The 144,179-nt window shown below is 41.5% G+C and overlaps 1 protein-coding gene and 1 pseudogene across 2 annotated transcripts; one reads left to right on the top strand and one right to left on the bottom strand.

The window, feature by feature from the left end:
* Positions 1–1,017: 1,017 nt before the first annotated feature.
* LOC148033024 (Pre-mRNA-splicing factor 3) lies at positions 1,018–90,696 on the bottom strand. Of its 2 annotated transcripts, none has more exons than XM_087683728.1 (7): positions 89,813–90,696; positions 32,518–32,599; positions 3,527–3,682; positions 2,860–3,327; positions 2,560–2,754; positions 2,241–2,401; positions 1,018–2,103 (listed from the first exon to the last, which is right to left on the bottom strand). In XM_087683728.1, the coding sequence occupies exons 1-7, from the start codon at positions 90,610–90,612 to the stop codon at positions 1,245–1,247; spliced, it is 2,721 nt and encodes a 906-aa protein (XP_087539854.1). In that variant the 5' UTR covers positions 90,613–90,696; the 3' UTR covers positions 1,018–1,244. The 2 variants fall into 2 exon arrangements, with proteins under 2 accessions (XP_087539854.1, XP_087539855.1); XM_087683729.1 differs by having other exon boundaries at positions 32,518–32,596; positions 89,813–90,695.
* Positions 90,697–118,354: 27,658 nt separating this feature from the next.
* On the top strand, positions 118,355–119,172 carry LOC148033025 (E3 ubiquitin-protein ligase At1g12760-like; annotated as a pseudogene).
* The last annotated feature ends 25,007 nt before the right edge of the window (positions 119,173–144,179 follow it).

Consider the following 144,179-nt stretch of genomic DNA (forward strand, 5'->3'; position numbering starts at 1 on the left):
CCTTACTGGTTAAGATAAGGGGCCATGTCCTACATTTATGATGATAGAAGAACAAGCTGCAAATTCTTATTTTACTCAAAATGGGATGGTATGTCTAAGAATCTTAAACTCTCAATAATGGCATATAACAGTGCCCAAGTTATCTTAATAAACAAGGCAATTGATTGTGTGATGCTCCTTCCTTCTCCAATACCACATCAATTGCAACCTCTATCCTTCAGTTTCATTCAAAAATGTGATGAAATGCTTTGCTATAAGAGTAATTCTCATACCAAGAGACATACATATGCCAATAACAAGGCCCCGTGTGCCCCATCTGAGGTTGTATGGAGGCCTTGATGTATTACTGGAATTCATAGAAAGTGCTACATAACATCAAGCAAAGCTACACAGGTGCAAAACTTCTAATATACTTAACGATGCTGCCATGTAGAATTTCCACATGCCTATTTGTAACCTTATAAATGTCAAAACTTGATTGGTATACTAGTTGATTTAACCATCATTAAGTTATACAATATGTTCACACCATGCTGGATTGCATTCGCATTTCGAGTTGTCAAAAGTTAAATTCAACTTCACGCTTCTCGCTGTAACTAGTTGGCTTTGGAGGCAATTCATTAACTTCCAAAAGTCATTATAATGGGTACCACAAGACACAGCAGAGCTTTGTTTTACAAATTTCTCATATGGCAGAGTGAAGGCAGACTAAGCAAGTATTACCCCTCAACGTTTAATATGCTTTTGCTTTAGGGTAAGGTTACTGACATGATTTTGTCACACCGCTGTGTGCACTCTCTCCACAAACTGACCAGACAAGTATCAACTTAAGGCACATACTTGCATGTCAACTGTCAAGTATATTTGTGCGTTTCCTCAATTGGCATGTTAGTCATCCTGCATGCTCACGAGAAGGTTTCATTGAGACTGCAGATAAAAACACGGGGACCATTATTAAAAGATAAACGTGTCTGCCACTATAAACAAAAGGTCTACCTGCATGGTGTGTTCTAAGTGCAGAAGAAACTTTAAGCTGACGTGTTTACTTGCAAACCAGCACAATCGTAAGCTTGCATTAACTAGTCCTTGTCAAATCAGGACATCAATGTTCGTTCCTTTCTTAACCACCACTGGGTTGATCACAATTTGCAATGGTACAGAAACACCTGTAACTGAGAGTTAAGTTTTGCATGCATCTCTTGGTCTCAACCTTTTCGGCATAGAAAAGGAAGGAATTAGAATCACTACTCCTCGATAAAATTAGCTGCTAAATCCCAGTAGTGCCCAACATTAGAGTCTGCCAGATATTTGCGAGCAGCAGCCTCAGATCTAAACTGTTGAACAAAAAACCTTTCAAAGCTTGGTTTTGCAACACTTCCTTGCCAAACTAAGACACAGCGATTCACTTGTTGACTGCCATCTTCATCCCCTTCCTCCTCCTTTTTATCTTCTGCCCACTTGATGCGTTGCAGCATCAGTTTGGAAAACCTTTTAATAGACTTTGGTCCTCCTTCCACAACCACAACATTCATAGTATCACACAGTACAGCACACCCTGTCAACTTGTTTTCTTGAGCATTCACATCAACCTTGAACCTAAGTTTTGGGTTGGTCAAATCGTTTACTCTGTATACAGAGACAATAGTTTCTAGGGTGTTTGGATCACTAAAAAGCTTTCTTTCCTTCTTCTTTCGTTGCTCAGCTGGAGTCAGTTTTCGTGCAAGATTTCTGTCAGTATGTGCCTGTTCACGCTCAGCAGCAGCAGTACGAATCTCCATCTCCAGCTTTGTTGGGTCCTGAGTGGCTTCTGCACCAAGAACTTTCATGAGATTGTTCATTTTTATTTTAGGTTTGGGTGGCTCCAAGATCCCTTGCCGAATCATTTCCTGCCTTTCCTGCTCTTTGGCCAGGCGCCGTTGGGTGCGCAATTTCTTTCGCTCTTTCTTTGTGAGCTTCAAAGGCTGTGGCTGAGGAGGAGCTGGTTCTGCAGGGGGCTCAATTGGTACAGGATGTTCCACATAAACTGTCACTTTATCTACTCTTACCTTCATTTCCCCTTCAGTTACATCTGTATAACTGCCTGAGACTAGAAGCCCAGCATCCCTAAAGAATAGTATGGAAGCCAGTCAGCTTTATATAAAAGTCAGTTCAAAAACCAAGGGGAAGATCCAACATGCCCAAAACATAACAATACTGCTGCAAGCATAGAAAGTGACAGCCTACAAAGTTTCCATACTCACCACCACTCTACATCCGGTATTGGATCCTTTGGCTTCTCCTTGACAGAAAGCCGCTCAGATAGCTCAATAAGATTAGGATTAATGTCAAGTTCAGCTTTTGCTTTGGCAAGAGCTGCTTGTTTCAACTTTATCTCCTTTGCTTGTGCATCCCCAAATTGACTCTGCAGATGAAGTGAAGGACTTAATTGACCCCAATGTTGACATCTAATCCCTGCACACAAATAGAGTAGGAGAATGCAGACTCTACAACTCAATCTCATCACACACTTTTCTAGTAGAAAGGTAGACATTCAATTTGCTTTCTCTGAAAAGAACTTACTTTCAATCTCATCATTTCAGCCTGTTTTGTCCATCTTCCTTCTTCTACAAACTGGAAGGATGGACGTCTTGGCCTCAGCAGCTTTTTCTTGTCAACCCCCATGTCTGGATCAAAGAAAGGGTTATTGACTGGATCATCTTCCAGTTCTGGATGCAGTATTTGGAATGACTCCTTTTTTTGCATATTGATGTTCACCTGTAAAGTAAAGAAGGATTAATCAGTGTCTTTCAAAAATTTCAGCTGCAATAAAAATAATTTCACATACAAGTAATAGAATGCAGTTTGTTCCTTGCAAAATACCTTTAGAGTACTAAGGTTACTAATTTTAGTTCTCTCTATCACATTCCCATGCTCATCAATCTCCCTGCCCTGAGCATCCAGGCGCAGAACTGGTCCTTTCACACCTTTCTGATGCCCAGCTGTTCGAGGATCATCTGGTACCTGCCCTTGAAGAACATTCAAAAAAGGTAGAGACTCGGGAGCTTGTGGAATCCCAAAGCGAGCTGTAATTTCTTGAACCTTCCTTAAAGCCTCATAATTTGGCACTTGTGCCATAGTTGGCATTGCTCCACTGTAAGTAGGAAGTATATTGGGAAGAAAATTGACTCCTGTGCTCACTTGATTTATCATGTTTGTGGGTTTATTTGCAGGTGAAGGAGCCCCAACACCAGTTGCTGAAGGTATTGATGCTGCTTTTGGTGTAGTCGTCGGTGATGGTGCTGTGACAGTCGAAGATGTAGTAGACTGCTGAGACACAGCTTTGTTAACCTGTGCATGAAGAATTCCAAACACAAACTCAGATATATTCTCGATCCAAACAAAAACAAGAATCTCATGTCTATGCATTCAGTCTCACTATCAAAACCCACCCCCATTCTCAGTCAGAACTAGTCACAATATAGCCAACCTTTACATACTGCCACTGTAATATGCTAATCAAATTTATTTTCTACAAAACAGTGCTAACCTGAGGAAGCTTTTTCATTTTCTCACTAAGCAACTTTTGAATTTCCAATGCTCTCTTGGCTTTGGCTACTGCATCTGGCATGGGAAGGCTTGATTCCTTAGGTGTCTGCCCAGGAGTTCCATCTCTATTAGGAGCATTGGCATTATCATCTTGCCCCTGAAACATGTTCCATATAACATTGAATCAACCTTGATTGGAATGATCACAAAGGACTATAATAATACCAAACCTCACCCTTCTGAACATTGTCGAGCTACTGTTTGCTATCTTTCTAAAACCTTCACTAGAACTTCAACATTGGCAAACAGACTGCTTGTCTAAATCTTCACACAACATGTTTAAGAAAGGCTTTCAAATTCAGTAAGAGTGTGTGTAACTTAGGGCTTTGAATTTGCAGTTTTGATTACAATGCAAGTGCCTTATTAATTGGCCTAGAGTCAATGGTAAACATGATGACAATGCATAAAACCCTAAACAAACTGACTAATTTTGATTTTTGCTTGATAGTTGGAGGAAGACAAAAGAGTAGACTGGCAATGCAAGCAATAAAACACCGCACTCACAGGTAAAACTAGAGCAGAAATCTTATGATACCCAACAGCCGATGAAAGTGGAGCAAAAATATAACAAAACGTTATGTATAGACAATCACAATGAGCAGTCTTCCCAAAACCAAAGCACTTTTAAAACAAGCATATTATCTATAGACGATCACGATGAGCAGTCTCCCAAAAACCAAAGTACTTTAAAAACAAGCATAATAGCTTTAAAATATTAGCAATGTGTAATTTAACTGGCAATTTCTTGTCAAGGTCTATAGAATATGTTCAATAATTCCTATCCTTGTGAATATCTCAGCAACAACTGAGGTAAAACTGCTGACACCAGTAAGTATTTGCCTTCATTTCCTTGTCCATCAGAAAGGACATACTTAAAAGGAACACACAAGCCCAGCCCCATGGTCTGCTAGTTTTCTGTACATCCTGCAGGTATCCCATTTGCAATTAGCAGTGTGTGATGTTGAGTTGATATGGGCAGAGTGAAAGAAGGAACTAGTGTAAGCACATGAAAAGGTCACAATGGAGAAATGAAGCAGTACAATTCACTCATTCTGAAGTCTCTCTCTCAATTATGGATCGTTCACCTGGACAACAAAGCATCAAATCCCTCTCAACTCTTTAGTCTCTCTCCCAATTATTATGTGCCACTCACCTGGATAGCAAAGGCTCTCCATTAGGAATTTCCTTAGAGGGACAGACACAAAATCACTGACTTCTCAAGATTGTCTATAAAATGTGCTGCTGAGAACCTCAAACGCACACATGATGAGCAAGCACACACAAAGAACACACAGAATGGAAGAGGACCATGGTCAAACTGCTGTACACTGAGCTGAGTGATACACACACATAAAAATGAGCAGATTTTTTTATTGTGTAAATTGCCTATAAATACAGCTGGGGGACATAGGTCAGCCAATCTGCTGAGAATGCACAGAAAATACAAAATACTAGAGAATGTTAGAAAATAAGAGCCACATAGCAAGCTACATCCACTAAAAGTGCAAGAATCCTCGACTACAATATTAACTGAGAGCTGCTATGGAACTAGTTTGCTACTCTAGTTTATCTACCAATCTGCTAAGGATGCTCAGAAAATACAAAAAGCACCACACGGCACAGCAAGCTACTCCCACTAACAGTGTGAGCATCCTCAATAGAACTAGTTTGCTAGTCTAGTTTGTGCTACATCCTTGGACATCTGGATGGGTGTCCAACTAGGGATTCATTTTCAGTGTAAACCAAGGCGAACAGTAATGATACTCCTACCAACAATTGGTTACAAACCAACAATGGTTACGTATTGATTCTTGGAATAATGTGTTAAGGAAACATCCTAGGCTGCCCCATTATATGCTGTCAAAAGACGACGTACCAGCGAGATAGTAGGGTCGGCGGGGAGGAACATGGAGTGAACTCAGCAAACATGGAGAGGAGAAGAGAAGAGAGGAGAAACTCTAATGAATGGAATGATGAAAACCTGAATCATGGAGTAAATGTGATACAAGGGAACAAGGGTGCTGTAGCACAAGAAAGATGATGAAGATAGCCACGAACCACGAACCGCAATGTTCTCCTAAAGGGGTGTGAGGGTAGTGGAGAGGCTAGAGAGAAGAGGTGACGAACTGAATGAATCAGCCGTAAGGAATGAATGAGAGAGTGGCCTATAAATAGGCACAGCCATTCTAGGATGGCGCCCCTTTTTTGGGCCGCAAACCCTAAACGCAAAAACGCAAACTGCGGGTGAAGGGTGAAGGGTTTCTCAACACCCCCTCTCAAGCCCTAAAAGGGAAACAAGAGAAGAGTGAGGTGGAGATGCAATGCTACATGCTGAAGAATGCCCATGCAGCAGGTGCCACTTGGACAGTGTGCCTCGTGGGCAAATTGTTCACTTGCCCAAGTGCCCTAGTACAAAGATGATGAAAACATGCAATGCATAGGAGGAATGTCAGACTTTGTGTGGTGCCGAGAACCATAAGAATATGCATGTACTCAATCTCAGGAGGTGGCTCCAGGCTGACCAAGTGACCAAGGCAAGAAGATGTAGAGGACCCCTAAGATCCAAGATTTCCACCGCAAAGGGAACCTGTAGTAAAGAACAGTAGATAGAGTGAACTGGAGACCCCAAACTCAACCTTGGGAGAGAAGGCACTAGCTCCATGCATCCATGCTGAAAGGAATACGAAGGCCTTGTCACAAGGTCGCGGTTGAACCTCCGAGGTCCCGATCTAGGTAGATCCTGGATATCAGTAGAAGAGATGACTAGTCGAAGACAACCACCCCAAGAAAGTAGAGGATGGATGAAGAACTTCATGTAGAGTAGGGTCCCCCCCTGAGGTGGGAGGTGGAGGGGACCTGTTGAAGTCGAAGAACTAGATGTCCCCTCTGAGGGCAAAGAAATAACATCCCCCTTTGAATCCCCCTCTGAAGTAGATAGGGAATCCAAAAACTCATGGATCACGGACTCCAAAATGTTTGATGACGAAGGAAGTATCGCCGGTCGGACCGAAGAAGGTATCTGGGGTGCCAAAGAGCTCCCAGAGGTAGCCTCTCGAACCTGAGTAGTGGAGGGTGGGGAAGGCTAGGGCTCAGAATGAGCAAAAGGTGGGCAACAGTCGCTGTCTCTCAGTGGAGAAGATTGGGTAGCCAAAGAAGAGGAAAGAGTCGAGCAGCCACTCTCTCTCGAAGGAGCAGACTGACAAGGAAACAATATCAAACAATCATTGTCTCTTGATGGAGCGGATTGCAGAACCGCGGGCCGTGGTAGCCGCTGTACCCATAAATAAGTGGGAGAAGACTGCCGCTGGCATTGCGATGATCTCCAGGAGGTCGTAGCGCCAATTAATCCTCCATGTGCTCAAAAGGACTTAGTGCACATCGGACGCGTCTTATTGCCTTGAGCATAGTACTCTGATAGCCAATACAGAACGATCTTTGTGGCCCACAAAGGAGAGGTGGCACAAGTGCCTGGTGGAAAATGCATATACTCCCCGGGGAGGATGCAAAGGCCGAAGTCGGCAAAGCATCGGTGGTGTGGCCGGTGATGTCACAGTAGGAGCACCCAGTAGTATAGTCATCTCTTAATAAAAAAGCCATGGATACCAGTGTGCCTTGTTAAAGAAGGAAGAGATCAACCACCATGAACCACGAACTGCAATGTCCGCCTCAAGGGGTGTGAGGGTAGTGTGAAGTTCGAACCGCAATGTCCGCCTCAAGGGTTGTGAGGGCAGTGTGAAGCACGAACCGCAATGTTCGCCTCAAGGAGTAGGAGGGTAGTGGAAGGACTAGAAGTGAGCTGCCAATGGGAGGAAGATGTGACCAGCAATAAGAGGTTGCAACCAATAGAAAAACGTAGGTGAGGAGAGAGAAAGACTAAAAACGCAAGCAAGACAGCCTGCAGGAGAGAGAAAGACTAACAACATAGACAGCAAGTGAGAGAAAGACTAAAAACGCAAGCAGGACAGCCTATAGGAGAGAGAAAGACTAAAAACGCAGGCAACAGAACCTGCAAGAAAGAGAGACTAAAAACGCAAGCAACTGGAGAGAGAAAGACTAAAAACGCAGGCAAGACAGCCTGCAGGAGAGAGAAAGACTAAAAACGTAGACAGTAGGTGAGAGAGACTAAAAACGCAGGAAAAAAACAACAGCAGCAGTCAATATGCTGAAATCAGCTTCGAACAGTGTGTGATAGGCTGAAAACAGGTGCCAAACTGTCCTAGACAACAATGGCCAGCTTGGACCGCGATGTCCTCGGCATCCGAGGTGTGGGCAGCCAGCTGAAATACCTGAAATCTGCAAAAACGAGATTGTTTTCTGAATGAAGAGTGATCAGCAATAGTCACTCTGCTGTAAACAGCTGCAAACTGCGAGTGGAAGGCTGGAAAAAGGTGCTAGACTGTAGATGACAGCAAGGGACAAATAAGACTACGATGTCCTCCGCAAAAGGGGTGTGGGCAGCAAGCTAAAAACACCTAAAATCTGCAAAAACGAGATTTTGATGCAACGGAAGAATAAGAGAAGTGGAAGCCGGAAGCTGAACCTGCCACTAGTCTTTGCCTTCACTGGAGTAGAGGATATTTGCCGCTGTTTGAGCAGATCCAGCTCTGATACTATGTCAAAAGATGACGTACCAACAAACAGTCAGCCGAGTCCTAAGCCCGAAGTGCCCTTAGTGCGTTATCTAGATGTCCAAGGACGTAACATTTGGCCTTGCAGCCATTGTAGACATGACACCATTTTGTTGAGGGTTCTGGGGGATAGAATATTGCATCAACTTGCCTTTGTCTCTCTACAAATCTCATCAAATTTTTTGTTTCAAAACTCACCACCATCCTCACTTCTCACTTGCTAGGCTCACTCTCAGCCAAAGCATAGCAGTCAACATACTTTGCCAAACATGTAACTTTTTAAAAAAAATTTAAAGCCATATATTGTGTCAATAATTATCCACCAATAATATGAGAAAAATAGAACCTTGAAATGAAGATGATTTTGTGGCCCATGGCATATTACAATCAACAAAATTAAGTATAAGTAATGACTGTGGGTAGGCTCCTTGGAAAACGAAACTTAGCCTTAAAGAAAGCCATACAAAGTCTTAGACTCCTCTCAAGTTTTGGGGGAAATATGAGATGTTAGAGAGTATAGTAACCTTTGGCAGGGTAGAAAATTCTTAGTGTCCATACCTTTGTTGGAACTTGGCACATGTTAGTCGACTCTATAGCCAGTTGATTGATGGCTTTGCAGATGCTGGTAAGTTTAAAGCTAAGAGCTAAGTTGGTACAGATCATCTCTTTGTACACATCTAGCTGACATTTCCCCTGTTGTGGGTTCAGTATAGTCCACACATTGCTTATTGAAACAAAAAGCTTGGCCTATCTTGGCAAATCGACAAATTGAGATGAGATTCATGGCCACTTTGGGTACATACAAAGCATCTGGACTATACCTCGATGACCTATTTGAATCCTCTAATTCACTAGCTGGTTCTTCTAATAACCAATTTTGTCAATAACTACAATGTTGCCATGGGTAGATGTGAACTTCAGAGACCATGAACGATGATCTTATATACATGGGAAAGTGCATATGGAAGCTGAACACAGAGAGGCAAGGCAGAGAAAAGAACACCACAACATGGATAGAATGCTGAAAATGATGGTTGTATACAACGGATGGAACCCTTGCATGAGTGTTGCAATAATAAAATAGCGAGGGTGTAGGACGAAAATGGCAAGTAATAAAATTTCCCACCACTATTTTTTAGGAAATGCTTGAAACACACACACACACACACACACACACACACACACAAACCTGAAACTGCAGGTTGGACCCATGCATTGAAACTGGTGGATTGCATAAGAATTACTATGAGGGGCTGGAAAAAATGATCAGACACCTAGAAAAATCAGGGATGCAAGGGGTTGGGCCTGGATGAACAGAGTGGATAGAAATGGCTCAGACAGACAGTGACAGAGCTCCAAATGTTCCCATTTGATTCAGAGTGCTCACAACCAGGAGATTAATCACATAAAAGAATGAATAAAATCATGACTACTAACAACAAAATCATAGGTGCTAACAATATGATGGGGAGGAAAAAAGTCGGTGACCAAAATGGAGCCGGACACCATCTCAACACAAAAGGTTGATAGATGATAGCTCTCTCTTCCTCTTGCATTCCATCTGTGTATTTAAGTCTTGATGTGTCCTTTTACAAAATGCAAGCCTTTGATGAAAATAACTTGCTTGCTCAATTAGGTTTATGAATCTACAACTCTAGGCTCAAAATTATACAAGCTAAACCAAGTTCTTGCTTGGCACGCTACTTTCTCATCCATCATTGCCACCCTTTTCCAATCACAATGTGAGCATATGTTGATAAACCCTTCACCTTTCACCCGCAGTTTGCATTTTTGCGTTTCTACGTTTTGCATTTAGGGTTTGCGTTTAGGGTTTGCAGCCCCAAAAAGGGGCGCTATCCTAGACTAGCTGTGCCTATTTATAGGACATACTATCCTAGACTAGCTGTGCCTATTTATAGGACATTCTCTCATTCATTCAGTCCACCTCTTCTCTCTAGCCTCTCCACTACCCTCACACCCCTTCAGGAGGGCATTGCGGTTCTTGGTTCATGGCTATCTTCATCATCTTCCTTGTACTACGACACCCTTGTTCCCTTGTATCACATTCACTCCATGATTCAGGTCTTCGTCATTCTATTCATCAGAGTTTTTTCTCTCTTCTCTTCTCCTCTCCATGTGCCCTAAGCATGTTCCCACTAAGTCACTTCATGACCACTCTAACCAATGCTAGTAGTACCCAATTGGATGTCCAAGGATATAACACAAGGGGATGAAAATGCAGTTCATGGTCGACTTTCCGCACAATATGCAAGAGATGTTGACGATAGCTAGGAAAAGTATTAAAACGGCCCAAGATTGTGCCACATTTAATGCTAACCAACATCTTACCCCCAAGCGCTCCAAGAAGCATGTGGGTTTACCTATAAGTTCCAAAGGACTCAGGCAATAGCTATGAATCATCTTTGAGGTATTGTGGTCCTTTGGAGATTACCAAGAAGATAAGTAATGTATCTTACAAGATGCATTTACCTTCGGAAATCTGAGTTCACCTTGGGTTAGCCGTTTAAAAGAACAATTGAGACAAGGTAAACTAATTGTTCCAATTGAGGAAGTCCCGTGGCTCGAGAACACCCGTCAATATATTCCACTGGAACTCATATTGGTTCTTGACCTTAGAACTAAATGATCTCGTCGGACTATTTATCTTGAGTATTTGGCCAAAACCCACTCGGAGGCAAAGGCTACTTGGAAGTTGGTGTGTTTGTTGAAGAGTCGTTTTTCCCACTTCATTCCTGAGGAAATTGCTGAGGACAACAATCATTCATAAGGGAAGAAGTATTACATCCTTGGACATCCGGATGTGCACTAGTACCATTGGTAGGAGAGGTCATGAAGTGACTTAGTGTGAATGCACTCAAGGCGCTTCAGATTAGGGCGACCAAGTCCTATTTACAAGACTTGTGGACCTATTGTGCACATTCATTATGTGATCACCACACTTGGACTCTTGTCCCATCATCAAGCAACGCATTCAGACACCAAGATGGTGTGGGTGGGTGGTATGATATGCCAACCCTTAGGATGTGGTTGTGTCCCAGAGTGTTGCTAGCTACCAAGCGCCAAGGTAACCTCATTTGGCTCTATGGCTAGGAGGTGAGTCTCCTGTCCAGTCCCTTTTATTTGTGGATATGCCTTATGTATGTCTCATGTGTAGGTTGGATCCTAGGGGAACATTTCACCAAGATACAACCCATGGACAAACTATTTTTAGCTCAAACAATGGCTATTGCAATTTACATCATTAACCAAAATCGACATTATCTTTGAATGGCATAATAAACAAGGTATATTCATATATCACACATTCATTGCTGATTTTTGCATCATTGATTGTGATACTTATATTCATGTGTAGGCACAAAAGAGGGGAAATTAGGATCCCAAATTCACAAAGTATTCTATTTGTTGGATACAACACTACTAGTAAACACCAACCTTCTTTGAAATCTAAAGTCATGCTTCATTTTTCCCAATGGAAATATGATCTTTGATAAGTTGACATTTGCCTTCTCTCAAGCACGTAAAATGAAAGGACTCAATTAACACAAACTACCATGCATTTTGACCTAACTTAACACCACCAAAACTATCCCAAAATGAAAAGCTTTTATTTTGGATAGTAGGACAAATCCCCAAATCTCCTATAAAAGGACATATTATGGACATCCATCAACAATCCCTCATTTTACTTCCTTCTCTCCAATCCTTCCTTTATCAAATAAGTGTGAAGCAAAGGAAGTAAAAATACATTACTGAAATGAACTGCAAGAACACAAATAGGACATTGCAAGAACACGAACTCAAGGAGAATAGATTTGGAAAATTAAATCCATATATCAAGGCTCAAGGATAGTAGAAAGGTACTAATAGTGAGTTACTGGCACTGTGCAATAGTCTCCCTCTCTCCAACTACAAGCAATTGTGTTGTAGAATGTGTATCTAATGAATAAAGGAGGGGGGAGATTTCTTATAAATAGGCAAAAACTAACACCAAGATATGATCAGTCAGCCAACTACAAACTAGCACCAAAAAACAGGTTGGCCAACATAAAATATCTTTGCTATAAAAAATTAAAATGAACAAAAAAACAAACTCTAACAACCTTGTGAGATGTACTCTACAACACCCATCCTCTCTTGGATCATAGGGATTAGTACAATAAAATAGACAATGATAAATGACTCGTCATAGTACATACAACAATGACCATCAAATAGAACCGTGGCTATTGAAGCAATGGGTGATCAAGCCACCACCGAGGTGCCTCAAAAAGACGCCGAGGTTGATGTCAATCATACCAATCCCTAACCATGGAAAGTAGAAATACTTGAACTCTATACCTAGAAATACTTGACCTTGATACCTACCATGAACCAACTCTATGGAACGCACATCACAACCAAGGGATTCCCTGCCTTCAATCAAACCGCTAAAGTGTCTCCTCGTCTAAAGCTCAAACTAGAACCAAAGACCACTCTCTATCAAACAAAATAGCCCATTGCGAACCTAAAAATCAATCCTACTCCAAGCTTTCAAAACCCTCCAAACTTTGTCGATGCATGTAGAAAGTGATCCAGTGCACATGCATATCGATGAGGCTAAAATGTCCCAGTACCACCATCCCCTTACATTTCCTCATTGTTAGTGGAGAATTGTGAGGGATGGCAACAGACTAGGATTAAAAGGCAAAAGAGGATGCCTTAACGGCTTTCACCTTCACCATAGAAGAGAAGCCCTTCGTAGCCTTGGCCTTTGCCTTTGCCAAAGGGCCAAAGCCAAAATTTGGATCTAAAGATGATGACAATGATGATGACTCATTGAAGGAATCCTTACCCTTCTTCTCCTCCTCCTCTTTCCACTACGCCAATAGTTCCTTGCACTCCTTTCAAAGATGCCTCTTCTTACCACAATGATGTGATAGATTGATGATGAAAGGACAAAGCTTAGGGCCTCATTACATAGGCCTAGGGCTTCTCTCAAACCTTTAGCCCTTATTTAATGTTGGGAGATGTAAAAGGTGTTCACAATGTTAACACACACACTAACAAACCTAAGGCATGTTCACACACATAGATGAATAAGACCGACACTTCGCATGGAAATTACTCAACGTGGACTTATATCCCTTACCTCGCTTCAACCTTCCTTCCCTACTCCCTAGCTAATTGCTACCTGAGCCACCTCTTTTTTACACAAGGTCTACTCTTGGTTTGTGAGACCCCTCCATCAACAAGTTAGGGCAACCTTGGCCACCTTGGAGCCTAACACCATCTTTGTCCATCATTTATTGTGTTAAGCAAAAGAGAGGGGCAGGGCAAAAGCTTTTTTAGTTACTTAAGCCAAGTCATCTAGGATTAAACAATGATCAATTCAATCAAAACTTTAGTTAAGCAAAGTACACGTTATTTCTTTTGTGCTTCTTTTCGTTTACCCAATAAAATAAGTTTTTTTTTTTCTATTTTCAATTTCAATTGGATTAGTTAGATTAGACAAACAATTTTCTCTTTAATTTTATTCAATAGCTCGAAATGTACCATTTTCGTATATTACATGTGATGACATATTTGGTTCAACTTAGCTTTCATCTTTGTATCATGAGAATGAGTTTATTATGGCGAGTGAGGTGAGATCTAGGAAATCAATTGTGTGTGTCATGAAAACAATTTCCAAGGATCACTAGCTAAAACGGACATCTTCGCAATAAGCGTAAGGTCACTAAAGCTCTCAAGTGAAAATTATGAAATATGAGAACTAAATAGAAGTACTTAAACAACATGAGTAGTGCTTGAATAGACATAAGGACTGAACTTCCAACCTAATGGTAGACAGCTAGTTAACCAAAAATGCCATAACATGATTGAACTTACGACATGGCCAAACGCACAAGTGTGCCCATAGGCAATGCCTAAAACAAGGGCCTAGACATGGGCCAACTATACTAGCTCTAGACATGCATAATCTTCACAAACTGTTAGCAAATGTGCGTCTTGTATGGTCAGCTCCTACCTATGAGCCTCAATCCAAGTCACACAAGTATGTTAGGAGCTCTAACATGGTCTTTGTCCATTGGTTTATTACTCGAAGACATTTTAGGTGGATAGTCATCTTCTACCTGTGAGCCTCAATCTCAGTTAGACGAGGACGTAAGGAGCTCTAACACAATTTTTATCTATCAATTTCTTTCTCCAAGACATGGAGATCCTTCTTATTAGTGGCATTTCCTCGGCCCATGTCCATGACATTGATACCTAGCAACATTGGGCAGCCTGATTTCCCTTGTCTTGATAGGCACTTCAGCCACATAGCAAGGAGGATAATTATTCCTGAGCGGACGTTCAGCAGCCATTTTGTCAGTCCAACCTGCATATCGACCAATTTGCTGGTCAATCTGATTCACAGGCAAGTCTTATTCATTGCTGTCCACATCTCCGGCATCTCGTTCATCATTCGCCAGCCCTCCTAATCTATCTTGTCATCATTCCCTACATCCATCCAGTGCCCTCACTAAGGGGCTGACATATTGCAGCCTTGTACCTTTTGTTTCAATCAATTAGGCAAGCCTTATTTATTGCTGTCCACCTTTCCGGCATCTCATTCATCATTCGCCAGCCCTCCTAATCTAACTTGTCATCATTCCCTGCATCCATTTAGTGCCATCACTGAGGGGCTAACATATTGCAGCCTTGTACTTTTTGTTTCAATCGATTTTTTCATTTTGATTCCACTATGTTTCTCTTGTCTCTGTCTTCTCTTCTCTTCTCTTTCTAAGTTCTTGTTTTTTAACGTTGTGCAATCTCACATGATATCATTTGCCAAGGTGGGAACTAGACGTTATTGAAGTGGAGCGTTTGCTTTTGCTATAGCTAGCTAGGCAACATCCTTTCAATGGCGGACTCCCCTGATGCTAAGGTTTTTTACTTTTCCGCTATGAAATCTCACATGGCATCATTCACCAAGGCGGGAGCCAAACATTACTGAAATGGAGCGTTTGCTTCTGCTATAGCTTGCTAGGCGACAACTTTTTAGTGGTGCAATGCCACATTTCCAGCAAACAAAAAGGGTCTCCCCTTGCTGCATTTTCATCAGCTCCACTCCCCAAGGGCCACATTGTCTGTCCCAGCACGCTTTCCCTCCTGCATTTTGCAGCCAGCAACCATCAATCTGCTACATTATGACCATCTGCCCCCCTCCCTGCCTGTGTTGATCACTGACATCATCACTTTGCAGGTCACTTACAGCAGCAGCCTCTTTTCATGTGTGTTTTCTGCAGATATTTTTGAAGAACATAGATGACAAACAAATACATCATGGGTCTAGTAAGAAAACTCAAAAATTACCAAAGTTTCTGTGTCCCATAAGCAAACTTTGTGAGGATCCACATCTATTAAAAGGAGGCACTCAGCCACTTGCTCCATCCCTTGTTTTGCAAGTTACCCCAGTTCATTCCCTCCCATAATGTGGCTGCCAGCTCCTCCTACTGATGCCCACCCATTCCTCATCATCTCCAGCTACTGCCACAATCATCCGAAACCAGCTTACACATGCATTTGGTTCCAGCTGCAATGGCATATCCATGAAGCCTCCAAAGTCTAGGCCTAGTTGTATTCTCTTTAGCACGTCAAGACATTCACCCATGGGATAATCCTTGAGATGAAGCTAAAACAATTGTTTGTCATCACAGATTCTTCGACTATGAAGGATCAAATAACAAAGACCAAGAAGATTCGAAATAATGCCTTAGAAAAACTGGCTGAGACTTTCTTGAGACATCTCACATTATTGAAATATGATGTATTTTATACCATTACTCATGCCTCTAGAGTTCAAGTCACCATATAGTCCCCATGGTCTTGTCCAAGGCACATGTCATCACAAGAGATCAAGTGGAGCAAGATCTATTAGTTATAGCCTATGCCTTTGCGGTAGGCACATCATCAAGAAAACATTAGACTAAGAAAACGAAGAAAAGAAGCAAAGAAGGCTAAATAAGAGTCGCCCTCAATTCTGATTTTGACAAAGAGGACAAGTGCAAAGGGTTTCACAAGTGTCCACATTCTAAGAAGATCTCACATCCAAAAAAGAAATGTATTCTCACCTTTGTCCTAGCACAAAGGACGGAGTAGGAGCCTCCTTATACATCTATATCTATTTGTTTCACGAGGACGTGAAAATTTGATGCTTTGCTTATGTTTAATTAACATTTGATTAAAGGATTAATCAAATGTGCAATTAAAAGATGCACATGTGTTGCACATGTGAGATGCAAGCTACTTATTCACAGTTGAAGGCCGAAGGACCCTGTGAAAAAGATGGGTGTCAAAGGCAAAAGTTGTAACAAGTTACACTTGTTAGATTTTAGGTGAATTTTGGTGTCAATTTGACCCTAGGACTATTAATTGGCCATTAAGTGTCAGTGGTGACACTAGGGACTAGGCATTAATTAATGGATTAATGCTTGTCCAAGGGTCAATTAATGCATGGGATCACTTTGGGTTGCAAATGGTCTAGCCAATTAATTTTTGGATGGGCAATGTCAATTTTATGGGCATGGATTAAGGGCTGAATTAATTTTCAGAATTAATTGGCAAAAGTTGTAACAAGTTACATTTGTTAGATTTTAGGTGAATTTTGGTGTCAGTTTGCCCCTAGGACCATTAATTGGCTATTAAGTGTCAGTGGTGACACTAGGGACTAGGCATTAATTAATGGATTAATGCTTGTCCAAGGGTCAATTAATGCATGGGATCACTTTGGGTTGCAAATGGTCTAGCCAATTAATTTTTGAATGGGCAAGGTCAATTTTCTGGGCATGGATTAAGGACTGAATTAACCTAGAATCTAACAAGAGTAACTTGTTACAACTTTTGCCTTTGACACCCATCTTTTTCACAGGGTACTTCGGCCTTCAACTGTGAAAAATAAGCTTGCACCTCACATGCGCAACACATGTGCATCTTTTAATTGCACATTTGATTAATCCTTTAATCAAATGTCAATTAAACAAGCATCAAATTTTCACGACCTCATGACACTATTTATGTTGTTTGGTAGGAGTCACTTTTTCTTCACTCTATTCCTACTGTACAATAGGTAGTATTATTTATTCCATTGAAGTGTGAGTCTATTAGGCCATTCAGTAAAAGAAACTTTAGCGCAATCAAATGCGGGACTCTTCTTCAACTATCTTATCTTCAAAGAGGCCCCTAGCTCATGGATAGCCATGCTATGAGTCACTAGTCCCATCTGCTTCTTGGGACATAGGCTGTCTTTACAAAGTAAGTTATCTTTGTTGGAGGATGGCACCTCAAGAGCTATACTTTCGACAAGTTTCCAAGAGTGTGCACTTTATCGGCATGAGTCACACGAGTCCCATATGTGATTACATTCAAGATCCCCATTCCAAAAAGGATACACTCATCATAGATCGCATATCATCTATACTTATTAAAGGTATTGGCAAAATGCCACTTCTGCCCAACTAATCATAATCTTCAAGTTTTGTAGCAAAGGTTCTTCACAATCTAGATTTGGGCTTCTATCTCCTCTCAATCCATGGCCTTAGGAGTCTTGGGACATAGGTTGTCTTTACAAAAGCAAGTTGTCTTTGTTGGAGGATGCCACCTAAGGACCTATACTTTGGACAAGTTTCCAAGAGCGTGGACTTTATTGAATTGATTCTCCTTCTATTTGTGGGTCCTCCTCAGCATCTCTCCATTGTCTTATGTAGGAGAATTCCCTCCATCCCACAAGTTCCATTGTCTTATGTAGGAGAATTCCCTCCATCCCACAAGTTCCTACTGAAACCAGCCTTCCTTCAATGGATGGGTGGTAAATCCCTGATTAAAACTTAACTACAGCAGCAAAGAATTAATGCAAATCTGAAAATACAAATTTACCTATTGATCTTGGACAATGCACACCCGATTGGCCCCAAAATTAGCACCCCTTTCGGTATTTCTTTAGTTTTATTTAAGAAAAAGTTGATTTACAATGGGATTCTCCCGATTCCCTTCGCAATCCAAACTCCCCTTGCTGTCCACAGTGACCAGCAAGTCTTCAATCTAATTTGCCCCTTGATTCGGGCACTTAATTGGCCTTCACCCACATCATAGACCATGGAAATGCCCCAAATTCCATAGCTAGCTAGTCCTCCACCTGAATTTAGCTAAAATTCACCTTCACCCCTAAGAAATCCAAGTCTTCGAGCTTCCAATTTCCGGCACACTTCTCAAGGATGCTGCTAAACCCTAATTTTTGTTGTAAATTAGGGTTTACAGCAAAGAAATTTGCAATTTTTCAACCTCCAAGGGTCCAAATGCTGAGATCTTCAGAGCAAAGCTATGAAATGGTTGGGAGACGAGAAAGAAAGATGTAGAGAACAAAAATTCAGAGTTTTGTCACGAAGAATGATTGAAAATCAGTCAAATGCAACTGCTGCCCTACCACCACAGCTTGTAGATGCAAAGAACTGAAGAAAATCAGTCATTTAGTACTGCCGCCCTGTCTCAACACCCTATAGATGCTGTCACCTACTCTGCTGATTGGTCTTCTCCTGCCCCTTGCTGCCTCAGTTCCTCCAATGGCTGCAAATCAAACTAACAGCATCTTCTCCCTCTCTTTTGCAGGCTGAATACACTAAAAATGCCTCTCTCCATCCTCTAAAGACATTTTTCAGTCTTACATGGGCATTTTTGAAAACAAGCAACCCTCCCTAATTGTTTTTCCAGCATTATCCACAATTGAATATTAATTTTCAGTCTTTAAATACTGAAAATTAATCTAATAATTATTTCAGTGCCGTGAAAAATAATCTGACTGGCCAATAATTAAATTGGCTGGGCAACTTCCATTCCCGAGTGCCTCTGTGCCATCTTTGACCATCAAATTGGCATTAGGTACCATTAAACGCCACTTCTCTAGTGTCACCAACTGACACTTATAGCCAAATGAATGACCTAGGCCAACAACTGACACCAGATACCACCAAGTACATGTGCGGTATAACTTATAGCAACTTTTGCCTTTGACGTCCCGTGATTTCCTCGGGTCCCAAGCTCGTAAATTTACTCTAAACCCAGTTGCACCTCACATGTGCAACATTTACTTAATCATGTGATTAAATATTAATCCACATGTTAAGTGAGGTTTCAAAAATACATGTCCTCACGACATCCCTTTCCCTTGAAATCCTTGCAATCGTCCTTGATTGCACTGCCAAATGCATCAAAAGCAAAGTAGTACATTGAAATTTCGATAGAGCATCATAGTCAACACAACATTGAGCACTATTGTTCAACCATTCCATATGCCCAACATATGCTGAAAATTACCAGCTAACATAACATAACATAAGACTCACAAAGAATCTCAAAAACATTGCCATATTATCATGTGACATGTCCACTTCTCATGAGCTCAACTCATCTGGCAAAACCAAACCAGTATAGCAAAAACCAAGCATAAACCATGGCTGAAACATCAATGGCATCATAAGGCATGTTGCTGTCCACAAAACCAGCTGAATACCACTAAATATTCAATAATGATCATACGCTGAAAACCAACATTCAATAATCAACCCCTGATGATCATTATTTGATGCTACACCAAGCATAACCAATGCCATACCAAGCATACCTTATTACACACCGAGCATAACGGATGCAAATGTACAGTTTCAGAGCTGCAATGAAAACCATATCGATCTAAATACCAAACATAGTGACTAGTACATTGAATAGTGATCCCCTCGCAAACATATTGTTCAGCTACAATACCCTAAATGTATGTTGAATACATTGGAGATCCACTACTTCTAGAGTTGTTCATTACTGAGGAGCGGAGGTGCTAGCTTCCTCACAAGCATCAGGTAATACTCTAGACCTCTGCTCTGCTTGCTAAACTTGATTGAGCCAGAACTAAAGTTGACTCTAACTAGAAAGCATCAAGGAAAAACTGCAACAACTGAGGATGGTCTGCCAAGCCATCCTCCTCCATCCATTTAGCATCCATTGGTGAATAATTCTGAAACTTCACCAAGTACCTTCTGGAACCCTTACCTCTGATCTTCCTCTCCTTGTGTGCCAAAATGTGCACTAGTATCAATATTTCATCGAGCTCTTCAACCTCCAATTGAGTTTCAACAAAGACATCCTCTGGCACATCTCCATGTAAAGGTCTAAGCAAGCTCACATGAAAGGCATTGTGTATCCACCAATGTGGAGGCAATTTCAGCCTATAGCATGCATCACTCGTCCTCTCCAACACTTGAAATGGATACAATCACTCTTTGCCCTTCATCTTTTTCAACCGTGCCTTTTCAAATCGTAGCAATACATAATCGCCCTCTCAAAGTGCAAAGCACGCATATGACGATCAGCTGCTCTCTCTTGCTTATCCTGTGATCTTTGAAGCGCATACTTAACCTTCTGATAAGCTGCATCCATGCTTTCCACATAGCCATCAAACTCAAAGATCTTATCTTTTGTGTGCAAAATAGGGGATACTTTCTTACCACCCTCTATTCAACTTGCTGTTTATTAGGACAGTTGTGTACTAAATGCCCTTCCTGTTCACAAATATAGCATTTATTTGCAGCCATCAGCTCCCTACATCGTGCATCACTTTTCCCACTCTTTCTCTGCGATCTGTTCCTCTTTCCGGCCCTATTTTTAGATCTGCCCTGATTTTCAGCTTTATTTTCAGATTTACCCTTTTTCTCAGCCTTTGCCTCTTTGATATGTGACTTGGCATCATTATCGCGGAATCCTGCATCCTTTCCACGCAGCAATGTGTCGGCTGTAGTAACAATTTCTATAAGTTGAGACATGTTGGAAAATATGGACTTAATGCAAAAATCCCAAATACCCTTTGGCAAACCACAAATATACTTCTCCACCTCTTCATGGATTGTGCGATAAGAAGTAACTGGCAGCAATGCATCCCAAAACTTCTTATTATACTATTCCAAGTTCTTGCAGTCTTTGGAATTCAACTCATTCCAAGCTATCATAATGTCTACTTCAAAGGTACTTATCAACCAATTTGAAGCAAACATTTCTTGAACTGGACCCAAGTGGTAGGTGGCTTCCCTTGAATAAAAAGTGTAGACCACCATTGCAATGCATTTCCCTTCAAAAATGTGGCTGCCTTGCGTATCTTAGATGCCTCTGTGAAGTTGCCTCCAGAATAAGCTCCATCAAACTGCTGAATAAAAACAAGTGCTTTCAGCCTATCTTATGCACCACTAAAGGCTCAAACTTCATGTTTTTCCCTCCTCCATCATAGTCCTTTGGCGGACCTATGGGAGTCAACTTATCATAAATGGGCTGCTACATACCACAGGGATTTGTGCAATACATTCCCGTATGCGATGCCTGTCCAATCATAGCATGAAAAATGGTACCACCACCAAAGTATCCTTGTTGTCCCATGCTTGCATGCGCATAATTACCTTGTTGCCCATGTTCCCATGGATTGGCACTACCTTGTTGGCCATGCATTTGCACTTGCTACCCCACGAATACCAACTATTTGTGCTCATCATGCATTTTGAGCTCTTCTATAGAAGGCTTAGGCATTTCCTTTGGTTCTTGTGGCTGTCCCAAAGCTGTAGAAGGTGTCTTTTTCTCTTTGCCTTTGCTGCCCTTCTTTGGGGCATTCAAAAATTGAGTAAATTGTGGATCCTTTGCCAATTTAGTAAAAAGATTTGTTGATGTACGCATTCGATCCTTGAAGCTATCATCAAATTCTTCAGTCCCTTGGTGGTCATCAACCTCTTTATGCATTGAAGTACCAACATTTGATACATTTCCCACGTTTTCAGCATGTTGTCCATGCTGAGAACCATGCCCAACATCAATCATAGCATTTCCCCCTTCACTACGTGATTGACTAAGGAGTGATGAATCCTCTCCACTTAATCACATATCACCATGTAAAGACATGCTTGCTGTAATTTACTGCTGAGAACAATTTCAGCAATAATGCAATAGTCCCAAGTTGCAATCAAGTACCACGGGCCCACCAATTCAAAGGATTTGATGGTGTCTCAGCAATGGAACCATGTAACCAGCCTTCCTTCCGTGGATGGGTGGTAAATCCCTGATTACAACTTAATTACAGCAACAAACAATTAATGCAAATCTGAAAATACAAATTTATCTATTGATCTTGGACAATGCACACCCAATTGGCCCCAAAATTAGTGCCCCTTTCGGTATTTCTTTAGCTTTATTGAAGAAAAGTTGATTTACAATGGGATTCCCGATTCCCTTCGCAATCCAAACTCCCCTTGCTGTCCACAGTGACCAGTAAGTCTTCAATCTAATTTGCCCCTTGATTCGGGCCTTTAATTGGCCTTCACCCACTTCATAGACGATGGAAATGCCCTAAATTCAATGGCTAGCTAGTCCACCTGAATTTAGCTAAAATTCACCTTCACCCCTAAGAAATCCAAGTCTTCGAGCTTCCAATTTCTTGCACACTTCTCTAGGATGCTGCTAACCCTAATTTTTGTTGTAAATTAGGGCTTATAGCAGAGAAATTTGCAATTTTTCAATCTCCAAGGATCCAAATGCTGAGATCTTCAAAGCAAAGCTATGAAATGGTTGGGAGATGAAAAAGAAAGATGTAGAGAGCGAAAATTCAGAGTTTTGTCGCGAAGAATGACTAAAAATCAGTCAAATGCAACTGCTGCCCTACCACAACAGCTTATAGATGCAAAGAACTGAAGAAAATCAGTCATTTACTACTGCCGCCCTGTCTCAACACCCTATAGATGCTGTCACCTGCTCTGATGATTGGTCTTCTCCTATCCCTGGCTGCCTCAAGTCCTCCAATGGCTGCAAATCAAACCAGCAACATCTCTTGCAAGCTGAATACACAAAAAATGCCTCTCTCCAACCTCTAAAGACATTTTTCAGTCTTGCATGGGCATTTTTGAAAAATGGCAGCCCTCCCTAATGGTTTTTCCAACATTATCCACAATTTCCAGTCTTTAAATACTGAAAAATTAATCTAATAATTATTTTGGTGCCTTGAAAACTAATCTGACTTGCCAATAATTAAATTGGCTAGGCAACTTCCATTCCCAAGTGCCTCCGCACCATCCTTGACCATCAGATTGACAATAGGCACCATTAAATGTCACTTCTCTAGTGTCACCAACTGACACTTATGGCCAAATGAATGCCCTAGGCCAACAACTTGCACCACATACTACCAAGTACCTATGCGGCATAACTTATAGCAACTTTTGCCTTTGACGTCTCGTGATTTCCTTACGTCCCGTGCTCGTAAATTTACTCTAACCCCAGTTGCACCTCACATGTGCAACATTTACTTAATCATGTGATTAAATATTAATCCACATGTTAAGTGAGGTTTCAAAAATACATGTTCTCATGGCACCTACCCATCCCCCACCATCTTCTCTAGTAGTTCCCTTAGACCTCTATCTCTTTCGAAAGGGAATACATATATTGGTGATGCAAAAGTGGATTTCCTAGCTCTTCTATCAATTTCAAAAGAGCATCACTATGATCATAAGAAACTTTTTCAAGGATACACATTATCTTTTAGGGCTTTTATCTCATATAGTAGCCTCTTTAACTCTTCTCTAAGCTAAACTTCCTTGCAACTAGCATACCTATCTCCTGCTCTTTGATCCTTGATGTTTCTAGCAAGCAAGAATGCTTTACAACGCCTTGGATAGCTCCTCATTATCGTCTTTTAATTAGATTAGGGACGTGGCATTCTTGATTAGATACCTTAAGTGTGGCTTGTTCAAGGCCTCTCAACTGCCATTAGAATTTGCTACCCCTAGCAACACATTTTCATTTAGAGAGGGGATCATGCCACTTCACTAGACATCTACATCGAGGAACTTCATTTACGTATACACAGTCTATCAACTTGTTTGCTTCTTTTTTTCAACCACACCCAAGATTTGAGAGATGGTGTTCGTAAGCATACTATATTTGTCTTCTTCTGTGTACATCTCTTACTTATGAGCTTGGTCTGAATCTAACCACGGTATTGGAAGCTCTATCACTTTGTCAATTTGTGATTCATTCTTGTATGTCAATCTTCTTTATTTCAAGTACATAATGGGGAGAATAGAGTTTCTTCTCCATTTCATCCACCAATCCATTCTAGCTTGTCCACACCTGCATACTAATCACTTCACGGAGTGCATTCCTATCTTAGCCACCTAGGCAACTAGACGTGTTTGTCATTTGCATCATGCACAATCAACTCCTGTCTATGAGTCTCATTCTGAGTAAGAGGGGGGCCTTGGGAGCTCTGGCATTTTATCTATCAATCATTTCGTGTGTTTTGATGGAGGAGGCAGCTTGCATTACAATGTGCTTCTTTTTCAATAAGTTTTCATGTATCCACACTAGCTAATCCAGTTTTCCAGCCCTTTGCATCTATTTTCCAGTGGTTGGAGGATATATTTATGCCAAATTGATGAGGTGATCAGCCCATACAATTGGAGACAACATTTTTCCATTATTTTATTGCAATTGACCAGATTTAGGGCATGTCTATACAAAGTTAGCCAAATATAGCATATTTTGGCTATTTATAGCCATCTCCCACTAGTTGGTTATCATTCTTCTCTTGTAGATCAGCATGCTCCAATATTCGAAACTCTCCTCCATCATCTGATGCTGCCTTCCGTTATCAGCTTGATTCAAGGCCCTCATTGACGCTTTGGGCTCCATACAAGGACTGATCAATCCACATTGTATTCAATATACTTTGAGTTTAGTGCAGATATTTCTCTTCCATTCTCTTCTTTTATTCAAGTTTTTTTCTTCCCTTCTCTCTACGTCATCAATCTAATTCAGTACCCTCATTGGCCCTTTGGGCTACATGCAGGGTCAAATCAATGTATTCAACAATGTTTTGAAGTTCAAAGCAGATTTTTATGTGGGGATTAGACTTTTTTGGATCCATCTCTCTGCCTGCTGCCTACACCCGCAACAAGTACATATTGATAGCAACAAACTACCGCATCAAATGGATAGAAGCCTAGGCCCTACCAAAAATACCTCCAAGTCAATAGCCAAGTGCCTATTCCGCGATATCTTCACTAGGTATGGCACGCCGAAAAAATTGGTCAATGATCAACATACACACTTTGTAAATAAGGTCATCAAAGAGCTCGCATCATTCTTCCTAATTGTCCATAAAAAGTCATCTCCTTATTATCCGCAAGCCAATGGTTTAGCAAAATCCACCAACAAAGTTTTGCACATAGAAATATTAGGAGTGACAAGCTGAAATTTGTTGAAATTCCCAAATTTTATGCATGAATGTTAGAGAAATTGCTGAAATTGCACAAATTCGATGAAGATCCACGTAGTGGAAGGTGAATCCAAGAAAAGCCCAAATTTAATAGAGAAAATTTCAAGAAATTATAAAATTCGGGTGGAACGACCAAAAACCCCAAATATTTGGGTATCGAACTCGTGAAACTGAAAATTTCTTTGAAATTGAGAATGAGACAAGCAAGATGGATCGAAATTTGTAAAAATTTCTAAAAATCCTCAAATTCAAAAATTAGGATTTCTGCACTTTTGGGGTTTCTAAGATTTTTTGTGCATCAAAAAATGGCAAAGATAGGCAAGACAATCCAAAATTCCACAAATTTGAAAAAACCTCCAAACATGAAAATTAGGGTTTTTGAGTTTTTCTTTTTCAACTCTGCAAAAAAATGGTGGCACTATTGAGGTGACGATGGCTGCATGCCGCAATGCCATAAGGGACTCTACGTATCGAAACTAGCAATGAAACCAATGCAACAATGGCAGCGAGGACAATGGCACAATGACTCAAATACCTCTGTTAGATCGAATGGACAACTCAATAGACAAGAAGTGGAGTAGAGAGTGAGAGTGAGCATAGATACAAAGAAGCATGCAAGAGTATCTTCACTAAAATGAATCACAAGAATGAGAACACAAGGTACAACCCTAAGGTTATATAGACCAGAACACTGAAGTGTGTTCACACGGCAAAAAAACTCCTCCCATGCAAGAGGGTAAAAAGCGCTTGTGGATACAATGTGTATTTAACAATGCAGAGACACTTGCTTTGTGTGTAATTGGCTTATCTACACTTGTTGCAAATTATTTGGCATCTTACTTCACATTTTTTTGCACATGGCTGTGGCATGGTGACACCAGTTTCATATAAAATGCATTATTAGCTTCAACTATGATGATTTTCCATGAAGCATGAGCCTTCTCAAGGGGCTCTTTCCCTCAATGCGTTTTACAATGGCTTTTATTGTGACTTGCAAGAGGAGGTGACAAGGATCATGTGGTAGAAACATCCTTGAAGAATGAGAACATGCATGTGCCCTTACAACCAAGCAAATCTAAAAATGCATGAAGAAAAACTTGAGAGCAACAATACAAAGCCTATGCAAAAAGCTCAACTTTGCCCAATGCTTCAAAAGATGCTACACAATCACAATCTCAGCCCCTAGGCATACAGAAATCAATCCCCAACCTAACATGTTGGAAGATCATGTCTCAAATTGGGAGAAGCATCCTCTATCCCATCCCTCACAACTGATCCACTATCCCTCTTGTCTCCTAGATGATAAATAATATAAAACAACCTATTGGTCCAAATAGTAATTTTGCATTTGAATACCACAGAGAAGAAAGAGAGAAAAGGTGTGAGTGAGTTGCTCGATTAACCTCCCAACCACAATGCGCAATTATTTATTAATATTATTAACATTTGTCCTAGGAAACATGACCTAAACCATTGGTTGCACCTTTTTCTTTAGTGTGCTATAAATCATGAATCTATGAATCTTCTACAACATATTTCATAGACAAAACCCTTTACAATGTTTCCCCATACATGTCACATTAATTAACTCTTCTTAATTTATGCAATACTTAGCCTATCCCCCTTACGAGGGTTGCATTGCAAAAAAGAAAAATTTTAATGGAGCTTTCAAAAAAATATATATTTTTTCTTTTTTTTTAAATGCAAGCCTTCTCCTTATGCTTTCACACACAGACTCTTTCATACACAAAGATACTTACATACTTACGTTTTACATCCATACAAAATTAGCCCACATCTTACACTTATATTACAACATACAAAAGCAATGCCCAAGCCAACATCTCACCTTTATTCTTGGAGAAGGATTGAATTGTTCTTTAGAGCTTACATTATGAAATGATGTGCAACTTAGAAATTGGTAAACCTTGCTCTCTCCACTAGTGGATGTAACTATAACATTTAGTGCATAGATGAGATTCTCATTTCCAATCTTTCTTCAAGATTCTACATGGCTTATTTAGCCAACTAGAGCAGGTGCTGACACATTTCCTTTGTTAAAGAAAGATTCTTGAATCCTTGCTAATAGTAAAAGATCGCTTCTTTATAGTTTGAGCAAAAGGTTGCAATTGTACTCGTACATGTGGCTACTAAATGTTCATACCATATACTGTCCAAGAAGTTTGACATCAACTAACTTGCACACATGAAATACATCAGCAAATAAACAAAAGACTTTAGTGAATAGGAGAGCTAGAAAGATCTTGGATAGTAGACGACACATGATAGGCCCCAAAGGTTAGCACCCTTTTCAGTATTATTTTATCATTATTCAAAGCTTACACAAATCACAAGTGATCTACTGTGGCAAACCAACACTTCCTTAATGCCAGTGATTCCCATGTGCCTTGCTTTTGAATCAGCCCAAACTTGTCCCCAACACGATGCCATTGATTCCTCTCACCAACCTTTACCAAATGTGCAACAAATTTGTCCATTCACACTAAGAAGAGTAAAGCATATAAATGCATGCTGTCCTAACTCCAACTGACTTGCAAAAGTAACATTGGAGATGCAAACTTAGTCCCACACTTTGATTCTTGCTGTACGCACTCCATTGGACCTTGCCTTGCATTTCCCCAGTTTTCCCACGCATTTCCTTGGAAAAATCTCACTTTTGCATGCTTCAGGCTATATTTTCAGAAATTTCTCACAACATAACTAAGTTTGGCACATCAGTTCTAAAAAATACATGACCACAAAGGATGAGGAGGAGAGATGTCTTTTTGTGTATGACTACATAAGATAAGGAGGAGAGTTGTGGACCTGGGACTTCGGCACCTTTTTTCACACAGCCCTCAAACAGTCTATATAGCCCACTAGATTGGTTGTTCACACAACCTTTGTGTTTTTTATGTACTTAGCTACTCTCCACAGGGTTCCTTGTACTTTGTATTTATACCACATGGATCTTCTCTAAGGTGTTACTAATAGAATTTTCTTTTCTTTGAAAAATAAATGGAAGGCATGATCACCAAAATAGAACTCAGACCCTACACCATAGGAATTACCCATATGACTATGCACCCCATAAGCTCAAACCTTCTCTTGAAAATACAAGGAAGTATGAAAAACAAACAATTATCAGAAAATGCAAGGAAGAGGGAATCCACAAATAATAGCCAGCACCTTGTTCATGTTGTCACCCTTCTTTAAACTGCACTAGAGCATCCAACCAAGAAAGAAGAACCAAAACCCCAAAGAAACAGATCGATTTCCTTTGGCATTCACAAGGTGAATGTCAGCTTTGTCAAATATGCAGGATCTAGAGCATGGCAAATGCTGAAGCTATGGAGATTGAAAGAGAAAGAAGAAACTCATGTAGACATTGACCTCAACAAAGACAAATTGTCACACAAGTGAATTAGGTTCCAAGATTGAGACTTGGACTCATAAACACAATCTTGTGTATTGACAGTGACAAGACACTTTACTGAAAAGAAAAGAGTACTATCATTGCATTAGAAAAAAGAGTGCAAGTACAATGCTTTATAGGAAATGAGTGGTGGTACTTTCTTCTACTGTGAATATGGGATTCTGGTCCTGAGCCCTCACTGCTCCTCACAAAGGGACTGAAGTAGGTGTAATTGCAAATATCTCAACATCCCTCCTTAATCACAACCAGAAGTATAAGGCGTATAGAGGCTTTAGTGAAAGCAACACCTGCAAAGTGTGGGCACACCATAAACATGGCAAAACACCAAAGGCTGTCATTGAAAAGGCTAAATGTGGGTACCACAAACATGATGGATATCCAGAGGCTGTAGCAAGGGCCTCACAAAGTATATAGAAGCTGTAGTACAAGGCTAACTAAGGAATTTACAAGTTATGTTTGAGGCATTAGGGCTAGGAAATACAAAACTAAAAAAGTCCATCTGAATAGAAGGACTGATGAGGTTTGTCCTTCTCATGGTGGTCTTCTTCTTCCTTTGCTCCCTTTTCTTCTTCTTCTTTGACTGCAACTAGATAGGCTTTTTGGGACCTCTTTCTGGCGTGGTAGAACTTCTCGGTATGTCCGATTCTTTTGCAAAAGTCACAGAAGAGCTGATCCTTCTTGCCTTTGTACCTGTTGCCAACATATAATGCATATTCATCTCTAGAGCTACTTGGTTCTTCCTTAGTTTTTAGCTTCTTTTCCTCCTCTAACAGTGATGCCTGGATATCAACAAGTTCAGGGTTTCGCATATTAATTAGAGTTGTTGATACATTGTTATATTCAGGAGGCAAACTCTTAAGTAAAACACCAATGCAAACATCTTCTTCCACTTTAATGTTGATTCCTGCAAGTTGGGTTAGAAGTTCTTCCATGTAATTTAGATGTGTGGCAAGTGATGTGCTAGACTTCATTTCAAGCCTGAAAAACTTAATCACGAGACCATACTTTGATGATTTAGACTGTGCACCGAACAAAGTGTCAAGTCTCTTCCATGTATCCTATGAGGCCTCACAGTTATCCACATGGTGGATATAGCTGTCGTCTAGCTCCAGTTTGATAATGGCCTGAGCCTTATCATCGTTCATTTGCCAAGTGACAACAAGATCCGCATCACGAGGCCTCTTTTCTTTTCCAGTGGTAATGGCCCAGAGTCCCTTCTTCATCAGAATGAGTTTGATGCGGGTCTACCAGGTATAAAACCCGACTCCTCTGAAACGAGCAGTTGGAGAGTCTTTGCCCATGTTAGACTTACGGGAACAACAGCAAATCAACTTCAGAATTATCAGATTCAAGCAACACAAGAGATAATCTTGAGTGTGCTAACAAGCAAAAAGTTCCAAAAAACACTAATTGATCAGTATCTAGAGATACTTGTGGAGCCAAATGCTTGCTAAATGCTCAATAGGTCTTCATCGGTCTTCTATTCTCCTCCTTGATTTGCTTGTTGAACTGCTTGTTGCGAACTCAAAGTGACAGAACTTTGAGTAGGGTAAGAAGAATGGGAAGAATAAGATATTTGATTTCTTCAAGACCTCAAAGCATCTTCAAGCACTTAAAAAATTTCTTCAAGACCTCAAAGGATCTTCAAGCACTTCCCCTTCTCAATGATTTGATGACCCAAAGTTTTGCTAAGACCTCTATTTTGAAACAGATCAGAATGACAATATGTTAGTTTTTTCCAATGGGAGTGAAGGAAAAAGTGGAGAATGAGCTTATGATAGAGTGGCTATGGCAGACTATTTCTAGGGTTTCAAACCGTCTGTATTTTTTATTGCAGCGAGTCACAGACGAAGGCATTTGCCACAATACTTAGTGGCCAAGGAGCTTAAGCCACGGGCTACAATTGCCCTATGGTCGGTCGGGAGATTGCGCCCTGTAGTTCCGCCGCCAACTGTACGACCAAACAAGGCGCAGATTTGGGCTGCAATGGAGAATGTCGCCAATGCCGAACCAAAATGGCACCAATGTCGTAATGTAAGGTAATAGGATGCTGCGCCCTGAGCAGAGAAACATATTCACACAAGAAATCGTGATGTATTACGGCCTATAGAGTGAGAACAAGAGGCTCCAAGCAAGGTAGGTTCCGCAAGCTATGGTTGCCATGGAAGGTCACTTGGAGACAGGAATAGAGATGAAGTTAGATACACACCCTAAGCTTAGACTGAATTGGAGAGGGACTAAGAGAATAGATAAGAAGCTTTGCCATGCCCAACTGGGCTCTGATACCATGTCAAATATGCGAGATCTAGAGCATGGCAAATGCTAAAGCTATGGAGGTTGAAAGAGAAAGAAGAAACTCATGTAGACATTGACCTTAACAAAGACAAATTGTCACACAAGTGAATTAGGTTCCAAGATTGAGACTTGGACTCATAAACACAATCTTGTGTATTGATAGTGACACGACACTTTATTGGAAAGAAAAGAATACTATCATTGCATTAGAAAAAAAAGTGCAAGTACAATGCTTTATAGGAAATGAATGGTGGTACTTTCTTCTACTATGCATATGGGATTCTGAACCTGAGCCCTCACTGCTCCTCACAAAGGGATTAAAGTAGGTGTGATTGCAAATATCTCAACAAGCTTTGTTCAAACTGGTGTATCTCTGCTTCCAATGGCATGGCAACTGATGTGGCCTATATAAATAATTGTAGAAAAATGGCTACCCACACTTATCCTCTTTGGCTAAAACCCCAAAAAGTTACCTGCACAGCCATTTTCCAATATATTTCTTATTTCAAAATCAATATTATCCCATCTGACGAAATTGCATACTTGCATAATTGTAAAAGGGAAAATATTGAGCTTTTGCCCCAGATTGTATTAGGATGGGCTCAAAACATCACTGCCGTATCTCTCAATCACAATTCTTAAACAGATTTTTGTGGGTCTGAACTTCCAAATATGGGACAGGTATATTTAAGAGAGAGCAAAAAAACCTCTTGAAATCGTGAGGAGACAAAAAAATCCCTTCAACACTATTGACTTCCAAGGCACCATTCTCATGTGCAGTGTGAAACATGTATTTAGCTATTTCACTACTAATATAAATGAGGCTTTGTGCATGATCACAATAAGCACTTGCTTCCTAAAGAACACAATTACAGATATTGCAGAACATTCTATTGACTTCCCCTCTTTTTCACATTTTCACATCTTCAAGAACATGCACCACTGCTAGACTGTTGCAAAGACAGCACTCCAAACATGTACAGATTGCATAAGAGCCTAACGTGCTAAGAAAATTACAGCAGTACACCATGTAATGAACTTCTTAGTGCTCTACCTTGGCAAGAAGCTAGACAAATATAAAGACTCATACCTTTTATAGCACTTCAATAAGCAAGGATCACCTCTCCCTAAAGGGAGTTTCCTGGTGCAGAAATAATAGAAATACATGGGATATAGGAATGTACATGGTGAAAACCTTGAAACACAACATTCCTGGTGACAGGAGAGAAAAATACCTGGCTGGCACTTGTTCTTTCAGGGGTATTGTCCTGTTTAGAAATCAATTCTTCTTTTGAAATACTTTCCTTGAATTGACTGCTGACAGAGAAAAGGCAAACCGTTTAGATAAACTGTCTTGTAGACATGAACATAGCATGAACAACCAGCCTAGAAAAGATTTCTTGATAGGGTTTGGATATCAGACAAATTGAAAGTCGCATATAAGTTCTGTAAATGTCGTGACCCTTGTTCAGATTGTGACCGATTTCTTACAATACAATGTCTGCTTTGTCCAAAACCTAATGAACCACAGATACTATATGGGCTTTGTCAAGTCTCAAAGGCTCAACGGGCATACACACTGAGTTATGTATACGTTCGTCCAAACCAGGTGCCTAAGTTTGCAAACTCCTAGGACTGGAATCAAGATAATACTTCCCAAAAACTAGAGACCTTTTAACACACAAGTCCATCAGAAATGCATCTATAGATACACACTAAAATTACAAACACTCACACACACCCACATTTCTTTGGTGATCATTGTCATGGTTTGTACCTGAATTACAAATATACACACAACACAATCTTTTTTTTAGTGAGAGATGCACACACATACCTCCATGCACACACAGTCAATGTACATGTGGCATGCATACAAACAAAGACAAAGAAGACCAACTGTCAAATTTGAAGACAGATTTGACCAAAATCATAGTGAATGTGCATAGAAGCCAACTTAGTGATTTGATGACACAATGGAACCTGCATCAAGAAAACAATGTCAGCCTTTTTTGGATGAAACCTTCCATTGACTTGCACTGACAACTCCTCGACTAAGATGAGTGCAACAACAACAAGTGATGTTGCCAATGCACAATGCTCTACAAATACACCAACAATAGCCAATGTAATAAGATGAAGGATACCTGCTCTTGGAAAGAGATAGATGTCATTATGCCATGTCCATCCATGAGATACTCGTGTGTGGGTAGCACAAAGAGCACTTCAGGAGAGATATTCACAAGTACGTAACTAAAGCCTCAAGAGAAATGCACACAGCCTCTCTATGGTGAAAACCCCTCCATGCCCCAAACATCTCAAGCGCCTAAAACTAAACTAAAAAGATCCTTGTGCACAAGTCAAGAAGTTAATGTAAAATGGTGATGATAACTCCAAAGTAGTGGATCAAGCATTAAGCTAAAGAAGGTGCAATAGCCATTGAACCTTCGTTGGATCATTAAATAGCCCCAAAATTCAAATGCACTCAGTGTGTTTCAATGTCCCATAAGCAAACTCCCCACTTTTTGCTTGGTTCCTAATGTTAGCAATCGTGTGTCATGCATAGTCATCTCCTACCTATGAGCCTCGATCTAAGTCAGACACGGACATTAGGAGCTCAGACACTTGGCTTGCCGTGTGTTTTGATGGAGGAAGCAACTCTTTCTTGAGCATGCATTTCTTTTTATGTCTGATTTAGGAGTGTTCACACTGGCTGGCTATTTTCCATCTCAGTGGATTTCTTTTTCAATGGGCCTGGACTACATTCATACTAGTCAAGATGGAGCACCTAGTATTTTTTATGGCAATCAACATTTTCTTGATTATTTTGTTCATGTTGATTGGTCGCCCAGCATTTTGGGCCCTACTAGAGAAAATCAGCCAGATTTGGCAGATTTCAGCTATTTAGAGCTGTCCTCCACACTTAACTAATCATTCATAGGCTTATCCTTGTAGATTTTAGCACACTCCGACATATAGGGAACTCCGTTTTTCAGTGCTACCTTCCATCATCAGCCTGATCCAGTCCCCTCGCTGGCGCTTCTTGCACTACATGCAGGGACCAATCAGTCCTATTTTCATAATCACAAGGGGCGTGGGTTCGGAATGCTAGGACAGCATCCCGAAATGCACATGTTCCCAATGCGTCCCCAAAAGAGGACGTTCCCATGAAGGGTCTCATCACCAAAGAGGGCATTCCCATGAAGGGTCTCATCACCAAGGTACGTGTCTCGACACATTCCCAATGCGTCCCCAAAAGAGTGCATTCGCATGAAGGATCTCATCATTAAGGGACGTGTCCCGAAACGGGTGGAACAGCAGGGGATGGGACACCTGACCAAGGATGCCATATGACATATGGGGGCCCTAAACGAGGCATCGTACCTCATTTCGGGCCGTACTTACTTGCAAGGAGAAAGCAACAGTCAAGATGCCTTATAACCTGCATGACGCCACCGAATAGCCACTGATGGATACCATGATTGTGCCACCACCTGCCATGACTCACATGCCATGACTACAATCTCAACTCCCTTGAGTCTGCCCATCTCATGTCATGACTGCAGTCTCTAGAGTTTGCCCGCCTGGCCTTGCACAACCTCTGCCTGTGCCTTGTAGATTGTGGCCTCGATACCTATCCAAAACAATAGAGCAGTAGAGACTGGTCCAAAGCTGTCTAGAACAGTAGAACTATCTAGAATTGTCCAAGACTGCACTTGTTCTTGCCACCTAGAGACTAGTCACTGTAGTTTTAACTTTTCAGACCTATTCTAACTTTTTCCAGACCTGTTCACCATCGTATCATCTTTCCAAGTCACCTTGGCAACATCTTCTCAAGCTCCTACCCCTCGTACCAATGGCAAAGGTAGGCAATCCGATACTTGGTCAGGATAGTGCAACATTGAGACCAAAAGGCCAACATCAAGACAGTCAAATGCACCTTTTATGGCTATGATGAACAGGTGGGGCAAACAAAGTAGAAGCCCATTTCTTGAGAGAGCCAGGCCATCAGGTGCTCTTTTGTGAGAATCTCAGCCAAGAGAAGAAGCAATGTCTTCAGCAAAAGGCTGCAATAGGATGCAATTGTCAGAGTGCAGCGGTGCGGAAGTGTAGGACTGAGAGAGAGAGAACGCAGAGAGAGAAGGGAGAGAAAGAGACAGTGTACACTGAAGATCTGCTGTATAAAGAATGCTGAATACAAAGATATACACGGGCGCAGTGCGCTGGACTGCGTGTCTCCACCTCGACGATGCGACCTGCTGTCCACCTCGAAGTCTGCTGCAGTCTGCACTGTCTGCTGTCTGAAATCTGCGAACAGAGACAGAGATCTGCACGGCACCGGTCTGTAATCTGCGACAGAGAATGAATGCCAGACTGCTGAAAACGTCAGCAATAAATAGGCGAAAATCTGCCTAGAATGGGGCGCCAAAATAGGGCGCAGCCTAATAAAAATCAGCTGCAGGCAGTCGGACTGCCACGTGGCAGTCCGACTGCACAGTCCGACTGTGCAGCTGGACTGTGCAGCTGCTGCCTGCCTGAAACCAGGCTATGATCTCTGACACCCCCTCTCAGAGCCTGGACAGGGCAGAAGCCTGAGGGATCTGGAATGTTGCCGAAGTAGAGCCTGAGGAAGCGCCTTCGTAAACAAATCCGCAAGATTATCCTCCGTCTTGCAATACTCCACAGTGATGGTCTCATCCAAAAGCTTTTCTCGGATGAAGTGGTACTGGATCTCAATGTGCTTCGTCCGGGTATGAAAAACAGGATTCCTCGCCAAGGCAATGCAACTCTCATTGTCACATCGCAGCAATGTAGGACGAGTCTGGGAGCACCCAAGCTCCTCCAACAGTCTCCGAAGCCACACAACCTCGCATGTGGTGGAAGACGCGGCCCGATACTCCGCCTCAGTAGACGAAAGGGCTACCGTGGGCTGCTTCTTACTACTCCAAGAAATAACACCTGCACCCAAAGTAAAGCAGTAACCTGTTGTAGACCGCCTGTGGTCCACGTCACCGGCCCAATCCGAGTCGCTCCAACCTGCAAGTACAAGATCTGACCCATCTGTCCCTGCGGGGTAATGAATCCCCAAATCAGACGTCCCCCTCAGATACCGAAGTATCCTCTGAGCAGCCTGCCAATGCACCGTCTTAGGTTCACTCATGAACCCTGCCAAGAGCCCAACAGCAAAACATAGATCAACCCTGGTGTTGAGAAGCCAAATCAAAGACCCTATCAACTGTCGATAGCGGGAAGCATCCGCCAAAGGAGAAGCTGAGTGGGAAGTGGCCTTCCAGTTCGGATCCATAGGAGTAGAGAGGGCCCGACAATCTTCCATCTCAAAAGACACCAAGAGCTCCTGTACATATCTCTGTTGGGAGAGAAAGATCCCCCTCTGAGACTGAAAAATCTCATGTCCTAAAAAGAAATGGAGTAGCCCCAAATCCGTCATCTCGAACGTCCGATGTAAAGCTGACTTTGTCTCCTGGACCTGCTGTGCATCATCACCTGTGACAATCAAATCATCAACATATAATACAAACAACACACAACCATCCTCGGAAGTGTGAACATACAGCTGCGGATCGGCCTTGGACCGCCGATATCCCAACTGAGATTGGAGGAACGAATCAATCTTCTCGTTCCAAGCTCGCGGGGCCTGCTTGAGACCATACAGGGCCTTCTTCAACCTGTAGACTTTCCCATCTGAAGAACCAAAGCCAGGAGGCTGCTCAACGTAGATCTCCTCCTTCAAATCACCATTCAGGAAGGCCGACTTCACATCCAGCTGATAAACAGGCCATCTCCTATGGCCAGCCAAAGCAAGAACAGCTCTAATGGTTGCCATACGAGCTGTAGGGGCAAAGGTGTCATGACAGTCAATCCCTGGGCGCTGGGCAAAACCCTTAGCAACAAGGCGAGCCTTGTGCTTATCCAAAGTACCATCACTGAGATATTTGGTCTTGAAGACCCACTTGACTCCAATCACCTTCTTCTTCGGGGGGCGTGGCACAAGTGACCAAGTGCCATTCCTCTCAATAGCCTCCAACTCAGCTTCCATAGCTTTCTTCCATGGGGCGGACTGTAAAGCCTCCTTCACGGAGGTAGGCTCTCGATCCTGCATAACTCGGGACATCAAACAATAATTGGAGCACACAAGCTCCGAAGAATGCACCTGGTGCCTCCGTCACCGCCGCGGACCATCCTGCGGTCCCCACTCCTCAGGAACCCCCTCGATCCCTGAATCACGGAGTGTGTCACGGGCCCAGCGAGGAGGAGGCCGAACCTCCCCTCGTCGTTCTCCATCAGTAGAAGACTCTGGAATGTCCACCAGTGGTAACTCCTCAGAAGGATCCGGTGGAACAGTAGACTCTGTGTCAGAAACAGAATCATAATCAAACGGCACAGGCTCCAGTGGAACTGTAGAAGGAGCCAAACTCTCCCCTGGATCTCCAAGAACGGGATGCTCCTCACCCGTTGAAGAAGCCGGAACCTCCACAAACCGCACATCACGGCTAGTATATACATCCCGCTTGACGGGATCATAGAGTCGGTAGCCTTGGGACTGGGAGCTGTAGCCAACAAATACCTGTTTGCGGGAAGCCGCTTCGAATTTGTCACGGTGAGCTTTGGGAATGTGAACATAGGCATCACACCCAAAGACCCGAAAGTAAGAAACATCTGGCTTCGACCCAAAATACGCCTCAAATGGAGTCATCCCTTCCACGGCCGAAGTAGGAGATCGGTTAAGAATGTGGACTGCAGTAGCCACAGCCTCGGTCCACAGAACCTGGGGGGTCTGTCGGTGCTCCATCATGGTGCGCGCCATCTCGATCACACTACGGTTCTTCCGTTCGAGAATACCATTTTCTTGTGGAGTATTCGTATTGGCAAACTCCTGGTGAATTCCTCTATCTGCACAAAACCGAGCAAATTCATTAGAGACAAATTCACCTCCCTTGTCGGATCGCAAGGTCTTCAACTTCCGGCCTGATCGGTTCTCCTCAAAGAGAAGCCAATCCTTGAAGTGCGAGAAAGCTTCTGATTTTAGTGCCAAAAAGTAGGCCCATGTCATCCTGCTATAGTCATCCACGATCAGCATGAAGTAAGAGCTCCCCCGCAGGGACTCATTCCTCATAGGGCCACATAGATCCGTAGAGACTAACTCCATCGGTGAAGTAGACCGCCGCGAAGCGGTGTGGGGAATGGCATCCCTATGCTGCTTCCCCTTTATGCAGGAGACACATGGCTGCTGGCTCACCACTATATCCGGCAACCCTCGAACAAGCTGTCCCCGTGACGCCTTCCGAAGATAGTTATAGTTCAGGTGACCAAACCTAGCATGCCATAATTCAGACTGTGACTGTGAGGTAAGAAGAATAGTAGAGAGGGCAGTGGAAGACTTCAGTTTGTAAATGCCGTTCTCCTCATATCCAGATGATAGAACCTTCCTCGATTCACGATCAAGGACTCGCACTGTAGAACTGTCAAACTCCACCAGAAGACCAAGGGAACAAATCTTATGGACTGAAAGAAGATGGTACCCCAATCCTGGTACATGCAAAACCTCTGAGGTATGGGTGCCACCTCGTCCATCCGGAATAAGCTGCATCTTACCCCGACCTGCAATAGAAACTGAAGAGCTGTCTCCAATGAGAACCTGCCCACGCGACGGGCGCAGCTGGGCAACACCATCTGATGAAGGAGTCATGTGCCGTGAGGCACCACTATCAATAATCCACTCTCGAGATTGGGAAGCCGCCATCGCAGCATCAGAAGCATTCGGTGAAGCGTCCTCAATGACAACTAAATGTAGAAATGCAACTGATGAGGGTGCAGCCACCGCTCCAGAATCCTTGGTGTCCTTCTTCTTGGTGTCCTTCGAGTCTTTGTCAGGGCAATCCTTCTTCCAGTGGCCAGTCTTTCCACAAATATGGCATGTGGAATCTTTGTCATTGTCCTTCTCCTTGTCCTTCTTGGACTTGGTATCCCCCTTCTTCTTCTTTTGGTCCTTCCCCTTCTTCTGAGAGGCTTGACCTGTCAATGCCTCCGTCTTGGAAGCATTCTGTCCCTTTAGCTGTTCCTCTTGGTCCAAGACCATAGGAACCAACTCTTCCCACCGAAGAGTAAACTCGCGCCCTGAAGCAATAAGGGCAGAGTAAAATGTACCGAATCGTGGCAGCAACTGGGACAAGAGTGTAATCGCCATGTCTTCGGAGGAGATCGGCTTCCCCGCATTCTGAACCTGCATCTGTAGCTGCCTTAGCTTGTTAATGTGTTCCCTTAGCGAAAAAGACTTATTGACGGACAAGGTCCGCATCTGAACCTCCAAAAAAACCCTCTTCATCAGGGTCATCCGATTGTACATTTGATCAAGCTCCAGCCATATCTCACGAGCCACCGTCAAGTGCTCGATGTGAGCGATCACGGCTGTAGTGCATGATAGAAAGAGAAAGGATCGAATCCTGGCATTCAGTTTGTCCCAATGAGACTGGGCCCTGGCCAACTCCGCACGAGCATCGGAAGAGAGTTTGGACTCATCTCTTACCGAAGGCCGGTCAATATCTTCCTGTACCAACTCCGCCAAATCATAGGACTCCAGAATGGCCAACATCATAACGCGCCAAATGCGGTAGTTGTCGCCGTCGAGCTTCTGATCTGTAGGAAGAGCCGGTAGGACAGGCACCTTCCGGTCCATAATCGCCTGGAACTCCACGTCCATCTCTGTAGACATCTTCACCTGCAATGCCTTCTCAAACGCAAAAGCAGCCCCCTCTGACTGAGTAGACTCAGCCTGCTAAGGCTCTTCAGCGTCCCGAAGCTTCTTCACCCGCCGGAGGCGATGAAAAAGCAAAACCTGCACTTTTAGGTTGAAAACTCAAACTTTCTCCGCATGAAACAGCAGTAAACAGCAGCAAATCCGCCACCTGTACTCCTTTCCTGTGCGCCCACACTCGTTTCAGCCTTGTTCCAAGGCGCAGCCCTCCTGTCTGCCCTTAAACGCAAAAAACGCAAATTTGTGTCGCGATGGAAACTCCACTTCAGGTTGATTCTGCGCTCAGTCAGCCCTCAAACACTGCTCTGATACCATGTCAGAGTGCAGCGGTGCGGAAGCGTAGGACTGAGAGAGAGAGAACGCAGAGAGAGAAGGGAGAGAAAGAGATAGTGTACACTGAAGATCTGCTGTATAAAGAATGCTGAATACAAAGATATACACGGGCGCAGTGCGCTGGACTGCGTGTCTCCACCTCGACGATGCGACCTGCTGTCCACCTCAAAGTCTGCTGCAGTCTGCACTGTCTGCTGTCTGAAATCTGCGAACAGAGACAGAGATCTGCACGGCACCGGTCTGTAATCTGCGACAGAGAATGAATGCCAGACTGCTGAAAACGTCAGCAATAAATAGGCGAAAATCTGCCTAGAATGGGGCGCCAAAATAGGGCGCAGCCTGATAAAAATCAGCTGCAGGCAGTCGGACTGCCACGTGGCAGTCCGACTGCACAGTCCGACTATGCAGCTGGACTGTGCAGCTGCTGCCTGCCTGAAACCAGGCTATGATCTCTGACAGCAATTGCACCACAAAGGAGAGGATCACAACCAATGGCACTAGATCCACATTCATTTTGGCACTCATACTAGTACTGATATTGCATCTAGCAAGTCGGGCTCAACTAGGCCATCACTACAGCTCCCACCGCTAGCAACATAGGTGGTGGTGATTTTGAGATGCCTAGCTCATCAACACCTACAATGGCGCATTTTAGTTAGACCACTCTAGATGCATATGTGGATGCTAGGAAAAAGGAGAATGCAAACATGACAATTACAAGATTCTTTTACCATGATCACATTGCTTTTAATGCATGCAAATCTGAGTACTTTAAAAGCATATGTAAAAAGATTGCACAAGTAGAATCCTCATATGTTCCACCATCCTCTGAGTCTCTGCACACCACTCTTTTAGAGAAGGAGAGACATGCAATGAAAATTGCAGCTGAAAACACCAAGAGATTATGGAAAACAAATGGGGTGACTTTGATTGCAGATGGGTGGTTGGACACTCCAAGGCAATAGATTCATGGGATGGGTGCATATTCACATGGTGAGAAGTATTTTATAAACTCTCACGATGCCACTAAAATTGTAAGTTATCCGATGTACTTGCGACTGAATGAATCAATAGCATTGAGATGGTTGGCCCTAATTTGGTCACTGGACTTGTAGATAGAGAGTCCACTGATAGGGTTATAGGTGAAATTGTTCAGTATGCATATTCACACATTATAGTGTCTAATTGCATCGTACATCACTTGAACAATTTACTAAAAGATATTGGCAAGTTGGATTGGATTGAGCATGTGATTGAAAAGGCAAATGCCATGGTTACATTTGTCTTGAACCACTAGTTTATGCATGCCAACTTTCACAAGAGATGCAAGAAGGTTCTCTTGAAGTACTCAAAAACATGCTTTGCTTATAATTTCTTGATGCTTGGTCGCTTAAGTATATTCAGTGCTGCCTTAAGACACACCTTCATCAATATTGCGTAAATGCAGTGTCCTCCATCGTTGCAAGAATGAAATGTGTTGCATGTGCAAAGATGCTTCTTTTTGGGATAACATCCATCAGATTGATGCTGTGGTGCAGCCTATGATACATTTGTTGAGACCTCTTGATAATATGCAATCACACATTAGGAAAATCTATGAGGCTATGGGCAGAATGATTAAGCAACTACAAACCTTCTTTCCTTTTAATGATGATGATGAGGATTATTTGATGGCACAAGGATATGAGTGGATATGCACATTGTATGTAACATAATGGAACAGTTATTATTCTCCTAAGCATGCAGCTTCATTTGTGTTGGAACCAGAGTTTCAAGAGTCATCAAAATAGAGATAATGAGATTGTAGCTGGTTGGATGATAATCTTAAACAAGATAGTCCCTAACTAACGAGACAAATGCAAAATCAGAGATAGTCTTGTAAGGTACATAATTCGTCGTAGCATATATGGTGTGAGGATATACACAAGATAACAAATGTAGAGTCAGGGCTTCCCTATGATGGTGTCAAAAGTGGATGCAACAATGGAAGCGTAGAAAACTGCTGTAATAGAGTATGTAAGACAAAAGTGAGGAGAAAGAAGGACGCTACAAAGGAAAAAACTTAGAAAGAAATAGATGCTCAAAAAATCAGGTCCGTATACAAAGACATGAGATAGTACAATAGCTCTCGATATCTGTCAATAATGCCTCTGAAATAGCATATGTCACTATCATGTCTCCAATGCCAGAGCGCAATGACCATGGATTCCCCGCCTTTGGCAGGACTGCCAAAGGTGTCCCCTCATGTGAAATTAGACTAGGAGCCAAGCCCGCTCTCTATCAAACTACTCATAATGAGCCTTGATGTCAATCCCAACTCCAAGATTTGAAAACCTACCAGACTTCAGTCAATGCATCAAGGAAACCCCTCTCTTAATCATGTGCACCTGTATGCCTGTATAGATGAGGTCGAACCACCCCACTTCACCACCCTCTCGCACTCCCACTCTGGCACTAGAGAGTTGTGAGGGATGTCTTGCATCATCTATACCAGCAAGCCGAAAGGGAGACCCCTACAGCCATCACCACGCCTACATGGCTAGAGTCTAACCTAGACTTGTAGATAATGAAGACTTATCAAGAGAGTCGTCACCCTTCGTCATCGTCTGCATCTTCTCCTTCCGTAGTAAAGCTACTAATGTCCTGCAGTTCTTCAAGAGATAGCCCTACTTGCCACAATAATAGCTCTGAGTGCATTTTCTCCTCCAATCACGATTTTCACTTGCTAGACATTGTCCACCCTTTCAGGGATTTTTCCGAGCATTTCTGGCATTTTTACCAGTATTCAATGCTGGTCGGACATATTTTTGGCCCCAAATTTCAGGTCGGCCAGTTTTTGGGATTTTTGGCTATTTATAGTCATTTCCCACTTGGCAATCGGTTAGATTATCGTCTACCCTTCTTCCCCAGCAGGTGCATACTACAACTCTGTCATCTTCCTCTGTCTTCGGTGCTGCCGTCATCATCAGCCTGATCTGGTGCCCTCACTGACACTGTGGGCTGCGTGCAAGGACTCATCAGTCCTCTTCTGTAATCAGCATTTGTTCCTTGTTCAGTGCAAGTTTCTTTTCTTCTTCTCTTGTAGATTGTCTCTCTCTTCCTCTATGTTTGAGTTCCTTCTTCCGTTGCCCACTCTCACACCTCTTCCATTCTATTCTACTTGCTTTAAATTGCCTCAAATGGCACCACCTATTCAGGTGCCTATTCTCCCTTCTTTATCCAAAGAGGACCGGCTAGATCAATACCTTCAATCTTTGGAACCTTGTTACCCTACCTCTACCCCATTCCGTGGAGGATCCCTATGTGGGAACAACAATGGATTGTGCAACCCTATGGGATCAGCTCAACTCTCAAGCCCAATCCTTCCGTTATGCACTCTCACACCTCTTCCATTCTATTCTACTTGCCTTTTGCCCCACATGGTGCCACCTATTCACGTGCCTATTCTCCCTTCTTTATCCAAAGAGGACCGGCTAGATCAATACCTTCAATTTTTGAAAGCTTGTTACCCTACCTATACCCCGTTCCGTGGAGGATCCCTATGTGGAAACAACGATGGATAGTGCAACCCTATGGGATCAACTCAACTCTTGAGCCCAATCCTTCCTTTTCATGAGCCAGGATTTTGTTCTAGTGCATGTTCGCCACTTGAACACAGCAACAGAAGTATGGTCAAAGCTTGTGTCTTTGTATCATAAAAAGACATCTACCCACAAGATTTCTCATGCAAAGTGTTCGATGACGGAGATAGATTTCTCAAGAAAATAATGGAAGCACGAGTGTCTTTATCCTCCCAGCCACGCCTAGATAAGTGCTGGCCCTCTAGCCTGATCCCTTTGCCAGCCGTCAACTTCCTGGAGTCCTACTATTCCTGGACTCCCTTACTCTCTAGGCTCCCCTTAACCCCGTTCGGGCGCCCAAGAGCCCGGACGGTCATTCTCGTGCATGTTCCCCTAAATTTACCTTAATGTGACATTAAATATCCCTTTTAATGTCACATTCCACACTTATGACCTTAATGTGACATTAAATATCACTTTTAATGTCACATTAATGTCACATTTCCTTCCCCTTAAGAATCGGTTTCGTCCTCGAAAACGATACTTGGAAGGTCTAACTGTAAATCGGGAAACCTTTTCTTTAAAGTACTTACTCGCTCCCATGTTGAGCTTTCTTCTGAACAATCTTTCCACTTAACCAAACATTCTTGATAAATAGTATTCCTCGTTCGTCTATTACGAACATTTAATATTTTTTCTGGTTCATGTGGATTAGATTGGTCATAGAATAACTCCTCAATATCATCATTTAAGATTAGATTGTCCAAATCACCCAGCTTCTTCCTTAGTTTGCTTACATGAAAAACTGGATGTATTTTACTACCAATAGGTAGTTGGAGCTTGTAAGCCAATTCTCCCACCCTTTTAAGTATTATGAAAGGACCACAATACCTTGGTGAAAGCTTTGGACAATGTCCCTTTTTCATAGTTTTAGTTTGTTCAGGCACCTTAAGCTAGACCAATTCTCCTTCTTCAAAGGAGATGTCTCTTCGGTGAGGATCTGCATATGCTCTAGCTCGATTTTGAGCCTTTTTAATATTTTCTTGAGCAAATTTTAACATATTATTCATATCCTCCAAAAAACCTGTAGCTGCCTGAACCTTTTCCTTATGCAGTCCTACTACAAAAGGAGCTCTGGGCTGAAACCCATACATCAACATAAATGGACTATATCCAGTGGAAGAGTGTTTGGCACTGTTATATGCAAACTCTGCTATCGGTACATACTCTTCCCAATTAGTTTGCCTTTTACTTACATATGCTCTAAGCATATCTTCAAGAATTTGGTTAACCCTTTCAGTTTGCCCATCTGTTTGCGGGTGATCCGCCGTACTCATGCTAAGTTTAGTATCCAATTTCCTAAATACCGCACGCCAAAAATGGCTATCAAAATTTCTATCCCGATCAGAAACTATATTTGCCGGAAGGCCATACAATCGGTATATGTTCTCTACGAATAATCTAGCCAATTCTGGTGTTTTAACATCAGTTGAAGTTGGAATAAACCTAGCCATTTTGGTTAACCTATCCACAATCACCCACACAGAGTCGTGCCCCCTCTGTGTTCTAGGTAAAGCAACAATAAAATCCATGGAGATACTCTCCCATTTTCCCGAAGGAATTTCTAATGGATGGAGAAGTCCTCCCATTTTTAATTTTTCAGCTTTATTAACCTGGCATTTATTACATTTGACCACATAGTCAAGGACGTCCTTATTCATTCCAGGCCAATAGAACTGCCTTTTAATAAGACTATAAGTCTTATTAACTCCTGGATGTCCCGCACTAGGGGTATCATGACACTAAGAGTATCTGGCGCCTTATTTCTATATCTTTCGGGACACATACCCTACCCTTGTAGAGTAAATAACCATTATCAATGGTAAAAGTCTTCCACTTGAATCTAGTTTGAGCAACCCCTGATGCTCCATTTCCTTGTTGAACATCCTCAGATATTCCTTCCTCAGTAGAAGCACTTTCATTTGGATCCCCATTTTTTATTGCTTCCCATATGTTGGAATATGCCGGATCAACCTGGCATTTCCCTTTTAAAGATTCAAGCAAGTTGGAAGTGAACTGAGTAAAACTCAATTCATTAATGATGGGCATTCTGCTGAGTGCATCAGCTACTATATTATATTTTCATTTTCTATATCTTATCTCATAGTCGAACTCTTGGAGGAGTTCGGCCCATCTGGCTTTACGCCCGTGTAAATCTGGTTGATCATTAAGCCACTTAATGCTTTCATGATCCGATAAAATCAAAAGTTTGGCACCATACAAATAGTGCCTCCATTTCTTCATTGCATGTACTATTGCATACAGCTCCCTCTCATAAACAGAGTAATTCTGTTTTGCACGATCTAATTTCTTGCTTTCAAAAGCAACTGGTCGACCTTCTTGTAATAAGACCGCGCCTATTGCCTTATCACTGGCATCAGCTTCAACCACAAATGGTTTATTGGGATCCACTATTAATAATACTGGAGCTGTAGCAATAGCTACCTTAAGTTTTTGAAAACTTTCATTTTGGTCTGTTCCCCAATTAAAACTTTTGCCTTTCCCTTTAAGTTGGTCTGTCATAGGAACAGCTATTTTGGCATAATCTTGAATGAATCTACGATAAAATCCAGATAAACCTAGGAAGATCTACAGCTCTTCCAGGTTCCGTGGAGGTGGCCATTCAATAATTGCCCTTACTTTTTCTGGATCCATGTTGATTCCCTCTTTCGAGATTATATGCCCTAAATATTTGACCTCTTGTGCAAAGAATTCACATTTAGTTTTCTTTGCATAAAGGGAATGTGTTCTTAACAGTTGGAATACTAATTGTAAGTGTTCCAAATGTTCTTCTCTTGATTTACTAAAGATCAAGATATCATCCAGGAAGACTACTACAAATTGTCCTAGATAGGGCCGTAAAACACTATTCATCAGCTTCATAAAGGTAGCTGGTGCATTAGTGAGACCAAAAGGCATCACCAAAAAATCATAATGCCCGTATCTAGTACGAAATGCCGTCTTGGAAACATCTTGTGCCTTAATTCTTATTTGGTGATAACCTGATCTTAAGTCTATCTTTGTGAAGAATTTTGCCCCTTGCAATTGATCAAAAAGATCTTCCATTCTGGGCATAGGAAATTTATTCTTCACCGTTATTTTATTAAGTGCTCTATAGTCAACACAAAGTCGCATAGAACCATCTTTTTTCTTTACCAATAAAATTGGTGAAGCCCTTAAGGTGAATTACTGGGTTGAATAAACCCTTTATCCAGGTAATCCTTAATTTGTCTTTCAACTTCTTGATGTTGTGTTTCACTTAACCTATACGGTGGTTTTGAAATTGGATGTGTAACCTTATTTATATCAATTGGGTGATTTATATCACCCCTATCTGGTGGAAGACCACTTGGTAAATCAGAAGGAAACACATCTTTAAAATCATCTAACAAACTGTTCAATTCATTATTAACATTTAATTCACAAACATAAGAAAATTGTTGCTTTATATTACAGAAAGTAAAAGTATTCTGTACAGGAAGAGACCATAGCATATATACCTCACAAACTTCCTTCTTTATCAGCTTCTGAACTTCAGTAAAACACAGCAAAGGATTATCAGATACTTCATGTTCACCTTGAATGACAAAAATCTTACCATCCCTTTCAAATTCCAGTGTATTATGGTGATAGCTATGTTTTAAGGATGGTTCCAATCCCCATAGTCACTCCCTCCCTAGAGCAATATCAGCTCTTTCCATGTTCATTATTTGGAAATCAAGCTTATCTTTATATCCTTGAATCTCGATTTCCAAATTGGATACCATTGTATCCTATATTTTATTGTCTTGGCCTTGCATCATACGAACAACATATTGATGCTCACTGTTTTGTTGGGGAAGTTTCAATTTTTTGACAAGTGCATAATTTATAAAATTATGTGTGGCAGAGTCATCAATCATGACTCTAACCCGTTTTCCAGCTATCAATCCATGTACTCTAAGTAAATCATGTGGCCCAAAAGTAGGTTGCCACAAAGAAGTTGACATACAACACTTATGTTGTATATCCATGTGCAAGACCTCTAAAGATTTATACTTTTCATGGCCCTTTAATTCTAAGGTCTGCACTACATGGATTTGTTTTTCGTTTCCCTTGCCCTTGTCCTTTCCTTTGTCTTTATCTTCCCCCTTTTTCTTTTGAGGGCAATTCCAAGCAGCATGGTTAGGGGATAGGCAATTAAAACACAATTTTTCTTTTTTGGCCTTATCAAAGTCATCAGGACTTAACTTTGGCCTCATATATGGTTTCTTTTCAAAAGGGTGTTTTCTACCATTGAAAAATGGTATTTTTCTTTTAAATTTGCCCACAAATTTTGAGGTTTCTAATTCCTTAGACTTGGGCTCCATATCAGTGAGACTAGTGAGTGTACCTGGACGCGTACTATCTTCATAAATTAATACAAATTTAATTGCCTCTTCAAGCGTCTTAGGTAAACTCCGTTTTACTTCCTTTTTACAGGCTTTATCCAGTCCCCTAATGAATCCTCTTGTTTTTTGGAATTCATCAATTCCTTCCAGTTTGAGGATTATCTCACGATATTTCTCCAAATATGTCAGTAGGGGCCGTCACTTTTGTCTGACATAATCCCAATCTTCCCAATTTCTTTCCATTTCATTTTCAGGAAGAAATTCTTTTAAAAAGACGGATTCAAATTGAGCCCAAGTTTCAGGTATTTTATTCGCCTCCTTTAAAGTTCGCTACCACTTATATGCTTTGGGCCCCAAAGTTAAACTGGCCTCCAGTGCTTGGAGATGTGGTGGGGTATTTTTCAATTTATGTAAATCTTCCCATTTTTGGAGGAAATTAAAGATTGTATCTTTATTCCTATCTTTTTCCTCCCCGTAAAATTGAGGTGGTTTCATATCCTTTAAAACCGGATTATCCCTCAATTTATGATAAGTTTGGGGTTCTTTAGGATCTCGCATAGTCACATCTAAATCTTTCGATGAAGATGGAACATCTGAGATTTCTATCTTATTTTTATCTTTTTCCAACAATAAAGTTAACTAAGATTTTATTTCAGTAAGTGTTTGAGTTAAAAATTCCATTTGAACCCCCTGAGTTTGCACACGAGCAGAAAGATCATCAAATTGCTCTCGCGTGGCAAAAAATTCTTCCCATTGTTCTTCTTGTATGTCTAGTTCATGGGGATCTACCATAGGTTGATCCCCGGAACTAGAACTTTCCATTACCCTTTCTTTCCCTTTTTCTGCCATTAATACACTGGAATTGAAAAGCAAAAATAAGAAATTTGCATACAAGTAAAGTACTTCCCTGATTTTTAATGGCAAGCTGTGGCTTCAGTTGTGTATGCTATTTTTCTGCCTGTCTCACAGCACATTATAAATAACTATTGGAAAAATTAACCAAAAAAGATGAAATGTAATAAATGTAATAAGACAATACATATTACCTGGAGTCCTACTATTCCTGGACTCCCTTACTCTCTAGGCTCCCCTTAACCCCGTTCGGGCGCCCAAGAGCCCAGACGGTCATTCTCGTGCATGTTCCCCTAAATTTACCTTAATGTGACATTAAATATCCCTTTTAATGTCACATTCCACACTTATGACCTTAATGTGACATTAAATATCACTTTTAATGTCACATTAATGTCACACAAAGAAACTTCAGATGCTCAATGTTGATGATTCTCCTTCCATGAAGAATCACATCAACACATTGGAGGATATGAGGGATGAGCTTACATCCGTTGGGAGGACTATATCTTCAACAGATATAGCAATGATTCTCTTGACTCATGCCATCTCCAAAGTTTGATGTGTTCTAACACCAGCCTTCTAACATCAAGGACCCAAGAGACTCTACCTTGGGAGGAGCTTACTAGACTTGGAGTATGACAAGTGGCTCAAAGAGGTTGGTCCCAGTGAATCCCGCTCCACGAAGGCTTTCATAGCAAGTTCAAGAGAAGGGAAGCAAAAGGCAAAGCCAAAGACAAAGAAACATGAGGACAAAAAAGAGGACACGAAGGATACTAAGAAGCAACCCAAGTGCCCACACTCTAGGAAGGACACTCATCCGGAGAAGTGTTGGCAAAAGTAACCCCGTTTGAAGCCCAAGGAGAGGTCTAAGGATTCAAAGGCTACCCCGGCTACCACTAAGTCTATCTTTGCACCTTTGTTCGAGGAGGATACTGCTCTTGTTGCTTCTTCTACGGAGAAGCCTTGGCTCTAGACAGTGTGGCTTCTTTCCATAGGACTTTCCGACAGGATTGCCCTTAGGATATGCATTCCAGAGGGGGATCCATCACCATTGGTGACGACTCTTTCATACCCATTTGTGGAGTGGGAACCATTCCCCTATTGTTGGATTGGCAACACTCTTCAACCAAAGTTCTCTATGTACTCGATTTGGAATTTAACCTATTGTTTATTCATGGTCTTACACAACTAGGTACCCACATTGTGTTCACACATGATGCAATGATTGTGGAGGATGCGATGCTTCTACAAGAGCGGTTCTTTGGACAGGTACAAAGAAGGGTGGACTTTATATGCTCACAATCCTTGCCGCAAAGACTTCCCATGGGCTAGGACTGCTTCGGCATGCCCGATATGGACATCTCAACTTTAATACTATTACACAGGCTTCACGAAAGAAGATGGTGGAGGGACTTCCGAATTTCATCACGTCACACTCTTTGCCCTGGCTACTTGAGGAGCATGCAACATAGGCAGCCCCATCCACAAGCTACTTCTAGGAGGGCTTCTACACTACTTAAGTTGATCACATCAACTTTTGCAAACCTATGGGCATGGCCTCCCTTGGGAAGACCAAGTATCTTATGCTAATTGTTAATGATTTCAGCCATTATGTATGGCCCTACTTCTTGGAGCACAAGATCAAGGCATACTCCAACTTTTGCGAGTGAAAGGTATTTGCAGGAATGCAGACGTCTTTCAAGGTTCGAGATATACAAGCAGACCATGGCAGCAAGTTTTATTCTGACGTGTTTTCTCAATTTTGCAAGGATCATAGTATTCAGGTAGAGTACTCCAATCCAAGAATAGTGTGGTGGAATGCACCGATTAAACCATGCTCGAAATGGCCCAATCCATGTTAGAGCATAGCAATCTCTCCCATTCCCTTTGGGGTGAGGCCGTGGCTATCGTAGTACATATCTACAACAAGTCCCCTACTACAACATTAAAGGATATTACTCCCTTTGAGGCTTTCTTTGGATAAAGCCTTGCATCTTTTGGTGCAAGACATATCTCCATGTGGACAAGAAGAAAAGAGGGAGCAAACTTGACCCAAGTCGAAGAAGCTTCTTCATACACTACATCGCGACCACGAAGGGCTATCGGCTCTACAACTCAAAGAAAAGAAAGAACGAGGTAAGCAAGGATGTGATCTCGATGAGGTTACGGCCTCTAAAGATCCAATTGATGGTTATTCTGTGGTATGTGGTTCTTAGTCATTGACTACCTCCCCTTCCCCAAACCATCAATCCCTCCCCCTCCTTCCAAGTTACCCATCCGTACCTCTTCTTTGTCTACGACACCTCCCTTTCCTTTCTCTACAACCCCATCTCTCTCTCCTCCCCTTCAATCCCTGACGGCTCCTTCTGCCTCATCATTTGAGTATTCCTACCCCTTTCCCATCTCCTTGGGTTTCTTCTAGGGAGCTTGAGCCATCAAAGGAGTCTTCTTCATCAAATGAGGGGGATGCCAAATATGGCAGCTGGTCAGCCACCATTTAATACTAGCTGACTAGCATAAAATGCCACACAAAAACCACTAAAATAATGCCTCAATAATAACTAGTGTGCCTAGCCCAACTGGCGTGCACAGACTCACACATGAGTTGAGGATCCTGCTAGCACTCTCTCTCAGATCATGAGGGGCCTGATACAATACAATGATACAATGATAAAAACTAATCAAAATCCATATAAAAAAGAACCACCAGAGTAGAACCATGGATACCCAAGCAGTGGATAACAAGCCACCACCAAGGTGCCTCAAAAGAACCTAATGTCGATGTCGATTGTACCAACTCTTGAAAATAGAAGAGAGTCATAATAGTGTTAGAGAGTCAATTCCTAGATAGCAATGTGTAGAGTTGTACGGACAGAGCAGATGCCACATCAGTAGTACGGCAGGATGCCACATCAACAAGGCGGACAAGTGCCTCGTGGCACTGATACAGTCGGACAGCAGTTCTGCACAGTCGGACTGTTTTCTTTCTGATTATTTTACTGCAATCGGCCACATTAAATGCAGCCAACCTGGTGCTGGTATTTCCTATTTTTTGGCTATATATAGCCAGTTGGTGGCACACACTCTTATTCATTATTCAGATTCTGATCTTAAGATCTATTGGCTGAGACAGACTGTGCTCGGGCTGACGGAGATCGAGGTCATCAAGTCGGAGACACACGCAGATATTCCTCTCCCCCGTGTATATTTCTGCACTCTTATACAGCATACTACACTGTAGATTTTCTGTGTTTACACTGTCTCCTTTTCTCTCTCTCTCTCTTCTCTCTGTGTTCACCCTCTCTCAGTCTTTGTCCTACGCTTCCGCATCGCTGCACTCTAACATGGTATCAGAGCAGTGAAGATGGACTGACTCAAGGCTGAACCTATCTAAAGAGGAGATTTCAACGCGACGCAAGGCTGCGTTTCCAGGACTCAAGGGCGAGCGGAGGGCTGCGCATCGGATCAAGGCTGAAGCGAGCGTGGGCGTGCGTGAAAGGAGTCCAATCGGTGAATTCGCTGCAGGTTATTGCTGTTTGAAGGGGAGGAAGGCTGTGTTTTAGGTCTTCCATTGCAGATTTTACCCTTTCATCGCCTCCGACGGGTGAAGAAAGTACGGGCAAAGATGAAAACAGCCCTACCAAGCTGAGTTTACACAGTCAGAGGGGGTTGCTTTTGCGTTTGCAAGTGAACATGTCTACAAAGGCTGATTTGGAGTTCCAAGCGATCATGGACAGGAAGGTGCCTGTCCTACCGGCTCTTCCATTGGATCAAAAGCTTACTGGTGACAATTGTCGCATTTGGAAGGGGATGATGTTGGCCATTCTGGAGTCTTATGATTTGGAGGAGCTTGTGTTGGAGGAGATCAACCGGCCCTCGGTGCTAGATGAGTCCAAACTCTCTTCCAGTGCTCGTGCGGAGTTGACCAAGGCCCAATCTCATTGGGACAAACTGAATGCCAGGATTCGTTCTTTTCTTTTCTTTTTCTGTCTTGCACTACAATTGTGATAGCTCACATCGAGCACTTGACGGTCGCTCGAGAGATATGGCTAGAGCTCGACCAAATGTACAATCGAATGACCCTGATGAAGAGGGTTTCTTTGGAGGTGCAAATGCGGACCTTGTTCGTGAATAAGTCTTCTTCACTTCGGGAACACATCAACAAGCTTCAGCAGCTTCAGATGCAGGTTCAAAATGCAGGGAAGCTTATTTCCTCCAAAGACATGGTGATCATTTTACTATCCCAGTTGCCGCCACGATTCGGTATTTTTTATTTCGCCCTCATTGCTTCAAGGCAAGAGTCGACTCTTCGGTGAAAAGAGTTGGTTCCTATGGTCTTGGACCAAGAGAAACAGTTGAAGGGACAGAATGCTTCCAAATCGGAGGCATTGGTTGGTCAAGCCTCTCAGAAGAAGGGGAGGACCAAAAGAAGAAGGAGAACAACAAATCCAAAAAGGACAAGGAGAAGGAATCGACTTGCCATATTTGTGGTAAGACCAGTCATTGGAAGAAGGATTGCCCCCACAAAGACAAGAAGGACACCAAGAAGAAGAACACGAAGGATTCTGGAGTGGTGGCTGCACCCTCATCAACTGCTTTTCTACATTTAGTAGTCATTGAGGACTCTGCATCGACGACTTCTGATGTTGCGTTGACAACTCCCCAAGCTCGAGAGTGGATAGTGGATAGTGGTGCCTCATGGCACATAACTCCTCCTTCCGATGATATTGCCCATTTGCGACCTTCGCGTGGGCAGATTCTCATTGGAGACAGCTCTTCTGTGTCTATTGCTATGCGGGGTGAGATACAGCTTATTCCAGATGGATGTGGTGGTACCCACACTTCCAAGGTCTATAAGATTTGTGCTCTTGGCCTCTTGGTGGAGTTTGACAGTGATACTGTTAGAGTCCTTAATCGTGGATCGAGGAAGGTTCTCTCTGCAGGGTATGAAGAGGATGGCATCTACAAATTGAAGTCTTCTATAGCTCTTACCTCTCTTCTTCTTCCCTCTCAGACACAGTCCGAGCTATGGCATGCTCGGTTTGGCCACTTGAACTATGAGTATCTTCGGAAGGCATCGCAAGGATTGTTTGTCCGAGGTTTGTCGGATATAGTGGTGAGCCATCAGCCATGTGTCTCCTATATTCGTGGGAAATTGCATCAGGATGCGATTCCCAACAAAGCTTCGAGACGGTCTCCTATATTGCATCAGCCATGTGTCTCCTATATTCGTGGGAAATTGTATCAGGATGCGATTCCCAACAAAGCTTCGAGACGGTCTACTTCACCCACGGAGCTTGTATCTACGGATCTTTGTGGCTCAATGAGGACCGAGTCCTTGAAGGGGAGCTTGTACTTCCTATTGATCGTAGATGACTACAACAGGATGACATGGGCCTATTTCTTGACTTTGAAGTCGGAGGCTTTCTCTCACTTTAAGGATTGGTTTCTCTTTGAGAAGAACCATTTTGGCCGGCGACTGAAAACCTTGCATTTAGACAAGGGAGGTGAGTTTACGTCTAATGAGTTTGCTTGTTTTTGTGCAAATAGGGGCATTCACCAAGAGGTTGCTAACACCAATACTCCCCAAGAGAATGGCCTTTTGGAGCGGAAGAACCGAAGTGTGATCGAGATGGCGCGCACCATGATGAAGCACCGATAGACAGCTCAGTTTCTGTGGGCCGAGGCAGTGGCTACCGCAGTTCATATCCTCAATCGATCTCCCACTTCGATCATTGCCAAGATGACACCTTTTGAGGCTTACTTTGGGACGAAGCCTGATGTCTCTTATTTCAGGATCATTGAATGTGACGCCTATGTGCACATCCCGAAGACACAGCGTGACAAGTTCAAGGCAGCTTCTCGGCGACAAGTTTTTGTTGGCTATAGCTCCCAGTCCCAAGATTATCGTCTGTTTGATCCCGTCAAGAGGGATGTCTACACAAGTCGAGATGTGCGGTTCGTGAAAGTTCCTGCCACAGAGGGGGGTGAGAAGCACCCGGTCCTTGGAGATCCAGGGGAGAGTTGGGCTCCCGAGACAGTTCCTTTGGAGCCAGAGCCTCTTGACGGAGCTTCTTCTTCTGATTTAGAGTCTTCTCTTCCACCGGCCACCGACGAGGAGCTTCCACCGGTGGATGTATCCAAGTCTTCAACAGATGGAGAGCGACGGGAGAGATTCGTCCTCCTCCTCATTGGACCCGTGACACACTCCAAGATTTAGGGATCGAGGGGGTCCCTGAGGAGTGGAAACCGCAAAATGGACCGCGAAGGTCACAGAGGACTCGGGCACATTCTACGGAGCTCGTTTGCTCTAACTATTGTTTGATGACCCGTGTTATGCAAGATCGTAAGCCCACTTCAATGAAGGAGGCTTTGCAGTCTGATCATTGGCGAAAGGCTATGGAAGCCAAGTTGGAGGCTATTGAGAGGAATGGCACTTGATCTCTTGTGCCTCGTCCCTCTCAAAAGAAGGTGATTAGCGTCAAGTGGATCTTCAAGACCAAGTACCTTAGCGATGGTTCTTTGGACAAGCACAAGGCTCGCCTTGTTACTAAAGGTTTTGCTCAGCGCCCAAGCATTGATTTCCATGATACTTTTGCCCCCACTGCTCGTATGGTGACTATTCGAGCTGTTCTTGCCTTGGTTGGTCATAGGAGATGGCCTGTCTATCAGTTGGATGTGAAGTCGGCCTTTCTGAATGGTGACTTACACGAGGAGATCTATGTTGAGCAGCCTCCTGGCTTTGGATCCTCGGATGGGAAAGTTTAAAGGTTGAAGAAGGCCTTGTATGGCCTCAAGCAGGCTCCGCATGCAACAAGAAGATTAACTCGTTTCTTCAGTTGAAGTTGGAATATCGGCGCTCCAAGGCCGATCCGCAGCTTTATGTGCATACCTCCGCGGTCGGTCGCGTGTTGTTTGTGTTGTATATTGATGATTTGATTCTCACAAGGGATCATGCATGGAAGGCCCAAGAGACCAAGACAGCTTTACATCAGACATTCGAGATGACAGATTTGAGGCTCCTTCATTTCTTCTTGGATCGGGAGATTTATCAATCTCAGAGGAGGCTTTTCATCTCTCAACAAAGATATCTACAAGAGCTTTTGGCGACTTTCGAGATAGAGACTTGTCAGACCATTACTACTCCTATGGATCCGAACTGGAAGGCCACTTCACACTTAAATTCTCCCTTGACAGATGCTTCTTGCTACCGTCGGTTGATTGGATCCTTGATTTGACTTCTCAACCCTCGTGTTGATCTTTGTTTTGCTATGGGTCTTTTGGCCGGGTTCCTGATTGAACCCAAACAGGTGCATTGGCAGGCTGCCTTGAGGATTCTTCGGTATTTGAGGGGGACCTCTGACTTAGGGATTTCTTATCCAACAGGTAAAGATGCTTCAGATCTTGTTCTTGCAGGTTGGAGCGACTAGGATTGGGCTAGTGATATGGACCACCAGCGGTCTACTACAGGCTACTGTTTAACCTTGGGTACACTTGTTATCTCTTGGAGTAGCAAGAAGCAGCCCACGGTAGCCCTTTCTTCTACTGAGGAGGAGTATCGGGCTGCATCTTCCACCACATGTGAGGTTGTGTGGCTTCAAAGATTGTTGGAGAAGCTTGGCTGCCCCCAAACTCATCCTACTCTTCTATGGTGCGACAATGAGAGTTGAATTGCCTTGGTGTGGAATCTTGTATTTCATGCCCACACGAAGCACATTGAGATCCAGTATCACTTCATTCGGGAGAAGCTTCTGGATGGAACCATTGATGTGAAGTACTACAAGACGAAGGATAATCTTGCAAATTTGTTTATGAAGGCGCTTCCCCGGGCTCTTCTTCGGCAGCATTCCAAATCCCTCAATCTTTTGACCCGTCCAAGCTCTGAGAGGGGGTGTTAGAGAGTCAGTTCCTGGACAGCAATGTGTAGAGTTGTACGGACATAGCAGGTGCCATATCAGCAATACGGCAAGATGCCATGTCAGTAGGGCGGATAGGTGCCATGTGGCACTAGTACAATCGGATAGCAATTCTACACAATCGGACTGTTTTTATTCTGATTATTTTACTGCAGTCGACTGCATTAAATGCAGCCGACCTAGTGCTGGTATTTCCTATTTTTTGGCTATATATAGCCAGTTGGTGACACACACTCTTATTCATTATTCAGATTCTGATCTTGAGATCTGTTGGCTGAGACAGATGTGCTCGGGCTGACGGAGATCGAGGTCATCAAGTCAGAGACACACGCAGATATTTCCTCTACCCCCGTGTATATTTCTGCACTCTTATACAGCATACTACACTGCAGATTTTCTACGTTTGCACTGTCTCCTTTTCTCTCTCTCTCTCTCTCTCTCTCTCTCTCTCTCCTCTCCTCTCTGTGTTCACTCTCTCGTAGTCTTTGTCCTACACTTTCGCATGGCTGCACTCTGACAAATAGATCTATGTGTTTGTCAACAATGTCTCGTAGGAGCATACAAGACTATCCTGTCAAAAATGCCTCCGAACATACATGACCATGGATTCCTCGCCTTTAGTCAAGACCGCCAAAGTGTCCTCTCATGTGAGCTCAGACAAGGAGGACAAGGAGTCAATCCTATGCTCTGTCAAATAAAAAACCATCATGAACTTGGATGTCAATCCCAACTCTAGGATTTGAACCTGTCAAACTTTGATCGATGCGTCAAGGACGTCCCTCTCTAGAACTTGTCCACTTGTATACCTATATAGATGAGACTCAATTGCCCCATCACACCTCCTCACACTCCCTCTCTAGCACTAGAGAGTCGTGAGGGATGACCACATCACCGAGATTAGAAAGCAGCAAAGGAAGGGGTAGTCAACAAGCCATGTCCTCTATCTGAAGAAGTGAATACCTTCCGCGCCTTGGACTTCTCCTTGGCTGGAGAATCGAAGTCAAAGTCTGAGGAAGAGGATGACTCAGTAGAGAAGTCCGCATCCCACTTCTTCTTCTCCTTATTCCGTGAGGTTACTAACTCCTTACAGTCCCTTCGCAAGTGTCACTTCTTACCACAATAATAACACTAAGCCTTCAAATTCTTCTTCCTGTCCCCCCTTTCTGAAGCTATAAAGGCCTCACTAGAACCTCTGTAATGAGATGGAAGCCTCCCCTATAAACACAAAGATGCCTCGCACTCAAGCAACATCAAGGACATATGTGTAAAGCTCACAAGTGTAGATGATGTCTGCACCCGCAAAGCATTGGCCACTCCATTAACCTCTAGGGAAAGCTTGTAGAGTACCGTCCTAACAAGATGTGCCTCTAGAAGGTCAAACTACATGTGTCGAAGCTAGTCATGTGCCTGTGTAACACAAAGCAAAAGTGACTAAATGGTGTCTATTGGCTCAAACTTCATATGATGAAGCTGTCCATAAAGGGTCATAGCACCCATGGAGGAAGGTGCTTCGTACAACATCTGAAGCTTCAACCATATTTTTAGTGATGCCTTGCAAAAGGTAGCTGCTGATAGAACTTTTGTAGAAACACATCGAAGCAGTGCAAAATATACACGTACATTGTCCGAATGCCATGTAAGCATGACTTCCTCATGGTTGTCCTCATCAAAATTTTGGACAAGAGGAAAAGGACACTTAGGTCAAGGAATCGCTCCACATACAGTGTGCCAAATCTGCTTCTGCACAAATCAAGCTTTCATCACAACACTCCATGTAAGATAGTCAAGTCCATGTAACTTATCATCTGTAGAAGTGCACGAAGGAGCCATCTGGAGAGGAGAAGAGAAGATAGAGAATAGAAGATATATAGAGAGAGAATATAGCCAAACCAACAGCAAAGACTTCACAAAAGGAGAGTTTACATGCAGTGTAACCAAATATCTCATAAAAAATAAAGGCCAACTGCTGCAAAATGAAGAAAAACCAGTCAATAGCTGCTAGAAACAGCAAAAACTCCTGTACAAACAATCACCTAACCACAAATAGGGGCAAAAGATGAAAAATGCAAGCTAAGGGAGTATTTAATGCAGCAAACTAACGATTGCAGGCTGTAATCCGGGTGCAGGCTGAAAATGCAAGTTCTGGTCTAAAAAATGCAAGCTTGATCAGCAATTGAATCGCAACAGGAACCTAGACTCTGATACCATGTCACAAGTAGTGCAGCAATGGAAGCATAGACAAGTACTGAAATAAACTACTAAACACAAGACAAAAGAGAAAGTGTGACATTAAAAGTGATATTTAATGTCACGTTAAGGTCATAAATATGGAATGTGACATTAAAAGTGACATTTAATGTGACATTAAGGTAAATCTAGGGAAACATGCACGAGAATGACCGTCCGGGCTCTTGGGCGCCCGAACGGGTTTAAGGGGAGCCTAGAGAGTAAGAGAGTCCAAGAATAGCAGGACTCCAGAGAAGTGGACGGCTGGCAAAGGAATACGGGTGAGAGGTGCCAGCACTTATCTAGGCGTGGTTGGGAGGAGAAGAATCACTCGTGCTCAGGATTTTTATCATCGTTTTCCCTCTGTCTTTCCGAAGCCATCTTTCATTGGCTCAAGTTTTAATTGGGGAACAGATCAAAATGAAAGTTTTCAAAAACTTAAGGTAGCTATTGCTACAGCTCCAGTACTATTAATTGTGGATCCCAATAAACCATTTGTGGTTGAAGCTAATGCCAGTGATAAGGCGATAGGCGCGGTCTTATTACAAGAAGGTCGACCAATTGCTTTTGAAAGCAAGAAATTAGATCGTGCAAAACAGAATTATTCTGTTTATGAGAGGGAGCTGTATGCAATAGTACATGCAATGAAGAAATGGAGGCACTATTTGTATGGTGCCAAACTTTTGATTTTATCGGATCATGAAAGCATTAAGTGGCTTAATGATCAACCGGATTTACACGGGCGTAAAGCCAGATGGGCCGAACTCCTCCAAGAGTTCGACTATGAGATAAGATATAGAAAAGGAAAGTATAATATAGTAGCTGATGCACTCAGCAGAATGCCCATCATTAATGAATTGAGTTTTACTCAGTTCACTTCCAACTTGCTTGAATCTTTAAAAGGGAAATGCCAGGTTGATCCGGCATCCTCCAACATATGGGAAGCAATAAAAAATGGGGATCCAAATGAAAGTGCTTCTACTGAGGAAGGAATATCTGAGGATGTTCAACAAGGAAATGGAGCATCAGGGGTTGCTCAAACTGGATTCAAGTGGAAGAATTTTACCATTGATAATGGTTATTTACTCTACAAGGGTAGGGTATATGTCCCGAAAGATACAGAAATAAGGCGCGAGATACTATTTGAGTGTCATGATACCCCTAGTGCGGGACATCCAGGAGTTAATAAGACTTATAGTCTTATTAAAAGGCAGTTCTATTGGCCTGGAATGAATAAGGACATCCTTGACTATGTAGTCAAATGTAATAAATGCCAGGTTAATAAAGCTGAAAGATTAAAAATGGGAGGACTTCTCCATCCACTAGAAATTCCTTCGGGAAAATGGGAGAGTATCTCCATGGATTTTATTTTTGCTTTACCTAGAACACAGAAGGGGCACGATTCTGTGTGGGTAATTGTGGATAGGTTAACCAAAATGACTAGGTTCATTCCAACTTCAACTGATGTTAAAACACCAGAATTGGCTAGATTGTTCGTAGAGAACATATACCGATTGTATGGCCTTCCGGCAAATATAGTTTCTGATCGGGATAGAAATTTTGATAGCCATTTTTGGCGTGCGGTATTTAGGAAATTGGATACTAAACTTAGCATGAGTACGGCGGATCACCCGCAAACAGATGGGTAAACTGAAAGGGTTAACCAAATTCTTGAAGATATGCTTAGGGCATATGTAAGTAAAAGGCAAACTAATTGGGAAGAGTATTTACCGATAGCAGAGTTTGCATATAACAGTGCCAAGCACTCTTCCACTGGATATAGTCCATTTATGTTAATGTATGGGTTTCAGCCCAGAGCTCCTTTTGCAATAGGACTGCATAAGGAAAAGGTTCAGGCAGCTAAAGACTTTTCAGAGGATATGAATAGTATGTTAAAATTTGCTCAAGAAAATATTAAAAAAGCTCAAAATCGAGCTAGAGCATATGCAAATCCTCACAATGCAGTGGGAGTTGTTAGTAGATTCATGTCTAACCCTAGAAAGCCACATTGGGAAGCAGTGAAATGTATCTTCAGATACTTAGAAGGTACACAAGAAAAGTGTATATGCTATGGAAAGGGTACACTAGAGTTGAAAGGATTTTGTGATTCGAACATGGCAGGAGATCTTGACACTAGGAAATCTACCAATGGGTATGTTTTTACTTTGGCTGGTGGCGCTATCTCTTGGTGTTCAAGATTGCAAAAAAATGTGGCACTGAGTACTACAAAAGCTGAATATATTTCAGCCACAAAAGCTTCTAAGGAAGCTATTTGCCTTGGCCATCTAGTCAAGGATTTTGGTCTTTCTTCACGTACTCCAGTGCTTGGTTGTGAGAGCCAGAGTGCAGTATGTCTAGCTAAGAATACCATGTTCCATGCACGTACCAAACACATAGATGTCTGGTATCACTTTATTCGATAGGTCTTGGATGATGGTCTTGTCACACTGATTAAGGTTAAAACCCAAGATAACCCTGCAGATGTTCTCACTAAATGTCTTGCAAAGGCTCAACATGAGCATTCCATTCATTTAGTGGGAGTTGGTTAGCTTAAAGGTACCACTTCGGGCCTTTAAGTGGGAGGTTGTTGGATGTAAAGTCCCTTCGTCTCCATGTAAATAGTCTTATGGGTGTGAACACACCCTTATTGTACCCTAACATATAAATACATTCTTTTATTCTTTGTGTACCATCACAATCTAAAGGGATGTATCACGACAATCCAAAAGCAAAGGATGGATACCCCTACATCTGAAAGGTCATGTGGGAGGGTTGTGAGTGTCCAAGGGTAGTAAGGGAAATACTCATCACAACCATCTGGAGTATTAAGGATGTGATAAGGTGGGGGATATGTAAAAGGTACATTGTTAAAGGGTGGCATTTCCCCTAACAATGCACCAAGAGGTGGAGTGAATGGAGGGCAGGTAGATGGTGGGATGGGAAATAAGAAAGTGCTAGGAGCTGAGATTAAAGATCCAACCCCTAGTGTGCTCTAAGCAAAAGTGAAGTGTAATTCCAAGTTTTGAAAGAAAAATGTGAGTAGATCAAAATGTGAAGAAGATAGTGGTGAGATGGGAGGGAGTTGAGAAGTGTAGTTTACTTGCTCAAATGAAATAGATGATAAAGATATACCTGATAAAGAGCACTTGATTCAAGAGTCTCCTCTATTGAAGTTAACATATTGAAAATCATCTAGATCTTGTAAAACAAAAGAAGAAACAACCGAGGTTTTTGGCTCATACGACTCAAAAGGGTTATGCAAACCTGACATAAGGCTTGGCTGGGATGAAGGAGATGAATCGCCAAACATGCTAAATTTCGCACTCCCTCCAAGATCAAACAGATGGCCAATCTCACCAATCAGTCCAGACAGACTAGTAGCACTCCTTGGAGAGGTGCAAACCAAACTATACGTGATGCGCAAGTACTCCTCAAACTCTTCCTCTCAAAAATAACCAAAACATGAAGAAGGAGATGGTAAACCGAAGGTGTGTCTACCTCCTTCTCAAAAACATAATGTCTTCTCAAAGCCTCCAATGATGGAGAACCCTAATAGGATATCATGGGATCCGTAGAAGGTGTCTGAGACATTGAGTCAGAATCGAGTCGCGTGTGAGTCTTACACAAAGACTAGCCTCCACAATCATCGCATGATACTCTTTAGAAGAGCACCAACTCTAATACCACGTGAAGATATGCTAGGGTTTGCACTAAGAAAACACAACATGTACAACCAAGACTAAAACACAAAGACTTAGCAAAAGACAAGCAAAACTCAAACCCTAAGCGCAAAACTTAAAACTTAAAACTTAAAACTCAAACACAAAGATAAACACAAAGAGAAGAAACTCTAAAGTGAATGAATGCTATAAATGAATGTAAGAATACAGAGTGCCCAAGAACAAAGCAACGGAGTGACATCCACCAGAGATGGATTCCAAGTGTTGTGACCACTAGTCGGAGTGCGAAAGACGAGAAAAACACCAAACAGTGATCAGCAAGTAGTTGAAGATAGAGAAGACAACAACAATGACGCCTCAAGCAGAGGGTGACAACAGGAAGCTATAAACACAGCAATAGAGCTATCGCCTGGAGAAGGAAGACCACAACCAGCTATTACCTGCAAAGGGGAGGGCCAAATGCAAGCTCCAGAAGGTCACTTGGAGGAGTGGAGGACTAGTAGAGTTCAAATGCAAGCAACAGGAGGGGTTGGCGACGATGGGGATACCGAACACAACCAAGTGTTGGGTGAGGGACAGTAGGCGGCAGTAATGGATGAAGATGCCATGCACTGAAGAAGCTATGGAAGGAGTGGGAGTAGTCATGAAGGATAGACCGCCACGTGGATGAAGGCTAACGACTGAAATCTGTACAAAAAGAATGAGGCTGAATGGTGGGTAGCATGTCTATTTATAGATGTTGAAGAGTGCCCCAAAAATTAGGGTTTTGGGGGACCACTGAAACTCTCTCGAACCATGAACCAAATTTGCATTTTTCATTAATTAAGCATGTTTCGGGGCTCTCTAAATATGCTAGTCAACTATAAAGCATGTTTTAGCTCAATACACTTCACATGTGCAACACATACTTGAACAATTGATTCAAAATTAATCCAAATGTTAAGTAAAGCAAACAAAATTTCACGTCCTTGTGATAGACCTTCCCCTTGCAATCGTCCCCAATTGCACTATCGAATACATCAAAAGCAAAGTACTGCACTAGAATTTTCACAAGGCATCATAGTAAACACAACATTGGCCACTGCTGCCAAACACATGCTGAAAATTACCAATGAGCATAACATTGCATAAGACTCACAAAGAATCTCAAAAGCATTGCTAGAATATCATGGGATACATCCATTACTTATGAGCTCAACTTATCTGGCAAAACCAGCCCATAGTATAGCATAAACCAAGAATTAACCATGGCTGAAACATCATAAGCATCATAACACATGCTGCTGTCTATACAATCAGCTGAATACAACTAACCATTTACCGCAAATCTATATAAGATAAACATTTATAATGATCAAAAACCAATGTTCCAATGCTGATCAGATCAGATGCTACACCAAGCATAAAGTGATGCAAATATATAATTCCAGAGCTACAGATAATAAACCATACCATATGCATACCAAACATTGTGACTAGGACATTGAATAGTGATCCCTTGACAAACATGCCGCCAGCTACAATACCTTGAATGTATGCTGAATATATCTCAGTCCACTACATCTAGAGTTGTTCACCACCGAGGAGCGGAGATGTTAGCTCCCTCAAGAGCATCAGATGATACTCTAGACCCTCCTCTGTTGAACTTGATTGGGCCTAATCCAAAGTCAGCTCCAACTGGAAAGCATCAAGGTAAAGTTGCAACAACTGATGGTCTACCAGGTCATCCTCCTCTATCCATTTGGCATCCATTGGTGAATAGTTCTGTAACTTCACCAAATATCACCTGGAATCCTCACCCCTGATCTTTCGCTCTGTGTGCCAATATCTACTCACATACCAATATCTCATTCAACTCCTCAACCTCGGGCTCTGAATTTTAGCAAATACATCCTCCAGCACATCACCATGAAAAGGCCTCAATAAGCTCACCCTTAACTGTGGCATCAATACCTATATGCCTGCATAAGGAAGAGCATGACTCTCAATCATCACCTTGGCCCTCAACTGCTTTGTGACACATAGTCGTCCATCTATGTACCCCAAAACGGCATTTCAGCATGTCCGAAACGGACCGGTCGTTTCAGACTGCAACGGAAACGGGCGCATGCCATTTTGGGATCCTGCAGCCTGGCCCTGTTTCACGTGGTTATCAAGCGCCGAATTTCACTCATGATTCTCCTTTCCCACTTCGTCTCGCTCGCGCAGCTCTCGAGTCTCGCCTCGGCCCTCCTCCTCCTCAGACCTGCATAGCCAGCTCCCGTCTCCTCTTCCTCTTCCTCTTCCTCTTCCTCTTCCTCTAAGCTCTTCTTCTTCTCCTTCTCCTTTAGACTTCTCCTTCTTCTTCTTCTTTCTTCTTCTTCTTTTTCTTCTTCTTCTTCTTCTTTCTTCTTCTCCTCCTCCTTTAATCCATTACCTAGGTCCTGACTCCTAAAGGCTAATCATCATGGCGCCGGACCCAAATTGGAGGCACGTCACTCCAATCAAGGGATATGAGGGCTCCGACGGATCAAAGAAGTGGTGGTGCAACTATTGTGGATTGGAGAAATCGGGGAGTGTAACGTGCGTGAAAGACCACTTAGCTTGCGTTCCCAACAAAGACATCGGGCCTTGCGCAAATGTGCCGGCAGAAGTAACAATAACTCTCCATCTTTGGCACCGAAAGCGTATGGATATTGAGCTAGAAGAGGATGAATCAACACCACATGGGGCTAATGAAGCACAAGTGGAGCAAAGAGAGACTAGTGGGCCTAGAAGCACTAGCCAAATTAGAGGTGCCAGTGGCCCGTCAAAAAGAAGTGCATCCATATCCATATCGGGTCCAAGTACAAAAAGGATCCCGTTGCCATCTTCTAGTGGTGGTGGGCAAAAGGGCTCCTTGCATGGTGCAAGTGTCCATGCAGGACTTCAGAGGCACGCAATTGTAGAGGCAACTAGGGAACTTACACGCTTATTTATTCGGTGTGCTATCCCTTTCAATTAGGGCAATAATGCGCATAGGATGTGAGTGGGAACGTCCATCCGCAGATGCATTACGCACATGGGAGCTTCGAAAGAAGAAAGCATCCATAAAGGCTCAATTGGAGCCCTTGAAGGAGACATGGGTGAAATATGAATGCACAATATTATGCGATGAATGGTCAGATATGCGCCAAAGGAATGTTTACAATGTTTTGGTGTCTTCATGTAAAGGCACCATGTTCATTAAGGCCATCGATGCCTCTGCCTCAGGTCTTACCATCACAGTAGCTTTCATTTGGGAGCACATGCGACAGGTCATCATGGACATAGGAGTCCAAAATGTGGTGCAGGTGGTGACAAATAATGGAAGCAATTGTGTATCTATGGGACGTATGCTTGAGGAGAAGTTTCCTAGCATAGTATGGACTCCATGTGCATCCCATTGCTTTGACTTGCTTATTGAAGATGTTGAGCAAACATCTTGGGTGGATGGCATTTTCAAGAGGGCAACAAGCATGGTGACATTTGTGAAGAATATGTCATCCGTCACAAGCATGTTTCGATCCAATAGCACACTTGAGCTATTGAAGCCCTCCACTACTCGATTTGCTTATATATTTATTGTATTAGAGCGGTTGATATGGATCCGTCCAAATTTGATACGGACCATTGCATGCCAAGAATAGCTCACATGGAGTGAGAGAGTCTTCAAAGGCTCTTACTTTTAGACACAATATTTTAAATAAGAGTTGATGGCTTGAGACAGAGGCATTGGTGAAAAGTCTCACTCCTATTTACACTATATTGCGCATCACTGATATGGAGGGGAGTACTTTGGGGCTTCTATATAAGTATATGGATAAAATTGGTGAGGCCTTGCTTCAACAGCTTTTAGCCCCAAGACAAGTAAGTTTTTGTTTAACTTTTACACATGTAATTATTTGGTATTAACGACTCCTTGATGATTGATTATTATTATAACTTCTAAGTTTTAAACATATTTTATCTATAGGGTTGATGAGATTTGTGCAGTGTGGAATGCACGATAGGATTGGTTCCATAAACCAATCCATGTTGTCGCACATATCTTGCATCCCCTTTGGCGTAGAAAGGAGCAATACCCTAGCGAGGAGTTAGAGGAGGGCTTCATGGAGTACATGAGGCGCCTCACAAGGGATGATATAGATATGATGAGAAGAGAAAAGGATGATTTGTTGGCATTCCGCAATCATTCTCTTCATTTTGGCCGACCCACAGCTAGGCTTCGAGAGACACAACTTCAACCTGGCTCTTACTAAGAGAAATACGGCGATTGTGCTCCTACTTTGATATGTGACTGGTGACTTTTATATTTTGAATCTTGATTATCTAATACATTATGCAACCTAGGTAACAAGTCCTGTAATCTATTGCCCACTCAAATGTTGATTTTGCGGCATGCATATTAGCAATTGCCAATTACTTAACTTCAATCTCTTAAATTTGAATAGAAACGCATTGTCATTCGGGTCCTCTCGCAAGATTGTCAAGGCCTGCTAAGAGGAATTGCAGCACATGGGACCTCTTCCACACTAAAAAGAAAAACTAGCTCACAACTGCCCAATTGCAGCGTTCAGTGTTTTGCCATTGCAATCTCCAGCTTCTTGAGAGAACGCTCTCTCCCCTGAGCCTTCACAGGTAAATTCGTAATGATTAGTATTATGTATAATTAACTTCTTAACCTTGAGTCCTTGACACTTGACATTGCTAATTTGCTTGGAAGTTGGATTGTAAATTGTGACATGTATGAAGTTTGAACTTTGAACATATTGAATCTCCTCTCATATGATATATCTTTGTCTCGTTCACCTTTACAAATGAATGTTGACAAGATTGATATAGAGAAGATGCGTAACATTCCGCAGATACCATAGGAGGAGCAGGATATCTACTCCATGCTCTATGAGGAGCTATCAGCACCGATGCATGAGACTCGTGCACAGAGGAGGGTTAGAGTGAGGGCCACACGTAGTCGTGCATCACAGGCAAAGTCAGAGCCAGAGTCTGAGGATGAGGCTGAGACTGCTTCATCAACTTCTTGATCAGAGACCTTGGAGTCGGACGAGGAAATAGTACACGGATCCTCAGAGTCCGGATAACTCATGATATACAGGAGTCAATTTAGCAGTGCAGAGTCCAAACTACAGTTGTCCGTTGTTCATTGATGTTGATACTTATAGCCTCACTGGACTTTGGAGTTTTGACAAATAATAGATTATTCACATGACGTAGTTACTATCATTGTATCTTGATCCCACTTATTATGCATCTTGATTCTTGTTCCATTGTTCTTAATGTCAGTCTTCGCTACTCTTTAAAGTTTAGATCATAGATTATTCATGAGTCATAAATTCTAATTCATGTTGTTACTTTATATTTTGAAAATTGAGTCCTGATTGTGTTAAGCTGTCTTAAGTTTCAACCATTGAGTCCTCAATCTTCACTCGTGAGTCATGACTCGTGACTCTTGAAATGTGTAATAAATCATGATTTTAATCATATGACATGAAGACTCAAAATTTTGTATAAAATTTGAATACATGTTGTTGTAGGCATTGATATATTTACATACCCATATATTACTGTTTTTTTTTAGTGTACAATCCGAAACGCCATTTTCCCGTTTCCAAAAATTGACCGAAACTCCGAAACTCCGGTTTTTCCCATTTTCGTTTCCCCCATTTCCGAAACTCCCCTGTACTATGTCATCCATGCATCATCTCTAAGCATAAAGTGCTCATGCCTTTGGCCATTGCAAAGCTGATCATACACATTTCCAATGTCTAAATCAGTAGCATATTAACCTCTCATGGCATCCAACTTAATGTGGTTCTATGCTAACAGCTAATAACGGAGACTTATGTGAATGCATTCGTCACTACATTCCTTTTCCCATCAATGTGTACAATCTGAAAATGAAACATAGAGAAAAAGTTTGTCCATCCCATATGCTTCTCTAACAACTTCGTCTACGTCAAAAAGTACCTCCATGTTTGATGCAGACACTGTGAAATCAATCCCTAATAAATAGTATTTCCACGTAGATAGTGCGTGAATTACAACCAAGAGCTCGTTCTCATAGATCTACAAATTATTGGAGAACACAACTTTCATAAGCAACTACACGGCTATCCTGCATTAAAACAGCCCCAATGTTGTTCAAACATATATCACATTGCATAACAAATGACTTCCTAAATTAGACAACACAAGCACACAATCCAAAGTCATTTTATCTTTCAATGTATCAAATGCTGAAATTTCAACTCTTGTCCATCTAAATGATACATTCTTTTTCTGCAAAGCATGCAATGGAGAAGCAATTTCAGCAAAGTTCCATACATACTTTTTGTAAGTCAAATAAAGTCCCATAAAGCTATAAATCTCATGAATGTTCCTCATATGTGGCCATGAAGGAATTGCCTCAACCTTTACAAGATCCATACGAATGTCATCAGCCAATACAATGTGCTCCAAAAAGTGGATTTCATGCAGAAGAATTCACTTTTCTCATCATTTATCAGCAACCAATACTTATGCAACTCATTGAATACTATTGCCAAGTGCTTCCGATGCTCAGCCTCATTCTTCGAAAAGACAATCATGCCATCGAGAAAGTATCAACAAATGCCCTATGCTGCCAAAAATGCAATCCATCATTCCAATGAACGTGGCACGAGCATTAGTAAGCCCAAATGGCTTGACAAGAAACTCATATAAACCAGAAGATGTTCAAAAAGCTATCTTAGATGCATCTTCACGCCTAATTCGAATATGATGGTATCCACTTTGCAAATCTATACGGCTGAAAATAACTACCCCTTGCAATCTATCCAAGATATCATCAATCCTAGGGATTGAAAAACTATTATTTATCATGACTTTATTCAACGCACGATAATCAATGTACATGTGCCATCATCCATGACCCATCCTTTTTCTACACTAGAAGCACTGGTGAACAAAATGTAGATGAGCTGGGCTCAATTAGCCCTTTCTCTTGACAGCTCATTCAACTAGCTCATCATCTCCTCCTGCTGAACTGCACTAACTCTATTAGGTGACTTGTTAGGAGGGCTACTGCCCAGGATCAAGTCTATGACATGATCCTTGGGCCTTTTAGGCGGTAGCTGCCCTGGAAGTGACTGAGAAAAACAATCTACATACATTTTCAGAAATGACATGCAATCTTTATCCAAGTGAGTCACATTCCCAACATTTTCATTATCACTTTTATCTTTAGTGAAAACCACATAAGTGGAAAGAGAATTTTTCATTACTTTAAAAATGGCACAAGCAGATACAAGAGGGACAAATTCCCCTTTCAATTTTACATCCAAAGTATAAACTTTACCTCTATAAAAAAGAGTCACAAGTTTATCGTGAGCATCAACAACTACATGCACATGATGGCACCAAGGTATCCCAAGCAAGACATCACATCCTTTCAAAGGTGCAATAAAGAACTCTTCATTGTCCACGTAATTCTAAATGTGCAAATGAAGCTTTCCAATGATAGGAATAACCGGCTTTGCATGCCATACCAACCTATCTCACCCATTGGCCCCATCTCATCCTCTCTAATACCTAGACAAGCAACCATGTCGATAGAGATAAAGTTTAATTGTGCTCTAGTTTAATCGTACTCCTAGATCAAGGAAAATAAGTGCATGTTGATCTCTAATTTTGCCATGTGCTTTGAAAAGCTCAATGCTATCATCATTAGGCTGATCTGCGACTACATCAAACACTAAACCAACTAAGGTTTTTACCCTTCTTTCTTATCAACTTGCTATTTACTAGGACAGATCCTTGCCATATGGCCCTCCTGCTCACAAATAAAGCATTTATTTGCAGCCATGAGTTCCTTATAGCATGCATCATTTTTCCCACACTTTCTTGGCCATCTACTCCTCTTTCCAGCCCTATTTTCACATTTGCCTTAATTTTCAGCTTTATTTCCAGATGTGCTGTTTTTCTCAAACTCTACCACTTTGACATTTGACTTGACATCATTGGCTTGGAATCTTGCATCCAAGTTCTTGCAATCTTCTGCATCTAACTGGTTCATGTGGTCATCATGTCCACTTCAAATGTGCTTGTCAAGCAGTTTGAAGCAAACATTTGCCTGACGAATTTTAGAGGCCTCTATGAAGTTGCCTCCTGAATAGGCTGCATCAAGGTTTCAACCTGTCTTGTGCACCACTGAAAGATTCAAACTTCACACTTTTGCCACCCTCATCATAGTCCTTTACTGGACCTATGGGAGTCAAATTGTCATATATAGGCTGCTGCAAAAAGGGTGCACTTGTTGCATTCCCATGATAACCAGCACTATCCAATGCATTTACATGACCAGCAGTAAATCCCTATGCTCCAACAGCCCCAACGCGTGCAAATACATTTCCATATGGCCCACTTTGTACCCCAAGCATCATGGCTATGCTGCCATACATGGAATTGTGCATTCCAACTAGCATACCCGAATACATTGGGTGTTGAGAACCATGCATTGGCTGCTGCATACCATGGGGATTCATGCCATACATTCCCTTATGCAGTCCTTGACCAACCATTGCATGAAAAATGATGCCACCACCATGTTAAGAAACCCTTTACCCTTCACCTGCAATTTGCATTTTTTGCGTTTCTGCGTTTTGTGTTTAGGGTTTGCAGCCCCAAAAAGGGGCACCATCCTAGACTGGCTATGCCTATTTATAGGCCACTCTCATTCATTCACCACGGCTGATTCATTCAGTCCGTCACCTCTTCTCTCCAGCCTCTCCACTACCCTCATACCCCTTCAGGAGAACATTGCGGTTCGTGGTTCGTGGTTGTCTTTATCATCTTCCTTGTGCTACGGCACCCTTGTTCCCTTGTATCGTATTCACCCCATGATTCAGGTCTTCATCATTCCATTCATCAGAGTTTCTTCTCTCTTCTCTTCTCTTCTCCATGTTTGCCGAGTTCACTCCGTGTTCCTCCCCGCCAACCCTACTGTCTCGTTGGTACGTCATCTTTTGACACACCAAAGTATCCTTGCTGTCCCATGTTTGCATTTGTAAGAAATACTCTGCTGTCTATATTCCCATGGAATAGCACTACCAAGTTGGCAATGCATTTGCACTTGTGGTCCCACAAGTACCAACTATTTGTGCTCATGAGCAACTTTGGGCTCTTCCAATGGAGGCTTAGGCATTTCCTTCTGTTCTTTTGGTTGTCCCAAAGCTCTAGAAGGCGTCTTCTTCTCGTTGTCTTTGCTGTCCTTCTTTTAGGCATTCAAGAATCGAGTAGACTAAGGATCCTTTGCCAATTCAGCAAAGAGATTTGCTGCTGTCCTCATCTGATCTTTGAACCTATACTGGCCCCAAAGTCCGGCACCCCTTTCGGTATTTGTTTTTCAATTAAAAGATGGAAATTTACAAAAAAAATGAAATGTTCCAAAGTACAAAACCTGTGAACAATTGGCTTTCATCTTTTCTAAGCAAACTTCAGTTGCATAAGGACAGTACAGCATATCCAAAACAACATCCCAAGTAGGAAAATACTTTCTGTGACCATAACTCAATAATTCAAGTGCGGAATTGCAATTTGCAGACCTTTGTATTTACTATTTTTACATGTTTCTTGACCTATCCTCAACCTTATTCCATTCCAGATCTGTTCCATACCAGTTGGACTACAAACCCTTGGACCCTAGCATCATTCTAGCAATAAAACAGTCCCACAAACAGTACTAAATCAGAGCTAAAAACCCTGCTCCCATGTGGCGTGGTCATCACTTTCTTTAGTTACTGCATTGGAGAAGCAATCAGCTGCTCTTGAACCTGGACAGTTAGGCTCTTGCCTCAGCAAAAGTGCAAAGAAAACCTGTACATTCAATGGAATCAGCCCATCATGCAGAGCATTTTCTCTGAGAATAGAGAGAGAGTTGACAAGAGAGAGCAAGCTCTACCTCCGTACATGAGTTAGAGACGAAGAAGTACTCTCCATAGCTGATATACTTGCAGCAATCTGCCCTCATCCCCTGAAAACTCTACCCTCAAATCTGCCCCTCCTCCCTATTACGTTTTTTTTTTTTTAATGCTCTCTCTTTTTTCAAAATTTGTGTCCAAATTGTGACATATGGCATACATGTAACAATTTTCCCATTTAAGCCTTCCAGTCTAAAATTCTCCATGACGGGTACAAAATTTAACCTCGGCACAAACCAGAGAATTAATCCTCGTGCAAAAACGAAGATAATGACGCAAATAGATTCTGGGGTCCAAATATAGTAACTCCCTAAATTTTAGGGATGGTGATCCTTGCATTCCTCAAGTTGTTCTGAGCAACTTTTATCATTGCAACCACATCAAAAAGTGTAATGTGGCTCAGTTACGACGACTTTTATTTTGTGAGCATTCTCACATGTGCATCTCACATGTGCATCTTCTGTCTTGGCCAAGCTCATTGTCTTGCACCATCTCCAATGGCTAAGCACACAATCCCAAACCACTGGCATTCTATTCTTCAGTGCCCATTCAATATGGAACCAGTCCCAAGACTCGGACAAACCGTCAATCCAATTTGTCCCTATGGTTGCCTCTTCTGACCATGCAAAGATCCTGACTTAATGCAAGAGAACTCTGGGTGTAAAAAGCAACAACAACTAAATAAAAATAAAAATAAAATATTTGTATAAGTAAATAAGGAAAGCAACTACAAAAAGTATCACCTCCTAGTGACATATCCCCCTCTTGAAAGAAGCGACCTCGATTACATGCCACACATGCTAACGGATAGCACAAGACGATAACAAGATTCTCCTTGTTATTAGTGCCATCACATGTATCACTTGCTAACAGATGACACGGGCGATGGTAGGAGTTTCCCCACTACCATTTGTGCTATTGCAAGTTCAAGTCTCACATAGATGAAGAATCACATCTTGTATTCAACTATGGTTACTAGGAGCCTTTCTAATATACATGTTTCCGAATGCAACACAGGGTGATAGCACGTATCCCCGAACTATTAGTGTCACAACATATATAATCATTCAATTGAGATGTAGCAAATTCAACTTCAAAGCACTAAGATTTCTTTCAATGATACACATGTTAATGCTAAGTATAAACCATACATTGTGTATTATTCAATGAGATACATTATTCAACTGTACAATAGAGAATGTACATTGCTTCAAAAAGCATTCTAAGTCACTATAGATTCCAGTAAGAAAGCTTCTCGGTAAAGTTGCAATAACTGAGGCGAATCTGCCAGTTCAGCCTTTTCCATCCATTTAGCATCCATTGGTGAATAGTTCTTGAACTTCACCAAAAATTTTCTTATAACTCTACCTTTCACTTTCCTATCTTTATGTGCCAAGATCTCCTCAAGAACTAGAATCTCATCTAATTCCTCTACTTCAGGTTGTACCTCTTGAACCATATCTTCTGACACTTCACCAATAAAAGGCCTCAATAGGCTCACATGGAATGCATTATGAATTTTCCAATTCTCCGGCAATTTCAGCCTATATGCACGTCATTGATCTTCTCTGAGACTTAAAAAGGGCCATAGTAATGCATACTCAGCTTTGGAAACAAACGTTCCTTGCCCTACTATTTTCTCAGACATGCCTTTTGAAAACGCAATAAAACCCAATCATCCTTTTTGAACAAGAGTTCTCGACGATGACTATTAGCAGCTCTTTTCTATTTAGCTTGTGACTTTTCTAAGGCATACTTGACCTTTTTATATGCTTCTTCCCAATCTTTTACATAACGATCTGCTTCAAAAATGTTATCTTTTGTCTGCAAAATGGAAGGCAATTTTTTTCCACCTTCCACAATCTCAAAAGGTGCTTTGCCACTAGATGAGTGCACTGTATTATTGTATGCATACTCAACCAATGGCAAGTAGTGTTCCCACGAAGTCTTATATTCTAAAACATAACACTTTAGTACATCTAAAACAGTCGAATTTGCTTCTTCAAACTACCCATCAGTTTGTGGATGGAAAGAAGATGAAAATTTCAACATAGTGTCTATGTTTTCAAACAATGCTTTCCAAAACAAGCTAGCCATTCTTGAGTCTCTATCACTAATAATTGACTGTGGCATTCCATGGTACTTGAAGATATTATGCATAAATATCTTTACCATGTGTTTTGACTTAACCTTTTTCCTTACAGGAATGAAATGTGTATGTTTGCTGAATCTGCAAATAATAGTCCCGATTCCATCATTCCCTGGAGAAGTTCTTGGAAGATCAAAAATGAAATCCATGGCAATACTTTTCCACAGCCTTTCTGGAATAGGCAATGGTTGCAATAACCCTAGTGCCTTCTGTCTATCAAATCTGACCTTTTGGCATACAAGGCAAGTTCTAACATATGCATTAACATTAGATCTCAAGGCTGGCCAATAGAGGAAAGTCTCTACCGCTTTGACTATAGCATCTATACCACGATGTCCTACATACGGTGGAGCATGACTTTCTAATAAAACTTTTGGCCTTAGTTGTTTTGTAATACATAGTCTTCCATGCATCATGATAAAGCCTTCTTTGAACACATAATGATCATGATGTTGGCCATTAATCAACTGTTCATAGATTTCAGAGAAATCTTCATCATCAGCATACTGCTCTTTCATATCATCCAATTCATGGTGTTAAGAAATTGAAACAGCTAACACCTGTGGTTTGCGAGATAAAGCATCTGCAACTACATACTTGTTGCCTACCACATGCACTATCTGAAAATAAAACATAGATAGGAAATTTACCCAACACATGTTTCTCTGACAATCTAGCCTATGTGAGAAAGTATCTAAGTGTTTGATGATCCGTTTGCACTACAAAATCAGCACCAAGCAAATAGTGCTTCCAACTAGCAAGTGCATGGATCACAGCCAATAACTCTTTCTCATAAATTTGGTAAGTCCTTTCAACAACAAGGAGTACTCTACTCTTGTATGCCACAACTCCGCCATTCTGCATTAATACAACACCAATGCTATTACCACATGCATCACGCTGCACTACGAATGGCTTAGACAGATCTAGCAAAATAAGTACTGGATCTGTAGTCATTTTCCCCTTCAAACATCTAAATGTTGATTTCTCGTTGTCAATCCATTGCCATTTGACATCCTTCTTTTCAAGCGCATGTAAAGGAGAAGCAATCTCTGCAAAGTGTCTTACAAATCTTTTATAGTAAAAGTGTAGGCCAAGGAAACTGCGGACATCATGAACGGTTTTCAAGTCTGGCCAAGAGACAATTGCTTCTATCTTTGCACGATCCATCTTCACACCATCTTGAGAAACTATGTACCCAAGGAAGTGAATCTCTTCCAAAAAGAATTCACTCTTCTTGCCATTAATGAGTAATCTGTTACACTTAAGCTCATTAAAGGCTGTAACTAAATGTTTTCTATGCCCCTCTTCATTCTTTGAAAAGATAATCATATCATCAAAGAATGTGTCAACGAAACTTTGATAAGGGCAGAAAATTCTATCCATCATCCTATTAAACATGGCAAGAGCATTGGTCAATCCAAACGGCATGACTAGAAATTCATAGAGAACAAATGTCATTCTAAAAGCACTCTTATGGTTATCCTCTGGCCTGATTCTGATTAGATGGTACCCACTTTTCAAATCTATCTTGCTAAACATTCATGCTCCATGTAATCGATCAAGAATGTCATCTATCCTCGGAATTGGAAACCTATTCTTGATCCTATTCTTATTCAAGACTTTGTAGTCAATACACATTTGCCAAGAGCCGTCCTTTTTCTGAACTAGCATCATAGGTGAACAAAATGAAGAACTATTGGGCTGAATTAGTCCCTTCTGTAAAAGCTCATTAGCATGTGTCATAATCTCTTTCTACTGTGTTGCACTCACCCTGTACGATGGCCTATTGGACGAACTAGTCCTTGGAATAAGATCTATGGTATGATCTTCAGGCCTCTCAAGGGGTAACTCTCCTGGTAACGAATCTGAGAAACAATCACTGAATTAATTCAAGAAAGCCCTTCTACTTGTCAGAGTGGAGCAATGCGGAAGCGAATGACCATGACAAAAAGTGAACGGAAAGAGGAGAGAGAGAGAGAGAAAGAGATAGTGAAACGCAAAAAATCTGCAATGAAGAATGCTGTATAAGAATGCAGAATTATACACGGGTGCAGAGAGAATATCTGCATATGTCTCCACCTTGATGACCTCAATCTCCGTCAGCCCGAGTGCTGTCTCCGTCACCAGCAAGCTCTTCCATCAGATCAAAAGCTCGATGGTGACAATTACCGCATATGGCATGTGATGATGTTGGCCATATTGGAGTCTTATGATTTGACGGAGCTTGTGATGGAGGAGATCAACGGGCCCTCGATGAGAGAGGAGTCCAAACTCTCTTCCAGTGCTCGTGGGGAATTGACCAAAGCCCAGTCTCATTGGGACAAATTGAATGTCGGGATTCGTTCTTTTCTTTTTCTGTCTTGTACAACAGCCGTGATAGCCTATATTGAGCACTTGACAGTGGCTCGAGAGATATGGCTGGAACTCCACGTCAATCTCTATAGACATCTTCACCTTCAAGGTCTGCACAAACGCAAAAGAAACCCCCTCTGACTGTGAAAATGCAGCCTGCTAGGGCTCTTATCTCTGATTCCCAAACCTTCTTCAACCGCCAAAGGTGATGGAAAAGTAAAATCTGCGATTGAAGGCAAAAACACGACCTCCTTCCTCTAACAACAGAAAAACAGCAGCAGCTTCAGCAAATCTTCTCTTTTCTTGCACGTCCACACTCGCCTTAGCCTTGTTCTAATGCGCAGCCCACCTACTCGCACTTGGAACGCTGAAAACGCAGCCTTGTGTCGCGCTGAAAACTCCTCTTCACATAGGTCCACCCTAGGTCAATCCTTCAATGCATTGATACCATGTCAGAGTGGAGCAATGTGGAAGCGAATGACCATGACAAAGAGTGAACGGAGAGAGAAGAGAAAGAGAGAGAGAGTGAAACGCAGAAAATCTGCAGTGAAGAATGTTGTATAAGAATGCAGAATTATACACGGGTGCAGAGAGAATATCTGCGTATGTCTCCGCCTTGATGACCTCGATCTCCGTCAGCCCGAGTGCTGTCTCTGTCACCAATAGGCTGTAATCTGTCGGATACAAGTGATAGACAATGTGCTGGAGGAATGTTATAAATAGCAGAAAAGAAAAGCTAAATAATGACCAGGTCGGCTACATTAAATGCAGCCGATTGGTGCACAACGGTCCGACTGCACCTGCCTGGCCGACTACAAACTGCCACGTGGCATCTGCCCTCGCTACTGATGTGGCAGCCTGCCTGCTGCGCTGTCTTGCACACTGTAACACACCTAGCTGTCCAGGGAATGACAATCTCTAACACTACTTTCATCTAGTACAGACACATTACTATCAACTTCATTAACTTGCTTTGCAAAAACCAAGTACACAGCAATATGATTTTTCATTACAAAAGTAATTGCAAAAGCACAAACAACTGGGATAGACTCTCCTTTAAGCTTCACATCTAACACGAGTCTTGCTTCTATGTACAAGAGTAATCGTTCTATTGTAAGTATCCCAAATAGCATGCATCCTGTGGCACCATGGAATACCCAACAGAACATCACAACCCTCTAAAGGCATAATATGAAACTCCTCTGTGTCCACATAGCTCTGGATATGAATACGGAGTTTGCCAAGAATGGGGGTGACACGTTCAGTATGTCCTGGGCATGCCAAATCAGCCTGTCCAACTAGTCCCATTTCCTCAGGACGTATACCCAGCCTAGTTGTCAATGCCGGTGAGATAAAGTTTGCACAAGCTCCAAAATCAAAGAAAATAAGCGCTGTGGAATCTCTGATCTTTCCCCAAGCTTTGCACAATTTTGTAGCATCATCAATTGATTGATCTCCCACCATATTAGGCACTAAGCCAATGTTGGGCTTCTTTTTACTTGGCGCATCTTTAGAAGATTCCTGTGGGCACTTAGAAGCAATATGGCATTTCTGTTCACATATAATGCATTTCCCAGCCATCATCAAAGCCTTTCTTTCTTCAAATGATTTGCCAAAAAGTGGCCTCTTCTGTCCTTTGCCCTGTTTAAAAGAAGTCTGAGACTGTTGCTGAAAATGTTTCTTCCAAAAAGACTTCTTTGCAAAGCTGGTCTTTTCTACAAATTGCTTCTTCTTCTTGTCGGGATCCAGCTTAAACTGAGAATCCTTCTTTTCAGTGCCTTTAAAGCTGTCAGCTTTTCCTTTCAACAATGCATTTGCCACACCAGCATTTTCAATTAACTATACCATATTTGTAGTCCTGGTCTTGGTACAATAATCCCTGATGGCTTCTTGCAAACCGCAACAATACTTTTTAATTTTTTCTGACATGGGCACTATCATGTAAGAACTCACGGGCAAAAGTGCTTCCCAAAAATTCTTATTGTACTCTTCTAAATCCGCACAATTTGCCACGTCCAATTTATGCCATGCAGTCATGACATCTACTTCAAACGTGTTAGTTAACCATGAAGCTACAAACAACTGTTTAAAATGGACCCAAGTGGCAGGTGCATATCCTTGCATCAACAATATGTTCCACCCCTGCAAAGCATTACCTTTCAAAAAAGTTGCAACCTTCTACACCTTAGAAGTCTCAGTAAAATTCCCTCCAGTGTAAGCTGCGTCAAACTGCTATATAAATGTCAAAGCTTTCAGCTTATCTTGCATACCACTGAAGGTTTCAAACTTTATTGCCTGACCACCCTCTTTAAAGTCTTTAGGCTTTGCACTTTTTGGTGTCACATTGTCATAGACAGGTGGTTGTAAAAAGGGGAGTCCCTTAGGCACATTATCAACATTAATTTCACCTGTTTTAGCTGCCATATACCCACTAGGCTGAGAAAAACCAGCCACTGCATTTTGTACTCCAAGCAGGGCTACAGACCAATATTAGCATAAAGTGGGTTCAATAGGCATCATTTCTAGTGGCCATAGAAACAGGAAACCGCCAGAACGGCCCCCGACACATGGATTCGCCATCCCCGGCACGAAGCCGTCATGGGACGCGTTGCGAATTGGTGGATTGTTCCTCGTCTGAAACAAGACAAGGAACGCCACGTGACATCCACTTATCTTCGGCCGGCCGCTACTCCCGCCCAATCATCTCCGATTGTGCGTTTCACCCGCTTCTCTCCTACCTGCTGCTATCGTCTACCCGTTCCCGCCCCCAGTGACCAGTCCACACGGCGCCCATGCCCTATTGCCCCATCAATGGCCAGCCGCCAATCCCCCCGTCTCCTTCCGCCTCCAACCTCTCTTCTTTCTTCTTCCTTCTCTTCCTTCTCCCTTCTCTTCTTCCTTCTCTTCTTCTCTCGAGTCTTCCTTCTTCTCCAAGTTCCAAGTTCTCCATTCTTCTCCTCTTCTCTTCTTCTTCTACCTTCTCTTCTTTTCCCTTTTCTCTTGACTCTTGACTCTTGAGCTTTCTCCCTTCTCTCAAGACTCGAGTTCTCACTTCTCTCGAGCCATTTTTATTTCAATTTTCAGCCTGAAATGGCTTCATCTTCCCGCCCCGCTCGTCGGGCTAATGGTCGAGGAAGAAGGTTCGATGATTAGTCATGGTGGGAAGAAATGTTGACTGCCCAATGAGCGGTGGAGAATCTCAACCATGGACTTGCAAGCTTTGCCCATACAAGTGAACTAGTGAAGCAAACAAGGTAATCCATTGAGCTGAGCATTTGTATTTTGAATTTTTATTGATTTTAATTTTTCAAAGTTACTTAAATATTAGAATATGGAATACCAATTGCCACTTGTTCCGTTTATGCATAATCAAGTCCGAGCTCATCTCCTACATGCGTCAAATTCAAAGATACAATTTTGTCCGAATGTGACCTTGGAGAAGCAAAGGGAGCTTCGTGACCATGTAGCAGGTCAACAAGCTTATCTTCCATCTAGACCACGACGTGTTGCAGTTGACCGTGCAACTTATGTGACATCATCTCCATCATATGTATCTAAAGCAGGGTCAGTATCAAGAAGTGCTACCTCCACACCTGCTACAAGCATTGCATCGGCCATGGCATCAACAGCACCACATGTTGCACATAGACAAAGCACACTTGATGCTAGTTGGGATCCCAAGAAGAAGGAAGAGATGGATACATCAGTAGCACGCTTTTTTTATCATGACCACATTCCATTTCGTGCAACCAAGTTAGAGTATTTTAAATTGATGTGCAAGAAGATTGGTGAGTATGGCCCTTCGTATGTACCTCCATCATCAGAGACCTTACGCACCACTTTGCTCGACAAGGAAAAGTGCCTTGTTGAGCAAGCAGTAGTGACTAGAAAGAGCCTGTGGGCTAAAAATGGAGTTTCCTTGATTGCTGACGGTTGGAGTGATACACGCAAGCGATCCATTCATGGTATGGTTGCTTATTCTCGTGGGGAAATGTATTTCATATCTTCACATGATGCATCGGGGACAAGAAAGTCAACAGATGTACTTGTAGCAGAGTGGGTTACCGGTATTGAGCTTATTGGCCTGGAGCATGTGGGATTTGTTGCAGATGGAGAGCCCGCAAATAGGGCAGCAGGTGCTATTATCCAAGGATATTATCCGCATATCACACTTTCATATTGTATGGCTCATTGCTTAAACAACCTACTAAAGGATATTGGTAACCTGTCATAGAGCAAGGAGCTGAAATGGTTAGCTTTGTATTGAATCACCAGTTTCTTCACCATCACGTCTCTTTGCGGTGGAAGAAGACACTTTTAAAATACTCTGATACCAGATTTGCCTTTAACTTCTTAATGCTAGGCAAATTAAGAGAATGGAGTGGTGCCTTGAGGCAATTATTTCTTAGTGATGAGTTTACCTCATCAACATTGGCAGATACTCCTCCAAGTATCTTATGCTTGGAGAAAGCAAATAACTCCACTTTTTGGGATGATGTAAAGTAGATAGATGCTATTGTATCACCTATTGTGCATTTATTGAGGGTTATGGATACTATGCAACCTTACATTAGCAAGGTATATGAGGCTATGGATAGACTGAATGAAAAGTTGCAGGAGTTGGCACCAAATGATGAGGCATATGAGAAGATACGCCATTTAGTTGTGACGAGGTGGAAATCCTACAGCTCACCCATGCATGCAACTACATTCGTTGTGGATCCTGAGTTCCAGGGCAAGGGTCAGGATAATGACACCGAGGTTATGGATGCATGGAGACTTATATTGTCTCGTCTAGTGCCTGATCATGGCACTAGACGAAAGATTAGAGATCAACTTCCATGTTATAGAACCTTTTGAGGTTCTTTTGGTTGTGGGGATGCACAGGAGGATCGTAGCTTTGTAATGGGAGGACTATGGTTCGGATGGTTCTAAGTTGCAGCAACTAGCCATCCGTATTTTGAGTCAATCAGTTAGCTCGTCTTGTTTGGAGCAATTGTGGAGTACATAGCTCACATTGCTTCAAAGAAGAGGAACCGTCTTGGTGTGGAGAGGGCAAACGATCTACTATTTGTTAGTGCTGTTATGTAGCAGTATGACAACAAAGTCCGATCCATTCACATAGTGGGAGATGTAGCAAAAAGAGGAGACACATGCTAATATTGAGGGAGATGCGGCAATTCAAGGTACACATGATGATGAGGCTAGCACTTCAAGAGTAGCTAGAGCAACCTCAGATCATGATGATAATCTTTGATTTAGTTTACTTATCATTAGTCTCATGATACATGACACATGTACATTGTATATGATATTATGATCATTGATAATAGTGTGACACTTAGGCAGTTGTGCCATGCCGATATTATATTTGTACTTGCAGTCTTGCAATTGCTCTTTGGGCTATTTTGGCATGCCGCATTTTGCTTCAGTCTAGAGATTAGACTTTATATTTGTAGTCTTTGTTGGGGCAATGAGCATGTTCTTTCAAAGATTAGACTTCATATTTGTATCTTTTAAGTTTTTTGGCAATGGCACTATAGGCATATTCTTTCAGCTTAGACTTTAAAGTTTAGTTCATTGTTCATTGTCTTATCATTTATGGCATATGTATTATGCCTTTTATTATTTATAATTGAATAGGTTACCGCTTGAGCCTTGTAAGTTGCAATTCAATTTCTAATGAGTAGTTTTAGAATGAGGCATGATATCTTAAAGTTAAAACTTAAAATGATTTGTCCTTGTGGATTATATACCTTGGTTTTAACACTCTAGAGTCCACATGGATTATGAGTGAAATATTAAATTTTTTTCATGAATTTTAATTTTTTAAATGCAGTTCCCGTTTCCATGTCTCCGTTCCCTAGGTTTGGCGTCCCCGTCCCCATTCCCCGTTTCATGTTTCTATGCTGGTGGCCCTTTGGACAAGTATCCCTGATAACCAGTGGGTAATCCAACCATTGCTTGAAAAACTGACCCACCACCAAAGTAACCAAGATAAGTAGCAAATTGAGAAGGAATAGTCTGTTGTGCCACTTGTGCATTACTTCCTTGACCATTCACTCCCTGGTCTTGTGCTTGTGCTTCTTGTTGCACTGGACCTGTCTCCATGTTTGGTGTCTTTTCCACATGCTTACGCACATTAGAGGTTTGTCTTTTTTAGCACTCCATGGTATGATATGATGACTCAGCCTGAAAATCCTCATTATATGACTTCAAAAATGTTTGCATCCGAGGATTCTTTACAAGTTATTCGAAGAAAGAGCCAACCATACTAAGCAGTTGTGCCATAAACAAGTCCTCATGTTCTTGCTCCTCGTCCTGTGGTTCAATCTCGGTTCTAGAAGGTGTTGACACCTGTGCACCAATATTGTCTCTTTGGTGTCTATGAGCAACAGAATAACTCTTTTCTTCATGAGGGAGTTTTCCTTTGCCTTTGTCCATGTCTACCATCTCTCTAGTTCTGTATCCAACAAATATTGTATCCAACAAAAATCTTGTAGTCTCTCACCTGTAATCTCTGTAAAACCTATGTATGGCCTTCTCACCCAAAAACTGTCCGAGCGTAAATTCTTGCAGAAAAGAATTCAAATCCTGGGGATGGAACCATGGAACCGGTCTATGACTCACACAAAGCGGTAGTCCCTTCAATTAATACCTGGTCTTTTCACATACACACACAAACAGAGACCTCACCCCCTCGCTCAATACTAGATTGGCCCCGAAGTCTAGCCCCCCTTTCGGTATTTCTTTTTCAATTAAAAGATGGAAATTTACAAAAAAATGAAATGTTCCAAAGTACAAAACCTGTGAACAGTTGGCTTTCATCTTTTCTGAGCAAATTTCGACTGCATAAGGACATATCCAAAACAACATCCCAAGTAGGAAAACACTTTTTGTGACCATAACTCAATAATTCAAGTGCGGAATTGCAATTTGCAGAACTTTGTATTTACTATTTTTACATGTTTCTTGACCTGTTCTCAACCTTATTCCATTCCAGATCTATTCCATACCAGTTGGACTACAAACCTTTGGACCCTGGCATCATTCCAGCAGTAAAACAGTCCCACAAACAGCACTAAATCAGAGCTGAAAACCATGTTCCCATGTGGCATGGTCATCACTTTCTTTAGTTCCTGCATTGGAGAAGCAATCAGCCGCTCCTGAATCTGGACAGTTAGGCTCTTGCCTCAGCAAAAGTGCAAAGAAAACACAGAATTGTACATTCGATGGAATCATCCCATCATGCAGAGCATTTCCTCTGAGAATAGAGAGAGAGTTGACTAGAGGGAGCAAGCTCTACCTCCGTACATGAGTTAGAGACAAAGAAGTACTCTCCATAGCTGATGTACTTGCAGCAATCTGCCCTCAGCCCCTAAAAACTCTACCCTCAGATCTGCCCCTCTTGCCTATTATGTTTTTTTTTAAAATGCTCTCTTTTGGAAATTTGTGCCCAATTTGTGACATATGGCATACATGTAACAATTTTCCCATTTAAACCTTCTGGTCTAAAATCCTCCATGATCGGTGCAAAATTTAACGTCGACACAAACCAAAGAATTAATCCTCGTGCAAAAACGAAGATAATGATGCGAATAGATTCTGGGTCCAAGAATAGTAACTCTCTAAATTTTAGGAATGGTGATCCCTGCATTCCTCAAGTTGTTCTGAGCAGCTTTTATCATTGCAACCACATCAAAAAGTATAATGTGGCTCAATTACAATGACTTTTATTTCGTGAGCATTCTCACATGTGCATCTTCTGTCTTGGCCAGGCTCATTGTCCTGCACCATCTCCAGTGGCTAAGCACACTGGCATTCTATTCTTCAATGCCCATTCAATATGGAACCAGTCCCAAGGCTCAGAGAAACCATGAGTCCAATTTGTCCCAATGGCTGCCTCTTCTGGCCATGCAAAGATCCCAGCTTAATCCAAGAGAACTCTGGGGGTAAAAAGCAACAGCAACTAAAGAAAAATAAATATAAAATATTTATATAAGGAAATAAGGAAAGCAACTGCAAAAAGTATCACCTCCAAGTGACACCACGTGAATGACCAAGCTAAGATGCATCATCACCACTTGATCTTGTATCACCGTGTGAAGACATACTTGTTGTAATCAGCAGCTAAGCACAATTTCAGCAATAATGCAAAGCTTCCAACTTGCAATCAAGTACCTTGGGCAAACCAATTCAAAGGATTTGATGGTATCTAGGCAGTGGAACCATGAAACCAATCTTCCTTCCGTGGAGGGGTGGTAATAACCTGATAATAACTTAAATACAACCAGCAATAACTAATGAAATGCTAAGTCACAAAAATTTACCAATCAATCTTGGACATTGGACAGCTTGTTGGCCCCAAAATAGGTAGCCCTTTAGGTATTTCTTTATTTTTAATTGCAATTGAATTCGAATACAATGGGATTCCTTCAATCCACTTCACAATCCAAAAGCCCCTTGCTGTCAATAATGACCAGCAAGTCTTCAAATTGATTTGGCACTTGATTTGCTCAAGGAATTGGCCTTCACTGACTCTTTGGGAAATGGCAAGCCATCCCCTTTGCGTGCGCTGCATTTAGGTCAACCAGTATCAAGATTCAATTCCCAACAAGGATTTCAAACGAGCTAGCCCAAGGAGTTTGTTTCTACAAATTTGTGTGGACCTATGCAAACAAAGTGCCTTAAGGAGAGTCTTTATTTCATGTTGATTGTGGATGATTTCAGCAAGATGACTTGGGCCTACTTTTTGAAGTTGAAGTCAATGGCTTTCTCTCAATTCAAAGGTCGCTCATCTTTGAGGAGAACCATTCTGGATAGAAGTTCAAGATAGTTAGATCCAACAAAGGTGGAGAGTTTGTCTCAAATGAGTTGGCTTGTTTCTATGCAGGGTGAGGGCTTCATCAAGAGTTTACCAACACCAACACCCCCCACGATAATGGGATCTTGCAACACAAGAATAGGAGTGTGATAGGGATGGCACAAACTATCATGGAGCATCAGCAAATACCTTTAGTTTCTGTGAGCTGAAACAATGTAGACACTGCAATTCATACCCTCACCTGATCACCCACCTCAACCATTGCCAATATGACTCCATTTGGGGCTTATTTTGGACTAAAGCAGAATGTTTCTTATTTAAGGGTATTCGGATGTGATGCCTATGTTCACATTTTGAAGTAGTTTGGACACCACAATTCATATCCTCACCTGATCACCCACCTCAACCATTGCCGGTATGACTCCATTTGGGGATTATTCTGGACTAAAGCCAAATGTTTCTTATTTCAAGGTATGCAAATGTGACATCTATGTTCACATTTCAAAGAAGACATGAGACAAGTTCGAGCCCACGCCCAAGAAAAAGGTTTTCATTAGTTACAGATCCTAGTCACAGGGGTACAAGATCTATAATACAATCTCCCGTGATGTCTATACAAGCCAAGATGTTCAATTTGTCGAGGTTCCAACTGTAGAGGGGGGTGAAGAGCACCCTATTCTTGGAGATCCTGGTAACAAAAGGGCACTTGAGCCAATGCCTTCAAAACCTATGCCCTTAGTTCTATTGATGAGGAGATTGCTTCTCCATCCAATGCCCCACTAGTCGATGTTCCAAATTCTATAGAGGAAGAGCAACAGGGAGAGTATCAGCCGCCTCCTCGTTTGGGCACATGATACACGGATCTAGGGACTTCTCAAGGAGTAGCAATCAAGTTCCCCTAACCTTGGCCTACCTTATCCAGCAAGTGCAAGTGATTCAGCTTTGGCATTTCAAGACTAGATAGGCTCCGACTAAGACTCAAACTAGACTAGTGATGTCGATCACTAGTGATTGACTACAAGCCATTGTTTTCTTCTAAATACAGATGCAATTTCTTGGAGCAACAAGAAAGAGCCAACAATTGCCCTTTCTTCAACGAAGATTGAGTACCGAGTCAGGCCATTGTTTTCTTCCAGGTATAGGTACAATTTCTTTGAGTAGCAAGAAGCAACCTACAAGTGCTCTTTCTTCGACGGAGGCTAAGCACCAAGAGGGATCTTCTACTACTTGTGAGACCATTTGGCTTCGGAGATTATTAAGTGAGCATGGATGTGAGCAACCTCAAGCCACCAAACTTCTATGTGACAATGAGAGTTACATAGCCTTGGCGCAAAATCCCATTTCATGCAAGGACTAAGCACATGAAGATATAGTATCACTTTATCCATGAGAAGATCTTGGATGGACCATTAACATGGAGTATTCTGAGACAAAGGATAATGTGGAAAATTTGTTTACCAAGGCACTTCTTTAGGCTGTTCTTCATCAACATTCTAGATCCTTGTGTCTTATGCCACGTCCATGATCTGAGAGGGGGTGTTAGAGATTTGGTCACCTGTAGGATGAGCACTCAACTCGAACAAGGTAGTTAGGCACTTTCATCATGTAAAGAAGCAAGTCAGACAACAGACGGGCAATTGTCAATGCATATGGACAACAATCTAGGAGAGCTAGCCAAAACAGGCAGCAAGCACAACAGCAAGTCGGACAAGTACCACATGGCAGCCTATCTACAATTGGCAGTGCATTTATTGCAGTTGTTGACTATTGCATCATTTTCGTCATTATTTTCCACTATGTATAAGAGCATGTCCCTTGGGTCAAAATTACTTTATAATTTGTGCAAATGGCAACATTCCGACTGTCCATACTCTCACAGCCCTTTGTACATATTCCACCCTATATTCAACATTCATCCTCTCCAATATTCAACATTATTCTCTCTCTCTCTCTCTCTCTCTCTCTCTCTCTCTCTCTCTCTCTCTCTCTCTCTCTCTCTCTCTCTCTCTCTCTCTCTCTCTCTCTCTCTCTCCATGTTCACTTCTTTCTTTCAGTCCAGTGATATGCTTCTGCATAGCTAGGCCTGACGGTATCATCTCATCTTGCATGCTTGCATCATTTGGAGAGATGGAGACTGGAGGCACTCTGATGGTCAAGCTATATTCTCATTTTTCTCATGCTTTGGTGTATGGATTCCAAGGCCCTCTTGTTCATTTCATAGCATGGCTTCAAGAGGTAGGATGAGATCACAGTCTCCATTAGTGGGCAACGATTAGGATCAAGTAATCTCAAATTTCCATAAAGACTGTGTTGCTGAGCTAGCTTATCTTTTAGCATAAACATTCTATTCATATGCAACACTCTTTCATTGGATTAGAAAATGTTTATGAGAGATTTAGGACAGCCATTGTGATCAAAGACAGTGAACCTGGTCCAAGCTTTAAAATAATGTCGGTCATTTTAGTCCAAGGGCGCAGGGACAAAAGGCAGTAGTAAATGTGAACAAGTGTTTGCAACAAAAGGTTGAGCATTTGGTAGAAGCCATGCATACAGCCATGGATTTAACAACACTAAAAGAGACTACAACATAATCGCAATGACAATAAAGGAACTGTCAAACAAAACAAATGAGATATGAGAAAACGAAGTGGTAAAGTGTGAGTGAGTGAATGTGAAAGAGAGGGGAAATTTTGAAACAACATATACTTTCAAACAGAAAAATGGAAACTATGACAACACATGAAAATGTAAACAAAGAAAGACAAAGTTTACGAAGCCAAAGGAATCTAGAAATTCCAACTAGTAATGGCAGAGGTAAACATCAAGCAAAGAATACTACAAAGCAGTTTCAAACATAAATAATAAGGACATCACACTGTCAAAATGATGACTTGGAACATCAACCAAGTTCTCTCTCATATGTAAAAGAATGGAGATCATCATGTTCAACCAATGCCACCAATACAGACAAAGGTTTGGATAATTTGCAGTTGCACACCTAACATAATACAAGACCACATACAAATCTTCACAACAAGGCAACAAAGACCTCACAAGGCACATCCTTCAGAAAAACTAAAATCTTACAGGTCCATGTAGACCAACAAATGCACAAGCCCATGATAAGGGGATGTGACGGCCTCCCGAATGCACAGCATTGAACTCATTATTCAGTGAATTGATCTATTCAGTCTCTGCCTATGATACAAATTTTGGCCGATTTATTCACAAATTGTTGCAATTCGTGGAATATCTAGAGCCAATCACCCTTGTGAGTTATCAACATTGGCGTGCTGATTGCTTGCTGCATCTGCTCCTAACTAGTAACTTACAGTGGTGCATTATATTTGTATATTTTCTGAGGTAGTTTAAACTCGATTAGAACATCAGAAAATGGACACATCAGAGCATATAAGACCATTCAAATCAACAGAAAACAAAGTAACAATGCTTACCGTTGCTCTTCATCCACATGCTTGCCCTGACTACCTTTGTCTTTTTCTAGTGCTCTTAGTCCAGCATCCTTAACTCTATCCACCTCAATATGTTTCTGATGGTCTGGTTGATGATCAGGCTCCATTTCCCTATCCCTGCTCATGCTGTCATATGTCTCATAGTCTTGGCCCTCCTTGAGATCCTGGCTGTAGTCAAGGTCCTTCTCGTGTTCCCTATCCTTGTGTGTGCTGTGAACTTGACCATGATCCCGGTCCCTATGTTTGCTAACACTGCCACGGTCTTTACTCTTGCTAGAGCCATGCTCATGGTCCCTCTCTCGGCTCCTGCTGCGATCCCTGTCATTCAGCTCTTTGTCACGATCTTCACTCCTGCGATGATCGTGACTCCTATGATAACTGTGATCCCAATCACGGTCCCTATCAACTTGGTCACGGTCTCTTCCTTTACCATGAGATCGTTCCTTCTCCTTGGTTCTGTGTTTTTCTGCATCTCTGCTCTTATCTCCATGACTCTTGTGCTTCTCCCTGTCAGTTTCTTTCTCCTTCTCCCTCGAGCTTCTTTCCTTGTCTTTGTTCTTCTCTGACTCCCTTTCCCGGTCCTTATGCCGATGGCTTCTTTCCCTCTCTTTGTCAGAGTCTCTGGTTTTGTCCTTGTAAACCCGCTCTTTGTCTTTCTCTGAGTCTCTGTCCTTCTCTGAAATGGCGCGCCTCTTCCTGCCTGTGGCGGAAAAATCGTCCTCTTCCATTCGGCGCTTTCGGCCATTCGAACGCAGCTCACCCTGCTCCCCTTCCATGGCCATGGGGCTCGCAAGTCGCCTAGACCTTACAAAGGACCGACACAGACTGAACCCTTCAGATAATATTGCGAAAGAGATGCGCAAACGACCTTCTTAAGTTTATAAAGGCGTTAATGACCATAGCATCTATATTAACCTTGTCCCTAAGCTCAATGAGAAAATGCAAGAAGGCGGATAAGTGTCCCAAGTGAGAGTGCAGTGTAGAGAGCGGCTGACTACGATGCCAAGGTCGCCACCTTCTTCGAAGACTACCAAGCTGCCTTCACATAAGCTATTAGGAGGCTTCTAACCAGGCCCTTCTCGAAGGACAAGGTGGAATATGCCCTAAAGATGATGAAGGACAAGAAGTCCTTAAGTTTGGATGGCATACCAGTCGAAATTTCCCATGGTCCTTTGAGGAACATGTGGTAAAGATTTTGTAGCCTTTTTTAATGCATGCATTAAGGATGGTTGTGTCTCGACCAAAGTGAATCCCAAACTAATCAAGTTGATCCCCAATTCGATAGATTGTAAATAAATGGAGACCACTTACCATGCTTAATGTGGCATATAAGTTGATGGCAAAGACAATATCACTTAAGCTCCAATTTATCCTATCAATAACTATTCATTCAAGGCAATATGGCTTTATTTATCAAAGGAAGATCCAATATGCCATTTTAAACCCAATAGCCTCACTAGACTGAGCAATTGCATGCAGCCAGAGGGCAATACTAGTGAACATGGATGTTAACCAATTGAAGAGACAAAGGTTTGAAGAGAAAGAAGAATATGAGAGCAACAAAAAAAAATTGAAATCACTAGGCCTTGGAAAAGAAATTGACTATTGCAAACGAGGGCAACGCTCCCTCCCGTACAAATTGTAATTAAATCCAATAACACTTAGCATAGGAACATGAAATTGAGTGTGTGCCTTATAGGAAAGACTAGTCTTTGGCCTAAAAAGTGGGCTAGATGCCCAATGGGAAAACCCTAACCCTAAAAAGTTGTATAAAAATGATAAAAGAGAATGGAAAAGGCTTTCCATGTGTGTGTTGATTTCTTACTCTCACTTTCTTATTTTTCATTGTAAAAGAGAGAGTGTATGTCTGTCTGTGTGTGCGTGTGTATGTGAGCCTGATAGAGAGAGAGTGCGAGAGTGAGGGACCAAGGGTAAAGCTCCCATCTCTTCTCTTGAGTGCTCTCTCGTGTTTATGCTCATGCTCCCTCTTGCATGTGAAGGCCATAGAGTGTGAGAAAGGAGAATGGGTGCTTGCATGAGTCGTGGAGCTTTTCAAGTGCTACCTTCATTCTTGAAGGAGGACCAAGGGAGCCCACTACAATGCTTTCGGATTTCTTGCGATGTGCAAGTGGCTAGGTGAGAGCTAGCCAACGAATTTCATGCATCAAACTCTTGAATAAATAAGAGTATATCCAATGGTCCCAAGACGTTGAGCATGTGTTACCCAACATTTTGGTTCTGTTGCCAAGACCAATGACACATCAACCTTGAAGTCACTTGTATATGGCATTGTAGAATAGGAGGGGTCTATAAACACTAACTTTGAAACACATATGCATAGATAGGATTTCTCTTTCTATTGGATGATATGGATTTTATTAGTAAATGAATGAGATTATTGTTGAAGATATACAATGAAAAGAGAGTAGCTTTATTTTTAATACTCATTTTTCTTTATTTCACTTTCTCTTTTTTTTTTAAGGGGGGGTTAATCTTCTAGGTTAAAGGTTTGGAAAGAGGAAAGAAGAAATATATAATTCCTTTTGTTTATTTGATTTTTAATTTCATGTGTTTTTTAAAGATTTTTTTAAATAAGAGAAATGAATAAAGAATAATAAAAAAAGATAAGAATAAGAATAAGAAAGTAAAAAGAAGAACAACTGAAGAAGGGGGGTGTTAGGGACTTCAAGTCATAACCTATCACACGACACAAAAAGGCGCAATGGAATGGCACACAATATATATTAATAAGGAATCTTTATATTCATGATATTGAAAGATCCAACATTGAGACATATTTTAGGACTACACCCTCGTGACACCGCACATGTGAGGGTTCACCATTAAGTATAGGGAATCACACGTAGAGTGGAAACCAAGCAAAGCTTAGAGTCACTACTACTCTCTATATTGGTGTTTCTGGCTCCAACACTATGGTATAGCTACAAAGCCCATACCCTTACACTCATCCCCACTTAATGGATCACTGTCCTCAACAATCTTAGGGTCATTTCTTGACTCATTCCAAGGTCTTCACATAGCATATGCTATCCAATTGGTCAATGTCTGTCGGTCTAGGACTTGACTCATTAGCAAGGTCTTAACACAGCCTTTTGTATCAAGTTGGTCAGTGTTTGTTGCACTATGACTTTGGGGTATTAACACAGCTTATTCTATCAAGTTGGCTAGGGTCTACCTATCTAGACTTAGTTATTCTATTCTTTTTGCATTCTAGTCCCACCCTTGACTCAATTACATTTGAGGAGTGGAGGCTTCGTAGTCCTAACTTGTGGTGGCTTGGCACTTATGGCTTTGCATGCCAAGCTTTGTAGGTGTGATCCCAAGTTGTCACACTCTTGGGGTCAAGGCATGGTAGCACGATTATAGCCATGTTGTGCCACGCCTTAAGGGAGGCAGTCCATTGTGTTGCTCCTTGTTTTGTTCCTCCCTTTCTTCATGTTGTTGCCTTGGACCTTGGGGACTTGGGTCTCTTGGTTCATTCGCTAAGACACTTTGCCCTCATCTCCAAGTCAAGACAAACTGGTTGGTTTAGCTTGGCTTCTCACATGGAAGGTACAGTCTTGGTGCATGGCACCTCTTTGGTTCCTCTTAGCCTCATTTGGAGTGGATGTTCTTGGAGGGGAATGGACTAAGTCGTCACACTTAGACCAGATTTCAGTTTGTAGAAGTAGAGGTATCTTTGAAGTTCTTGGGGTGACACCCATATGTGTGGTGCTTGGTGTGTCACGGATCCATCAAGATGACAACTCCTTGCACTACTTGTGGCCTGAATGCCAAGATCTCAATCTTTACTAGCATTGAGTATGGTCCCAACAGGTTCCATACTCCAAAGACATTCACCTTAAGAGTGAGTTGGAGAGTTCTCCAAGGCTCAACTAGCAAGGTTCCCTTCCATGGCACTAAGTTACCTTGATTGGACCATATTGTGAGCACTCCATCAATGCTCTCCCTTCTTTGAGTTGGAGAGTTCTCCAAGGCTCAACTAGCAAGGTTCCCTTCCATGGCACTAAGTTACCTTGATTGGACCATAATGTGAGCACTCCATCAATGCTCTCCCTTCTTTGAGGCTTTTTCCTTTGACTCATTTTGTCCAAACACCGAAGGATTTGCCTCTTCGGGCTCAAAGGTGTAGCCAATGACTCCATTGCTAAAGTGCATTGGGTTCCTACTTTGATCCGAGCTGGCTAGGATGGGATGTGGACTTGGATCAAAAGCTTGGTTTGCTTTGTCCTTAGCCACAAGTTTAGCTTGGGGGTTTTTGGAGGCATCTTCATTCTCATCTCTCACCTTGACTCTAACGGCATGCCTATGTTTCTTGGTGTTTGGTTTCGCCTTCTACTTCATCTCATTCTCATTCTCATTCTCTTTGCTTTTGCTTTTTTTTTTTCCTTTTCTTCTTTGGCCTTCTAGCCTTGATCTATCTTTTCTTGCTCTCCTTGTTCTAGCATATCTTCTTCCTTTGGCTTCATAACTCTCCACACTTGTTCTTCTAACTAGCTTCCTCCACCTCTTTCTACTCGCTCAATCTTCTTCCTAACTTTCTTCTTCTTATTCTCTTAGACTTGAGTCCTCCTATCTTGCTCTAGCTTTTCTTTCTCTTCTAGCTTCTTCCTAGCTAACTCTACTTGCTCTTCTATCTCTTTTCTTCTATTTTATTGTCTCATCTTTTCCTTGATCTTCTCTATGGGTCCATCTAATAACTCTATTTCTTCCTCTTTCCTATCATCTTCTTCTATCTCATCCCATATTTATATGATTCTCTCCTTCAACTCTTTCCCCATACTAGCATCATTGAACTTGGCGGGCTTGATTGGTTGTTGGGGTTATCGGGGTCGGGGTGTTCCAAGATCTAGGCTAAGCTCCTTCTCACCCTTCGCTTCTTCTTTGGGTTGTTGGGGTAGTGGTGTTCCAAGTTTTGGACTGAGCTCATCCTCTCCTTTTTCTTCTTTATTCTCTTTTAACTCCTCTCTTCTTTCCTTTCCTTCACCTATATCATCATCTAAAGTAGAAGTGTTGGCTCCATGTAGCGGATGCCCTGCCCCATGTGCTTTCTCCCTTCTATTCTCATCTTCTAATTCTATCTCTTCATCAAAGGCATCCCGTCCCGTCTCACAAGAGGGCACCAACCTAGTCTCACCCTCAATCTCAATGGGTGGAGGTGTTCCAAGATCAAGATCGAGCTCATACTCCCCCTTCTCTGCTTCTAGCATTGGTTCTTCTTTCATCTGGGCTACAACCTGTGGGTGTAGTGGTTCATCCTTTTGACATGTCCACCTTGCTTCATATTCTTTTTTGTATCCTAACTCCATCATAATATTTTCTACCTTTGAATGCACATCTATTTTCCATCCTTCTCCCTTCACATAATATTCCATCATTTCTTCTTGTCCTTGAACTCCTTTGGGTTGGCATTCTTTGGGATAGGGGTAGTTAGTGTAGAGGTATTCTCCTTCTGGGTAGTAGTCGATGGGAACATCTTTAGGGTAGTAGTATCCATCTCCTTCAGGAGGGAATTCATTGTAGAGGTATTGGTCTTCAGAATAGCCTTCTTAGTAGTAGTCTTTCGGGTAGTAGTAGGGGTAGTAGCTGTTGGCTCCTTTTTGTTTGGGACGAGGTGTTTCAAGATCTCGGTGGAGCTCATCCTCTCCCTTGTTTTTCATATTCATCTTCATATGACCATAATTTTTCATATTCTTTCACTTGTTTCTACTTTCCTTGGCTTTTTGGTTCTTCTTTGGTTAGCTTCACTCCATTCTTCAAGTCTTGGATTCTTTTGGCTCACATCTGCTTCAAGTATGGTTCGGCACTCTCTTTGGCTCCTTCAAATCCAAAGGCAATCTCCTAGTCCCACCTCAACATGATTTTCTCTTGCAATTTAGTGTCGAGGTCTTGGGCCATCTTTACTTCCCACAACCTAGCTCTCTCTCTCGCACCATGATTAGCTGTTGGTCAACCTCCTCTAGGTCTTCATCTAGCTCTTTAGCTCTCTCTTTGAGATTGCACAACACATATGTTCCTTGTTGGGTCTTCCTTACCACTTTGATGGTCTTCTTCATTTGCTTGATCAGTTTGAGCTGTAGCTCTTTGTCCTTATATGTGATTCTAAGCCAGTGACATAGGTTGTCTTCCTCTTCAAAGAAAGTGTCCTCCCATAGCCTCAGCTCTCTCCAAGTCATTTATTGAATGGTATGCTACATGTCCCTATCATGCCACAACTCCCTCTCAACTTTGTTGGCACCTCAAGTTCTCTTTCAATTTTTAGTAGGTAACACGCCTGAGGGGGCATTGCATCGTGTTGGGGTCATCGTGTCGCATTGTGTGACATGTTATGGTAGGATCTCCTTCGTGTCTATGAGCTTGCTCCCCTCTTGGGCTAGTATGCTTCGCGTTAGAGTTGCTCTGATACCAAGTGTTACGGACCTTTACGGGACTTCAAGTCATGACCTGTCATGAGGCACAAAAAGGCATAGCAGAATGGCACACAATATATATCAATAAGGAATCTTTGTATTCATGATATCGAAAGATACAACATTGAGGCATATCTCAGGACTACACCCTCGCAATGCCGCACATGTGAGGGTTCACCACTAAGTATAGGGAATCATACGTAGAGTGGAAACCAAGAAAAGCTTAAAGTCACTACTACTCCTTATATAGGTGTTTTTGGCTCCAATGCCATGGTACAACTACAAAGCCCATACCCTTACGGGGGGGATGAAGGAAGAAAAAGAAAGAAAGAAGAAGAGAAGAAGAAGAAAAAAAAGAAGAAAGGAAGAGGAAGAAAGAAAGGATAAGAAATAAGAAGAAGGGGAAAAGCACCCCCTTGTTTTTTTGTGAGAAATCCCCTCTCCCCCCCAAAAAAACACAGACATAGGGGAAACCCTAAAGTTTCCCCCTTTTGTACATAGTTAAGGCCCCTACCCGCCATCATTTGTTGCCACCCCCCCTGCATAGACACACTGCCTTCACCCCCACAAATCGTTCCATTAGAGACGTCGCCCTCACTCGTGTTGGACTCATTGTCCCACCGCCAACACCACTCAATCCCCGCCCATATGATCCAACATGTTGGCCTATGCGAGAAACCATGTGCTTGTTGGCGGCCCCTCCTCATCACCCTCTTTGCTTGTTCCTGCCTGCTCATCTTCTCCACCCTCTCTCACCTTCTTCCACCTCTCCATTTTCTTCTCCCTCTCTTACCTCTTTGTCTTCTCTGCCTCCTCACTCCCTTCTCATCTGTCTCCTTGTCCTTTTAACCCCCTACCTCCTCCTTCGTCCTCCCCACCCCTTCCCTCATCTTTCGTCTTAAAAAGTCAAACAGGATTTTGCTTATGAGAGGGTGAATGCATGGTAGGTGGGTGGCTTTATTAACCTCAGCACAAAAAGAAAGTGAAAAAAGTGGAAAAGCGCAAGCTAAGTCAAAGGCAGAAGTGCATTCTTAAACCCAAGGCAACCCTAAAACTTTTTGTAAAAGAGCACTAGGCTCCCTCCTTTGCAAATTGTAAAGGTAGATGGACAGTGGAAAGGAAGTTAGGAAGATAGGAGGACTATGGGAAAGAGGGCCTCTAAGCTATGGCCAGAGGCTACGGCCAGCCATGCAAAAAAAGGGATGGCCACCCAAAAGGGATCTAGGGTTTTCCCTTCATTTCTCTTTGAGTGACATGAGGTATGGGGTAAGAGAATACTCTATTATTCCCACATGAGTGACTATTGAGCTGAGTGTTGTATTCTTTGTCATTGACAACTTCATGGATCTTCATCAACAATGCTACTTCCTGGGTGCTACTGCATGGTCCTTGTCGTGATAAAAGCGTATTGTGGCTTGTTGTGGTACATCTTGTAGTCGACTTCAATACCTTGGGCATCAACAACTATCCACATTGACCACTAGCTAAATGGGCCAAGTGTTTCTAACCCTACCTCTCATGTTTATATGTATATGTTTTGCCATATTAAGTATGGGGATATAAGGGTTCCATCATTTTTTAGGTCTTAAGTCATGGGGGAGAGAGCAAAGCCGCCACACAAGGAGGCAATGAAAGGTTGCAACTAGTGAGTGGTTAGAGGAGGTAAGGCTTTATTTCAAATTGTGCGTACCCCATTAAATTGGTTGTTCTAAATTGAGGAAAAAGAGAGTGGGTGGAGAGGCCCTCTTCTAGCCTCCTTGTAACCCCACTTGGGCAAGGTGGAGAGAGGGGAGCATTGGGGAAGTTTTACCCCTTCAATGCATATGTTGCTTTTTGTTTAAGAGGGCTCTATAAAATTTTCATAAAACTCTAATGTATGCTCTATTTGGTACATCACCCTTGGGCACCTCCATCCTACACATGTCAATTCACATATTGACACACATATTGTGACACCTCGCACACACACACACCTGTACATGTGACACTAGGACCCTTGCATCCATACACATGCACATAGTCATTGCACATAGGCAAGTGCACACATGGACTCACATATACACCCTCATACACACGTGCACACACACACAACCACTCACACTAGGATCCTTGCACTTCCCGCACACTTGCACATAGACATGTGCACATAGGCAATTGCACACGTGCACTTGCACACATACCCTCATACATGCACACACAATCTGTTGCATTAGACTCTTGCACATAGTCCCTCTTGCATGTGCACATGCGGACATACCCTTCCATGTGCACACATCCTCTCATAGTAGGATCTTTGCATCCACGCATGTGCACACATGTATTGCAGATAGGCAAGTGTGCACTTGCCACACACATCCTTACACATGCACACACGCACACACACACAACCTCTCACACTAGGATCCTTACGCTTAATCCCATGCACATGCATATAGGGATTCCACATAGGCAAGTGCATGCATGCACTTGCATGTGCACCCTCACATGTGCACATGCACACACACACACACAATCCCTTGCATTAGACTCTTGCACATGCATGCACACATACACCCTTACATGTTTACATGTGCACATCCTCTCACACTACAACTCGTACATCTAGGCACGTGCACCTAGATAGGTGCACATAGGCAAGTGCACATGTGCACTTGCACACACACTCTTACATGTGCACGCGCACACAATCCCTTGCACATAGTCCCACACACATGTACCTAGACACATGCACATAGGTCATTGCACTTAGGTAAGTACACCTGCATTTGCACACATCCCCTCACACATGCACTCACACATAAGCCCTTACACTTGCACACGTACACACACACCAATGCACGTGCACATAGGTAATCACACATAGACACGTGCACACAGGTCATTGCACATAGACATTAGCACACATACATGTGCACACAACCCCATGCACTAGGACTCTTGCACATAGTCCCTTATGCATGTGCACAATCGCACGAACACATAGGACATTGCACTTAGGCACTCATACTTAGGGATGTTGCACAACATCTTCACACCTGCACATGCATACACACACACATGTACATAGACCCTTGCATGCACACGAAGACACATGCATGTGCACATATCTACATGCATAAACCTGTGCACACATGCACATCAACCAATACACATCAACACATCACGCACCTCACTCACACATACTTACACTGCATTCACATGACCACAAGTTCGCCTCACATGCACACATGCAAATTGCACTTACAAAGCACCACATGGTGCATCATGCATGCATACATTCATGCGACACTCCTACACGCACCCACACACCTCAAATATGTGTACCATTACATTTACATCGTCTTGGTGCCTACAAAACCTAGTGCTCTCCCATTACCTAGCATACTTTAGCTACATTTGTACTTGTGTGCATTTGAGTGTACACAAGCGCACAAGTGGAGGCCTTCTTAGTGATGTAAAGGCTCTGAATCAAATATGCCCTTTTTCACCTAGGTAAAGTCCAAATGCTTGAGCCTACTTAGCATCACCCACAAGGTTATTTGCCTCCCAGACTTGCTCAATTTGCTCTATGAAATAGTAAGGGTCATCATTGGCTCCATATTTGGCTAATTGTTTGGCCACTAACAAGATTTTAACTTGGTCTCTATGGTTGGCATGCTTCCTATTTCAGTCAGGATGGTTTGTGCGGCATTTGTTCCAATGTGGAGCATCTATGATGAGTCAAAAAGTTTTGTTGCACCAAATCAGAGAGACATTCATGTGATGAGCCAGTTGCTCTTGCATTGAATAACATCTTGTGAACGCTATCCACTTTTGCTTGCATAGTGGCAAGCTACAACTTGGTATCATTGGTGAGACTAACCAGACGGTTGAGAGTAAGGATGCCTTGTCTCCTCAGCTCAATGAGTTTTTGTTGTAACACTTCAAGAGGCATGCTTGAAACCTTGAAGCTCATAGCTTGCTGGAAGTTATTGACTGTGGCTTTGAAGTTATCAAAAATTCATACTAAGTTATCCATAGCATTTTGTGGCAGCAGTCCCCATGGTCTCGAAACTAAGTAGGTTGATGATGTGATTAATGAGGTCACACACATGTGTGTTTTCTAAGTCAAGAATATGACTAGGGCTTGGGTCTCTATTGATCGACAAAGTATGAAGCTCATGTCCACTTCTCAAGCACATGCATCCTTGTGTGGATCCTAGTCCATCTGTGTTAGTATGTTTTGTTACTTTGTTTGTTGGTTTTTTTCTTTTTATGTTTTTCTTAAATTTGTTTGTTTGGGAGGGGATTTAAATAGAGCTTTATTTCAGAACCTTGAAATGCAACAAGCAAGCATACTGGTGGGTGTTGTGCAAAATGTGAGTGCATGTGAATGGGTCCTAAGTGTAAGGAGGTGTGTAAGTGTGTAGTGTTGGGTAGGGCAAACACAAACAGAGAATAAAGAGACGTTGGAATTAATAGGCAATATCAGAAAACAAACATTAAGAGTTGCTTAAAATGGTGGAGTCCTTGAAAATCTCAAAATTGTATCACCAAAATGTGTAGTGTGTGCACTATGGTGGAGACCATCTCCCCTTGGAATGCTCCAGACCACTCAAAATGTGCACAAATTGCGGGCATTTTGGACATGAAGCCACATATTGCCAAGCCCCACAAAGACTTACATGCCCTAATTTTGCATGTCCACATTATAATCGCAGTGCTGCTTACACTAGGCAGCCCCCATTTGCTCAACATTTAGCTTTATCAGCCCCTCCAGACCACTGAGCAATCATCTAGTGCGACCCTCTTGTATTCCTAGGCTCCTAATGCCTATTATTACACACCCACCTAGTGATGCCCAAGTCCACTTCCTTGAAGAAACAGGGAAGAGGACTAATATACAAATCCTTTTATTTGTTTATGATGATGAAGGACATCCCATCTTGATGGACTACTTCTTCGTGTTGATTATGATGTTGAAAGGCGGTTGCAACCAAGGCATGCCTCCAACCCTAGAACATGAATTGTGGGCAAACTAGGACATATTTCCTCAAGATGCCCATAGAAACAAAAGTAAGGTAAAGCCAGTGAAGTTAATCTTGCTATTTTGAATGTGGAATTAAACACATGTATCGAGACTATCCCCATCATAAGGCCAACACCAGCCAAACTATTGTGCCATCAATACTATTAAGCCTATATGCTGTAGAAATGCTACATGATAAAAAAAGCATCCCCATTGTCATGCATGCTATTATTTGTGCTCAAAGCAAAAATCAAGGGGAATCAATCTTGAGGGACCTAAAATGATGAATGGAACATCAATCGATAAGAAGAATGCAAAAAAGAGACAAAAAAGGGCTGTCCTCAAGCTCAAGAGGGGCAAAGGACTTACATCCCTGCCCCAAACGAGTATTGCTTCTAATGCTGAGAGTGCTACAATTACACCCCCCATACCACTAAAGAGACCCTTACTAAGGATAATTCTTACCGTAACCTAGTGCAACAACTCACTGCAATGAACAATGTTAAGGAATGGGTAAGGGCAACACAAGAAAATTTGCGCATCAATCAGGTTGACGACATCCTCAATATTCTTTGTTTGTTCCCACTATCTCATATTCCCCTTCCAAGGAGGCCATGACAACTTGACAAAATCTCTGCAGAGCCACCAATTGCTCTGCAATCGCATGGATGAGATTTCTCTCTCTCTCTCTCTCTCTCTCTCTCTCTCTCTCTCTCTCTCAAGTTACTCAGTCCATGGCTATAAGAATGTTACAACTACCATTTTTGCAAGCCTTCATCAACTAGTCTTTCCATTCCATTAGGAACTCTACTCAAAGGCAATCCCATGATTTGGCAAGCATTGAAAAATTGGGTAGAAAGCCCAAACCCTGCAAATCATACAACACCACTCAATGCTAGTGTCTTTCTGATCATCAATGCCTTAGGGGTTAACACATTATGGGAAGGAGCCAAAAAACATGCTATGCTTTCAGCAGAAACCCATAGGAACACTGGATGACAAGGAATAGTAGACAATAGAGATGGTGTAAGTATTGTCAATCAAAGCATGCTCCAAGCCTGGGGAGACCCACTCATTGAACCAATGCATTCTAATTTGACTATGGCTGATGGATTCAAAGTTAAACCCTTGGGAGTCTTAAGGTATTTTTGTTGTCATGAACGACATAAATGATGACTTGTTGCTCAGTCAACCTCGGATGCACAATGCATGTCTCATTGAGGATTGATGAAACAATTTAGTCTTTCTTGGAAATTGGAAAGAGGTATCCTGGTCGAGACCGAGTCTTGGAAAACATTCCTTGTCACCTTGGACTCTATCTTCAAACTATTGCGAGGCGACTCTAATAATTTGCCGACCGCACGTCCAACGACCAAATACATTCCCTCCCTTAAAGATGAGCAATATTAGATACACATACTTGCAACCATTGAATTGCCATTCATTGAGTAAAATATTGCTTAGTCCACAAACACTTGAGCTAGCAAGATTCACAACTTGCTACTGATCTTGCCATTGGACCTTCACTAGAGCCCACTTTAGTACCCCTTTTCATGATGACCCTTGACTCAATCATCACCACTTTCAAGGGCTACCCAACCCCCACTCACAAGCTCATGTTGTGTAAAATCCATAGCTAGTGGTAGCCATGCTTTTGCAATAGAACATACATTTAAGCATATTTCAAGAGCTCATGACTAGCCCCACATGGTGATGGACTAATTTGTAGTATGTCTTGTTTGACTTACACAACATCCTTTTCGTCTTACTCATGGGAGACCAAGGAGTGGATGTTGAGGAACTGAGTGACTTCGAGGATGACCCGTCCATTAAGGACATTGAGGACTCTGAATCCGACTTCGTTGGTTATGACAATAATGGCCATATCATTGAGCAAATTTGCTTGGATCCCAAGCCCTCTCAATTTCAGGCCTCTCTCTCATCAATGTTGGGGTTGTCAGAGTAGCTCAAAATGGCTTGAATATCTAAATGTCTTAGACAATGAAAAAAAGGGACATCTAAGAAACAACCCATGTTCAAACCTTGAGATACCTCTTGCAAAAAGTGGCACTCATAAAGTCTAAGAGATCACTAGAGCAAGCTCTAACTTCAACGTAAAGATCGATAGTGATTTTGATCACCCACTTCGGTAAATGTAGTTTTTGTTCTATCATTTAGGTGGATTTAGACCAATTTATATCTTTAAAATCTGTCTAAGAAGCTATAGGCCTCCTTCCTTGCCACTCGGTCAACAATGTAGGGAAGTGGATAGTGGCCTCATGCCATTGCAAGATTTAGCTTCTTGTAATTAATGCATGCTCGGATTTTGCCATTTTTCTTGAGCACCACAATAATCAATGATACCCAATCAATATGCTTAATTTTATAAATGAATCATGTTGCTTGTCATTTCTCAATCTCCTCCTTGACATGATGGGTGTGGCATGGATTCATGGGGTATGATCTTTGCTTGATAGGCTTGGCATCAAGCTTAAGCAGAATGGTATGAGTAAGGACTTGCAGTCAGACTCCCCTAAGATTGAAGTAGCTCCACATGAAAAAATATCAATATTCTTTTAGCAAGTCCAAAATCCATGCTTTGTCCTCTGCATTGAGGTCTTAAAAAATATAGATAAGTTTAGGGGCTTCCCGGGTTCAATGGATGCCCCTTCTTGCTTAGCTCCAAGTAATATGATTACTTGATTGCTTTTCTTGAATTTTGTGAAGCGTAGGGATAAATCTTTAAGCTTCTTTTGATTGCGAGATCTTGATACAATGTTGTGCGTCTCATTCTTCAAATGTTTTCGTTGCAGATGGATTGGAAGTTTCATTTTAGAGTGCCATTGAGTAGAGAGTGTTTGCATATATTGCCATGCCTTTTGGATTGACTAATGCTCCTGCAACCTTCCAATACCACATGTGAACTATCTTTAAGGACATGTTGCTTGATTGGATCGAGGTATTTGTTGACAAAATTTGCATCCACTCGAATTGGGAAGATCATCTTGAGAGGCTGAGGCTTGTCTTTGAGAGGTATCAACAGTACCACTTGTCCTTGAATTCTCTCAAGTGTCAAATTTGGATAAAGCACAGCATCATCCTGGATCATGCTATATCCAAAAATGAAATTGCCATTGATACAACTAAAATTATAGTTATCATGCACCTCTCTCCACCTGCCAATCCCAAGGGGTCCAATGTTTTCTTGGCCATGTTGGCTACTATTGTCGTTTTTATTGAGAGATAGGCATGTGAACCCTATGTATGCAAGGGTGAATAAGGGTAGCTAGGTGTGAATGAATTGGAGGGCAGGGGGAAACCCTAACCCTAGTCATCCAGAGGCTATTTAAACAGCGTAAAGGTCCCTCTCAAGGTAGAGGAGAGTGTACTAGTTGTACTTGTGAACAAATCATTAAGCAATATCTTCTTTCTGTACTTGAGCTCTCTCTCTCCCTCTTGTGCACACTTTCTTGCTCTCACTCTAATATTTCAACATGGTCTCAGAGCCATCTCTGATCCAACAATCTTTCTTCAACTCCATTTCCCACTAAATGCACAAGAAAAGCTTCATTTCCCCATCTTGGTCCTTTAACCTCCATAGCAAGCCAACACTTATCTCCATTGGAGAAGTTGGTGTGAGCAAAGGAAGCCATATCACCTCGTGATTTCTTATGGGGACTTCTTCCCCAACTCAAGGCACATCATCACATCAAATCAAATCCAGACATTGGAGGCATATTAGGCCGGTATTTGCAGCAAACATAGACAAGGTGTCATTTCTAGTAGCATGATGATTCGCAGTCTGCCATGCACTGTAGAAGGCGCAATGTCTGAGGACTTCATGGGGATTTTGTAGCTCCATAAGTGAGCTATCCTATCCTAAAAGGGTTTGGAAATTTTACTTCCTTGCTTCTTACATAGAGCAACACCCTAGTTGTGGGTTTTCTGGTAGCCATAGCCAAGAAGCTTCAAGCTCTCCTATTTTCATTTTTTTCACACTGGGAATCATTGACAATGATTCTAATCACCGAAGCATATTCTTTGAAGTTTGTTCCAGATCTGGGAGTAGCTCCAACACTTGGGGGATATCAATGAGCTTATCAGAAAGGTGACTTTCAATTAGTCCTCACTCAAGCATCTCACTAAGCTTGACATTAGTGTTTTTAAACACTATTGATTAACCTTCTAATCACTTCATTGCTAGATATTTGTTAAATCTAGTATAAACACATTGTCCTCGTCCCTCAAATGTTAAATCTAGTATAAACACATTGTCCTCATCCCTCGTCTCATCACATTTGAGCCTGCTATGTATTAATCATCTCCTTTTGCTTCTACACTTATTAGCTATTGTGCAAAGGACTAGACACTGCCATTGCCTAGAGAAATTGGTAAGATCTTCCTATCATGGCCATGGCTTATGCCGATGTTAGACCACAAATCCGTAAGTTTGATGGAAAAGGCTCTCATCCATGGCAGGTGTACTAGTGAAGTATAAAATGATGAAAGAGGGCTACTGGTTCTTCATCAAAGGGACCAAGGTTATCGATCCATCAAACCCACTTGATGTAGAAGATGATAAAAGAGCCCAAGACATAGTCATGCTTCATCTAAATGAATCCCTAATCCATCACATTGACCAACTCTCCATTGCAAAGAAGTGGGATGAGCTTGAAAAGCTTTATGGTGCTAAAGGAAAGACCTCTAAAATTTTCCTTAAGATTGAATTTTTTAGCTTGGAGTATAAACAAGGAGACGACCTAGGTAAGTTCATTTCTCACATGAAGGGGCTCATGGGATAGCTATTCTCAGTTCAAGCTCAAATTCATGATGAAGATGCCATCAAAGTTCTCTTGAAAGCTATAAAGAAGGTATTTCCCACTCTTGTAACTACACTTACAAATATCCCTAATCCAACCTTGGAAAGCACCATCCAATCTTGTTTAGATGAGGAGAAAATAAATTAGAAAGAAGGTAGCACTAGTCAGACATCCACTTCAATAGCACATGACCAACTCTTGGTTCATACTATATCAACTAAATGCTCCTTTTGCAACAAAAAGGGACATGTTGTAAGCAACTATTGGAAAAAATATCATGACAAAATGAAGTGCAACAAATGTGAAGTCAGGGTATATTACCGGTAAATGTCCTACCATCCTTGAAGTACCAAAAGAATTAGAGGCCAACTTTGTCTCCAACCCACATGATGATCAACTTTTCTAAATCTTCAAATCCTCTACCTATAAGCACTTTGATAGCCTAATTTATAAAGGCATCCCAATTTGTTTGAGGGGGGGCATTAACATGTCTTGTAGTCCAATGCCACTCTGGCATTGAAGGGGGGTGTTGAGAGATAGGCATGTGAACCCTATGTATGCAAGGGTGGATAAGGGTAGATGGGTGCGAATGAATTGGAGGGCAGGGGGAAAACCTAACTCTAGCCATCCAGAGGCTATTTAAACAACCTAAAGGTCACTCTCAAGGTAGAGGAGAGTGTATTAGTTCATGTGAATAACTCGTTAAGCAAGATCTTCTTGTTGTACTTGAGCTCTCTCTCTCCCTCTTGTGCACACTCTCTTGCTCTCACTTTGATATTTCAATAGTTTTGTACTCAATTATGCAGCAATCGCTCGGCCACTTTACTAGCTACTAGTCACTTGGGCATGGATGAGAAATGCCAAGCTGCCTACATTATTCTAAGAGACCCAGACTAGACGAGTACGTTTCATGTGCACATTGATGCATACAAGATTGCAACTGATGTAGTGTTGTGCTAACCGAGTGAACACAACATGGACTTTGCCAAATGGACAAAATTAGCTCTCAGAAAAAAGGATAGAATGGAACCTACACTGGTAATTGCATACCAACCCTTTGAGAAACAAGGTACAGACTTCATGGGACCTATCAACCTAGCTGTTCCATACTCGTAGGCCCGATACACCATTTATGGATGTGGACTGTATAGCAAAATGGGTGGAGGCTAAGGCCACCCATAAAAGTGACACAAAAACCACTGCTTGATTTCTCTAGAAGTAGGTTATCTCACATTTCAAATGCCCCATCGAGATTATTAGTGAGATCAACACATGCACTTACACAATGAGCTAATTCAACATCTCCTTTCCACATTCTTGATTATTCATCAGTGGAGATCCAACCCCTACTACCCTCAAACAAATAGCCATGCAAAAGCTACAAACAAGATCCTCCTTCATGTCTTAACAAAAATAGTTTTAGCTTCATGATATGATTGGGATCACAAACTCATGGAAACACTTTGGGCCTATCGCATAGCCTACAAGACTACCACAATTCAAACTCCTTTTTGCCTTAGATATGGCATTGATGCCATTATTCAAGTAGAGTTATTGATTCCTAGCTTATGTATTGTGGTCTAGGAGTGATGGGAAGGCACCAAAGCCTGGCAGCAACACCTAGAAGAACTTAAGTGTTTGACAAAGACATGACTCCTTGCAACTCATGCCTTGCTTGCTGGGAAGGCTCGATGTAAGGCCAGGTTTAATAAACATGTCAAACAACGATGCTTCTATAATAATGATTATGTCTTGCTATATTCGATTTAAGGGCATGATTAGAAATTCAAATTACAAGGTCTTGGACCTTTTTGTGTCCATACAATCAGTAGAATAGGGAATGTTGAACCACCCATGGAAGAGATAGCAAGTCCTATACTACTACATGAAAAACAAATGTTTTGTGATTAATACGAGCAATGCCAACACCCAGCCTTTTCGCCTTCCACTCCTCAATCCGCTACTATGAATGTTAGTGTTGTCCCCATTAGCAACCTAGAGCCCATTGATAAGCCTCTCATCCCAACCATCTACCTTCACATTCGCCTCACTTCCACTTGCTCAATGACAACTAACGCTCTCATTGATGAAGGATTAGACTATAATACTCTACCATACTGCAATTGGAGCAAGCTAGAGCAACCATCAATATAACCAACAAACATGAAATTGAATCCCTATGGAAAATGACCTTACACACTTTTGGGTCATTGTACTTTGGTCATGATTGAGACTGAAAGTATCTTACTCCTCTTATATAATCTCCCAAACATTGAAGGAGTCAATATTGAAATTCTCTTAGGGCGCACCTTCAAGTACTTGACTAATTGTAACGTCAATTACGTTGACAAACACATTCATCTCCACTAACTCGATACCATATAATCACAACCTTTTCCCCAAGGGCAGCATAGCTTAAGACTGTTTGGATTGAAACATGCTCTTTAGCATAACCAATCACTCCAGACCACTACCTTCTTGACCCAACTCCTCCAGAACCACTAGTGCAACTAGAAACTTATTACCATATCACCCCCTAGTCTCAATGTGGCAACCTAAAACATCTTCCCAAGCCTCCACATCTAGTACGCCACAAAAATACAAGCGTTGGCCCTTACACCAGCATTGTAAGTTGCACTCCTAACCCACACACCACACCACACTGGGTTTCTAAAATCCTCTTAGAAGGGCAAGGCTGCTATGATGTTTGTCGTGTGGTTGCCTAAAATGCCTATTCTTGGACCTAGACCAATCCCTTCCACTACCTCTCCCAGTCCAACTCCTATAGAGCCCATGCACCACATGCCTCTCACTAAACTAAGCTCCCCCTTAACCTCTCATCTCCTTCTCCACATACTTTACCCCCTTAGAGGACCAAAACCATCATTCAACGGACTTGCTAGTACCCACCTTGCCTACACACTTGGAAAGGGACACACTACCTTCAGAAGAGGATATTCTTTCTGATCTTCATACGTGTGCTCCATATCAAATTAGCAAATATGAACCCCTACTGCCAAACACCTCAAGAGACCACACCAATGCCACTTGATCTACAAAGTGGCTAAAGATTTATTGGTAATCTCTAGTAAGCCAATTACAGATTGCTTTCTACAACAAGACTCCATGTGTGGCACTTTCGCCAAACTCTTTGCTCTCATGGCCTTGGATTAGCCGACCCTGACATTCTCTTGCCAGCATCTCAATGACATCTTATGTGGGAAGAACGTGAACATCTCTTCTGCAAAAGCCTGATATTCTTAGATTGATTAATGCAAGAGATTGCCCATAAATTGTTGAGATGTCAAGCTCTACATGAGTTGGCACACACTTATGCGCCTTGGTGATGTGATAGGATATTATTCACTGGCATCCTAGGTGATCAACATGAGGATACGATAGTGATTTTATAGCTTGACTACACCCATGTAGTCCATCCTTGGTTATGGCACATTCATAGTGCCACATTTTTTTTTCTTTAACTGGTTCATACTTAGTGACCACATGTACATACATTGTGGCCGCAGGTGGGACCAAGGAGTGAGAAGAAGTCTACCTTCACTATTGACTGGGGGAAGCCTGTTGAGGACAAGCGCAAAGAGGAGGAGGACATGGCGCTAGCAGTAGTAGCCGGGGCGAAGAAGGCCACAAGGGGAGAGGCATGGGGGTGCCATCAATTAAGCATATATATATATATATATATATATATATATAGAGAGAGAGAGAGAGAGAGAGAGAGAGAGAGAGATAGAGAATCTTCTCAAGGCGAGAGGGATGGAGGGCGCCATATTTGGCCATACGACTGGTGCAAAATGGAGTAGAGGGAAGTGCAAGAATTGCATAAAGAAATCAAATCAATTCAATTAATCTTTAAAATCATACCAATTATTGTTCTTCTCCTCCATTGCCATGTCTTTCCCCCTTATGATCAATCTGGAGCCTCAATGTACTGGGGCAAATTGAAGCTGCAAGGTTCGCGAAGAATTTCTTGGCTTCGAATCGCTCTACTTCATGCGCAGTTTGGTGGACAGATTGTCAAGATATCAAATTAGTCTCCTCCCCCATCATTTGTTGCCATGTTTGATGAAGAAAGCCATAGCCTTAAGCTTTTTTATTAAAGCATGATCTCTTAATCATACAAGCGATCACTCACGTGCCTAGAATTATCAAACACAAAGCTAGAGTTGTTTGAGAGAAGTAATGTGGAGATTTTGCTATTTTAGAGAGGGAAGCTGGGTATATCGACATCCATGGCTAGACTGTGGGACGTGCACCTCCAAAGATGCGATTACGACACGCGTATTGCCAAGTAAGTGTTTCGTTTCCTTTAACAAAAATAAGTAGTGTGATGTTATAACTTTCCTAGTTTAGAATTTTTATGTAATGCCTCAAAGCCTATTTTTTCACTTTGAATGATTGTTGGTATTTATTTATAATTTATTTTATTTAAAAATAAAAAATGGTTTAAAATGCTCAAAATCATATCTAAAATTGCATATATATACTTTTATGAAATTTTTGAGTGATTATCTATCATATGTAATATTTTTCTCATGAAGTTTATACTATTGAAACTCTGTTGAAAAAATTAAGAATTTTTAGAGAAAAATTAATATGTTTTAAAATTCAAAAATATTAATTTTGAGTAAAAGTTATAGTCTTTATTAATAGAAAAATATATTTTATATAAAAAATTATGATATCTCATGGGAAAGCTCAAAGTACAAATTTTGATGTTTTAGTGAACATTTTTAAAGTTTAGAGAAAGAAAAACAACTTAATGTTATTTTTAAAAGAAATATTCATATAAAATATTGTGTTTCTAATTTTATGCAAACTAAGAGTGTACGCATCATTGATTTATGTTATATGGGTATGAGGGAGATGTAAGAATATTCTCAATTGTTGTTAAGGTTGGTAAATTTTTATGATTTATTAAACAATAATTAATAGGGAAGTAGTCTTCTGATCATCCGTTATTGCCTATGCCCCTGGCAAATCCTAAGATTCAAGTAAGGGTAGCTCCTTTTTCTGAAAGACTCGTATCTCCAAAAGAAGAGAGCAAAGAGCAAGCAGAAACATTCAATACAACCTATGATCTTTGGGCAGCATTGGAGGAAATAAACTTAACAATTAACCTGAGGCAACTACTTGAAATAGCCCTTATATGTCGAATGAAACTTTATCATAAGCTAGTTCGACGTAGGAGGAAAAGGATTGAGACTATAACGCTTCTAAAGTAATTGCAAATGCATCCAAAAAGAAAACAACCAAGGAAGTAAAAATTGTAGATCTATTTATGGATCAGGAGCACCAATTATAGACACTACCATCAATGGACATTTGTTGATTGAAGCACAATCAGATGGTGGGTCAACAGTCAACTTAATGATAGATCAAACGATATAAGAATTAGGGTTGAAAAATCTAGAACCTACTCATATAGTTTTATGTGTGGTTGATCAAAGGAAAGTGACTCCTTTGGGATAACTTGTATATTGACCCTCTCATGTCAAGCACAAGCTCAAGCAAGAAAGAAGAAGAAGAAGAAGAAGAGAGCTACTTTTGGCCACACACAAGAATGAGCTTCTCATTCACTTTTCAACTTTATATACAAAATTCTAAATCCCTTTTGGGTGGACATTCCCTTATCCCCTTTTTTACATGGCCAACCATAGCCTAGGCCCTTTTTTCCATTGCCCTCCTATCTTCTTAGCTTTCTTCTTACCGCCCATCTACCTTTACAATTTGCATGGGTGAGAGCTTGGCGCTCTTAAAATAAATCATGGTGTGCCTTCACTCTTTTACAAAAGTATTGACTTGCACTTTTTCTTGTGCGCCTCTCTCCTTGATTTAGAACTTTTTTGCACTTATTGTGTTTCCATATTTTTCTTGGTGCACCTTCATCTTGCGTTTCACTTTTGCCTTGGCCTTATCTTCTGCTTTAGATTTTTTGGATTTTGCACCTTGTTCGTTTGAGGGTTAACATTACCCCCCTCTTGGACGAGTACTAGTCCCATGGCACTCACTGTCGTAGGTAGCAGGCTTTGGCTTGCATCGAAGACGTGGGTGTAAGGGACTGTTGTGGTTTGCCATGGAGGAGTTTTAGTGGTGGTGCGGATGAAGGTCATTGGTGGCACTTTGTTGGCCTAATTGGCTAGTGATAGGGTTGTTCTTTGTTAGGGGTTGCACTCTTTGCTGGTATAGGTGTTGGTGTTTTGGGGATTCTGTGCTGCATGACGAGTCTTTGGAGGGCTTGCATGATGATAAAGGATAAGAATTCAGAGTTGAGTGTTGATGAAGAGCTGACAATGCTTTCGTTGGAATCTTCAATACCTACAATTGAAAACCTCTCATATGTGGTCTCTCCCTGGGGGTAGTGCTAGTCTTCTTATCGTGCACAAGACGTAGTCCGATTAGTTTGAGAGACATGTCGGCGAGTTGAGAGTAATGTCCTGCACTTGAGGATCCAAACTATGTATAGATTGTGGTGCAGATATTATGTGAGTGCATGTGCATACTTAGATATTACGTAGTTAGAAGACTACTGGTTTGGTTCATCATACCAATGTGTGGATGAAGCAAGGGTTCAATGGGGTGGAAAAAATTGTCTATGTTGAGGAGAAGTACACTTGAAGGCTTCTTGAGACATCATTTGTGATTTTGTGAACACGATGTAGCATAATTGAGCTCATTGATGCCTTAGCTTTTGGTATAGTTGGTGGCTACTTGTATTGTTCGAAGAGTACAGAGTACTTTCCATGGTCTTTCGTGCCTTGCTTACCACTATTGATTGCAATGGTACTGAGAAAAGGTGCGAAAAAGAATTGTGCGAATGGTTCACGGTGACAGGCTTGACACAAGCTCCCTAAGTATGTCATGCCCTTGATATGCCATGAACAATTGTAGGGGATGTGTGAAGGGTTAGGGGACTAGGGACGGAGCCAGTCGACCAAGGTCATGACCAAGGTCACTGGACGTACCTAATTTGAGGACCCCTAGGTGCTGTGATGTGATCGTGAATGCTTTTTTTGTTCTTTTTTTTTTCTCTTTTGTTGATTTCTCTCTTTTTTTTCTTTTTTTGGATAAAATGAATTGTATTGGAGTGTGGCTCTTTGTTTCTTGGTATTTCTGTCGCTTTCTCCATTGTGAGGATAAAAACCAATTGTAGAACTCAGGATTGTATTGGAGTGTGGCACACACATCTAGTACTCATGGCAGCCTACTCAATAACAACAAATATTTTGCAACATCGAGTAGCATGGTACCTTGTCCGAGTCTACTGGCAACATGTAGCTTCTCCTCAGTAAGAATTTTATCAATCAAAGAGTTCTCTTGGCTAGCTCCGGCTAAGTCCATACCTTGAACGACAGTTAGTACTCAAAAGGAAGTTGGTGCCACATAGGTCGACGGGTCTCTTTGAGACTACCATTTGGCCAATCGCTCCTTTGAGACTATCATAATATGGGCTCTAAGTTCGGCCATTGTAGCGTAGTTTTCAAACCAATGTTTTTCAAATTGACTTCGACCCTTTGATTGTCACTTTAGTTGCTCTATCTCAAAGAAGTTTGGTTGGCAAAGTGCTTCATTGAATGTCACAGTTAAGCGTAGATCGTCAGTCTCCTCGTCAAAGATGGGTTGCATGTGTTCATGTAGGAGCTTGTCATAGTGCTTGTTAAGATATTCTTGCTCTTCCCATGATAGAGAATATGGCAAGTATTCCTCAAACTACTCCCTAGGGAATGTGCCCATGTCTGCAAGGATGTAGACACGTGCAAATAATTTGAGTTTAGCATCCAACTTGGTCAAGCACTCTGTGACACTTCTATATTCAATGAAGGCTTGCTCGGTTGCTATCTCATGCAAGGTTCTGGGAGTTTCCCTAGACTTTAGCATAGCTGGGGGCTCAGGCCCAGATGAGCAAGATTGGTCAATGCTAGGATTGCTTATGTCCTCGGGGTTTTCATGTTTCTCTTTAGACTTTGCTGCTATTGTGTCATGGTTCTCCTCGGATGTGAGTGGTATAGTTTTATCAACCTGTTGTTACACTGTTGTATCCATTCTCGATTGAGGCTGAGGATCTACCTTTCGAACAATTATGTTTGGTTTCTTGATTTCAATCGTGAGGGGCTCACTCACTCCAATCTTGTTTAGTGAAGACTTGGATTTTTTTTAATATTTTCTATTGCGTTTCTTCGCTTTTGATATGATATGGCCTTCAGCTAATAGAGGTGGTTTAAAAAGGGGTTTTGGCACCCAAATCCATCGGTTACCTGCGTAATATCCTTGAGCACATAGCAACGCTTTGGATGTCCATCGCAACGTTGTGCTAGCTCTCCATCATCGATAGCTTCATCTCTAAGGCTTGGGCTTTTTTGGTGGTCTTCTACGATATTTGTAAGTCCAAAGCCTATCCTTGGCATTGGGTCTCCTAACCTTCTTGTTTCAAGCATGGCCTCGCTCACTGGTTTCTCTGTTCAACATGCACTTATATCAACTCTTTCAACAAGTCCTTGCTCTCATTACTAGGCTTGCTTGGTATGTCAGAATATTCCTTGTCTTTCCCTCAAGGGTTAATGAGGTCACCCTTGCTAAAGATTGTGGTTATCCTCATAGCCGATAGTGTGAAGTGTATCCTTTGTGCTACATAATCGGCCTCATAATTTGTCGCCCTTTTGAAGGGTTATCCTAGAAGGGTTTCTTTTCCACAATTAGCACTACTTGGAGGAACATGGAATAGGATAGGCAAGCTTTCAGTCTCAATAGTTACAAGGATTTTACACTTTCCTATAAGTGCTTGTGGGTGTCCCTCGTAAGGATTAAGAGTTGCATCAGTTGGTGTGAGCTCTGGTTGGCCTAGTAGGGTCCATGCTTCATAGGTCAAGATATTAAAATCAGCTCCTTCATTGATGAGAGCATCGACACAGTGCTCTCTTTTTGCGGTGAGTTTGACCCTAAGATAAGCAGGCGGTACCGTGTCTTCATCTTTCGGGTCTTGGCTTATAAACTCAAGCCTTTTGATACATGCCTTTGAGTCCCCAACTGCACAGCTAGATTTGGATTCTCTACTAATATCTTGGGTCATCTGTGCAGTGTTGTTCAAGGTGCATCTATTGTTAGGACTGTCATGTCTAGTCATCCTCACAGTAGCTTGATGTTGTTGCATTCTATTTTGACTAGATGTAATCCGGACGCAACCTATACATATTTTTGTGGTATGGTCTTTTTGCCCTTGTTGGTTAGATCGGCCCACTGAGGTTCTAGGGTCTCTATCTGTCTTTGTTTGGGTATGGGCTTTTGGTTGCTGTTTTGCATGTGAGAATCTATGCTTGTGCAAAGCTATTACTACACTAGGATTTAATTTGGAGGACCTATCACGACGCGTGTTTTCTCTCCAACCTACTTGGGGAAGGTGTGGAGGGGCCAAAGCTCCCTTTGTGGGGGTCCGGGGGGGGAGGGGGGGGATAGCCCCCCCGGCCCACATGGCCATTACGCTAAACACCATGCACGATTTGAAGGACTGTTCATAGGCATATTTTGAACTACTTGCTCTAGATTTTAGCTCGGTGATAGATCTATGATGTGCTTTCAGCTGTATAAGTCTGTTCGATTCAAGTGGTTCGATTATGGCTTGGTCTGATTCAAGTGGTTCGAGGTTGATCCAATTTTTGTGAGTTTGATTCTGGGAATTGGACATCCCCGATTATGGGGTATCTGATTTGAAGTATCTGATTCTTGTGTGTTCGATTTGACAGGTGTCCGATTCTAGGTAGGTTGATTTTGGTGCGTCCGACTCTAGGATGCTCAATTTTTGTGTCCGATTATGGGATGTTTGATTTTCGAAATCGGATGGGGTATGTCCGATCGGATAAGATGGGCTGGCCCGATTTTGCAAATTAGACTGGGTAGGTTGATTTTGGTGCGTCCGACTCTAGGATGCTCAATTTTTCTATCCGATAATGGGATGTTTGATTTTTGAAATCGGATGGGGTATGTCCAATCGGATAAGATGGACTGGCCCGATTTTGCAAATTGGACCGCTTGATTTTGGGAATCAGGCCCCGTCCGTGTTTGATTCTAGGAATTGGACTCCGATTCAGGGAATCGAACTACTCTAGTAACAGTGTTTGATTCTTGTAGACGAGTTCCCAAGATAATGAACATCACTTGATTCTAATGATTTTGGTTATGAGTGATCGCACAAACTTCCAGAATGTAAAAATAGACCCTATGAAGGATTGTATATACGTGGAATAGCAAATAAAATCCAAAATACAAATCCGCAAGAAAATCAAACCCTCTTGCCCTGTTATGACAGCATAAATCCCAATGCTTGTTTTCCTTATTTTTTTCTTTGTTTTTTCCTACCCTAATGCATCCAAATCACAACAAACACCTACACTACTCCCACTTACCTTTCCAAATCCAAAAAACTAAAAACTTAATTGCGAAGGAGATTGAATACCCCTTCAGACTCCCTCGCTTCCTACCTATCTATCTCCAGCACCGGTTCGGGGAAAAACCCTACTTCTATGCTCAATTCGAAGCACGCAAGCACTCAAGGCTTGAATCCGTTGGTCCCAGTAATAGAACCAAAATGTAGAGGCGATCGCCAAGACCCATGGATCACTTATTGTTTCAAGCATTCCAAGCCAAGTACTAATGGCTACCTCTCACATAGTAGCCGGTGCACTATCCATCTCTACGAGTATAGTGAGTTTACCTCCATGCCCGATAGTGCAAGCTTCAAGAAAGCTCCATCCTCAAGCTCCATGCTCCAAGCTCCATTGCTGTGAGCAAGAGAAGAGAAGAGAAGAGAAGAGAAGAGAAGAGAAGATGGAGAGCTTCTCCACCATAGTCCCTCACCCTCACACACTCACTCCCTCACACTCTCACACTCCCTCTCTCAAGCACAAGATCAAGCAAGTAACAACAAGAAGAAGAAGAATAAGAAGAAGAGGAGAGCTACTTTTGGCCACACACAAGAATGAGCTTTTCACTCACTTTTCAACTTTATATACAAAACCCTAAATTCCTTTTAAGCGGTCATCCCCTTATCTCCTTTTTTACATGGCCGACCATAGTCTAGGCCCTTTTTCCCATTGTCCTCCTATCTTCTTAGCTTCCTTCCTACCGCCCATCTACCATTATAATTTGCACAGGTGAGAGCTCGATGAAAGGAAAGAAGGATCGAAGCTTGCACTCGAGAGCTATGGCGGGAGAGCAAGAGCAAGAAAGAGAGACAAGAAATGGGAACTCCAACAGTCACAATGTGTGATCGGGCCTTCCTTTATTCAAACTGTTACTAAAAGAATAAAGAATAAAGTGATGGTGACGGGCGCCCGCCACCTGCAGTGTGTAGTGGCAGTGACTGTCAGTGTAGTAATACACGGGCGGCTAGGCACAGGCGCCTTTACCCCCAACAACCTCCCACTTAAAAGCGAGTCTACCCTAGTGAGGAGTGAAAAAGAAAAAGAAAAAAAAGACAGTACAACATGTACACATGTACATGATGACACTCAAAGAAGCATAAAAACAAGGCACAAAAATGTCCATGCACATATAATAATTTTATCTTTTGTAAAAAAGATAACAAGTACATTGTTACAAAATCACTAAAATACACACCTATATGAGGGGGCCACATCCACATACACCATCATAAATAAATGATATACACAAAAGTGTTACGTGCATGCATTGGTGAAGGGTAGGAATACTCAAAATTAAGGGCCAAAGGCCTTATAATATCAAATGTATCAAAGTTTCAAAGAAATAAAAAAATACGAAGGGGTGTGCTTTTTGGGGAAGAGGTGGGGTGGAGTGCACGAGTGGTTATGTGCCTCTTTCCCTTCCCTCTCTTGTCCAATCGCATATTCTCCTTTTTGGTGGTGCAAAAAGTTGTTCTCTCTCCTCTCTCTTCTGTCTTTTGTGCAGAAATTCTTCTTTTCCCTTTTGTTCTTGCATAATGGTTGAAGCTATGGATGAAGATGATGAAGATAATGAATCGGTTCATTATTAAGTGGAAGATTTATGGTTTCTTTTCAGTTTTGAGATTAATGGCTCAGCCATGTGCATAGATTTTGCATGCTTCTACCTTGGTTTTATGTTCATTTCCTGCCGTGGGAGGGTTGCTGTCATTTTGGTGCGCAGCCGGGGAAGAAGATGATCTCAAAACACCAAAGGAAGAAAAAAAAAAGAGACTTGAAGATCTGATGCAAAGCAGTGAAGAAATTGTGTGTCCCAAAGTACAAGAAGGTGTAGGATGAGATGGAAGCCCATTGTCTGGGTGTTTGGAAGACCCTCCTCTACTAAAGAAAGCCCAAAGCTTTACAGATTGTGTGTAGCATTCTTGGCCCTAAGGTGCATCAGCTATGCAATGCCATTCGTGCTCTGTGTTGTTGTGTGCTGTTGCCTTCCTTGCATGATTTCCCTCCTCGGTTTTTGTGAAAGTCACATGAAAGGGAGGGGAGCTTCTGTGATGTTATTGCCTCTTTGCCCATTTACAAGTTCAAGAGCAAGAGGATACCGTTTCAGTGAGAGAAAAATAGCTACAATGGATCAGATAGTGATAGCTCCAGTGAAGGTGGTGTGATGGCAGCAGGAACAGAGAATGAGAGGGTAATAGCAGGGGATGATGCGGCATGTTGTATCTGCTTGGGCCGCTACAAGGACAACGCACAGCTACGAGGATTACCATGTTCCCACCATTTTCATGTGGAGTGTGTTGATCAGTGGTTAAAAATAAATGCTTCCTGTCCCCTCTGTAAATCTTCTGTTCAAGGGTGTAAGACTGGAGATGGAGACACAGATGTATCAACACCTGTGGCAAGGCGTGCTGCTGGAAAAAATTCAGTCATGAATGCTACTCAACCTAGAAGCAACTGGAACACAAGGGTTATGGGACCTGATTTGATGGCACATATGTCACAAACTGAGGCTTTTTGCCATGATACTGTAGGAACAGGTACCCTGTGGGACATGGATCCCACTACGTTTCTGCTACTTGAGAAGGATGCAAAGGTGAAGGAGACGTGTAGCAGAAATAGTAGCGCAGCGTCTCCATGTCTCCAAGAGGAATGAGAAGAAGAAGAAAAGGAACATAAGAGAAGGAGAGGGATGAGAAGGCGGCCATTACCACATTGCGAGAGAGAGAGAGAGAGAGAGAGAGAGAGAGAGAGAGAGAGAGAGAGAGAGAGAGAGAGAGAGAGAGAGAGAGAGAGAGAGAGAGAGAGAGAGAGAGAGAGAGAGAGAGAGAGAGAGAGAGAGAGAGAGAGAGAGAGAGAGAGAGGGATGGATGGAGATGGGTCCTCCATACTCTGGATTGAGGTATCATGCTACCCTTCCTGGATTGATCACTAGCAAGTGAATTTGTGGTGCGATGTGCCAGAAGCAGAAAGCCTTGTTATAGGCAGCATAGATGCCTCAGATCATCAGGCAAGTCACGTTCTGGAAGATGGGCTGTTAGATGGGATGTGATTCGAAGGACTAGAGTGAGAGAGAGAGGGGGGATGATGTGTACATCAGAAGAGATGAGGACAGGGAGAACAACATCCACATGCTGTTGGGAGACCTGCCAACAACGAAGGACACGTGGCCGTCCATTCCTTACATGTCCTACCTTCTTCTACCATGCCACCTGTCACATCAAGGCCCTACCCCTTCGGTGTAAAGTCGCCCTCATGGTCCTCGACTAGTAGCGAAGCATGCACAGAGAGCGAGAGACAGAGAGAGGCAGTAGGATGCCCACCATAGAGCACTAGAAGAAAACGATATGTGCAGCGATGGAGGCACCCAAGCTTGCAATTGCATTTGCCACAGCACTGGCGGCCGTGGATTCCAACAACCAGTCCAATGGAGCGGCTCATGAAGGCAGATGGTTTAGATGCCCTCTTGATAGTGGATGTGGTCAAACCTACCATGCATCGCAGGTTCTGACCTGTGCATGTTCATTAGGCTTTAGCACTCAATGACAAGGAGTCTACACCTACTCAAGGAATCTTGATCTTTTTGTGATTCTCAAATTTCCTGGTGCCCTCTCGTGAGCAACTGCGATGGCAGAGAAAGAAGAAGAGAGTTTTCAAGAGATTGAAAAGGGGAGATTGTTCAAAAGGAACTTAACATCAACAAGTGCAATATAATGCGCAAAATTGAAAGAAGAGTTGAAGCACAAGAGGGCATAAGATAGATGGTTCCAGGCAAGATAGAGGGAGCCAGGGTCAACAGGATGCTGAAAACAACAAGCAAGAAGAGAAACCGAGTAGGTGAATATAGACACACAAGATGAGAAGATGAAGCCAAGTCACCGCTTTCATAGGATTAGTGTGCAGTGCAGCAAGGCATTCCTTTTCCCTTACCTTTCCTACCCTCTCCCTTACTATTTTCCCTTCACCACAACCCTTCCATCACACCCTCCCTATTCAAATTCATTGTTGCCAAGGCAATATCTGAACGAGTGGCTATCATGGCATACATAAGACTGCCCACTGCGGATGCATAGGGAATCTTGGCCATCTTGGCCCTTTGCTCATCTGTCTGCGGACAATCAGCCTATGATACCTTCACATAAGAAGGCAATGGATAGCCAATAGGCTTTATGTCCTGCATGCGAAAGCGCTTAAGGACTTTATGAATGTACTCCCTCAGTGACAAGTAGAGGAGTCCTTGATGCATGTCACGTCTAATATGCATACCAAGTATGTGAGAGGCATGTCTTAGATCTTTCATCTCAAAGCTCTTCTTGAGATGAGCTTTAAGAGCATCTAGTTCATCATGAGCTTTCCCTGCTATTAGTATATCATCCACATAGAGTACCAAAATCAATAAAGAACCATCACCGGCTTTCTTCCTATAAAGACACGGATCCATAGCACTCCTGCTGTAGCCATGTGACTGCATAAATGCATCAAACTTATGATACTACTCCCTAGGTGCTTCTTCAAGCCATAAAGACTTTTCTTCAATTTGCACACTAGGTGCTCCCTGCCAAGTTCTGTAAAGCCCTTAGGTTGCTCCATATAAATCTCATCATGCAAGTCCCCATGTAAGAAAGCCGTCTTGACATCCATCTGGCATAAATCCAAGTTAAGTTGAGCAACCAAAGCTAAGACTAAGCGCATGGTGATCATCTTAACCATAAGAGAAAAGACCTCATCAACGTCCACACCATGCTCCTGCTTAAAACCCTTTGCTACCAGCCTAGCCTTGTATGCCAGCTTGGGGTGTCCAGGGGTACTTTTTAGCTTGTACACCCACTTGCATGGCAAAGCCTTCTTGCCCTCAGGCAAGGAAACCAAATCCCAAGTCTCATTATTATGCAAGGAGCCTATCTCAGACTGCATAGCCCTCTCCCAGGAGTGACTCTCACCCCTGCGTATAGCCTCATCATAGGTGAAAGGCTCTCCTGCATCTGTAACCAAGACATAATGCATCGAGGGCTGAAATCTATCAAGTGGACGTCTGTCTCTAGTAGACTGTCTCACGGTAGGCTCTGCTGCAAGCCTAGCTACCTATCCAACACCCTGACCATGAGCATCTGCTGCAGCTGTAGGCTATCCAACTGGTTGTGTGGGAGCCCTCGGTTCCTCCTAAAATATGACCCTGCGGATCTCAACAACTCTCTTAGGCTGCCTATGCATCTTGTCTTCATGGAAGACTACATCATGACTGCGGATGACTTTCCATGCCTACGGATCCTAGAGACGGTAACCCATCTCGCCTGCATCCCCATAACCAAGGAAAAACACATTTGACACTCTTAGGATCTAGCTTACTTCTCTTATCCCTGGGCACATGGCAAAATGCCTCACATCCAAAGACACAGAGATGCGCATAAGAGGGAGGTTTTCCAGTCCATACCTCCTCTGCAACCTGGAAATCCAAACCACTAGAAGGTGATCTGTTTATGACATGCACAACTGTACTAACTGCCTTAGCTCAAAAGCTCTGTGGTAGGCCCGCATGGCTAAGCATACTGCGTACATGCTCTTGGATGGTTCTATTCATCCGCTCAGCCAAACCATTCTAGGGGGTGTAGGGAGCGGTCAACTGACACTTAATACCCCTCTCATCACATAACTGCTCAAAAGCACGTGAGACATACTCATGCCCATTATCTGTCCTTAGGCATTTTAGCCTATACCCAGAGTGGTTCTCAACCAATGCAAGCCATCTATGAAACACAACCAAGACATTGAATTTCAACTTAATGGGATAAGCCCAAACTTTTCATGAAAAATCATCTATGAAAGTAACAAAATACTTTGCACCACCCATAGACTGACAATGCATGGGTCCACATACATTCGAATGTACCAATGCCAAGGGCTCACTCATGCGTGGCCTACCAGACTTCTTATGCGTAGACCTAGTCTACCTGCCATAAAGACAATGCTCATATGAATCAAAAACATGCATAATCAAGGGGCGGTAAGTACTGCAAACCATAAAGCATTTTCATTCCCTTCAAAGACATATGGCCCAAACGGGCATGCCAAAGAGATACATGTGGGATAGAACCCATAGACAAAACATGATCAAGGGAAGAAGCAGATACAATCAAGGGATAGAGGCGCCAGCCTTGGCACCTCTCGCAATCACAAGTTTGCCATGAGTGATCTTCCATGCAGAGTCTCCAAAAGATACATGATAACCTGCGTCATCAAGCTGTCCAGCTGACATGAGATTGCGTGTCAAAGCAGGTACATGACGTACATCCTGCATAACAAAACTGCTACCAGAAGAAAACTGCAGCCTAACATCACCAATGCCCACAATGTCAAGAGAGCTGTCATCACCCAAGTGCACAAAGCCCGAAACAGTACGGTATGAATGAAATCACTCTCGACAAGGTGTCACATCAAAGGACGCACCTGAGTCCAAGAGCCAACACTGTGCATACATAGAGTGTATCTCTATCATCTACGAAGCACTAAACGAAGTTGCAAGGATATAATCATCATCATCAACATCCTCAGGCTGTATAACATTGATCTCTTCAATTTTAACACTAGACTTTGTAGGCACTATGGTGCGATCAGAAGACTTATCTTACACTTTGTCTTTCCCCTTATCTTTGCGCATTTCATTGCACAGTTCATGGCATTGTGGCCTAATATGGCCCTTTTTCCCACAATGGTGACAAGTAACATCTGCATTCCTACCACGGGATTTGCTACATGACTTTCCACGAGACTTGGACCGAGATTTCTAAGAATCCCGTCTACGGCCACTACCACTCCCATGCTTTCCATATCCATCATTCCTGCCTCTAACTGTCATAGCATGCGACACACGAGAGGCATCCAAATTCTTATGGTTAACCTCTTCATGCAGAAGAGCACTCTCAACATCAGATAATTTCAAGGTAGCAATAGAGGCACATAATGCAGTGCGAAATACATCCCATGACTCATTAAGAATACCAAGCAAGAAAAGAGGAGTGACATCCTCTACAAAAGTGATGTCCTGCGAAGTCAAGTTCTTGAGTATAGCATGGAATTGGCTCAAGTGAGCAGACATGGTCACATTCTCCTTCATGCGCAGATCCATAAGCTACTTCAGCCAATACATCTGACTCACTGGACTTTTCTTGTCATAGAGATTCTTGATTTTATCCCACAACTGCCATGCACTCTGTTCTTCCTTTAATACATTGTAATGAACCTATTCTATGAGAGATAATACAATAGTGGACTTGCATAACTCATCAAGCTTAAACCATTCCTCATCTGGCATTGTTGCAGGCGGCTGTCTGTTGAACCTCAATGGTTTGATCTACGATTTCTGCACCAATACCTGCCAAATCTAGCTCTTCCAATAAGAGTAATTCGTACCATCAAGCTTAGTGATGTTGAAAATAGCATGATCAGTGGACAAACTCGCCATAATGCAGGCTGGAAGATTGCAGATAGTTCAAAACTACTTGCTATTTACTGCAGAAAATGACCAAAAATCACAAAAATCGAGAGAAAATGGTGAGAAAAGTGTAACCAAAGCTACTGCTCACCAAGTACTAGTGAAAATACATCATTTCAGAATATTTCAGCATGAAAAATCCATGTCAGTCCGTAGTTGTATGCTTGTTGTAATAAATGACAGCAGGGTACTGTGAGAGTCAATTGTTGACCAAATCACTGCACCAAGTCAATAAATGATAGCCAAGAGATGACCAGCCTTAAACGGGCATAAATCAGCACCAAACAGTCATCAAGACCCTGAGCGAACACCCAAACATGTCACCAAAGCATCTGTCAATGAGTAGGCATACCCCTTGGACAGTAGGGCAAAGTATACATAATACTGGCAAGACCTGACACCAGTAGGTGTATGCTTACAAGAGTGCAAAGCCCAAGCTCAGGTTAAAAGAAACTCCAAGATATCAGTGCATGAACCATGCAATATTTAAGTGTAAGAGATCCCAAAGTCTCAAGTATTTGTAAAATGCTCCAAATAGCATAAACCTCCTGCTCAATGTCGGTCAAGCATACAAGATACTCCCACTGGCACAAGAGGTGGATAAACGAGCTCAACAGCTCAATCAAACCAAGTCAAAGTGCCAAAGAGAGGTAACCAAGACAATGTCTCAATAGCATCCCAAGAGCATGATGGCTACAAGGCAACTGTAGGTAGCATCCATGAGCAAGACATACATCCCAATAAATATCTCTGACAACCAAAATGACATCCAATACAAAATTCTGGAATAGCAAATGAGAATCCAAGCCAAGTCTTCAGAGAGCACTAAAGCTCAACAAGTACATGGTACATTGTGCCGAGACAAATGCATCAAGCCATAGGCGTTGGGTAAGCATGTACCCAAATAGCATATAACTATCAAAGCACTAACCATTGTCAAGCATAGACCAATGTCAATAAGGGCATGCTGAAATAAGCTCAAGCTTCCAAAAGCATCCGGATCCAATGACAAGCTCGAAGTCATCCATCGATGATCAATACCTCATAGCATAACCCAAGACATACATTCGGAACCAATAGGCATATGTCAAAGCATGAAAGATAGCTTTAGCCCAAGAGTATTCAGCATGTATTTACTGTTATAAATTGAGTATTTCTAGCCCTACAATCAGGCCAAAATCATAGCATTACATGTAGCTTCAATCCCCCAATCAATCGGGATGCAATAGACATCAAACTGGTTATGTAGTCATGCCCAAACAAGTATAGGCATAAACTGTGAATGTAGCACTAGCATCAAATGTCTATGGACTGTTTATAATAGCCTTGAAACACTGTTTTTAGCCACCAACTAATGCATGATCTCAAAGGATCAATGGCAAGCATCAATACATGTGCAAAATGCCTGAAATGGAGCCCCAAACAAGTGCTTAATGCCAAGCTGGAGCTGGGGCTGAAGTGGTTGACTATGTGGCTGTCCGAAAAATAGGCGCAAATTTCGTGATGTTGCTACTGCTCCTGCTGGTCCATGTGGCAGGTCTGGAGTGGTTGGAGGGCTCAAACATGAGCCAAAGGGGCCTGGGAACAAGCCTCTAGCAGCCCACAACCAGTGGCAAAGAGATATGAAGGTTGGAAGCTTCAATGGTGGCTGCCCTGTTTGCCTAGACCTGTGGACTAAAATAAATCTCTGAAATAATGAAGCAATACCTCAATGTCAATGCCTTGATGGTGCCTCAATAGGCTGGCAAGAAGCTCAGGAAATCGGGGAGTGACGAGAGCTCAAGAGAATGAGCTAAGGCTGCCGGGAAGGAGACCCAATGCAAGTGGGGAGTCAATGGGAAGCTGAGAATGCCACGAGCCAAGCTCAAGAGTCGGGAAGCCGTGCTCTGATACCAGTTGAAAGGAAAGAAGGATTGAAGCTTGTACTTGAGAGCTATGGCGGGAGAGCAAGAGCAAGAAAGAGAGAGACAAGGAATAGGAACTCCAACAATCACAATGTGTGACCGTTCCTTCCTTTATTCAAACTATCACTAAAAGAATAAAGAATAAAGTGACGATGATGGGCACCCACTACCTGCAGTGTGCAGTGGCGGTGACTGTTAGTGTAGTAATACACGGGTGGCTAGGGGGAGGCGCCTTTACCCCCAAGACTCGGCGCTCTTAAACTAAATCATGGTGCACCTTGCACTCTTTTACAAAAGTATTGACTTGCACTTTTTCTTGTGCGTCTCTCTCCTTGATTTAGGACTTTTCTGCACTTATTGTGTTTCCATATTTTTCTTGGCGTGCGTTCGTATTCCGTCTCACTTTTGCCTTGGCCTTATCTTCTGCTTTAGATTTTTCAGATTTTGCACCTTGTTCGTCTAAGGGTTAATAGTGTGGGTGGTGGAGAACTTTTATCATTATTTATTAGAGAATAAATTTACAATTTATGTTGATTATGAAGCACTAAAGTACTTGCTTAATAAAGCAAAACTTTCAAGACACGTAATTCATTGGATGTTGTTATTTCAGGAGTTTGATTTTCAAATAGTTACTTATCATGGTAGAGCTCATGCTCTAGTAGATCATCTTTCTTGATTATTAACATCAGATATAAGGAGGAGGGTTTGGAGGATGATTTGTCGGATGCATCACTTTTTACTGTGGAGACACAAGTTCCATGGTATGCTGATATTGCTAATTTTCTTAGCACAACTTAGTATCCATCGAGTACATATGAACAAAAAAAGTGACAGATATTGATGCAAGCATGCTCCTATTGATTTTTAGGGGGTTATCTTTATAAAAATCTTCTAGGAGAGGGTATTTATTATTGATGTGTACGAGAAGATAAAGTCCCTATCGTTCTTAAAGCATTACATGATGAACCTTGTAGTGACCATTTTGCTAGTGTACTAACAACAAGAAAGGTTTTATTAGCTGGTTATTGGTGGCCTACTTTATTTTAAGATGATTATTATTATTGTCAAAAATGTGATGTATGTCAAAGGACTGGTTGTTCTTTGAAGAGTTCTATTATGCCTTTGACACCTATATTGGCATTAGCACCTTTTGAGAAATGGGGAATTGATTTTGTGGGTCTAATTGATTTGTCGATCTAATCATTATATTTTGGTTTGTATTGATTATATCACTAAGTGGGTGGAAGCGAAAGCGCCTAAGATAGATAAAGCCATTGAGGTGGCTAAGTTTATGTATGAGAATATTATAACTTGTTTTGGTTTTCCACTAGAATTAGTAAGTGATTGAGGTTCCCATTTCTTGAATAGTCTAATTAGCGAGTTAATAGAACTATATCAAATTAAGCATCACAAATCAATGCCTTATTATCCAAGAGCTAATGGCCAAGTAGAATTAACTAATAGAATTATTTGTGGGATTTTAACTAAAATAGTGGCTTCTCATAGGCGAGATTGGGATGAGCGTCTATATGGGGCATTATGGGCCTACAGAACTACATACAAGGTGACAGTGTAAAATACACCATTCAAACTTAGTTTATGGAACTAATGCTATATTCCCTATTGAGCAATAATTGCCTACTTTGCGAGTAGCTCTATCGTTACAATTAGGGGAAGCTGAATCGTTGAAGCAAAGGATTTTCCAATTGGTGAAACTAGATGAGGAAAGAATATTAGCTTTACAAAGCTTAGAAGCAATGCAGAAACGTTGTAAGGCATGGCATGATCAAAACATTAAAGTATAAGAGTTTGAAGAAGACAATTTAGTTCTCCTTTATGATAGCCGCTATTATAAATTTCCTGGGAGGCTTAAAATTCGTTGGTTAGGACCTTTTAAGGTCATTAAAGTTTACGATAATGGGTCTCTAGATATACAATATATTAATGCTGAAAATGAGATATTTAGGGTCAATGGCTTCCGTCTTAAACATTTTGTGAGTTAGTTTAGCTAGGTATAGTTAGGTTAGTTGGAATAACCCTTGACAAAACTACATTTGGGTTCTTTTCTTTTGGAGGGGTTTTCAATGGGATGCACGTATGGCTTTTCTATGGATAGATGTGCTTTACCCTCATCTTGATGCTGATAGTTCTGATCCAATTCATGTCGGGCCTTATAGTATTCTGCATTTTCAGATGCATAATATGTTTTTATATGCACTGAGGGGAGAGGCTTGTTGTGGTTCTTCTTTTGTGATCATTTTTTGTTTGCAATACCATCCACCATTTGGTTGTAGACAGTGTCAATGACATCTTTATGTGTATGCACAGCTCCTATGTTGGTAGTGTCGCACTTACTTTTGACGCTATGGTACCATTGTCATGCAAGATGCTATTGGTTACACTTATCAGCACCACGATTATGATAGTGTATTCTCACTTGAGCGTGGCATTGCTCAATATTGGGTAGATAGAGAGCAGTAGGAAATTTTTTGATATCAAGCTACTGTTTACCGTTACTCCATCATATCTCAATGATAAAGTAAATGTTAGTTATCCCTGTTGGGATTACATTTGTTGGTATATGGATGCAATCGAGGGCTACTCTTTAGGATGTTTACCAATGGCACCTATGCCCTATTATGATGATGTAACTGTGGCTCCGCTCGATAATGTGATGGAGGTTTTTAGTGATGCACCTGATAGCCGGCGGTCTTCGAACTTTGATGTGCCTATGCTAGAGGCTATTCATGAGCATCCTATATTTGATAGTCTAGTTGATAGGTTTGACTTAGATAGTGTAGATGATTTTGGATTGACTTTATTGTTTGTGTTAGACGATTTTAGAGAGTGTGAGGATTTTAGTTTAGACCTCTTGTTTTTTTAGCTTCTTTTGTGTTTATTTTATCCTATTTCAAAAAAAAATCAAGACTTGTTTATGCCTCTTTATTTTAGGTTCTACTACATTGTAGCTTAGTTAGTTTTCACATAACTAGATAGTTAGTTGCACGCACGGTTAGGGTATTCCTTTTAGTGCTAGGAGTTAGTGATACTTAAGTTTAGCTAGGTGGAGGTTTTATATGGGGGAAATAGTTATCGAGTGGAGAAATGCAATGCTATGCACAAATAGACAGTGGAAGAATTAGGATAGATCCATTAATCGAGATAGTGACGTGAGCATATGAAACTTATTTTGCGAGGAAAAATTTCAATACTTATTTATCTAACCCTTTAACAGTGTACTGGATAGTGTATGATATATGTGCAAATTTGGTTATTGTTTTAATTTAAATGCTGCTACATACTTATATTGACGATTCTTGGAGTTGCAATATCCTCGTAACAGGTTGTTTCATACCTAATCTATTTATACATATTCATTTGAAATAAATGAAAGTAATATATATATATATATATATATATATATATATATATATATATATATATATATATATATATATATATATATATATATATAACTTGATGGAAACACTTTAGAGATTTCCAAAGTCTTAGTAATTACAGAAGGAACATAAAACAAAACTTTTTAAATATATATATAACATGAAAGAAACATAAACAATTTAGTCTATATGAGCGTTCACCCACATGGGAACTAGGAAGTGATTTCAGGGGATAGTGTGTGTGTGCATGATTGGTGAATTGCAATGTATGTGGTGACTACCTAGGAATCCAATAGAGTTTACTCCCGTAACTTTGTCTCTTTCTTAGTGATGAAGGGTAGTTGAGTAACAAGGTTCTCTCCACAAAATTTTTACTAGGAGTAGCGTGATGTAGAGATGTTGAACTGGTGGGTATCTTTGTCTTTTCATTTGCCTAGGCAAGGTGACTGATATTATGTGCCAAATTAGATTCCTTGAGCGAAGCTATTGAGCTAAAATGTTCGATAGTTCAATTTAGTGATGAATTCCTAGCCTTCTAGTCATTCCTATAAGTCAAGAGACTCCAAACTAAATAATAATAAATTCAGTTCAGGGGAGTATATCTATTTATTCTTCTAGAAAAAAAACAAAGAAAATGAAAGGGAGGGAAGGATAAGAAAAAAAAAACACCCTAAAGACGGAAGGGTTGAAAAAAAAAAACCTAAAAGAAGATAACCATCGCCTTTGAGGTCTTGGTAGGCTGTAGGGATTTCCTTGACGGGTGCCCGTGCCTTGCATCTCTTTGGAGAGGGACCTTTTGGAAAGGAGAATAAATATATATACTCTTTTGATTAAAAGTTATGAAGAAAACACTTTTAAAAAAACCAAGAAATTGGAAGTTAGGGATCATTGACTGGTTGTTCTAGTAGAACATTGAGGATTAGTAGTTAAACCATAGGGGTCCTATTTGGTATTGTAGTATTAGATTGCCTTGTACAGGTTCTTTGATAGGTATGGACCCTATCAGTGATGCTATTTCAGGAGCAATATTTCTAGTAGAAAAGTAGTGTGGCATTATGTTGCCTAGAGCGATTCTTGTTGCTTAATGGCTCTCGAACGCTTCCTAGTTGGCATGCTCCATGCATTGGATGTAGCTATGTTATGCACTCTAGTGGGGAGAGTGAGTAAGGGGGAATGGTAGTTTGCACAAGTTTTTATACAACTTACTTACAAGATTTCTCTTGTTCAATTTATAATTAGACACAAGTTTGTATTTTTAAAATACATTTTCAATGTCTACTAGTTTTCTCTATGCTATTTTGCAGTTCTTGTAGCTATGCTCATGAGGACGCTTCGCATTTAAGTGGGGGAGAGTATATTTTTCTTTGAAGATGTGTAGTAGTGCTTGTGATAGCTGTGATGTGCGATGTTTGTGGTGTTCGTTATAGCTGTGTTCGTGAGGACACTTCACAATTAAGTGGGGGAGAAGTGACAACACCTAAAAACATATCAATACTTACCAAAATTTTTACCAAAATTGTATATATCTGGATACTATTACCATATTTTTACATTAATTTAATGCAGATGCGGTGTTCAAAGTTATTGTCTTTGGAGGACGGCGGTCTTTGTAGTCTAGCAAGGAAAGAAGGATAGTACGATGACCTTAATGATATAGGTAGATTCAATGATATAATGGTCTTGGTTCTCTCAATCATTCTATACTTGCCACCAATCATTGATATTGAAGAAAAGACAATTGGGTAGATTGACAATTACGCTTTCGACTTCCGCACTTGACAAGTGTAAGATGTTGTAAGGTAATTTGGGTAGATAAGAGCAATAATAATTTGAACTTTGCATGTCGTGTTTGAGAGAATCTTAAAGTTAATGGAAAATGGTAGAATATAGGAAGATGGATCTGTACTATCGACTGGGGGAAGCCCATTGAGGACAAGCACAGAGAGGAGGAGGACATGGCACCAATAGTAGCAGCCGGGGTGAAGAAGGCCGTAAGGGGAGAGGCATGGGGGCGCCATCAATGAAGCATCAACAAGGAGAGATCTTGGAACCTCATGATCATTGTTTTTGAAAATATGGATAATATCGACGTCATCATTTTGATAGAATGATTCTCTTTCCATCAACACCATACTTTAAAACTGATGTGTATCGCAATTGGATGATCAATATCTCATGCAAGAATCCATCTTTCTTCCTCTTTGATCAAGGTGCTATTATCTTGGAGCAAGGCGCCATCAATAGGTGAAATGCCTAGAGAGAGAGAGAGAGAGAGAGAGAGAGAGAGAGAGAGAGAGAGAGAGAGAGAGAGAGAGAGAGAGAGAGAGAGAGAGAGAGAGAGAGAGAGAGAGAGAGAGAGAGAGAGAGAGAGAGAGAGAGATGGAAGGCACCATCTTTGGCCATACGATTGGTGCAAAATGGAGTAGACAGAAGTGCAAGAATTGCAAAAAGAAATAAAATCAATTCAATTAGTATTTAAAATAATACCAATTATTGTTTTATTCCTCCATCATCATGTCTTATGATCAATCTGGAGCCTCAATGTATTGGGCCAAATTGAAGCTGCAAGATTCACCACGAAGAATTTCTTGGCTTCAAATTGCTCTGCTTTGCGCATAGTTTGGTGGGTAAATTGTCAAGATATCAAATCAGTCTCCTTTCCCTTCATTTGTTGCCATGTTTGATGAAGAAAGCCATAGCCTTAAGCTTTTTGATTAAAGCCTAATCTCTTAATCATACAAGCGATCACTCACGTGCCTAGAATTATCAAACACAAAGCCAGAGTTGTTAGGAAGAAGCAAAGTGGAGATTTTGCTATTTCAGAGAGGGAAGCTAAGTAGACTGACATTTGTGCCTAGACTACGGGACATGCACCTCCAAAGATGCAATTACAACACACACATTTCCAAGCAAGCGTTTCGTTTCGTTTGACAAAAATAAGTTGTGCGATGTTATAATTTTCCTAGTTTAGAATTTTTATCTAATGCCTTAAAGCCTATTTTTCCACTTTGAATAGTTGTTAGTATTTATTTATAATTTATTTCATTTTTTAAAGAAAATGAAAAAATGGTTAAAAATTCTTAAAAATGGATCTAAAACTACATATATAACTTTTTATATAATTTGTGGGTGACCTATTAGATATAATATTTTTCTTATGAATTTGATACTAATGAAACTATGTTGAAAATTTTAAGATTTTTTAGAGAATATTTAATATGTTTTAAAATTCAAAAATAATTATTTTGAGTGAAAATAATAATCTTTATTAATAGAAAAAATATCTTTTATATCAATAAAAATTATGATATCTCATGGGGAAGTTGAGAGTACAATTTTTGATGTTTTGGTGAATATTTTTAAAGTTTAAAGAAAGAAAAAAACTTAATTTTATTTTTAAAAAAGAAGTATTCATATAGAATATGGTGTTTCTAATTTTATACAAACTAAGAGTGTACGCATTATGTTGATTTATGTTATATGGGTATCAGGGGAATGTAAGAGTATCCTTGATTGTTGTTAAGGTTGATAATTTGTTATGATTTATTAAATAATAATTAATAGAGAATAACTATAATCATAAAAATTCATCAACAACACCGAAATTTACAGTTTGTTAATAGGATGGCATGAGGGAAAGCCTCAATATCTATGTTGAAACCCTACATTTTATTTATATAAATATTACCTAGGTGCTCGAGAAATAAAAAGTGGAGGGCCAGTAGTGTAGCTGAAAGATAGGGGGAAAACCATAGGTATCCTAGATTTAGTATTCTAGTGCCCAATTTAGAGATCTACCAATGAAGCAATTATTAAAAAGAAAAATAAGAGAATTGAGTAGATTTTCTTAGTTTGTAGGCATTGAATAGTATTAGTTGGACTACTACGGTAAAACAGTATCATAAATACTTGGAAAACTAGATGGAGCTATTGAAATTAGTAACACTTACCACCTATCTAGTGCAACAACTCTTAGGAGTTGGCTTGGCAATCTGGTTAAAAGTGGCTTGGTCTTTGGTTGGTCTTTGGCCAGGGTTAAGACACGAACCATGCAACCAAAAAGAAACAGAGGAAGACCAAGGAAGCCCAAGTCAAAAAGTGAATGAAGAAGCTCATTCTGCCCAGGCAGGAAAAGTGGAGGAGAAGGCAAGCAAAAAAAAAAGGTGGAAAAGCACGGAATATTCTAGCAAAGCTCTCTCAAGGATGAAGGAGGTCCTTGTAAGGATGAAGAATGCTCTCACAAGGATGAAGGAGAGCCATCGAGGGCTCTCGCAAGGAAAGCACGGAGCGCAATGTAATTCATTTTATAAGAGTACCAAGCTACCTCTTGTGCAAGTCTTATGCAAGTCTTGTGCAAGTTGTAAAGTCTAAACGGACATAGGTGAAGGGATAAGGCAACTAGAAGGGAATAGGAAAAGAGGACCTTGGCAAGATGTTGGGTCATGTAAAAAAGGGGACGGGTGCCCAAGGGATTTAGGCCTTGTGTATAAACCTGAAAAGTGAATGAGAAGCTCATTCTTTGGTGTGTGGCAAAAGTGGTATCTTCTTCTCTTCTTCTTGCTTGCTTGTGTATGATTGAGAGAGGGAGTGTGAGGGATTCTTAATGGATTTAGGGAGTGAGTGTGTGAGGGTGAGGGATTTTGGAGAAGAAGCTCTCCATCATCTTCTCTCTTCTTCTTCTTCTTCTTTTTCTTCTCTTCTCTTCTCTTAACTAGCACTCATCTATGGAGGATGGAGCTCGAAGGATGAGGCTTGAGGTTTTTTGAGCTCACATCTTGAATCGTGGAGCTACCAGCTTGCTTGAGGGAGGAGGCTACTCATTCGGGCATCAAGGTAAGCTCACTACACCCCCGTAGGATCGAAGGTGCGTCAACTAGGTGAAAGATAGCCATTTGTGCTCGGTTGAAAGGCTTGAAGCAATAAGTGGTCTGTGGGTCTTGGTGGTTAAGCGTGAGCTCCCACTACAAGCTATTTCTCTTATCGAGGCAAAAAAAGGTGGTGGAATCCTCTAGTTTAAAACATTTTTGTGTTTATTTCCTTCTCTCTTCCCTCAACTCAATAGCACTAGGAGTTCCTCTTTGTTTTCTCTTCACTCCACTACACGTCTTTACTCTCCATCTTTCTACTCCATGGAGGCATCTTCTCAATGCCAAAAACCCAATATTTTCATTGAGTCCATAGTCACTTATAACGCACTCGATGAGCAAGACATGTAGGTCCCCTTGACCATAACAAAGGGAAGTTGGATAATGCATCAAAACAAGTAAAAGAGATCCTCGATAGCCAACCCTTTCTTATCATGCTAGAAGGGTAAGGTAATGGATTTTAGGCTCGTTGACTCCAAGAGGATAATCTTAGAAGTACATGTATAGTATGTTTTCATGCATAATGAGCTTTGTCTTGACCCTAATTCCTCTAATCTCCCTCTGCATAGACCCAAATATTAGTATAATTAGGTTATGTTTATGTTGTGATGTAAATGAAGGTTTGTGTTTCTTATTCATCTTGTAATTGATAAGACCATTTGATGTAACTTGTATTCATCAAGCCTCAAGGATGGTAGACCTGTGGAATATGTGGTAGATGTTCTAGATATCATTCATGCCTCCATTGAAGAGCTTTACAAGGGGAGAACCAAAGCAACACTAGCTAAGAGGGGCATATTCTTTTATGATCTTTTTTATGTACCATCTCTCTCCAATGAGCAATGGCAAACCTTGTCCAACCTTCCCCTTTTAGATTTTAAGAGCAAAGAGTGGCCGCTAGTAGCAGATTCAAGGATAAGTGAGAGTTACAGGTGCAAAATTTTTCACAATGTGCATAAATTCCTAAAGTCCAACATTTCAAGTAGGCAAAGCAAAATATCTACTTTTATGCCTATAGCCATTTATGTGGACCTCTTCTGTAGCATTGAAGTTCAAACCTTAAGAACCTTGTTTGTAGTGAAGTGCATAGATGTAATTTGCATCCTAGAGTTTGTGGTTGCAAGGTGGGACACAAGCGTATAGATGGAATCTCTTGCAAGGTGCAACTAGATTTTGTTTCTCCAAGTATATGATTGCCACTCAAAACTTCATTATGGCATTATCATTTAGAAGATGGCACCATGTTTGCGAAAAGTTGATGCCATTAGACCAAGAAATAAGGGAGTTTTCTGGAAATTCAATACTAAACATTGATGTTTGGCTAAATGGTAAAATTTTGATAACTATGAAGCTAGGTTCAATGTGTACATTATGACAATTGAGAAGGAGCTTGCATGATGAAGACATCCAACTTCCTACTTTGTTTAACTTCTATATTGATGATAAAAAGGTGCATTATTATTTGCATTGCATGCTTTGCTTTACATTCACATGATCAAAGGATTTGTTTGCATCATATTATCTCTAATTACTCTCTCTTGATATTTGTTAGGTCCCAATGAGAAAGGGAAATTGCATTACATGCAAGGAGAGAATTAAGAATGCCATACATCTACATTAGAAGACCGTTAGTTCGACTTGCACACTTATATTAGTAGAGGCCATTACACATGTCTTTTCCATATAAGAAATATAAACATTTCATGTGCCTTTTGCATACAAAAAAGTAATACTACAAAAAATTGTAATAAACTAATTTAGTAATATGAACGAGAATCCTTTTTTTACATTTTCATTTTCTCGTTACTGAGTAAAATTGTACCGTGTGATGAATGGATAATCCATTGTAAAATTACAAGTTCCCTTGAGGGAAGGGGCTAAAAGCATTAGGAAAAAAATGAACTCACAAATGGGCTTTTTAGCCCCCCCTCTCTCCTCCTCAAAACAAGGAAAAGAGGAGAGAATAATAGTAAAATAATCCACTTCTCTCTCCATTTTTACAATCTTGTTTTGCCTTTTTAATATTATCTATAAAGATATACTCAGATTCCTTCTATCTCCTCATTCAAGAAGTCTTTTTCAACCAAATTTTATATTAAAAAAGGTGTTAGTTACATGAGTGTGGTGCTTTGTTTTCGATGCAAAATGATTAGTAGATACGAGGTAATTGATTTTTTAATCGAGAACAAGGAAAATAACAATTTGAAAGTTTCTTTTAAGATATTTTGGGAATTTTTTATATTCTAGCTTTTGGTATTTTAAAAAAACCAACTGGTCAAATTTCATGTTTTTTGGAAATGTTTTTGGAGGTAAAATAGAAATTTCTAAAATATAAAAAGTCTTGGACATCCCTACTCACTAAGCTATTTTCCACCATATCTATACTCTCATGGATCTATTGTGATCTCTTCTATGTGTTTATGCAACCTTCATTAATAGAGTGAATTACTTACACCCTCCTTTCCCTTGGCATCTTTGTGTGACTCTCTGTGTATCTCCACTCTACCTCTCCTGTGACAACCAAGTAGGCTGCTCGTTTCTAATAATAAGTAAAATGAATACATGAAAGAATGAGCTGCATATTGAAGTAGAGATTGAATACACCCCATTATTCAAAAGAACCCAGTGTACCAGTGTTAGCCCTCAGGTTCTACAGAGTTATAGGCAAATGGGATTGCAACATGTGGACTTGTGGGTTGATGGGGGAATATACCCAATTGACCCCTTAAATAATAGACCTCCAACTTTCTCAGGAATCATAAATTTGTTAAAGTATGTGTGCAAGGGTGAGAATGGGTTACTCGGTTACACTAGACGGCTCAATGATCAGGTATTCAAAAGTATTTATAACTTGCTAAGCAACCATAAAAAATTATCATGATGTGATCCCTGCATATCAACTTCATATATACAACATCTCATTGGACAAGTGGTACATCTGAATAACACTATAATTTAACAAAACAATCAAATTATTTCAATGCAAGACACTATCCATGACATTGGTATCTCATATGAGGAGGCAAAGGCATAATTGGATGACCCAAGAAAGATCAAGAATAAGCTAACAAAGGAGCGCAAATGAAAGAAGAAGCCAATCAATGAGTTAATTGTGACGTATCAAAGCATACAATGTAACTCAGAATGAGAACCTAGGTGAGGGTGAGGTTGGATCATGTATTAGTAGATTGTTGAAGACAAGTCCATTAGAAAACACTTTGAGCAATCCTAAGTTTAAGATTGTGAAGGAAAAGGTAATCATCGAGTGTTCATTAAAAGATGTGTCAAATGAGTTCTCACTTGTGGATGCACAATCCATTTGTGACAGGGCCGGTATTAGCACAATGACTTACTCAAAGATATTCAAAGGTGTGAAGACTGGGTTTGGTCACATGCTGAAGAGAAATAGAATTGTGCCTCTTCCTCAACCTTCAAAGTTAATAGCGGCCCAACAGCAACTTAATGCAAAGATTTTGGAGTTGATAGGAGATCCCATGCATGTTTAATGCATGGAAATACTAAAGGTTGGGGCAAAAAATGCACATGAGGTGAAGTTCACTGAACTCAACTATTACTATTTAGATTTGTACAAGGTGCAGTTGGTAATGGTAATATACTACAATATGTCTATTGAGGAATGTAATGGTAAATTATAGTTTGTTATAAAATTGGATGAAAGTGAGGTCATCAAAGGAGTAAAGCTTGAAAGAGTTAGTATAACTTTGATGAATAAAGCTTTATAATTCGACAAGAACAACCTAGGGAACTTTAGTGTTCAATCCGAGCGCCATGTGTGGTGGCTCATTGCATTTGAAGTTTCTAAGGAAACATTTAAGCGACTGCAGCTATTCTTTACACACACAAGCATTCCAAACATCATCAATCATCAAGAACATGGTGAGATGCTCTCGATTGAAGGGTATGGTCAATACTTGGTTGAATGGCATCATGTAGGAAATTTGAAAACTTTAAAATGCATGTGTGAAATCTCCAATGGTGCCAATACAAAGAATCCATGCCTATATTGCTTGACAGAGAGGGTGGAAGGAAAGGACAGAAAGAAGAACTACAAAGGGTGACAAGTGCTGCATCGACGCCATGCAATAGAGAAGATCCCACTTGGAAGCCCATCTTCAACATTCCATTGGATCCTATTCACATTTGTTCATTGCATGCTTTTGTCAGAATCATGAAGAAACTTGTATATTAATACATTTTCTTTAATTATAGGATGCAACCAGAAAAAGAAGCCATTGCAACGCGGGAATGTGGAGTGAGTGCTATCAAAAATTGGGCTACACAAGCATCAAGTGACGATTGAAAAAGACGACAAGAGATTAGGAAAATCTGGTAACTTGCCAAAAAAGCCTTGCTTTGGAGGAGTAAAGGCTAGGAAATTTCTCTCAACACCCATCAATAAGGAAGGGAATGTCATGGTTCGTAGGCCACAGGACTACGATGGGTGGAAAAAGTTGCATTTTGCAGTTCTTAATCGAAGTAATGGAGGAAAAATAAGGTTGGCCAAAGCTAAGGTGGAGCCCCGAGAGGAACACCAAGGAAAAGGGAATTCTCTTGCAAGAAAATCTATCTTGTAACATCAACAAGCTTGTTTATCATGTTTCATATGATCACAATGAAGAAAAGAACACCAGGCACAACAAATCTTCATGCAGCATCATGTAGATTTCCCACGGTTTTTAATAGAATCAACCATATTCTTCAATATCTTTACAAAATCCATCAATAGAACAAAGAAAGCAAAGGAATACACCATCTTTGAATGGAAATACATCACATAGTATTCATCTTCAATATCTTCATAGTCTTCTCTCTCAATCTCTCATATACAATCACTCTGTTTGAGTAGAATTGGCTATCTCTGACTCTCTCTCTCTCACTTCATCAGTAATACATCATATCCTCACTACAATCTCTCAAAAATTACACTCAATAATCACTCTTAGGTCGTGGATACCCCTCCCAAGAGGTATGTCTGATATAAAGAGTCACCAGAGCCACTACAGTGTCTCTTCACAGCTCACTACTGTCACTTCACTCTAGTCTTCTCTTGAGTCTTTAGCAGCTACTTCTTCCATTTCTTTCAGCTCTTTTGCACTTGTATTCACCTCTTTCCAAGGCTAGAAAACTTTCCCAAAATCACACATACATTCCACAGAACACATACAGAAGCATACAGAACAGTCTACAGAATAGTACCAGAACAGCTACAGTAAAGAACAGAACAGAAACAGAACAGAAGCAGAAGCTCTACAGAAGACCTACAGAAGATTACAGAAGATCATCAAAACCACATAACTCACTCTCAAACCATTCCAAACTCTCACAAACCATTCAATAAGCTTTCTCAAGCTCTCAATCTTCATCAATCAATACTCCATCCCTCTTTACAGAAGACAATCAGAACAAAACAGACAAAAAAAAACAAAACAGAAGGTATACAGAACCAATCAGAACCTATCAGAACATCATAGAACCATCAACAAACATCATGAACTTCCAAAACACAATCATTATCATCTAAAACACTCTCAAACCACCTCCAAATCAATCAATCATCCCATAAAATCAACCATTCAGCTCTCCAAAACAACAAAAATCAGCCAAAAAACAAGTCATTTCAACACTCAACATATCCCCACACTTAATAAGGAAGCGTCCTCGTGAACCAAGAAAAAGGGAATACAAGTTCAGGGAAAAGCTCAACTTTGATCTTCAATATCTCTTCAAAAAGAATCCATCCACCACGACCCCAACTTATAACCATGCCATATCTACCTCATCTGGAATTAACAAATCTCCTCGGAGATACATGTATGACATCAACATGGTATCTGGCGTGACAGAATCTTCAAAGACCATTCTGACTACCTCTGTCAACAACTCAGCAGACCAAGCCCCACTCCAGCCATCCTCTGGAAAAGGTAAATCCATCGTGGAAAGCTTCATATAGAAAACCAACTTCTGTAAGTGGTAGTGGACAAAGAAAGAATGGTCTGGTAAGACATATTCCTGAAACTGTTCAAAGGTAGACCATAACAAGTCCATTCTGGACTGCAATCTTTCCACTTTATCTTGGAATAGAGGGCACAAAGTAGCCTGTCTCTAAAGGGCAGCCAAGTCCTGCTGTGAAAGAGAAGGAATCAATGGAACAGGAGGGCTTGGAGGAACAGAGCGGGACTTTGCAAGCTGATCTTGCAACTGCTGGATTTGGGAGGCTTGGTTGGCCACTGTGTCATTAGCAGTCTGTAAAGCTGAAAGCTTGTCATCTAAGATAGCTTGGAATTCTTTCGCTTCGCTGGATATCCTCTCCTTCTCCTCTGAAAGGCGAGTAACCTGTGACTGAGCCTCGAATAACTGGGTCTTCAATGAAGAAATCTCCTCGCTTTGGGTGGCAACCAGTTGGGTTTGTTGTTCCATTTGCTTAAATAAATCTGCTAGGGTATCCTTAGCAGAAGCTAACTCAGATGTTGCCTTATGCAACCGGTCCTTAGACTGCATGAGCTCCTCATAGAAAGACGCGTACAGCTGTTGAACACAGGCTGTCACTGACAACTCAATGGAACTTTGAATATCCTTGCAGAGGAAAGGAATGGCATCCCTGAGACGAGACTGTTTAGGGAAGGAACTGAGATGTCCAAGGATCCTTCTCGATGTGCTCTGAATAGGTTATTGCAAGTGAGATACCCAGGGAGTTCACTGCCAGAAGTAGCAGGGATAGGCACTGAGGGAAGTACAGAAGGGGCTTTATCCGCTACCCGCTTCAAGCGTTTCCACTGGATGACCAGGGGAGGCGGAGAATCATCATCCTCGATGTCAATGGGTGCTGACTCTTCTGAAGGTGGAGGAGGAGGTACTGGATTTGATGGAGGAGGTGGAGGCACACTCTTCTGTAAACCTGAATAGGTCAAGAAGGCAGACAAATATGATCCATATGTGACATTGGTAACATTACCCCTGGTGACTTTGACAAAATGCTGATCCATTTTAGTGAGGAGGTAAGTGCTCCAATCAATAGCAACTCCTTTCAACACCATCCTGGAAGCTGTGAAAAGCTCTTTGGACAAATAGTGGGATGGCGTTTTGGCAGGCATAAACCTGTCCTGAAGGAACTGATAGATCGTCTTCCATACGGGATCAGTGATCATAGAAAAGGAAACTCCTGAAGAGTTTAGGATGATTTGAACAATTACAAAAATCCATTTTTTGAGGAATTGAGGGGTCACCGAAAAAATAGTGCCCCTCCCCCTCCCTTCGTTAAGTTTCAAGAAGCTAAGCTTCTTTTAAGCTTGATTAAACTTTAACTTGCAAAAAATATGGTTCAATCCCATCGCGTTCACACTGTTCGAAAGTGGTTTTGGGCCAAACAAAGAAGCAAACAACCTCAAATTTGCAATCCAACTGGGCGACGGTTTCCTAGCATTGAAATCTATTATGTTGGCCTCCATCACTTGTGTTCTAGCTTCCAGATCCAGTAGGTGCTTCATAATGCTAAACCTTGTGGCCATTAAATGGGGGATCAAACGGACTTCAATCAACAAATGGACACTTGCATTGGATTCTCAACGTCAAAATGCATCTAGAAAAATTCCAACTCCTTTTTCACAAAAAACGTCACTTTTACAACTCTCGGACCACTTTTCTGCTTTAAAGTCAGCTTTCATTGTTGGAAACCACAAGTTTGTCAACCCCACAAATTTATATACACAAACATAAACCACCATAAAGAGTATCAAGCTGCTACAAATTAAAATACACAACAAAGCACAAACACAACTCTCACCCTATCCCCTAACTAAATCAAGGCATGAAGTCCACGAGAGATAGGCCAAGCATAGTCTGATAGAGATTCGGAGCTAGCTGCTAACCAACTACTCCAACACAAAGTGACTAAAAAGAGCTATCAAAGAAATCATCCTAAGTGGTGGTCTGACCTGTCTACCTAACCCAGGACAAACTGGACCGGGGATTCTTACTAGACGAGGACTCCTATAGCCTAAGCTATTCAAAATCATATATTTTTCCATTTTATCACATTTTTCCTTAAGTACTTTGTACTCAAGCATGTAAAAAGAAGGGAGCTAAGCGTATTGTGACCCAAGGAAAACATAGCATTAGCCTCAAGTCCTATCTCGATACCCAAGAATCTACCAAGCTCTCGCAAAGGTAACACTAATTCTTTTTTTCCTTTTTGCTCACTTTTATTTTTGCTCTAACCATCCTTATTTATTTTTCAACTAAATGTCATTTCTAAGAAGACAAGGCATCATTGACTCATCCCCAAGAACCTACCAAGCCTTCACAAGTCAATGAACATCTACTCTTGGAATAATTCTTTCTTTATTTTCTAATTTCAAGGGTTAGAACCCCTTTTTATACACCTTCGTATCTTATAGATTTTAGATATATTTATTGTTTTTTCTCTTTGATTTGGTAGGCTTTCCTAGCGACCTTACAACTAAAAGAGATTCCTAGAAATAGCTGCCTAGCAAGCTAGCAGAATAGGGTCACTAGAACTATTCTCAAAAATAGCTCTTAGAGTGCCAAACAATGTCTTTATAGGAGGGAGACAACTACTCAAACCTACCTAGACATACCTAACCTAAGCTTGAAACTTCATGCCTTGAATGCCCATCCCAACAGAAGAAAAATACCCCAGACACATATACACATATAGCATAAACGGAAAGATCTTATAAAGGAAGGATATCACTTGGACTTGGCCACAAAAATCTTCTATGCAAAAAGAGGCTCTCTCCAGGTGCTCCGTCGAATCTATTTAGTGCAGCACTAAAACAAAACCCATTAACCGCACACCTGCGCCAAACAAAAAAATGGCCCTCTTGGCCTAACGAAATCAAACAATTCTCTACAAGAACAAAGGTCCTCTTGGCCTAATGAAATGTAACCATGCTACACACTATTCAATATCCTACTACTACTAGAAAAAAAAACCTTTGGTACCCACATAAATCCTATTGAAGCACAAAACTAAACCAAGGGGATGGCCATTCATGCCTTACACTAAATGCATCAAATTATTAGCTAATCCCCCTACATAAATGGCAAGGGATGTCCGAGGAATATGTCATTGAAAGATACAATGGGTCCATGATAGAATAGGAAGATGGTCAATCTCTACTTGGCTCATAACCCATACTAACCATCAGTGGCCAAAACATGACATGTTAGCAAGTAGCCCCCATAGTATACCTAGACTAACATCAAGAGGCAATTGTAAAAGCCTCTCAGGACCACAATCAAGAAAGACATCTTCAACAAAGGTATAATTAGTCAAGGAGTTTGCAAAGCAATTCCACTGACACGAAATCAACTAGTAAGTCACTGCCTAAAATATCTCAAGGGTATCAAAGGTTGCACGATGGTACATCCTTAGAATGGAATCCCTCACACTATAGGTCCCATTCAGTTGGTTGATCACTAACTATGAGTCACCTTTTACCAATAACCAACGAATACCATTACATCTAGCTAGATTCGGATCCCATAAGCAAAGCCTTGTATTCCACCATGTTATTCGTAAACGTAATGCCTAAATACGCTTCCACTTTTAAAATCACTCGTCGTCGACGGGGTCTTTTATGATAATCCCTATACTCACATGCTTAGCAGGTCCTTGAGAAGCTCCGTCAAAATATAATGTGTAAATCAAGCCTTCATTGATATAACCTGCCATAACAATCAACCTACTCATACTTATGATAATCAAAGTCTAATCAAGAGAGGGGGTGTGAGACAGGTAGAATCCCTCCTTTCTCACTAAACTCGATAGGGATACTAGTAAGAATCCTATGACAATGGTGGCAATAGACTTGAATATCCCATGTGAAAGGGTTGTCTTGCCACTCAGTAATATGATAACCCTTACTCCACCAGATCACTTTGCCTTGGTGGTAACGCTGCTCTAAATATGCATGCTCAAGATAAGTAATGACTTTTCCTATCCAATAGTCTTGGTACATTCT

Source organism: Lygodium microphyllum, chromosome 8 (genome assembly GCF_053477565.2).
Source record: "Lygodium microphyllum isolate KBCC chromosome 8, Lygodium_microphyllum_v1.1.10, whole genome shotgun sequence".
Taxonomy (NCBI): domain Eukaryota; kingdom Viridiplantae; phylum Streptophyta; class Polypodiopsida; order Schizaeales; family Lygodiaceae; genus Lygodium; species Lygodium microphyllum.

Coding starts and splice junctions, on each gene's coding strand:
- LOC148033024 (XM_087683728.1), bottom strand. CDS start 90,612: ATGGCCATGGAAGGGGAGCAGGGTGAGCTGCGTTCGAATGGCCGAAAG. Junction 32,600..89,812: donor CATGTGGATGAAGAGCAACG/GTAAGCATTGTT, acceptor TTTCTCTGTCAG/CAGTCAATTCAAGGAAAGTA. Junction 2,402..2,559: donor CTGAAATGATGAGATTGAAA/GTAAGTTCTTTT, acceptor CTTCATCTGCAG/AGTCAATTTGGGGATGCACA.